At 31.0% G+C, this 118,017-nt stretch overlaps 1 protein-coding gene and 1 pseudogene across 10 annotated transcripts; both read left to right on the top strand.

The window, feature by feature from the left end:
* The first annotated feature begins 20,714 nt into the window (after positions 1–20,714).
* LOC142330987 (folylpolyglutamate synthase, mitochondrial-like) lies at positions 20,715–117,339 on the top strand. 10 transcript variants are annotated; one of them, XM_075376499.1, is made up of 9 exons: positions 24,091–24,255; positions 60,383–60,447; positions 62,378–62,431; positions 63,172–63,308; positions 70,710–70,893; positions 71,607–71,751; positions 75,868–76,063; positions 80,075–80,217; positions 116,988–117,339. In XM_075376499.1, the coding sequence occupies exons 2-9, from the start codon at positions 60,430–60,432 to the stop codon at positions 116,996–116,998; spliced, it is 888 nt and encodes a 295-aa protein (XP_075232614.1). In that variant the 5' UTR covers positions 24,091–24,255; positions 60,383–60,429; the 3' UTR covers positions 116,999–117,339. The 10 variants fall into 10 exon arrangements, with proteins under 10 accessions (XP_075232608.1, XP_075232614.1, XP_075232606.1 ...); XM_075376491.1 differs by lacking the exon at positions 116,988–117,339 and adding an exon at positions 84,381–85,751; XM_075376492.1 differs by lacking the exons at positions 24,091–24,255; positions 116,988–117,339 and adding exons at positions 34,450–34,598; positions 84,381–85,751.
* On the top strand, positions 93,937–94,997 carry LOC142331624 (tubulin--tyrosine ligase-like protein 12 pseudogene; annotated as a pseudogene).
* Positions 117,340–118,017: the final 678 nt, after the last annotated feature.

The raw sequence follows: 118,017 nt of genomic DNA on the forward strand, positions 1-118,017 counted from the left end.
TACACACCAGTTTGTATAATCTATCAATCACTTCCTCACCGGCACTGCGCAGTAATTCTACAGGTATTCCGTCTATCCCAGGAGTCTTTCTGCCATTTAAAACCTTTAATGCTCTCTTAAATTCAGATCTCAGTATTGTATCACCTTTGTAACTACTACAAATTGTATTAAAATCAAACTAAAAAAAAAAAAAAAACCTCTGATAAATAATATCTATTTCTGATTGGTTAGTGTTTGAAAAAAGTAGGATTTTCATTGGTTGTACACCTGTATCTTAATGAAAATTTGTTTCACAATGGATTTTCAGTATGATAACGGATTCTAACCGCGTAATACAACGGTAGAAAAAATAATTTAAAATTCAACTATTGTGAACTTTAACCACCTCTGCAGATATGTCTATATGTATGCGTACGCACGCATTATAGCTACTAAGGTGTGTTTAAAATTGAATATAAAATTTATAAGTTCTAACTTTGTGATTGGAAGAGTCTGTTCAGTAATGTTAATTGCGTTGGGATCCACACCAAATACTTCTAGGAACTTTGAATAAGGAAGTTCTGTAGATTGAGTTGTATACCTTTTTGAATCTACGAAGACAATTACTTAGTTTTATGGCTTGTAATTTTTCCCTTATTGTTTAAAGGTTCAAGATTTGCTCTGCACATGATCTTACTTTTCTGAATCCTTCTTCATATTCTCCCAGTTGTTAAGTCTATATTAATTCAATTATATTTCGAAGTGCATTTCAAAGGATTTTATTTGTCACAGGTAAGAAGGAAATTCATTTGTTGTTGTTTACTTACATTTCATCTTCTTATTTGTGTAGTTTATGTATTAATGCATTTTTCCAGTCTTGTGAGATTTTGTTCAGTTTTCTATCTCTCTTCTAGCAAGTTCTTCAGTTTTCTCTTGTTTTTTTCATGATTCTTCCTGTAATTCTGCTGCAGTTAAGTTATCATCTGCTTCCTTATAATTTAATTTCTGGGTGATTTTGTCTATTTTCATTTAATTATGTATTTTGGGTTTTTCAGTTCATGTTGCTAGATTTTGGAATTGAAATATTACCTCAGGTTCTTGTTAGTTTAGTAATTTTTCAAAGTACTTGCTGGAAATTTGCAGTTGTCTTTGTTGTTATGGCCTAATTTTCTATTTTTACCCTAAAGCAAAGGCTGGGTGATTGATATTTGGTAAGTGTGGTAAATTTTAATTTACTTATTTATTTAATTGAAATAGACAGGCATGAAACCCATGAATACAATATCATATTAAAAAAACAAAAACAAAAACAAAAGTACTTAACAAAATTATCATTCATAAGTTAGAATAGCTCTTGATAAGGTATTAACTGTACTGTAAGTGTACTTTACACAGTAAAGGTAGTCTAGTAATAGATGATATATGAGATTTGATTGAACCAAGAAAATATTGAAAATTATGCCTAAGCAGTCTAGTCATTATTATATGTAAGTCAAAACTGAAATAATTTAGGATAGTCAAAATAACTACTAAAAATTTTATTAGCAAATATTAATCTGTCCTTGTCAGAGGTGATTCAATTCTTGGTATTTTTAACAAATTAAAAATATTAATAAAGTTAATGATCGGTAAAGTGCATAGAATCACAGATTTTATAGGCTGCATATCTAAGAAAAATTCTCTGTAGTATTTCTAGTAATTTTAATTGCAAGTCGGCAAAAGGTCACTAGACAACAGAGCCATAATTTAGTACTACAGTATATAAAATGCATAACCAAAAAAATTCTCCCGAGTTAATATTTCTAAAATTTGTAGAGAATCTCTTAATTAAATTTACAATTTTTAGTGTCTTACAGTATAATCTTCGTATTGACTGAAGGATAACTTCGTATCAAAACCTACACCTAAGTCTTTAATAGAAGATAGCTTTTGTATTATTCAGTTACACAGTTATATCAACATTTGCAAACCTTCTAAATTGAGTATGAAATCAATTTTTTTTAAGTTGGAAGAAATAATATATAAGTTAATTTTTATACAAAGTTCAAGTCAACGAAGTAATTGAATATCAGCTAGATTTATAATAATAGGCTTAAACAATTTCATATCTGCAAAAAATAAAAATAAAAAATATGAGTAGTGTGTAATGAAACTGATGTCATTTATAAATACTATGAAAATTGTAGAACCTAAATGTATGCCTTGTCTTAGGAAAAGAAGAGCATATCAAGAATGATTGAAGAGCTTAGTTAAAAACTGTATAAAAAAGGCAGAGCATTTCTTCACTAAAAGAGGATGAATATATTCTGGGCCTGTCAAAGAATTATTAGATCAAATGGCCCCTTTCAACATCATTCTCAGTTAATGTTTAACTGCAGCAGTTAAATGTAATTTTAGTTGAGGAAAAATCATTGCTAGTATTCACTCCCGAATTTTTTTTAGCAAAAACGTACAATACCAGTGCCCTTATTAGCATACTCATTTCAAAAAGCATACAAGGTAGATAGATCTATTGTTGTCATTATTATTAGCAAATTTAAAAAAATCTTTGGAATCATCAGATAAAGATTCCTAAACTTTAAAAATATAAATTTTCTATGTTTGAAAGTTTCTTAATAATTTTAATTAAGATTTAGCGCAAAACTAGTATTATTTAAGCATACAGTGTTTCTTACGAGACAACCTATCTTTAGTTTCAATGATTATTTTTTTGGGGGGAAAACACATCATTGTAATCATGGAAACAATTTGAATAAGTTGACGATATTTTGAAAATAAAGTATTTAATATTAAGCTTTTAATTGAGTTTGGAAAGGTTTGAAAAGATCATTCAAAAAGTACAGTCGCAGCTAGTAGTTGAGCATGTATCCTGTTTGTTGCTATTATGACCAGGCATGCAGGCATGGTTAATATTGTCTTTCACACAGTTTTATCAGATACTTTATACTTTGTTAATATTATGAAGTATAATTTTTGCATTATTATTATACTGTTGGTGTTGTTATTTTCATTTATTTTTGCAACTGTTCGCAATATTTCTATCAAAGACTCATCTGTATAAAAAGAACAACAGATTACATAAAGGTATTAAAAAATCATATCAGTTAACATTATACATTTATTTTAACTATGAAACTTAAAAAGTGTAAAAGCAGTTGCAAGCAACCATTTTTTCTGGAAACCACTACTGGATTTCAGCTTTCCTCCAGTTGTTGGTAGTAACTTTATTTACCGCAAACTGGTGATAAGTTGCGTTTCCATTCTTATTAAACTTCCTTCTTGTAAATAATTTAAAAATTCATTTGTAAACCAATTTTTAAAACTGTCCCTATTCATTTCTGAATGATAATCTGAAGAACAGGCTTTCAATTTACTGCTGTAAACCTTACGTTGTTTAAGAATCCTGTTTTAGCTGAACCTGCATGGCATACTATTAGACTGCCTTTCTGATGAGCATTTTAGTTTTAATGTGTAATTTTCTTTGAATCTTTCCATATGCATTTATGAAAATTTTCATTAAGCCATGTCTTATCTATGTAAAATATATGATCATCAAATATATTTGATCATCACATGACACTTTTAATTTGTGAAATATATTTAAAATTCAATTCTTTTTAATGTAATATCTGGTATTTCCATCAAGAAATGTTGACCATCTTCAGTTTTTTTTTTTTAATAACAAAAACCAATTTTTTTCACAATACGACGAACGGTCGTAGACGATAGATTTACATCCAGTTTTCCCGTACTTCCTCTTTGAAGTTCTTAATGGTAGGGATTTCATTCTGAACGGTAGGGGTAGTACTGATATAAGATTGTGCACAATGCATGACTGTTGAAATATTCCAGTAACAGATTTGCATTCCGTGTCCTATTTTCCTTGGCATTTCAAACTAAATGCAACTGTCATTACAATAGCACTCCTACATATCCTTTGTAGTGACCTTCATCTAATGTTCATGTTTCGGTGATGGGTTCATGAACTTTATCAAAGTAAATTGCACTACGGAATTCAAAGTCTTATAGCTTTTGAAAAAATGTTTATTTATTGCAGATTGCATTTCTCAAACCACTCTTAATTGTACAGCCTTGTTGACCAGTAAACAAAGGTGTCTCCATCTCATTCATATTACACTTAAGATAGTTACAGAGAAATTACAAAAAAATCTTTAACTTATTACCCAATAAAAAAATGCTTAACTTACTATTCTAAACTGTCTTTGACATAGGGCGATACTGTTAAATAAACTTGCTAAGAAACCAGCACGAACTGAACATATCAAAATAAAATATTCATATGATTTATTAGATATCATAGCTAAGGGCTTAATGAACCCATCAGACTGAAGACTGGCATTGCAATTGATTTTTACTAATATACAATGACATAATATTAATATACTGTAATCAATATTGAGACTGTACTGCCTACTGAGAATGCTTCTTCAGCCCTTCACATATTTCCAATTTCCACAATTTTTAATCTATTACTATGATCCTCACCATAAAACAGGAATGTTTATTAATTCAACTCAACAAATAAAAATTCTACAAAATTAATGCCTGATATTAATGGAAATTTATTTTTTTTACACCTAATGTTAACCGAAATGTGATGTTTTTACCTGAAAACAACCTGTATGCTTAAATAGTAGTAGTTTTGGGCTAAATCTTAATTACAATTATTGAGAAACAATTGTTTAATCTAATTTTAAAATAGAAGCTTTTTATGTATTGGTTTGGATTTTATAGCAATTTAAAGTTCATGTTTTCAAAAAAAACTGCAAGAAATTCACCTTTCACGCCCCTAATTTTCAAACGAATGACTAACTAAAATCGGCTGAATCCAGTTAGTGCAAAAATTATTGGAGTTTCTGATACCTTCATTTTTATTGTGTGATTTTTTTTAAAACTAAGATGCAATAGTTTAAACACAAGCGCCATCTTTCATAGTGACCACTGTAATACATAGCTGCAACTCTTCAGCAAGGATTTTTATATCATGATCAATATAAAATTCCGGTGAGGCACGACATGTTTCATACGCTATAAAATTCCATTTCCATATTCAACACACAAGCTTTAAGCTTATGTGACAACAAAAAATAAATAGATATTTAGGGTCAAACTATCATTCATTAAATGTTGAATCTTACAGAATTTATATTTTTATAATCTGGTATGTATTCATTAGATATAAGATTAGAATTTAAAATCTTAGGTAACATTATCTTTAAAGGTGACAAATTATATTTGTCACAGAAATTTCACCATAAAAACAATATTAACACTAATGTTTGTAAGATTATAAAAACCGAATCGGTAGAATTACTGCAACAGTTGAAAAAATTATTTGATTGTAAAAGATTACAATATGTAGAAAAAATCTGTAAGGTGAGTGCATTTTTAACGTTTGAATTTGGATGATTAAATTTGGCCTAACAAACATTTTCTAGGTTTTCTCATACAAAGCCTGGGCCATTAAAGTCACCAAATAATAATAATAATAATTTGACTGTGGCTACATAGTTAATGTGCATGTGTGTGTGGAGGGGGGAGTGAATTAGAGGTATAGTTTATTTTTATTTTATGAATTATACAAAAAATCATAAACATTTACTTTGTAGCATTCATTTTTTGTTCTGTGTTGCAGCAAGTAGATTTAGTACAACTGAAACGGGAACAGGTTGATACGATTAATGGTGATATTCCAAAAGATCCTTTAGCAATTGAAGAGACAAACTCAGTTAAATCAAAAACTGTAGAGTTGAAAATGAAGTGGTAAGGGTGTTAGATTTTGCATACATTGGAACACCAAATCTAGATGAACCTTTGCAAGGCCAGATTTGGATAACTGGAAAAGATAATTTAAAAAATGTAATATATATATATATATATATATATATGTAGTAAAATTAAAAATAAATTTTTAACATATGTACAATGTAAGAAAAAATTAATATAGTACAGTAATGTGGTGCAAAAAATGCAATGTGTAGAAATTTGCTTTTGTAATTACTTAAGGAAAGTCCTATATATATATATATATATATATATATATAGTATACTATAGCATATATAGTTTATCTATATATAGTTTTTTCTATATGAATTGCCAAAAAGGCAGTAAAAAAACCCCCATAAAATAAAGATAGAAAAAAGAATTCTTGTTGAAACAAAGATTTGAGTGTACAAGACTACACATTTTTTTACATGTCATACATATCCTCATGTCATTGAGCCATGGTGGAGTAGCTTTATTGTTCACACTAGTTGAACAAATTGCAGTTATTTAAGAGACTAATATATATATATATATATATAGGTTCATAATATAATAACCTTTGATAACATCTGGATCCATTGCCTTCTTTCTTTCCATACTACTTCTACACAATCCAATTTGTGTTTAGTTGTCAAACCTAAAACATCTCGTTTATCTTGCCGCTTCAACAACATTTTTTCCACCTTATCACACTCTGCATGAATTTCATTTTTGTTTAATTTCTTTTGCAATTTATGTTTTGGAATACTATGCCTGTATTTTCTTACATTACCCGTAAGTCCGTATTTCATTCGCTCAAAGCCAAAGCAAGTTCAGAGGCAATAATAATTATCAGAATAAAAACAGTAACCTTTCTCTGACAGGTTATATTTATTAAATATTAGTTTGTTTTCACAGTTTATAAGGGTTTTTCTTTATCTTATTTTTAAAGGAATCTGAGAAAGTTTTACCGCAGCTTAATCTTAACATGAAAACCGATGAACTTGAAATAAATTATTTACACACTGTGAAGACAGAAGAAGAGGTAGAATTTTATCCAGATCATGTAAGTATTTATTATTATTGGATATTGTAACAAATATGTTTGATTTGTCTCCTGTTAATTTTATTACTGTATTTCTTTGTTAATTAATGTATTTTTTTCATTTCTGTGAGTTCTGTTTTAAAAAGATTGTTTTTAATTTTATTTATTTCTATTTAATTAATACGGACGTATTAAGTTGTGTGTAAATGATAAATTGTTAATGCGTGAGGGCAAAAGTGTTGTTTTTAAACTTCAGTGATGTCTAAAATGTGTGTATTTTAACTTGTTGATAGAGTTCTCATTTTAATAAGCTCTGGGTAATCGGTTGTTAATTGAAATCATTTGTCATATTTGAATATTTATTAGGTTAGTAATTAAACCTTACCCGATACAGATTAAACAGTCATGACATATAATTTTATTAATGAAATAAAAATAAAATAAAATTTAATTCTGTATTTACATTAGGAAAATTAACATATTTTCATATTATTACAAAAGATATTTGAAGTTATTACCCTGCAGACATGTTGCAGAAATGCTAAAGTAATCATACTGACAGTCATCTGATGCAAAATGTTATCAATGACTTCACTTTTTTTGTGAACGTTCACCTTCAGTTATTGTTAGTGCAATTTTAAAAATACGGTAGTGTAGAGGGTTTTATATTTGTACAGCATTATAACGTTATAAAAAATGTATGTTCAAAAATGTTCATTTAAAGGTTTTTTTAATTTCTGTATAAAAAACCCATGGTCCTCTCTAACTTGGTTGCCTAAATAGGGATTAAGCACATGTTAGGTCTCGTATAAAATACCAAGCTGTCTAACCAGAATCTAGACCCTTCAGGGCTCAGATAAACCCAGGTGAATCTTAGCCTACCCCATGGCTGCAGATGTCGCTTCGCTAGCCATTCCCAATTTACCTGGACTGGCACCCTGGACACCGCAAAGTTTGCTTAGGTTGCCATCCACTCAGAGGGCTCTACCTTCTAGTCCTTCGCATTGTATGTTATCCTCATGGTTGTGAGAATAATACTGATAAATAATAATTATATTATTCTGGCTTTACAGAAACCTGAAAAAGAAACTAAATTACAAAATAAAGAATAATAAAAACTGTGGTAACTAAAGTACTCATACCTTTGACGACAAAAAATTCATAACATTTCTTTGCAATGGTAGCAGAAATATAGTAATGAAGTAAAAGGATTAATCTATATTTTCCTTAATGAATATCTTTAATCCACAACTTCACCCACCCTGGGAGCTACGGACTCGGTTGAAGGATTAAAACCTTCTCTGGGATAACACGAGTTTATCCTGCAAATTCGAAAATAATTGGTCATTTGGTTCTTGCATGATGTGTTAACAAACAAACAGACAATATATATATATATATATATATATATATACACATTTCCAAATAATTATGATCTGGAGAATGTACCTGATTCATGCAAAAGTTAGCTTTTAACCTACTAAAAAATACCCTGTTCGAATTTTGAAAATTGGACAATTGTTTGCAGAGATGTTACAAGAGCACCATATTGCACCTCCCAAAACAATGCCCTAGGGGCATCCCGATTGTTACCCGTTGATGTTAATGATTGGTCTAGTTTCCCATGAGGTGCACGTATATCTCACCACTCTAGCCTCATACGCAGTCTCCACAGGAAGCCTTATGTTAAACAGAAATCTTTTAAATTATTTAATATTACTCGTATTTGTAATATTATTCAATTGACTGATACAAATCATCAGCTCAAACAGTGATACAGACTCACAGTTCATTTATTCAATTCATTAAAGTTTATGCTTCAACTGGCAAATCTCCACTACTACATACATACATTTTTTCATGTTGCTGGATTTTGGAATCGAAATCTTTCCTCGAGTTCAAGGTAGTTTAATAATCTTTTGAAGTACTTCTATAATTTTTCAATTTTCTTTGGCGTAAGGCCTAATTTTTTTCATTTTTATCCTCAAGCAAAGGGGTGGGTAATTTGTATTTTGAATCATTGGATAAAGATTTCTCAACGAAACAGTATAATTAAAAAATAAATCTTTGTGACTAACAATATTACATATACTTTGTTCTTAAATAATTCTTAATTATAAGTAGATCTATATTATTTTTGAATCTTTGGAAGTTTTTATTATTAATAATTGTGATAATAAGTTATCAGCTGTGATAACCACTTTGAAAATTAAGTTTTTTTATAAATATTTTTGGTACATGATAATCAACAATATTGTTAATACATAACTGCAATTCCTTAAAAAAATTTGTTTATCTGTGGTTAATATCTAATCCCTTTCAGGCATGGCATTTCTTTTATGCTATAAAATTCAGTTTCCATGTTCCATGTACAAACTTCAAGGTTACTAATATAAAAGAATAAGTATTATTTACAATCAAACTCTCATTTAGTGAATGTTACAAAATTAATATTTTTATATCTGGTAAGATTTTATGAAGTATAAAATTAGAATTCAAAGTCTTAGATAACATTATCTCCAAGGTAAATGATATTTATCATGATAAAAAAATTTCAGCATAAGCAATATTAACATTAATGCGAGTAAGATTAGAAAAAACAAAATCATGAGAATTTACCTCAAGAGTTTTAACAATTATTTGATTGTAAAAGATTACAATTTTTAAAGAATATGTAAGGTGAGTAGCAGTATTTTTTGATAACACGTAGCAAAACCTGGCATCTTAAAGTCACCTAATAATAATAGTAATAATGTAACTGTGGCTGCACTATTTATGTAAGTGTTAAGCGATTTAAAGGTGCGATTTATTTTTATTTCATAAATTATACAAAGTCATAAACATATTTACTTTCAAGCATTCATATTTTGCTTTTTGTTACAGCAAGTAGATTTACTGCAGCTGGAAGAGAAACTGCTTGATGTTAGTAACGGTGATATTGACAAAGATCCTTCAGCAATTGAAGAGACTGACTTAGTTAAATCAGAAAATTTAAAAGTTGAAAATAAAGCGGTAAGAGTGTGAGATTTTGCGTACAGTGGAACACCAATTATCCAGATAGACCTGGCAAAGCCAAATGTGGATAATTGAAAAGAATAATTTTAAAAAGTTTTATCTTATAAACTGCACTTATAAACATAAGCAAAAAAAAAAATTAAATGGAAAAAGTAAACATATTTAAGAAGAAATTTGAAAATGAAAATACAATGTTCAACGTAAGAAAAAAGATATATAGTAATATGATACAAAAAATAAGTATAAAAATTTACTTTTATAATTAGTTCTACAAAGGCCAGTTATATATTTTTGCTAAAAAAGTATATATAAGTATATAATTGCAAAAAAGGCAGTTAAAAAATCCAGTATAAAAAATATTGATAAAAATAAGTGGTATTGAAGCAAGGATTTGTTTGAATACTAATTAAATTTTTTAAATAATGTACTAGTTTTTTTTTAAGTTCTTTGTCTGGATTTTAAGCAGTCCAGTTATCATCTGGAAAATTGGTGTCCCAGTGTATTATCTTTTCATTACTATTATTATTATCTAGTTTGTAAATTTTGGATTACATCCGATCCATTTCTAAACTCATATGTAGTATTATTTCTAATTATTACCTTTTAGGAGAGCATGTGAACTTAACCATCATGGCTCTACTTCCTTCTCTTTTTAAAACCTTTTCATCGTCACTATGTTTCTTCTTCCTCTCCTCAGTTCATCTTCTTTCTATTGTTTGTCGTTTTTGCTCTTGTTCAATTTTCCTATTTCTAATTTCATCCATAAATTTTCTTCTGTGCTTGATTTCTTCTTCTGAGATTTGCAGTCGTTCCAGGTTGTCTTGTGTTTCTTTCATCCAAATGGACTTTAATTTACTTGGCTTGATGATGTTGAAAATTTTCTTAGCGAGTTTATCATATTCAGTCATCCTGCTTAAGTGTCATATGTGTTTTTGTTAAATGAATTGCAGCAAAGTCAGTTGAAAAACCCAGTAAAATAAAGATCAATAAAAAATTTCTTATTGAACCAAAGATTTATTTCAATAGTGTTTAAATTTTTCAAATAATCTATTGCTTTTTTTTTAAGTTGCCTAGTCTGGATTCAATTAATCACCAACATACTTACCACTGTGCCAAATAACCTCAAATAACAAAAAAATAATCACCAAACATAATAACAGAACCCTAAAAACCTAATATGAAAATTTGACTTTCATGGGATGCTGCATTGTCAGTCTGTACAAAATCCTGTAACAGAGCTAATCAAAACTAAGGAAGGCAAACTTAAGGGTAAATTTATAATTATAGTCATAACATTAATACTAAGATTATTTAACATGTTTTTGTATTATTTAAGTTGTTACAAAATAGTATTAACAACATAACAGATATAACAGTATTTTTTTACTCCAATTTATACCATATTGTAACAATACCGGTATAGTGAGCCTGAGTAAGGGATTCCTACCGATTATAAAAGTAATGTTAAGTACAATTGCAGGAATCCAGAAAGGGACAAAAAAGGAGAAACTTTTTGTAAAGTATGGTTGTTTAACAATTATCCTTTGTTATACTGCCTGTTAACATGCAGTGAACACCTGTTTTATGGTGAGAAGAGGCCAGGTTTGGAATTCATGGGAACAAAAGCCTTGAACAACTGTTTTCACACTATGAGTTGGGTCCAGTCTGGTAGGTAAAGAGGCTAGAAGTATAAATAGCTCAGTAAGACCGGCTAAAAGGGAGTTCTATTAGAACCAGTCTGCAAGGTGTTACGACATCAGTCCCACAAGGGCAGTTCAGCAAGGAGAGGCTGCGAGTTGTGTGAGTTTGGTGGAGTTTTGCAAACCAGTCCAGCGAATGAGAGTCACAGGTGTGTCTGCGAGATGGGAGTGCAAGACGTCAGTCCAGCAAGGAGAGTCTTGAATCCAGTTCGATAAGACTAAGATGATGCCACGAGTAATTCCAGTAAACAAGAAATACTATCGGTGAGTTATAGTAAAACTATAAGTGTATAAGTGGAAGAAATAATGCGATAAACTTTAGGTAGATAGCAAGGGTATTTGCAAGATCGTTTGTTAATATAAGACAAAGTGTTTAAAAAGGGTTAAAACTAGCAGTTTCTTTTGTTAATGAGTTGATTCTAGTTTTGTTTTTTCTACCTGGAATAAATTCTGAATGATTTTTTGAAATCTGTCCTATGTATATAATCTAAAGTAAATATGACACTTATGATGTGTAATATTTTGATTGTTATTCTTTGTTGATTACATTATTTATTTGGATTTGTTATTGACACGTACTATTATCATTTACTACTATTATCCTGATTATTATTGTGGTTGTAATTACTATATTAATAATTGTGTTCACTATTTGTTTTATTATTGTCACTTATTATTATTAATTTGTCTGGTTATAATTATGACATTTTAAACCAGTAAGTTGTAATTATATAAGCATTCTAAATTGTCCTCCTCTCAATATTCTGATCGAGCCATGAAACATGCGACAATATACTATGCATAAAGATGTACAACAATATAAATATTATTTACATCATCTTCATATTCTTGTATCTTCTTCACATTACTAAATCTAGAATGTTGAATCTTAATGATGAGTATGGGCAGTCATTTGTTATAGTATTATTATGTTTAATTATTTTTATTCTTTTTCTAAGATAATAAATTTTAATTTTAATTGATCTCAGTCTTATAACAATATTTTTTTTGTTTATAAGAATTGATGAATTTTAGTAATTTGCTGTCTGAATTGAAGAGAATTGTACTTGCCACCGCTTTTCTTTTGTAAAACAGAGCATTGAACATAGTGATATTTAAAAATTGGCAGAATTGCTTTTATATCAACCATTATTGTCTTTTCTTTCGAGTGGGAGTGCGCTCAGCATTTGATCCATCCTATCAACTCTGTCCATAAATATATAATCATTGACAACGTTTGGAAGCATTACCTTCTTTCCTTTCCTTACTACTTCTATGCATTCTAATTTGTGTTTAGTTGTCTAACACAAGACATCTCATTTATCTTGCCGCTTCACCGACATCATTTATGACACACTGAATTCAATTTCATTATTTAATTTTAAAGTAGATTTATGTTGTTTTTGAAGCTTATGGAACTTTGTAATTGTGATGAAAGCATTTATGTTTTGCTTTTTGTTACAGCAAGAAGATTTACTACAACTGGAAGAGGAACTGCTTGATATTAGTATAGAGAAAGCGGTCTACGACAAAACCATTTTTACTGGAAAAAAAATTAATTATAATCATCCACTTAAAAAAATAAAAAAGTATCCCTTTTTTACTTATAATCGTGATTTATTAGATTGTACAGATTATACACTGCTAATATTTGACTATTATATGAATTTGTTTCAATGCTGAACATTAATCACTTTCCAGTAATTGTAATTCCAATATTATTCTATTAAATATGAAAACGTTTACCAAGAATCGAGAAGAAAGACTGTTTCTTTTGTCACATCTTTTTAACGAGTAATAATAGAACACTGAAAAAATTAATAGATTTTTTACTGAAAGAAAAACACAATAAATTAGATTGAAGCAATTAAATAAGATGTCCAAGAGGTAGGAATTGTAGAAAGATTTTAAAAACAGGATCTCTTTAGATAATTAATTTTCAATCATGATTAAGAAATAGAAAAAGAAGATGGCTGCAGAAAAGGACTGAGGAAAAGAGAAAGAAACTGAATCGACATAAAAAAAAATGCTGGAACAAATTATCTTTAACACTGTCCATAAATGTCTAAATAAGAAAGTAAAAACAATTTATTTAATGCGCTAACAAATTCAAAACCAACCTAAGATTTTAAGCCCCCAAAGATGCATATAGACACTCATTAGCACCACTCACACCATGTAGGTTGGACAAAGTGAACAAGTTTAATTTAGTTTTAATCAACACTACTAGCCCGAGATAAATAATAAACTTGTATTCAGTCACACTAAAGTACAACTGATTTGTTTTTATGAAAAGGAATGATGTATGTTTAAAATAAAGAAGCATCCTGTTTTCTGTGATCACAAATTATATATTATAAACATATTTCTAAAGCATATTTCTTAGGAAATTATTTTCTAAGAAATTAGTACAGATGAAATTTAAGAAAAAATAATTTTAATTAAAGTCATATAAACTTGTGATAGTAAAATTTTAGCAAATTATAAAAAAACTATTCAAACTGCAAAAAACACAGAGAAAAGCCGCATTGTCTGGAACCAGTAACTTACCTAGAAAACACAAATCCCCGAATAAACAAGAAATAAAGAATACATCAGATATCTAAAAAATAATAAAGCATTTGGATGAGGACCCAACAAGTTTGCAATTTTTAAAATTATCATATGATTTATTAGAAAAATGATTTGAAAACATTTTGAAGAGAGAAAAAATCCCACAAGAATGCTCTAATTCATCCTCTTCACAAAATTTCTCTTCTTTCAGTAACCTATAAAATCTTACAAAAGTTGTGAGAATAGAAGGGCACATCAATAAACAATTTGGAGAATACATCAGGGTGGTTTAGAAATGGAAGATCTTGTGCGGAACAAATAGTATGTGTAAAATTAATAAGCTGCCTAAATTATAACCTTCTTACCCTAACAAATAATTTCCATTGCCTTTTCTAAAGATTAATTTATTTTCAATTATCAGAAAAAGAATTTAAATTACCAATAAATAATTTAAGCATCGTAAAATATACGTTAATGAGACCGTTGAGTCAGATTCCTTTTAATTGTGTTCTAGATAGACATCAAAGAATGGAGGAAAAACAATGAAACTAAATGTGGTAGAAAAAAAATTGGGTTACAAAAAGGACAACCTAGGAAGAAATTGTTTTGCCTTTATGGAAGATCAGGCAATAATTGCAGACAATTTTGAAGTAAGAAAAATTCAAATAGAAACATTAAAATAATTGCAGGAAAAAAGGATTATATATTTCCTAAAAAAATACAAATGTTTGACGAATATTAAAAATAAATCAAAATCTCTAGAAATTAATTATCACAGATTTAAATGAATTAATTCATCAGTCAAAAAAAAATCTGAAATAAAAATCCCTCAAAATATATAACAAAAAATTCGTTAAAGAAATGTATAAGAATACTAACAGTGCCAACAGAGGATTTTATATTTTAAAGATTCTTAATTTTTTTGGGAGGTTTTAAACTTGTTGGTTAAAAAAAAAAATTAAACATTTTTTACATTTTCCGACAGTATATATACTTTTAAAAACATGTCTAAATTTCCACAAATAAATTCATAATATTTTAGAGGTTATAACAACGAAAACTAGTAGAGATGCAAATAGAATTTCTGAGCACGGTGGAGAGACCTGCCATCTCAAGTCTCTGCCCTCTTACTGTTTAGATTTGCGGCTCCCATCCTTACAAAAAAAAAAAAAATCTTTTTTTATTGTGAACAGAAGTTGAGAGAGTAATAAGACTATTTAAATGAATAGAGACATACATTTCAAAATGTTAGTTTTTGTTTATTTTCAAAGTTATGGAGTATTTTTAATTATGCTTGTTGCTGCAAAAGAAAAAAACATTATTTTTTAAAAATAGCTTTTATTTAACTAATAAACAAAAGGAAACAAATTAGAAAAACCCTCTAAAAAGTAAAAAAATAAGAAATCAAATTGAGAATTTTAAACAAAAAAATATACTATATTAAGAAATATAAAAATGAACTGAAGAGTAAAAAATGAATTATATAAATATCTAAAAAATAACCAATAAATAAATGTAATAATTATTAAATTTTAAAATTAAAAGTAATGAAAATATTTCGTTAAATAAAAGCGTGGTGCAGTTTTTATAACAACATTTTCGAATAAGTATTTATAGACATTTGCTGTATTTTTGTTTAATGAGGTTGTTTGGTATATGTATATACTTTATTTATCTGTAATAAAATTACTCTAGTGTTAATTCTTTGACGGTTCAAATTTGCACAGAGATGACCTTTAAGGATTAATAAGATTAAAAATAAAAATTAAATTTAGAAATCTTGCACAAAGTTATTACATTTTGACAGTAATCTGAAAAATTATTAATTGTTATCGTTATTATAATTGTAATCGTAATTATGAATTCGTTAAATAAAAATTCATAATTAATTAAAATGAAATGTTTAAACGTGAATCAAATTTCACTGATTTTCATACGATAGATCAAAAGATATAGCAGTTGCAAGATTTGATTATAACTAAAGCAAGTTAAATAAAAGCTTATAAAAAGAGGAAAATAATTCACAACCAGCAGATAACAATAGACATTTTTAAAGAAATTGATACATGAAAGTAGCACTAATTTTTTTACATGTATGTTTGGTAGTAAATTAAAGGCTAGTAAAAATTTTGAGGTCAATATTGATAACAGGCACAGCTTGTTTGGTTTTAATATTTGAAAACATTACTAAAATGTATGACACACGATGTGAAGTTAAACTTAATATAAAATCAGAATGAGGCTTTTAGATTCATTCAAGATCAGCGTTATTTGAGAAAAAAAAATGTTCAAGAAAAACACATAAACTTGTGATTTACACAAGTCTCACTTGAGAACTTTATACAACTTTTTACACCAAATTTTCTGACTGCCATGGTTCTGGGATTAAAATGTACATACTCATCATATATTATAAACTACAGTAATATACAAATCTGCATTTGAGGCAAACAAGATAGAAATTCCCCGCCTTAAGTTGTAAAAATGGGAAAAATGTAACATTAAATTATAAACATAAGAAAAATTTTGTCATATTAGTTTTAAATTATACACATATGAAAGAATGCTATTACTTTTTTCCTTAATCAATTTCTTAAAAGGTCATAATTCTCTAATAAGGATATTGTTAAGATGTCTTTCCAAAATATAAATCTGATTAAATGATTTTTGATAAATGTTACAAATATTAATTTTTTTCTTTATGTGGAAATTAATATGTTTTAAAATCACAACTGCAATTAAAAGACTTTTGCCAAAATTTACATACATAATTTTTCCTTTTGGGATGCAAATTAATACGCAACTTTTAATTAGAAAAATGATTAAACATCTTCTGACAGAAGTTATAAATTAATTTTTCTCTTCTGTATGAATATTAAGATGTCTCACTAAAGAATATTTAGTATTAAATGACTTTTGACAGAAGTTACAAACATAATTTTTCTCCCTAGTATGAATATTTAAATGTGATATTAAATTTGAACTATGATTAAAACACTTCTTACAAAAGTTACAAATATAATTTTTCTCCTTAGTGTGAATATTTAAATGTGTTTTTAAAGCAGAATTATCATAAAAAGACTTCTGACAAAAGTTACAAATATATTTTTTTTCTTTTGTATGATTATTAATATGTTTATTTAAACGGCTTTTGTCATTAAATGACTTTTGACAAAAGTTACAAATATAATTTTCCTCTTTTGTATGAATATTAAGATGTCTCACTAAAGAAGATCTACTATGAAGTGATTTTTGACAGAAGTTACAAACATAATCCTTAATATGAATATTTAAATGTGATTTTAAAGTAGAACTATCATAACAAGACTTCGGACAAAAGATACAAATATAATTTTTCTCTTTTGTATGAATATTAAGATGTCTCACTAAATGAGATTTACTATTAAATGACTTTTGACAGAAGTTACAAACATAATTTTCCTCTGTTGTATTAATATTAAGATGTCTCTTTAAAACATTTTCAAAATGAAATGACTTTTGACAAAAGTTACTATTATTTTTTTTCTGTTTAGTATGAATGTTAATGTGTCTCTTTAAATAACAGTTACATCTGAATCTTGCAATATTACATCTTTCATTGCAATATTCACAAACCAATTTCCTTCCTTTCTGCTCGAGCAACTTGTTTTCACTACTTATATTCTCAATTAAATTTTTTATCGTTACATCACCATAAGCATAATTACATTCACTGGAGTTTTCACTTATAATTCCATCATTTAACGAATTATTTATGCTCTTACAAGTAATAAAATTCTTGGTACTTCCTTTGATAGTTCCTTTATCCATAGCAACCTGCAAATTAAGTTATTTTTTGTTATAATTATGAATTAATAAAAAATTATTGCAATTACAATAACATTAATAAGTGTTATCTTCCAAAAAGCCACTAAATACGTATAAAAAATTGAATAATTTAAACATATATTCATAATTAACATGGTATTGAATATTAATTAATCATAGAGTTAACTTTAGTATAATAAGGAATTTTATTTATTTTATAGTATGTTTATACTCTTGACTGAAACTTTATTATCAAATGCATGTTTTAAGAAAACCAACTAGTTAGCAAATTAATAACAGGTCAATAAGTTTATTACTTCTACATTCATATTGATCAGATCTAAAAACCCACACATTTTATATACACGATGTCTGGGGTGAAGGTATCTAAAACTATGGCCCTATTTAGGAAACCAGTCCTTGAAATCTCTTACAACATAAGCTCAAACGACACGATATATCCCCAAGATTTGTTCAGTATACTCTCAGATTCAGCAGAATACACAAATGCAGACAAGCTGACTCCAATGCAACTGTCTAGATACATGCTTTGGTTAGTAGTTTCAATTAGTTATGCATGTTCAACGGCTTGTACAAACTGAATTAAATATCAATTCTCCTACATCCAAGACATCATATTCCCAACATATGACTTCAAGAGAGACTGGAAGCTTGGTTTCACAAACTGGAAATCAAAAGGTTTTTTTAGTTACAAGAGACTGTGAATCAAGTAAGCGATGCATTCACTGCCAGTCTAGATAAGTCTATTAGGTAGCCTAGTTATAACAAAGAAAAATTTGAGATTTGAACGTATTAAAAAAAACGTATTAATTAAAAACAAACAACGCAGTTGTTATACCAATAAAAATGAACAGAATCTTTGTTTTAATTTATTAAGAATATCTGTTGATCCATTAAGCAGTGTAAATTTAATACCTTATCAAGATATTTATATAAATAAAAATTATAATTATGAAACTAGCAATAATGCGAGGGTTATTTTTTTTTCAAGGTCTGATCGGTCACGAAATTAAAACCACAGTGAAAATAAAAAATTTTTTATTTGTAACAAGTACATACATAGTTGTGTTTTCAGCAATGTTTCTACGCCGGTCTGCAGCTCGATGTCTCGTTGTCCTCCTAGCCAGCGTTTCATGTGAGCAAAGAGGTGAAAATCGGATGGAGCCAAGTCCGAGCTGTATGGTGGGTGATCAAACAGTTCCCAACGAAAACGCTGCAGTAGCTTCTTTGTTATAGCTGCAGTATGCAGCCGAGCATTGTCATGGAGAAAGACAAAGCCTGATGACAACATTCCTCTCTGCTTATTCTGAATTGCCCTTCGTAGACGTAGAAGAGTCACGCAGTATGAGGCTGCAGTGATGGTCGTGCCACGTTCCATGAATTCCACCAAGAGAACTCCATTCCGGCACTTCACACTTGGCAGGAGATGCTATTGTTGTAGACATGTTTACGTGCTAGCTATGTGTTCAGAACTAAACGAAGTGATGTGGCGTGATTGAAGGCCATACTAGAGACGCTGTGCAAAGGTTCATCTGATTTTTGCACGGGTTTTTATTTCGCGACCGATTGGACCTTGAAAAAAAAATAACCCTTGTATAAACCTGCAAAAATAAAATGGATCAGTGAATAGGGCCAATTTAAATATAATAAGCAGTATTATAACTGAATGGAAACAATGTATAGTAGCATACAAATTAATCTGAATTCAGAGAATTTTTTGTTTATTTCTATGTTGTGACTATAATGCTTGACCATACCATTCTTTAAGTTGTCCATGTAATAAGAGATTATTTTCCTTTGGTTATTGATCAATTTTCATGTTTTAAATAGTGTTTTGTGAAAGTTTATTTCATTTTTTATTACAAAATCATACTTTGTTATTTTTTTTGTTCTGTGGGTCTTGAATTTATAATAAAGGAAATAGATTTCAACTTCTTCCAGTTGAAAAGCTTGTTGACCAGCTAAAAAGCAGCTTCTAACACAGCAATGTGCAAAAAAAAGGCTCTTATGATCCAAAGCACATCTTATTTGGAAAATAGAACAGAAAAAATTTTTTTTTTTTGATGACTACATTTTTATGTTCAGGGGCAAAGCGTTCCATATATCACAAAAGTATCAGATGAAAATACATCACCTAATTTTCAACAATCAGTTGAATGTTCTGGGGTTGTTCACATTTGAAACCCCTTGTTTATTACTTCCAATAGATGATTTGTTGAAAATTGATGTGTATGTCAATTTTCTGAAGTAAAGGATTGTGATGCAATTTCAATGTTAATTGCCACAAGGCAATGGAGTGTTGAAGAAGATTTGAAGTCACGTCAAGTTTCCAAAGAGTGGAAGATTTTATTGAAGCATAAAACTATTCAAGTGCTTTCGTGGCCAGGCAACTCCCTAGACTTAAATCCAGCTGAAAATTTTGTGTTTGTATATGTTAGTTTTTGGTATAATAAAAAAACATGCACGAAGAATTCGGAAGTAGCCTATTATAAATTATTTGTTACATTGTATTTGTAACAAATACAATGTACAAATACAATAAATGAATTATACAATAATTCATTTATTGGATAATTATTATAAAACAAAATTAAATATTTCATAAATATTTTGAAATGACTGCCTTTTAATACAGTGCTGAATTAATTTACAATCAAGTAAATTAATCATTGTAACCTTTTTTTTATTTGAAGTAACTAAACAATTTAAACGCCGACAATTATTTATTTCTTTGTGTTAATGTTACAAAAATATACATTATTTGTATATTTTTTATTTTAAACCACCTGTCTATAAATTCTATAATGTTTGTACACCTGCTATTTGTCCGATCGTATCTGATTAAAGTTCACATTCGGTAATGGCGGAGAAAATAAATATAATCATTAAAATGGGTGAAAACGGTTATAATAAAGTAGAAAACCCAGTTCAACACGTGTTAGTGGTCGGTTTTCATCATAAAAAGGGATGTCAAGTAAGTTTCGTTGAAATACTTTGTGTTTATATTGGATAGATATTTTTGCATTTTTTTGTTTACGTATTTTTATATTAAAGAATAATTATAAATTATAAGTTTTTTATTATATTGTTTTATAGTTATATTCAGTATTGCATTAAGGATTTATTTTAAATGAGATTAGTTAGCTATGGAATTATATATGTATTCGTGTTGATTAAAACTTGCAGCTTTTAAACAATATTTGTTTATTTTATTTCATCTAATCGCATTAATGCGTCTATTATAACGTAACATTAACTTTAATGAAGTTAAGGGTGCAATTGTACTTTGTGCAGTACTGTTATTAGAATAATAATTTGTTTAATATGTTATGGAATATTCTCTTCAGTGGTTAGGTTTACTTTTATTACCCAGCTTTTTTATAACATTATCAGTATTTGATGCACAACCTTTTAAAAATAAGTAAATCTGTATTATTAATACTGCATAACATGTTTTACATTGTAATATTCTGTTGTGTAGCAGAATATTGATTAAAATATCATTTACCTTTAATTGACTCCACAGTTGATATAAACCGTGAAGACAACTTAATTTGAGTATCAAACTTTTCTATAGGTTATTCATAATATACTCTAATTAAAGTAATATAAGGTCTTATGGCCTCCAACGTCCCCAGAACATACATCTCCTGACTGCTTTTTGTGGGGCTATATTAGTCTGAGGCCTTCAAAAACAATCCTCACATTACTGGTGAACAGAAAGTCAATATTACAGACTTAATCACGAATATTTCTAATGCGACTCTTAAAAAGGCTTCTGCTAATGTGCTGAAAAGAGTCCGTGCATGTATAACCGCAAGGGGTGGGCATTTTGAGCATATTCTTTAACAATTATGTAAGTAATAGCTTTTTATTAAATCTCTTTTGTAACAAATACATTTTCTTATTCCACCTAAATTTCTCTTTCTTAATAAATTACATTTAAAATTGGGTAACAGGACTAAAGAGTCACTCTGTAGTTGAAATCAATGGAATTCGATAGTCATTTCAGCCAATCTTTGCCATTTCTGTCAATATCAAACACATGATTGCGCTCACTACCCAGATTAGACAAATTATATGTACAAATCAGTGAATCAACATTAACATTTTTAGATATCTCCTCTATAATTGATTTTTTTCTACCTTGAACAAATTGTTTAAATTCCAAACTATTCTCTTTATATAAACCCATGTTTGAATCCTGTTTTTAATTCTGAAATAGGTGTAAGATTCTAATATGTAATATTTGAAAAGGAAATAAACTTGTCTGAAGAAAACTTGTTTGAAAATAATATCTGAAAACCTTGTATTAGGTCCAAAGAAAACCTGCCTCAATAAATTACAATTAATATGTTTTAAATCGCTGTTTAATACGATTATAAAGAGAAATATTTGTTTCTGAATTACAATGTCTGACATGACATAAATTACTACTGTAGAAAGGACAGTTAATTAAAAATATCCCTTTGATGGTATCATTAATCCTGTATTGTTATGAACTAGTTGATTAATATTATTTCTACCATACCCAACAAACACTTAGATAAAATAGTTGAAATAATGGTTGAAAAATAGTGTTAAATTTTACAGCATCCTTCTTCACTTATTTCATAATTACATTAAAGTTAATGAAAGTACCTCTCAGTAAAGCAACTGCTCTTTGATAATAATAATAATATTAATAACGTTAAATTAAAATGATATAATATGAATTGCGAACCCAATTCCAATGTTGAATAATGTCTGTCTCCAGTAATTCCTTTCTCTGATATTAATCATAAATTACAGTATTTTTTATTACATTGTAGAACTTTCAATATTCGTGGTCGGAGAACCAAAAATATGTTCAAATAAAAGGAACATAAAATATGTTCCTTAAAAAAATATAGGTTAAAATATGTAATTAAAATATGTTCATATTAAAGGTATCTTTTCTATGAACTGATTTTGCTGGTTCTTGTTTCACGGTAAATAAAATACAGGTTCAGTTATGTATAAAGAATATATTTTCATAAATTATAATGATCAATATATATTAATATATTTTAGATTTAGTTGAATTTATATTACATTGTTGCTTACTTTTGTATACTGATTGAAATATATACATCACTATCAAAATAGACAGTGGTGCCATCTTAGTGCAGCTTTCAAAATACCGTCATCCTCGTATTCTGTCTGATGGTTGATCATATTAAATTTATATACACATAAAAATATATATACTATATATATAGTATCTTTCTAAAATGTCAAATCCCTTACTATTTGTAATCATATTATATTTTTTAATTTCCAGTATTTTTAAATTTGTCCTAATATCAGATCAGATATTGTATGTTTGTTCTTAATCAGATGATCAGATACATTAGAGAAACCCAGTTTACCTTTTTTATAATTTCTAAAATATTCCAAAAATACAGTCTTACATGATCTAGTGATCTTTACGGAGGAGGTGGTGTGGCGACTGTAACTGTCACATGGAGGGTGTTGGTCTGTACTAGTTCAGGATGTCCCTCTTAATTTAAATATGGAAAAGGAGCTTTAGTGATTTCAAATAAAGTAATTACTTTAAAAACAAGAAAACTAATGACAATTTATATGTATTTTTTTGTTATGAAAGAGTGGGAATCAAAAATTATGTTCATTAGCCTGATGGAAAGTTGGTAGCGTATGAAAAGACCCTGTTCCTGACCGGGATTCAAATCCAGGACATCCTCATGAAATGCTGAGAAGGGTATTTTTTCAGAACACTGTATGGAACTTCATTTGATATTAACAAAACCTCTGTTAATTAGATGAACTCCTTAAGGTTCATATTATATTAATTTTATTTTATTTGGATCTATTGCTAAGAGATCAGTTAGATCAATTTTTAATTGTCACTCAAAAATATTCCATTCCCACCCTGGTCTGGTATTTCTTCTCGTGGAACAACATCTGTGGTAGGTGTGTTGTTGGGCGGTATTAAAAAGAACTATTGTTCTTTGTTGTTTGTTTGTTGTAAATGGACCTGTTAGCTTTAGAAAAAGGATCCCTTTTAGTTCCCTTCTGGATTCCTTCCATTATATTTTCTACTACTTTCTTGTTAATTAGCAGGAATCTTTACTCAGGTCTGTTATACCGGACTTTATTGGAAATACCGGAATTTATTTTACTAGTATTGTTATAATTATGTAATACATTTTTTTATTTTTCAGGTTTTACATATGCATATCGCAAGTGAAAAGAAAAGTTGCCATTGACTACATCAGGATCGCCATTACAGTTACGATGTAAAACATTTTTATCCATTACATTTGTTGTTCCTAGAGAACGTGATTGCCATGAAATATATACAACTCTACAACAGTTGTTTCAACCAGGTATTGTTATTATAATTATCATTATTATGTTTACCTTTGAGGTGAAGTGATAGCAACTCTACCTTTCTTCCATAATATACTTGGTTTTTTCTTCCTAATCATATGTAGCACTTTCATGTGGTACTGAATTCATTTTTTTTTTTTGTCTTCAGTCATTTGACTGGTTTGATGCAGCTCTCCAAGATTCCCTATCTAGTGCTAATCGTTTCATTTCAGTATCACCTCTACATCCTACATCCCTAACAATTTGTTTTACATTTTCCAAACGTGGCCTGCCTACACAATTTTTTCCTTCTACCTGTCCTTCTAATATTAAAGCGACTATTCCAGGATGCCTTAGTATGTGGCCTATAAGTCTGTCTCTTCTTTTAACTATATTTTTCAAAATGCTTCTTTCTTCATCTATTTGCCGCAATATTTCTTCATTTGTCACTTTATCCACCCATCTGATTTTTAACATTCTCCTACAGCACCGCATTTCAAAAGCTTCTAATCTTTTCTTCTCAGATACTCCGATTGTCCAAGTTTCACTTCCATATAAAGTGACACTCCAAACATATACTTTCAAAAATCGTTTCCTGACATTTAAATTAATTTTTGATGTAAACAAATTATATTTCTTACTGAAGGCTCGTTTTGCTTGTGCTATTCGGCATTTTATATCGCTCCTGCTTCGTCCATCTTTAGTAATTCTACTTCCCAAATAACAATTCGTCTACCTCCATAATCTTTTCTCCTCCTATTTTCACATTCAGTGGTCCACCTGTGTTATTTCTACTACATTTCATTACTTTTGTTTTGTTCTTGTTTTTTTTTCATGCGATAGTTCTTGCGTAGGACTTCATCTATGCCGTTCATTGTTTCTTCTAAATCCTTTTTACTCCTGGCTAGAATTACTATATCATCAGCAAATCGTAGCATCTTTATCTTTTCACCTTGTACTGTTACTCTGAATCTAAATTGTTCTTTAACATCATTAACTCCTAGTTCCATGTAAAGATTAAAAAGTAACGGAGATAGGGAACATCCTTGTCGGACTTCCTTTCTTATTATTTTCTTTAATCTTCCTTCTACTATTAATCTGAGGCCTAAAATTGCTTCCCTTGTCCCTATACTTTTCCTGAAACCAAATTGGTCTTCTAACACTTTTTCCACTCTCCTCTTAATTCTTCTGTATAGAATTCTAGTTAAGATTTTCGATGCGTGACTAGTTAAACTAATTGTTCTGTATTCTTCACATTTGTCTGCCCCTGCTTTCTTGGGAACAAGGATGTTAAGGATGAATATAACAGCAAATTAATGTGGCCGTTGTAAAACAAGGAGATGTTATCTTGCTGTTTTAAACCGATTTTATTTGTATATGTAAAACATGCCACCAGGCTAGGATATGTTGTTAACGAAACTCGACAACAGAATAATGCCGGAGACAGTTTTGAGGAGTTATCGAAGATAAAATGTAACCGAACCGATTCAGTAAAATAACATCGGAGTGTTAATATTTTATATTCATATAAATATACATTTTTGTAATTTTTTTCTAGTGAATAGATAGTGCATTAAAAAAAACACATCCATACTCATACTCTCTCTCTCTCTCCCCGTCTCTCACATAGACAAGCACAATTTGTAGAAGCAGATAATAAAAAATAAACTATTAGATAATCATTTAAGTAAAAATTTATTTGTAGGCTGTACTTAACAATTTACATTTATACGAACAACGACCGAGGAGAACAACATGCGTGGGGATAAAGTCATTAAATTTAAAATACGATCTAGAAATAATTGAGATATTGAATCGTTGCAATAAAGAATATTTTCCGAATATCCATTTTCTCTTACAAGTTTTAGCGACTCTTCCGGTAACATGTAATAATGAATGCTAGTTCTCCACAATAGAGTCAGAATGATTGCGCGTAATAAGACGGGGGATGGAAGATTATGTTCATTAGTTTGTTTGTCAGTACATAGAAATATTACTGTTAATCCTGATGAAGTTTTAGATATTATGGCGAGAAAGAAAAATCGACGATTAGCTTTATAATAACTCATAACTTTTATTGGAGTGTAAATGTGTGAGTGTGAAGTATAAATGTGAATTATGAAAAAAAATGATATACTAACATTATGATTCTTATTTGCGTAGTAAATTATGTATTAAATCTATTCAAATGTTTCGCGTTTCTCAAATGCAAGAAAGTATAAAAAACCGTTTCAATATAAAATAATTTTCATTATTATTATTATTTTATGATCATCATCAGCCCCCTACACAATATGTAATGTTAAATTACATAAACTTTAAAATACGTATAATATTAATACAATGTTGGGTCTTGTGTTTATAAAAATAATCCGTTTTAAAATAAAGGTGCCGAATCCGTCAGCCTTTGTATTTTTAACATGCCAAAATATTAATTTCATAATAAAAAAAAAATTAAAATAATTTAATGTTGATATGCTGTCGATTCAAATTTGTTAATAGATGCACTTTGACGCGTCAGTAGAGTATTTGTTTTAGTAACGCGGAAGACATAACAATTTTTATTCACCCGCTGTCTATCTGAATGTTACGTATGTAGCAACGGTTGTTAGGAAACCGAATTCCTTCCTCACTTCGCCGACAACAATCTTTCAAGGTTAGACAGTTAGAACTTAAATGCATCTTTTTTTTTCAACTCGCTATGTATCTGGCAACGTCTAAGTCTGGCAACTCTGTACCAGCGGTTGCTAGGAAACCGAATCCTCTCTTCCTCTTCATACAACCATTCAAGGTTACACAGTTAGAACGTAATTGCATCAGTTATATACTGTATTTTATAAAATTATAACTATACAAAAATATAAAATTAAACCCTTTAACACTACAAACGTTTTCATCACCGATGTATTTATTTTTTTATATTCTATTTTTTTATTCTATTTTTTTAAATTTATTTATATTATTTCGATTGAAATTACTGAAAAAAATGCTTGTTAGTCTAAAATTGGATTAAACACCTGTCACTTTTTTAGTGTATGAAACCTACCTAAACAATTGCCGATGGTGTTGTCTAGCATGAGAATTTTATTATTCATAATAAAATCTTTTATTATGAATTTATATATAGATGTCGATGTAAAAAATATTTATTTGTATAAGAAACCAATAGATTGTGACTATAATTTTTATAGTCGTTGACCATGATTATGTACAATGTAACAGAATTGATCCCTTTAGGTTACAGAAAGTGCAAAACGAGAATCAACTCAAATCTTCAATAAATTAATCGGTTTTTAATGATAATTCAAGCCAGGAATCGAATCTAGAATCTTAAAATTACGATTTTGGTGGGGGGAAGGAGCGATACTCAGATGGAAATACCTTGTGATCTGATGTGTGTTCAAGTTAAAAATCGATCCCGACACCTTCAGTCATTTGCTCTACTGTCTCTCTAATAACTGTGTTACGGTAACAATTTATTATAAAACTGAACATGAGAAACAATAAAATTTAGTTGTATGCCGCTTGATGAAATCTAAATATAACTTATTAGCGGGCATCTGTAGTGCGAGTGGTAGCGTCTCGGCTTTTCATTCGGCGGTCCCTGGTTCGAATCCCGGTCAGATATGGCATTTTCACACGCCACAGGATTCAAAATTGTATCGTTTTATTCCATCCTCTGAAGCAATACCTAAACGTTGGTCCCGGAGGCAAAAAGAAAAATTGAACGTTTTGTACTACAAACAGCTAATCCTACCCTACTAAACGGTATTGTGTGTGTGCGCGCGCGCGCGCCCCCCTTAGCTTAGCACCGAAATCTACTGATCACTAGCGGAAAATCCCATTTCGTTAGTACATGTCTCGTGGTGGTTAGTTGTATACTTATGCATATTATATATACCGTGTACATATCGATATATAAGCGAAATATATATCGAAATTTTGGGAAAATTTAGTACTTTTTAACCGGATCCGAATTTTTGGATGAAAATTGCAAATATCTCGAAAACGGTCAGTCGTAGCGCTCTGAAAAAATTTTTCGACCCCCCACGACAATACCCCATCCGCTCCCAGTGGTACTAGTTGGATGATAATATTTTCAAGTCCCCCCGGGGCGCCGTTCGGGAATTGGGGATGGGGTGCCACCGTAATATCTCGGCAACCGCTCGTCCGATTTTCACGATTCAAACGGCATATGTATCAGCAGGTCGAGCGTTAAGTGTTTAACGCATTACGTACAATCTTGAGCGACCGGATGTTGGTTATCCGGAAATTAAATCGTTTAGCCCTACGTTTTGATTCCACTCACCCACCGTAAAACGTACCGATTCGATCTTTCGATAAATACGTTCAAACCTGTGCGCTAGCGCAGTTGTAAATTATAAACTTATGAAGACTAAAAAATAGAAAATTGAAAATATATTAAACGCACTAAAATGTAAAAAATAATTTTAGGACGGTATCTCAGAATGGATTTGATGGTGATATGTAAGATTATGTGAAAATCATAACTTCAAATTAAAAATTTGATGTTTTTGCCAATTTTTTTTTTATACGTGATGAATGGCCTAAGAGTGGGAGGCAAACACGCATAAGAAAAAATTGGCAAAAACATCAAATTTTTAATTTGAAGCTACGACTTTCACATAATCTTACAATCAATTTTTTTTTACTTTTAGTGTCTTTAATTTAAGAGTGGTGTTTTAAATTTTTTTTTTTTCATATTTTTTTATATATTTGTGTCATTGTTTTTCTTCATAAAATAATGAACTATAACCAAAAATCCTTTTCGGCACGCCGGAAAGCGGAGTAGATTTCAACGGTGTTAAGTAGGGGATAAAAAAAGATTTCCACCTTAAATTTAAGAAAAACTTCAAATTTATTCAACGGTTACATGTGAAAAAAAGGTTTATATGTTTAGCATACTACAAGCCCCATATCTTTTTACAATTCTAGCAACATTTTGTTCATCTCTTGCCGTAAGGGTTGGTCATATCAAAAATTGTTTCGTACAAAAGTTTTAGGTAATGTTTAGAGGACTAACGATTACTTTAACCGATTCCACAGTGTGCCTATTACGAGAGGTATATGATACCTCTTCGAAACCTCATTTTTTCACCCCCTGGGCTAACGGTTGGCCCTTATATCAAGAAACTTTACTAAGATAAGTTTTAGGCCCTTATCCAAAGAATAGTAGGAACTTCAAACGAATTCGATATTTTACTTAATAAGAAAGTTATAACGATATTTTGTTTTTTTTTTCGAAAAAGCCCCTCCATTTCCACCCCCATGGTCCGATTTTGCCCATTAAAAAACTTGACCAAGATTTTGGGTCGTTATACTTTACGTATCAATTTGAAAGTGATTGGCGCAAAATTACAGCAGCTATCGTGTCCACAAGAAAGTGAAATATATATATATATGTGTATGCATAAAATTTCGAACTGACGATGGTTTTGGGGTCTGGAGGATGTGAAACGCGAAGATATGTCTAAATTTTCGGGAAGTCGAATCATGGTACCCATTACAATAGGAAGCTTTCTTATGAAATACCTAAAAGTAGGCACCGGAATGTACCGATCACTAGCTGAAAATCCCGACTCGTTAGTTAAGGTTAAATTTCTCATTTAACTTTTGTTTTATCGTTATATCGATTTTCATCATTCAAAAAAAAAATATTTTACGCAAGAGCTAATCAATTTAATCTAACAGCTAATCAACAGTTTTCTTTAATCCACTCTTCTTTCGCTAGTTTGCACTTGCTGTTTATTGTGAAACGAAGTAATAGTAAGTACATAACTCTAATGTTGAAACTTGTAATTTATAAAAAAAAAATGTTATGCACTTACCAACAATTGTGAGTGTTGACTATCCAAGGCGCTTTCGAATTATTTCTCCATCATCAGAGATTACTGATTTATTATGAATTTTATAGTTGTGCATATACATTTTTATAAATGGGAATTAAAATGAAAATTAAATTTTAATTATTACGTTCAGTCGATTGTCAATAGTTAAAATAAGTCATCGTTGAAAGAAAAACGCCGTCAGTAAGATTGTTACAACAAGATATAACAGCGTAAACATCATTGATTCAGTTATTAGTCGATTGCAATAAAAAAGGAAGATGGTCCACAACTAGATGTTACAACAGTCCTAAACAAAAAAATTTAATATTCTACGGCTAATCGTTTTTGAGAACGTATAAAAAGTAAAACAAGCCTATTATTTCCAAAGCCTATCAAGATCTGCTTAACGTTTAAAAAAAGGTTGTTTTTCGTAAGCAAATTATTTTTAATTGTGAAAGAAAATAACTATTAAATCGGTATAGGCACTTAAGATCCATATTACTGTAGCTGACAAGGCAAAGGCACGAGCTTCGGGACACCGTTAATGCGTCTTCATCACAAATACTAAAACCCAATATTCAATTATACTCAAGGAAAATGGCTCTAAAAATTTTCTTAGATTTTATATACCGCATTTGTTTCGCGTCGCTCTAGTAGATAGGTGGTGCAAATGACTTGTCGAGTCCGTAACCGTGCATACATCGGTTCGAATCCGACTTCATCACATATTTTTATTTTTTATTTAATATAACTAATGGAAATATTTATATTATTTTAACACAAGGATGAATGTCGTAGTCTTTTTTTCATAAGTTAATATTAATAAAATAAATTTAACTATTAATAATATTAAATAATAAATTTATAAACACTGATTTTAAATATTTTACTAATTTCGTAGTAATGAAAAATTTGAATTACAATAAATTACTATAAAAGGCACGTCCATACCTTGTATTTTCCTCCAAAAATCTCGAAAAGGTCGTTTACTGGTCAATTTATTAAACAGAGTGGGAGATCGAACAGTTAGCATAAAATATATATATATATATATATATGCGTACTCTTGAAAAGATATAAATAAATCCTCTTTCTGTAATTCTAAATTAGTTTATCAGAGCAAAGGCATTATTTTACTTTTCGCTGAAAAAATAATAAAATAACAAACTGTAGTAAATCGTAAAGATACCGTAATAGATTTAGACAGATCTTAGAACTAATAATATGATTCGACACCCCCCAAATTTATTTTGTATATAATCGTATAATTGAGGGTACAAATTAAAATAAAGGACTGTATAAATTTTATAATTGAATTTATTCATACGCATAAGAAATTTTACACCGCAATAAATTCATTAAATAAAAAGCCTAACTTTAAATTCACTTCTTTGATTTTTTCTCCTGTTCTTTCTATTTTTATTAAAACATTCCTTTCTTGATTGTAATTAGCTTAAATTGTACGACACCCTACCATGTAATGCATAGAAAATTGAAATGCATAGAAAAGTTCAATTTAGACAATTGAACGCCTACCGCAAAAAAGTTGACAACACAGTTGTAGGATTTTCCCGTCACGCGGAATTTCTCTGATGCATGGCTTACGCATACAACTTAAATTAAAATATTTATCAATTTATTTAAACATAATATTTTTTGTTTATTTAATTCGATGATTCTAACTAGAGTGCGCGCGCATACAATATATTATTCGCGCGGCGGTCACATTAGATAATTTTTTATACTCCTCTTGTAATATTAAATACTTGTAATATATATTAATTCGAAACGATTGCGATCCCATACAAGTTTTCACTTCGGCCGTGCGCTGTGAAGCACACATTTGTTTTTTTTTGTTAAAAATAACAATTTTTAGCCGAGAATTAAGGGAAAAAAATATTTTTTTACCTACGCTCGCTGACATCGACAAGTTAACAATAATGTTTTCATTATTTAAATAATAAATAATTGTCAGAATTACTGAATTTATTATTTAAATACTCAAAACATTACCGTGTTAATTAGGCAACGTTATCGAGCGAAGCGAGCGTAGGTTAAGTTTGATTAAATTATATTTATAAAATAAATAACTGTAAATGGTTATATTGAGTGAATTCCTAACATGTTCAAACTTGATTAGGGAGGAAAATATTTATTTTTCATTTTAAAATTATTTTTATGCCCAAAATCAAGGAAATACAGGTGATTCGGGAGGATAGAGCAATACTTTGACAACTCATTCTAGAGGCTAAAAATAAGAAAACGTTCATATAAACAAAGACCCGAAAACGCTTCGTTAGCGAGTTATACAGAGTGAAAGATTTCGCCCGAGTTTCAGTTCCACCGGGTAAATTAAGGCTTTCTGAAATCCTGGGAACGTCAATTAAGGGGCAAGTTCAATTGTTTATTATAGTTTTTGAGCTGGGAAATCGAAAAAATAGGTCCCAGAACTGTTATCTCTTTTAGTTTCTAAGATATCGTGTAAAACGCCAAAAATAGGGTCAAAAACACATTATTTTACGTTTGACGTTGTTAAATTGGCAATAAATCGTACATCTTTTAAACGTAAATTGTAGAGAATTTAATTACAAGAAGATTAACGTAAATAATAATGTCAACAAAAAAGAAATAAAATTTTAAACATGTCGACTTTTATTAACAACAAAACCGACGAAAACAGAAGAAAATGTTACAAAAAAGAAAACAGATGTGTCTAGTAGGTACAATAATTTTAGACCTACGGAAAACAATTTGGAAACACTGTTTTTTTTTCATCACATTTGTTTAAATACTACTCATTGTTGTAGGTTAATTGTTGGTAACGTGTTAAATAACATTTCGCTGTTCAATCGTGTTTGAAGTATTACGTCGAATTCTTATCGTAAAAATTTCAGAAAACCCTTAAGAAGTGTAATTTATTATGCAGGTTGTAATATTAACAAACAGAAAATTGGATTCTGTACAGCACACATTTTTATGTTTATTTAAAGTGCAAAATTTATTTCGTGTATTATTGTTTACAGGTTCACGACTGATTATTGTCAGTTTATTATATTTTTTAACGATTTGGATCGATTAACAGCAAATGAAAAATTACAAGGCAGATTGGGAATCAAACCCAGTAACTTACAGATTAAAATCAAACAGGAATGGTAGTGATAAACGTAACATGATTTTTTTTATCTTCAGTCATTTGACCGGTTTGATGCAGCTCTCCAAGATTACCTATATAGTGCTAGTCGTTTCATTTCGGTATACCAACTACAGCCTACATCCGTAACAATTTGTTTTACATATTCCAAGCGTGGCCTGCCTGCACAGTTTTTTTCCTTCTACCTGTCACTCCAATATTAAAGCGATTATTCCAGGACGCCTTAATATGTGGGCTATAAGTCTGTCTCTTCTTTTAACTATATTTTTCCAAACTTTTCTTTTTTCATCTATTTGCCGCAACACCTCTTCATTTATCTTTTTATCCACCCGTCTGATTTTTAACATTCTCCTATAGCACCGCATTAAAAAAATAAAAGCTTCTAATATTTTCTTTTCGGGTACTCCGATCGTTCAAGTTTCTCTTCCGTAGAAAGCTACGATCAAAACGTCTAATTTCAAAAATCTTATCCTGACGTTTAAATTAATTTTTGATGTACGCAAATTATATTTCTGACTGAAAGCTCGTTTCGCCTGCGCTATTTGGCATTTTATGTCGCTCCTGCTTCGTCCATCTTTAGTAATTCTACTTCCCAAATAACAAAATTCTTCTACCTCCGTAATCTTTTCTCCTCCTATTTTTACATTCAGCGGTCCATCTTCGTTATTTCTACTACATTTCATTACTTTCGTTTTGTTCTTGTTTATTTTCATGCCGTAGTACTTGCGTAGGACTTCATCCGTGCCGTGATAATATTTGCAGATAAAAATGTTTATTATTATATTATAATTTATTTTTTTATATTTTATTTATATTATTATAATTTTTTATTTTATATTTGTAGATAAAAATATTAACACGAGATAATGAAAGGGTTACAAAACGCGAATTCAGTCGATATTAATTTTAGAATCGATAACAAGAACTTTAAACCGATCGCCTCCACAGAAATACATTTTTCCCCCTGTGGGTCGGCAACCTGCGGCTCGCGAGCCACATGCGCCACATGGTGGTCTATGGATGTGAAGCTGCGGCTATTTAGTTCCATACGCAAATATTATTTATTTTATAAAAAAAAAATAAACATTTAAAAATCGTTCTGAATCGATTAACGAGGATTAGGCACCGATTCTATCACTTGTACTCGCTTTTCACCGCACCCCTCCCCCGTGACACGCGTCGTCACTGTCGTCAGTCCGTCAGAAGCTCTCGAATGACGCCGTCGTCGGTTGTTTCTATGTTAGTTTTAATTCGCTTTCGACGCAAGACAATTTGGCGTCTTCAACAGCGCTTTGGCTGTGACGTATAGTTTGTTGTTTCAAGTAAAAGAGTTAGAAGCGAATTATCTTCTCAAAGTTATGTATGTACATATAATAATAATAAAACAACCCAAGTAAAGATAGGTAACATAATAAGTATTATATTTTTAAAATACATATTACACATATTTTTTTCCAAATAAGATACCCAACTACTTTTTTGAAGTCTATAAGAATTGTTAAAAAAGAAAAAAAGTACTACTGTTGGATATTACCGCAAAAGTGTTTTTATTAAAATATATTATTTAATAAATCACTTATTTTATTATTTATATATTTTATAGCTTTTATTATTTAAAAATTAGAGGTAAAATAATAATTATAAGTGTAAGTATCTATAAATTGTTATTTAATAAACCTATTTTCGAAAAACTTTTGTGGCTATTTAAAAACTTTGAAATTTTGTAAATTGTAATTTTTGACTCTTCTGACTCAAAAGGTTGCCGACCCCTGGCTTAGATGCTTATCTACAAAATATAAAGACCGATAACGCAATTTTAATACGAATTTGAATATTCATGAATTTCTTAGTATCGTGTAACTATATGGATTACACGATTAAATTACACGTAAACAAATCTACACTATTCAAAACAGTCTCGTTGGCGTAATGCACTCGACCAGCTGCATGAAAGTAATACTACTACACTTTTAAACAAATATATAAATGAATTTGAATTTAAAAGTACATCGTACAATCGTTCGGCAGGAAAAAATAGTTATATCGCATTCTTTTCAAAATTAACCGTTGCAAACATTAATTTTCGTATTACACCGGTATATTTTCTAAAAAAGTTCCCGACCGTTTTAACGTCCAAATAATAAATAGTAATCTAATAAAAGAAACAGATGAACGGGTGAAGCGCAATATATATTTTAAATTACCGCATCGAAAGACAAAAATAATCTTCACTAATAACAATAAATTTAACATATTATTATAACGAATAACATACGACAAAATAAATTAATAATAGACTACTTAACGTAAAAAAATCTACATATGTTTAAGTGAATGCTAAGGCAGTATAAATTCATAATTGTATTTATTGTTGTCTTATCGTAGTTATCTTATAATGATTTTTTTTTTTATTTCTCCAAAATGTATTTTATTATATACAATTTCAATGTAAACTTAACTAATTTTACGTTCTGGTGCTGTGCATTTTTTTTACTTGATTTTTCAATTTAAATTTTTATGTTTTTTATTTCTATCTATCGCGTTAGAAAAATCGTATATATTTATTTAGATAATTATTGTATTTTTCATTAATTCTTTTTTTAATAATTCTGTTACAATAATATGAACTCGCGGGTAGCGCTCGAGGTTTCTTATGGTATCTGCTTCAAGGATAAATATGTCGAATAAAATTGTATATGTAATTTTCAATCGACAATAAACAAATATTAAAGCGAATAATGTCAAAATTCTTAGCGATTTTCAGTTCGTAAGGAGTAATTAAAACGACTGTGTAATAAAATTTAAACTAGTATAATAAACAACATGGATATTTTCCAAATTATCTGCGGCTTGAAAAATTAAGATGCGATCGCTTTTCGTCTTGAAAATGGATTTAATTCACGGTGAACTACAAGACATTTAAATTCCGAGTTTGTAATCGCGATAGAAGTTTGAAGTCGCGTAGTCGACGTACTATGGACATCTATCGGGGCTCGAATTTAAAGCGGAACAGAGAGGAGACAACGTTTCTTCAATCTGTATCGGTTTGTAATTATGATTACTGAAAATATTAGTGCGGTGTTATCAGTAGACATGCGAGGACCTTGTGTAAAATTATTTATGAAGTATTTAAACACGTACTTGCAAAAATGTTCTATCGTAATTGAATTTACCTTTTGGTTCTTTTTGTATCGATAAATGTAAATATCATCCGTTTTATTTAGTTTTGCGTTAGGTTTTATTTACTTTAAAAAATATGTAGATGCGGTTTTAATTTTTTTCTATTTTTTTTCGCTTGCAGTGAAATCCTTAAATATTACACCGTATTGTAATACAAACCTTGTAAATTTTCGTCTTCCAAGTAAAAGTTTACATTCTGTATACTATTACATAACGTTTAGCGAAATAAGTACGTTTTCTGATAAAACGTCTGCTATCCCGGAAGCGATTCGTAGATTTCGTTCGTTCAACTACATTATTGCAAATTATTCTTGGAAATATACCGATCTCATTTCTTTTGGGTGTATTATCCCCTTCCCCTTCGTAAACTAAACGCATCAAGACTTTCTTATATTCAACAAACTGTAATTATACGCGCTATACTTTTTAAATTTCAGTTTTATCACGTTCTCGATTGTTACACGACTGCACAAAAATGAGTGTAATGTATTTAGGGTGTATGTTTGTCCGTATGTATGTTCCATCTTTGCAGCTCAACGGCCGAACCGATTTAGATGTACGCCTGCACGTTGGAATCCTTTCGTTACCGGGAGTGTCATAGGCCAATGATTCCCATACTGTGCGCCGTGGCCTCTTCACAGTGGCGCCGCGAAATATTTTAAAAGTTTCATAATTAATTGAACGAAGACATTTATTATTATTGATTAATTTTAATGAAAAAAAAAAAAATTAAATAATGAAGTACACGAGTTTTTTTATTTTTCTCTTACATACGAGTAGTCATACTTAGGGTAAACCGCCATGGAAAAACTTTTAATTGATAAAGGACTCCGCGGCTCGGAAAATTTTGGGAACCACTGTCATAGGCTTTCTCTCTCTCTCTCTCTCTCTCTCTATATATATATATATATATATATATATATATATATATATATATATAAATTTTATAAATATGTATGTAATAGTGGAGATCTGCCGGTTGAAGTACAAACTTTAATGAAGTGAATTAATGAACTGTGAATTTGTGAGCCTCTATCGCTGTGTGAACCGGGTTTGAACTGAATGATTCAAGGAAATCGTACGAATAATAGAATTACATTTACGTTAAATAAAATTACTAACAGACTAATATTAAATAGATTAAATTAATAATAACGGGCTTCCCATGGGGGACTGTGGGTAAGGCTAGAGCGGTGAGGTGATCCAGAAACCTCGTGCGAGGCTAGACCCATCATTACCAACAATTGGTAATACACGGGGTGCCCCTAAAGTGCTATTTGGGGGGTGCAATGGGATGTTCTTATAATATTTCTGCAAAAAATCGTCCGATTTTCAAAATCGCTACTTGTTAGTAGGTTGAAGGCTAACTTTTGCGTTTTATCATATACACTCTCGATCTAACAAATAACAGTTATTCAGAAATATTATATCTTCGCAACCGATCTTCCGATTTTCAAAATTTAAACGGGGTGTTTACTAGTATAGAAAATCATGATGGAACCAAAGCTGCACAAAAAAAAACAACGTTTGTCAGCACTTTCTTTTCGGCAGTCGTGTTTTTTTATTTTTAATATTTATGTCTTGTTTATCTTATAATTTGTTTTTGTAATTTATATTTTGTAGACGTAATCTATATGATGTATTATCGTCTCCCGATCGGAATGAAGGTTTATTTATAATAATTAGTTTTATAATGTGAAATTTGCCGGTTCAAATTCTACCTGCTGCGAGAGGTTAAAATTTGTAAACCGAATCGATAACTCTCCAACCGACTCGTGAAGGATACATTGATGTTGGTAGTTTAAGGAGATCAGGCGTGTTGCTGCTGAAAGTAGTTCCTTGTATACCGTTGACTATCAAATTAACCTGAATTAACTTTTCAATTTTACCGCGCTCGCTCGCTTGTTTTTATTATTCCTCCAGAACACCCGGTCGGTGTTTTTGTGTTCTCAAGTGTTTCATTATAAATAAAGTATTAGTTTTTAAACCGCAAAATAAAACCGGAAAATTTTCAATAATATTTTGGGTAGTTTTGCCGGGTTATCTTAAAATCTAAGAAAGTTTTGTCTGTTATATTCTGTAACCAAACGGTAGAAGGTGACACGATTTAGAACTTTTTTACTTCTTAAAAAAAAAAAGCCATACGTATTCTGTAAAATAATATTTCATACCGCGGGTACTAGAAGAGTAACACGTGATTTTCCCGTTCGCTACTCGTCGAGCCGAAAACAGAATCAAACACCGATACACCGAGAGAGAGTTATGATACGTACTTATATATTACGACTGCACAAAAAAGTATAAGATTTGTAAGAAAAAAACTTCATTCGCGAACCAAGTTTTATTTTGGAGGGTTAAAACCCGCATTAAAAAAGGCTTTCGTACTTTTAACGCGATTTTTCAGTCTTTATTTATTTATTGTTATTATTGTTCTATAATTTGTATAACCGACGAGTTAATCGTTAAACAAATATTTTGTTTAAAGCGGGATAACGCCGTTCGAAGTGTAAGAACATTTGTTTTTACAATGACAATTTTTTATTTCTCTGAGAAGAAACGGGTTAAACCCTTGTTTCAAGTTAAACAAATTTTTGTACAAAATTAATTTTCTTAATTTACGTCCTTTGAAATCTTTTTTAAATTTATTTTCGATGTAGTATACGAAAGAAGTTTCGGATCGGTTCAAAATTTCCAGAAAAATATATGCTATTCCATTTTTTCAAATTATTTTCGTACAAATAAAGAAAATCGATCGAAGGCGATAGGCTATAAATAGAAAAGTATTTATTCCAAGCGATATAAAGAATAAATAAATTCGCTTGTTGCGCACAATGAGGCGTCATGTTTCTTCTTTTTTTTAAAGTTAAAATCACCTTTAGGTTTACTAATGTTATAGATGTAATTACTGCGTATATTTTTGTGCGGTAAAATTTTAATTTATATCTCGGTGTTAAAATATAATTTTTGAAAATGATCAAAATTGTGATTCTAAAAAAAACCGTTTATTTTTATTTTTTTGTAAATATGCATATTTGTTAACCTCTAACGGTGGTTTTTTCATTTAATATCTGACACGTTAGGCTGGTACCAGAAAGTTTTTTGTGTGAAACGTTTGTGCCTTAAGTAATTTTTACAAGCGTACGTTAAATGAAATGTTTTATTTTGAAAAGCGAAATTGCAAGTCCTCACTGTTACCGATTTTCTTAGTTATTTGATGTACACGATTCGACTCGATTTACTATTATTTCGTTTTTCAAGCGGTGATGAATTAGAAAATATATTACGGTCTACCTTGACCGGGCAGTGGAGTTTATTGTTAAAATACTTTGGATCCGACCGATTTTAGAACTCGGTTGACAGATTTCAGTTAATTTTTTTACGCGGGAAAAATTACGTTAACTTTTTGCGTAATTCGAAGATTATTCTCCTCGTCGAGAAACTTAAATGTCTAACAAAGTTTGTATCGTACTATCTTTTAATCCGTACTATAATTCATTCGATATCGTAGCATATCTTAAAACAAGTATTTTCGATACGAATAAATCGATAGAGTAAATACTATCGATTATCCGATAGTATTAAAAGAAAATCATAAATCGTATTTATGATTTTGTTTTTGGCCTTGTAGATAATTAAACATGCATATAGGCAAAACACGTGGGTCAAATCAAACGGTAAACAATAAAGGTCAGAATTAGAAGATTGTTGAATCCTATATATCCTCCTTAGCCATTTATTGATTTTGCAGCCGACTTTTCTTTTGTTATTGTGTCGAGGAAGGTTAGTTTCGTATTACGATAATTTTTTTCGTAAATCGAATATTATATAAACGATAAATTAATTAATTTAATTTATATTTAAGCTTTCCAGCTCTCGTATCGAGTGAATTTACACATGGATATTGTGAATCTTGAAAATGTTGAGAGCGTGCTATCTTTAAAAGATGCCTAAACCAGATTTAATCGCAAAGATTTGCTGATATTTTTTCGCTTTTCCTTGATCGATTATCATCATTCAAAAAAAAAAAAACACATTTTCACACAAGAGGTAATCGGTTTTGGACTGAGATGCTGCCCGCCAGAGAAACCCGCCCGGAGGGCCTAGCTGCCGTACCGTATTTAAATGTTTTAAATATGTCAGTGTTAATAATTTAATTTATACATGCAAAGAACTACACTACGTGTATGTTTTTTTCTAAACGGTTTATTTTTCTCTAATTTATTTCGTTTAAAATAAAATTGTCGTAATGATTATTATAAATATAACACGAGGGTGGATAGTAATTAATTAGAAAAAATAAAAAATAAATTTATCAAATCGGTAAATATTTGTTATACTCTCGAGTTTGTTTTTAAATACGTAAAATATATTATTTTTTTACTTAATATAATTATTCATTTACGCTGAATTTGTGCCTGGAGACACATATGTTGTGCGTTTCATATACAAAACGCACATAAATTTGTGTGTTTGTGTGATAAGTAAAAAAGATAAATCGTAAAAAAAATAATTGTTCGTTAAAGTAATTAACTTAAAAATATTTCTTCCCTTTAGTAGGTGGATACACAATTAACACAAGTTTGTTTTTATCGTATAAATCGATTTAATTAGGCCATTTCTGGGTCTGTTTTTGTTAGATTTTTTCTTTTATTTTTATTTTCAACTGACTTCACGTGTGTTAAAAAATAATGTTTAGAGTATATATTAACGTAGAGTTTACGATGAAAAAAGTTACTTTATAAAATTCTCTCTCCGCTACAGAAATAGGAGCGATTCCATTTTTGAAACGTAGAAGAGAGCGCGGCAATCGCTCAGCAGTTGACCACTCCGTGCATCGCAGTAGGCGTAGTGCTCCAGGCTTAGCTATATCTGATTTTTGCGGTTTTGATAGTTAATTGAATCGGTTAAAATTCAATCGTTAGAAAGAACTGACCAGATTGAACGAAAATTTTACACGAATTTAAACTTTCTGGTGTTCTATAAATCAATTGACTGCTTCTAGCGGTCTATCATTTTTTATAGGGTAAAATATTTACAATATACCTCATCTTGTCTCCGTTTTGAATATTTTCCGTTTCAAATCGATTTATTATTTTGCTTGTTTAAATTTCATCGTTAAACGTGAACGCATGATATTTTTGATAGCGAATAAAATTCTTCCAAGTCGATATCCCAGTATAAATTTTAAAAATATTATTTAAGAAATATAATATTATAATTAAAAGGTTTGTTAAACTTACGCGTATATTTCATGAAATGGGAAACCCTTTTTCCTCATAAAAGTTTTCTAAAAATTTTTTTTGAATTTCACGAATATTTTTTTGTGTTGATATATAACAACAGCTATTATACTGACTTCCACGTGCGGTTATTTAAAGTAATTTGTGGGTTAAAGTACTCAGTATTTCGTATAGTTTATTGTTTAATTATTATTTGTAATTATTTTGTATTAAGTTTGTTACTTCTTATTTTTATCTTAGCGTAATACGTAATGTTTTATAACATTTTCTGATTATGTGCATTAAAATTTTGGCGGGATATGGTGTACTTACCAACAATATGGAGCAGTGTTGGCTGCGTGCATGTGTGTGTATATATATATATATATATATATATATATATATTTATATTTATATTTTTTTATATAATGAAGGATTTTCCTCTAATATTCTCCGTTTAGTAGGTGACACGTTAGATTAGCATCAGAAAGTTATTTGTGTGAAACTTTTTAGCCGTAAGTAATTTTTACACTTGTACGTCGAATGAAATGTAATAAAAAAACATCGCTATTTCAAACGCTAAATTCAAAGTCCTCATTGTTACGGACTTTCTTACAGTTATTTGATTTACTTGATTTAACTCGTATTTACCGTTATTTCGCTTCCCAAGCGATGGTGAATAAAAAAATATGTATATTCGGCCTATCTTGACCGGGCAATGGAGTTTATTATTAAATAACTTTAGAACCGACTCATTTTTAAACTAGGTTGACCGATTTCAGTTATTACTTTTATGTGGAAAAAATTACGTCGCCTTTTATGCGTAATTCGTAGATTATTTTGTTAACTGAGAAACTTAACTGTACAACAAAGGTTTTTATACTATCTTTTAACGGTTTCGCCGATCTGAATTCTCACACGGTGGTCTGTTTCTTTCGCGTCTGTAATGTACGCATCTACTTCGTCGAATCAAAATCGTAATGCATTTTAAATCCAAGATGTTTCCAAATAGGCTGCCGCTAGGTGTAGAGAAATAAGTCAAGTTACGTAACGTACTGGAATTTTTCTATTTTATTACCATTTTCTTTTAATGAAGCGTACTAAATTTATCAAACGTTATTTTTACTGAATTCCTAATAGATTTTATTTTAATAATTCAAAGGATAATTAGCCAAACCTGTTTTATTACAACGAAATTCAGTTAAGTCGTATACTTCGCATATTTTACTATTTGTTTAGTAATTTTTTACGCGATTGTTTTACAGTTTATTTTATTTCAAAAACGTACTGAAAATTATCAATTAGGGAGCGAAATTACTTTCATATGAACAGGATGAGAGATTTAAAAACTAAGCGACCCGGTTCGAGCTACAATTATTATCGTGTCACTTTTAATACCGTTGCTACTACGAACTCCGCTATTAATTGTTTATTTTACGACTCTCGTCTCTAGGGATGGGCAAAATCGATTGATTTTAATAATAGAGGTATTAGTAATGGAACGATATAAATAATCGATGATTCGTTCGAAATATGAACGTTACTTATTTTTTCCACAAGTACAAACATCGAATAAGATACATTAGTTTGAGTAATTTATCATTTAATAAGTTTTGACTGTCTACGGGCTACTGGCGCCGCTATTAATCGCTCCCTAAACATTAATTTCTTCAGATGCTGTGGTTTTATTTAAATTATTATCTCGTTGTCAATCAGTACCTAATATTTTGGTAACTTGTTTTTTGTTTTTATATATTGGGTCAATTCTTACGGTGTTATTTGTCACAGTTTCAGTTAGCGTTGCGTTTTTCAATTTTGTTTCTTTAGTTTTTTGATTAGGTCTACAGAATTTTTCATTTATTTTAGTATTGTAGGAATTATTACTTATTAGAATTTACTCGTTTAGAGATTATTTCGTTAAACTTTGGTTTTATCGAGTTTGATTATTTTTCGTATATAATTTAGCCGTTTAGAAACTTTCTTTTTTAAGTTTTATTTATGAAGTAGAATTATGAAACCAGGGGGAAATCATCGATCGTTTAAACATTGTTTACTAAAAATGAAGACAACAAAAGTGTTTGTTGTAAAATTTGCAAAAAAAAAACAAAAAACCATTTAATGTTTTTCGACAATATTACTAACCTAAAAGAGCACTTAAAACGGAAACATTCTTTACAGTTAAATGAAGAATTGGGTAATAATAATTTTTTTTTGTCTTCAGTCATTTGACTGGTTTGATGCAGCTCTCCAAGATTCCCTATCTAGTGCTAGTCGTTTCATTTCAGTATACCCTCTACATCCTACATCCCTAACAATTTGTTTTACATATTCCAAATGTGGCCTGCCTACACAATTTTTTCCTTCTACCTGTCCTTCCAATATTAAAGCGACTATTCCAGGATGCCTTAGTATGTGGCCTATAAGTCTGTCTCTTCTTTTAACTATATTTTTCCAAATGCTTCTTTCTTCATCTATTTGCCGCAATACCTCTTCATTTGTCACTTGTCATTTTTCATTTGTCAAAAGAGACAGTAATATTATTTTTCGCTCAAGATGCAATGTAGTACAATCAGTTATCGTATCTAACTTCGCACGGGCGCTGCTCATTGTTTAATCCTGAGGAACATTTACGCCTTATCATATCTCGGATAAATATAACGATAAAAAAATAATACAACTTAAGTACAATTTATTATTATTATTATTTAATTTTTAAGAAATGAAAATAATAAAAAAAATTACAAAGATTCCAAAAAAAATTTTATGCATAAAATACTACTGGTGGAGGCAATCATTAATTTTGCAAGTTTAATTCATTTTTAGTAAAATGCCCATAATATTTTTACGATTTCCAAATTACTTTCCTATGATCTATATTTTTATGAACAGCAGCCCGAGGGTGTAATGCAGAAATTTTTTTTTTTTTTTTAATAGTAAAATTATAATATATTGATTTGTTATTAAATTTAAAAAAAAATAGATAATAAAAATTTTATAAATATTTTATAAAATATTAAAAATTATTATTTTTATTCATCTTCTATGTAAACGTATTGAATACGAAAAAACGCAACGCGGCGATTTGTCTGATGCCAAGCTCGGCGGCTACGGGACCACAACGGAAGAAGTGGCAACATAACAGTTTAAATGTTACAATAGTAAATCAGTGTAAATGGCAACATAGCGTCTGTCCATCACATCATATACAAGCTTCCTATTACGAATAGTATTGTCATACGTTTCATGTTTTTTATTTACACACTCATAGCTTCTCTGCCTTCCCCAAACTACGGCAACGACCTTGATAGACATATTCAACAAACCACTATTTTTAAACAACAGAATTATAATGAAAAATTATTCCATCTAAAATTTTATTCACCATCAATTTTTTTTTAACAATAGACAATAAACTATTATATATGTTGTCTAACATTAAATTATTTTTGTTATTTTTAAAACTTATTATCAATCTTACGGAAATTAAAGTACATAAAATATTACACAGAAAAACTTTTCACTTAAAATGAGATTTTCACTTATTTAATTAGTCTAATAATCAGTCTTCCTAAGAAAACTACTGAAATTAATTTAAGATAATGCAATTCTAATTGAAAATACAAATTTAAAGCAAAATTAAAGCATTTTTTGTGAAAAAAATTATTAATAACATTTAAAAAATACATTTATAATAAATTATATTGAAAGTAACACCGTATTGAATGTGACTGATAAAAGCACATGTTTAGCATACGACAAGCCCCATCTAAATTTTGGAAACGTGATCTTTAGTGAACAGAAGGTAAAGAAAAAAACCCGTATTATTTACTTCTAAACCCACCCCATACCCGTTCAGAGATTTAATTAATTTTTTATTTTAACTTGAAAATAGTTTTTTTGTATTGCTCTAAGTTATGGTACTCTTTCGATTAAAAACTTCAGATTTTCTTCATGAAGCCTCCCTGATGTACTTGTGTCATACAGGAAATATCTGATCTGGACACCACATGACTTCTTTGTACGCCTATTATATTACATATACATATTTTTTTAAAATGAAAATTACATAAAATCTTACTTCATTAATAACTTCTGATTTTTTTCATATATACATTTTTGTTATTAATGAATTATTATTATTTATTTATTATTTTTTATTTTTATTTTTTGTGTTCAGTCATTTGACTGGTTTGATGCAGCTCTCCAAGATTCCCTATCTAGTGCTAGTCGTTTCATTTCAGTATACCCTCTACATCCTACATCCCTAACAATTTGTTTTACATATTCCAAACGTGGCCTGCCTACACAATTTTTCCCTTCTACTTGTCCTTCCAATATCAAAGCGACTATTCCAGGATGCCTTAGTATGAGACCTATAAGTCTGTCTCTTCTTTTAACTATATTTTTCCAAATGCTTCTTTCTTCATCTATTTGCCGCATTATCTCTTCATTTGTCACTTTATCCACCCATCTTTTTTAACATTCTTTTTAACATTCTCTTACAGCACCACATTTCAAAAACCTTTTCTTCTCAGATACTCCGATTGTCCAAGTTTCACTTCCGTATAAAGCGACACTCCAAACATACACTTTCAAAAATCTTTTCCTGGCATTTAAATTAATTTTTAATGTAAAGAAATTATATTTCTTACTGAAGGCTCGTTTTGCTTGTGCTATTCGGCATTTTATATCGCTCCTGCTTCGTCCATCTTTAGTAATTCTACTTCCCAAATAACAAAATTCTTCTACCTCCATGATCTTTTCTCCTCCTATTTTCACATTCAGCGGTCCATCTTTGTTATTTCTACTACATTTCATTACTTTTGTTTTGTTCTTGTTTATTTTCACGCCATAGTTCTTGCGTAGGACTTCATCTATGCCGTTCATTGTTTCTTTTAAATCCTTTTTATTCTCGGCTAGAATTGCTATATCATCAGCAAATCGTAGCATCTTTATCTTTTCACCTTGTACTGTTACTCCGAATCTAAATTGTTCTTTAACATCATTAACTGCTAGTTCCACGTAAAGATTAAAAAGTAACGGAGATAGGGAACATCCTTGTCGGACTCCCTTTCTTATTACGGCTTCTTTCATATGTTCTATTGAAGAACACTTCAATACTGTTGCTGTTGCTGTTACTGTTGCTGTTGGGTTCCTGTACATGTTAGCAATTGTTCTTTTATCTCTGTATTTGAACACTAATTTTTTTAAAATGTTGAACATTTTATTCCAGTCTACGTTATCGAATGGTCAGGTGATTTTAGAGTAATAATAATAACGAAAGAGAAAATACTTCTGAAACTTCTACTTCATCGGTTAATCAACCTCACCGACGCACAGTACCAGTAATAGCGGATCGCGTTCCTTCCATATCATCAGCCGAAACACCAGGTAGTAAAATTAAATTTAATAAACTAAATATAGCTCCGCCTAAAAAAAAACTATGAAAATAATTATCTATCGCAGAAAAAGTGCAATCGATATGTGCAACATTAAGGTTGTAGCCACCGATTTTCAACCTTTATCGTCGGTTGAAAATTCTGGTTTTTAAAATTATACAAAAAAATTGAACCGGTTGTATACGTCACGTAGTAGGAAACATTTATCGTGTACAATGCTACCCCAAATTTATTCTCGAACGTCGGAAAAAGTTAAAAATATCTTAAATTCAATAAAACATGTTTCAGTAACTACCGATATTTGGTGGACCGATGGCAATAAATTGTTTGTTACATTTTACACGCGGTAACAAACATCATTCAATTGTACCGGCGACTCGCGAAAAATCAGTTGCTCGAACGGGAGTGGCAATCGGCTCTATGTTAAAAACAATTTTCGAAGAATGGAATATCACCGATAAAATAGTGGCAATAGTTGCAGACAACGGATGTAAAATAAAGAATGCGATTAATGAACATTTAAATTTGCATTACCGTCCGTGTGTGGCTCACAAGCTTAAGTTACCTGTACAAGATGATGGTAAAAAGAACATAGAGTACTTAGATTTATTGAAAAAATTGAGGTATTTTGTTCGCATTTTAAACGTAGTGTGTTACGGCAACAAGCAAATTAATAACTGATCGTGGGATAACCTGTATTAAAAATTAAACAGGATGTCTGGACCAGGTGGAATTCTATTTTAATGATGCTGGAAAGGCTATTTAAAGATCCATTGTTCGTTACAATATCTGAAATTCCAAAAGCTCTTCGATTTTTGGATGCCTTAGAATGGATAATCGACACCGATTGTATTGTTGTTTTAAAGCCTGTTCGGCAAATGACTATCGAGTTGTCAGGAGAAAGTAGTTATGATGAAGTAATCTTTACGGCAAAGGATGATTAGGTGTAATATGAGATATGGAAGAGTGATTCTTCCTTGTCCTTGGTTAAATTTGTATTTTCTTTCTTTCTCTTTTTATTTTCTTTCTCTCTCTGATAAAGTAGTTATGATGAAGTAATCTTTAGGGCGTTTAATGTTAGGTGTAATCTGAGATAAAGAAGAGGTAATGTTTCTATTCATTGATTGAATTTTTATTGGCTTTCTCTCTCTGATAAAGTAGAAATGATGAAGTAATTTTTAGGGCATTGAATGCTACGTGTAATCTGACATATGGAAGAGTGAAATTTCCTTGTCCTTGGTTAAATTTGTATTTTCTTTTTCTCTCTTTTTTATTTTCTTTCTCTCTCTGATATAGTAGTTATGATGAAGTAATCTTTAGGGCGTTTAATGTTAGGTGTAATCTGAGATAAAGAAGAGGTAATGTTTCTATTCATTGATTGAATTTTTATTGGCTTTCTCTCTCTGATAAAGTAGAAATTATGAAGTAATTTTTAGGGCATTGAATGCTACGTGTAATCTGACATATGGAAGAGTGAAATTTCCTTGTCCTTTGTTAAATTTGTATTTTCTTTTTCCCTCTTTTTATTTTCTTTCTCTCTCTGATATAGTAGTTATGATGAAGTAATCATTAGGGCGTTTAATGTTAGGTGTAATCTGAGATAAAGAAGAGGTAATGGTTCTATTCATTGATTGAATTTTTATTGGCTTTCTCTCTCTGATAAAGTAGAAATCATGAAGTAATTTTTAGGGCATTGAATGCTACGTGTAATCTGACATATGGAAGAGTAACTAACTTTTTGAGTGAGGAAAGAAAATTGACAAAACAAGATATATACAAAAAGTAGATTTCTCAAGATGTTGTTGTAAGTAATTGAGGGAACATCTGATGTATCCAATTTATTTATGTAATATTAAATTCCATAGATTTTAATATAAATTCAGAGTACAATAACATTAGAAAGATACAATAGTAATACCCAAAGTAACTCATACATAATACTTATACATATGCTAAAGTAAATTATAAACACCATAATATTATTTTTTAATTGGCACTAACTGACAGGATAAAACAACCCTTGTTTGCTGGTGGGAGTAATCGGTTATTATATTTTTCTCAATTTGTGTTTTTTATTTAATTATCATATTGATAATTGAGTAATTAACTCAGCGTCAAATAATGGGCAGGCAGGAGTAGGTTTCGTGATGAACAAGAAGATAGGGAGGAGAGTGGAGTATTTCAAGACGCATAGCGATAGAATCATTGTAATAAGGATAAAATCAAAACCTAAACCGACAACGATTGTTAACGTCTATATGCCTACAAGCGCCCATGATGATGATGAGGTAGAGTGTGTATATGAAGCGATTGATGAAGCAATTAAACACGTAAAAGGAGATGAAAATTTAATAATAGATGGAGATTGGAATGCAAGCATTGGAAAAGGCAAGGAAGGAAATATAGTGGGTGAATATGGGCTGGGCAAAAAGAATGAAAGAGGGGACCGACTTATATAGTTTTGCATGAAGTTTAATTTAGTAATTGCCAACACCCAATTTAAAAATCATAATAGAAGAATATACACTTGGAAAAAGCCAGGCGATACTGCAAGGTATCAGATAGATTATATCATGGTTAAGCAAAAATTTAGAAATCAACTCGTTGACTGCAAAACTTACCCTGGAGCAGACATTGATAGCGACCATAATTTGGTGATAATGAAATGTAGATTGGGGTTTAAAAACCTGAAGAAAAGGTGTCAGATGAATTGGTGGAATTTAGAGAAGCTTGAGGAAGAGGAGGCAAAGAAGATTTTTGAGGAGGACATCGCAAGAGGTCTGAGTAAAAAAGATAAGGTAGAAATGTAGAAGAAGAATGGGAGAACGTTAAAAAGGAAATTCTTAAATCAGCAGAAGCAAACTTAGGCGGAATAAAGAGAACTGGTAGAAAACCTTGGGTTTCAGACGATATATTGCAGCTGATGGATGAACGTAGAAAATATAAGAATGCTAGTGATGAAGAAAGTAAAAGGAACTATCGGCAATTAAGAAATGCTATAAACAGGAAGTGCAAACTGGCGAAAGAAGAGTGGATTAAAGAAAAGTGTTCAGAAGTGGAAAGAGAAATGAACATTGGTAAAATAGACGGAGCATACAGGAAAGTTAAGGAAAATTTTGGGGTACAAGTTAAAATCTAATAATGTGTTAAACAAAAATGGTACACCAATATATAGTACGAATGGTAAAGTCGATAGATAAGTGGAATATATTGAAGAGTTATACGGAGGAAATGAATTAGAAAATGGTGTTATAGAGGAAGAAGAGATAGTTGAGGAGGATGAAATGGGAGCAACAATACTGAGATCTGAATTTAAGAGAGCATTAAAAGATTCAAATGGCAGAAAGGCAACTGGAATAGACGGAATACCTGTAGAATTACTGCGCAGTGTAGGTGAGGAAGCGATTGATAGATTATACAAACTGGTGTGTAATATTTATGAAAAAGGGGAATTTCCGTCAGACTTCAAAAAAAGTGTTATAGTCATGATACCAAAGAAAGCAGGGGCAGATAAATGTGAAGAATACATTACAATTAGTTTAACTAGTCATGCATCAAAACTCTTAACTAGAATTCTGAAGAATTGAGATGAGAGTGGAAGAAGTGTTAGGGGAAGACCAATTTGGTTTCAGGAAAAGTATAGGGACAAGGGAAGCAATTTTAGGCCTCAGATTAATAGTGGAAGGAAGATTAAAGAAAAACAAACCAACATACTTGGCGTTTATAGACCTAGAAAAGGTATTCGATAACGTAGACTGGAATAAAATGTTAAGCATTTAAAAAAAATTAGGGTTCAAATACAGAGATAGAAGAACAATTGCTATCATGTACAGGAACCAAACAGCAACAGTAATAATTAAAGAACATAAGAAAGAAGCCGTAATAAGAAAGGGAGTCCGACAAGGATGTTCCCTATCTCCGTTACTTTTTAATCTTTACGCCTTTTTAATCTTTACATGGAACTAGCAGTTAATGATGTTAAAGAACAATTTAGATTCGGAGTAAGAGTACAAGGTGAAAAGATAAAGATGCTACGATTTGCTGATGATATAGTAATTCTAGCCGAGAGTAAAAAGGATTTAGAAGAAACAATGAACGGCATAGATGAAGTCCTACGCAAGAACTATCGCGTGAAAATAAACAAGAACAAAACAAAAGTAATGAAATGTAGTAGAAATAACAAAGATGGACCACTGAATGTGAAAATAGGAGGAGAAAAGATTATGGAGGTAGAAGAATTTTGTTATTTGCGAAGTAGAATTACTAAAGATGGACGAAGCAGGAGCGATATAAAATGCCGAATAGCACAAGCTAAACAAGCCTTCAGTAAGAAATATAATTTGTTTACATCAAAAATTAATTTAAGTGTCAGGAAAAGATTTTTGAAAGTGTATGTTTGGATTGTCGCTTTATATGGAAGTGAAACTTGGACGATCAGAGTATCTGAGAAGAAAAGAATTAGAAGCTTTTGAAATGCGGTGCTGTAGGAGAATGTTAAAAATCAGAAGGGTGGGTAAAGTGACAAATGAAGAGGTATTGCGGCAAATAGATGAAGAAAGAAGCATTTGGAAAAATATAGTTAAAAGAAGAGACAGACTTATAGGCCACATACTAAGGCATCCTGGAATAGTCGGTTTAATATTAGAAGGACAGGTAGAAGGAAAAAATTGTGTAGGCAGGCCACGTTTGGAATATGTAAAACAAATTGTTAGGGATGTAGGATATAGAGGGTATACTGAAATGAAACGACTAGCACTAGATAGGGAATCTTGGAGAGCTGCATCAAACCAGTCAAATGACTGAAGACAAAAAAAAAAAATCATATTAGAGACCAACAACTCACAATTATAAGCCTAGAAGTGTGCAATTTATATACATTATTAGATTTTCATCTACTTAAACTCATTACACCAATTAAAAGTATTGGATACATCAATAGATAAATGTTAATGCAACATTTAATATTAGTAACTTAAATAAATAATAGATCATCCGTAATAACAAAAGTAAGCAATTCTGGATTGTTATGTTAGATTATAATAACTATAAATCATTAAGGAGAAATAATAATGATCGTGATCCAGATTAATAACATTAATTTATGATTTAAGTTAATAATTATTGCTATTATTTAAGATAATAAGTTGGATAATTAGACTGTAGTAGATTAAATGGAAAGTTATAAATTAAAAAAAAAATTGATTATCCATTTCCTTTGATCTGTGTTAAAATACAATTTTTTATTTCTTCTTTCCTAAATAAGATGACAAGGGATCCTATTAATAAGCTGGGTGCTGATACATGTTATTTGCTTGTGTACGGTGGTTGTATTAGAAAATTCAATCTTATACTTCTTCAGGCCGCTGTTTGTAAAAGTTATAGAGATTGTTCCAGATCTCCACCTCGAAAGTGTTCCTATATCTATAAATATATCTTAATAAATTTTTAATGTAAAGTTGTCTGACTTGTATGTAAATGTTGTTCCAAAAACATTTGCACTAGAGTATAATCTAGATTTATTTAAAATTGCTTTTATGATTCTTTTTTTAATAGTAAATAGTTTATTGATATGCCTGTCATAAGTTCCACCCTAAACAGCAATGCCGTATTGCAATAATGAATTTTCAAATGCATTAATATAAAGTTTTCAGTCATCCAATTGCAGATGTTATTTAATAAAAAATAACTTTATTCAGAAAAAACTTATATCTGTGCAATTTATGAATATCTTGTCATAAATATGACCTCCTTTATTCTTAATCACTTTATGTACATGATTTGACATCAATTCAACTAGGGTACTTCACATGTTTTTGGTTTGTTCATCATGAAGCCATATTGATTATTCCTTTAATGAGATCAATTTTTGTGGTACAGAGTTGTTTTTAGACTATTGCCTAAAAATTTTTAATTGGGATTAAACATGGGGAGTTACCTGGCCACAGGAAGAATGAAAATTTTTCCACTTTTTTGGCAGTATGGCATGGCGCCAAATCTTAGAATACTTTGTTACCTTGTCTGGATTTTTTTTAAGTTGTATCACAACCCTTACTTCAGAATTTTTATTTATACATAATTTTCAACATGCCATCTAGTGGAAGTAATCAAAAAGGACCTTCAATTGTGAAACATTCCCAAAACATTTTTTTATTATTGTTGGGTATGAGCCAGTGACGTATTTTCATCTGATGCTTTTCTAACATATGGAACCCTTTGCCCCTGAACAATAAAAGTTTACTTTTCTCACTAATAACCAATCCTGTGATGGAGTAGTTTTTCTTTTACAGCTACATATACCTTTCCTTTCAGATGAAAATGAATCAGTTTCTTTAAATTATTTTATTAATATAGTAGTCACTTTCTCTAGTCCATCACATACTTGAAAGCTCTTTGTCATGTTATACTGGCATGCTCAGAAAGGGAAGTAATTTTTTAATACTTTTGTTGGAGTTGTATCCGTTATTATATATTCAAGACACGCAGAACAAAAAATACAAAAATAGGATTTTGTAATAAAACATTATATGAACGTTTTCACTATTTATAAAATGAGGATTGCTAAATAATTGAAATAAAATAATCTCACATTACACAGATAACTTAAAGAATGGGTGTGGTCAAGCAGTGTAGCCTTAACATAGAAATAAACAAAACAATTTTCTGTTAGGATTAATTTGCACGTTACTGTAAGGTTATCCCTTTTTAACATTTTAATCTATTTGTTAAATAATTATGTAAGCAATCTTGCATTAATGTTATATATCTTCTTAAGTTGTAATGTAATGATAGTAATTTATTTCAGTAATAGGATTTTGATTTAATGCTGAAATATTGTTAATTACACCTTTGGCAGTTAATTTTGATCCTTGGCATTTTTATTTTCATTTTTTTAATCTTTTTTCAGTAAATTTGGATCAATAATTTTGCTTTATATTATGATGTAAATGTTCTGTATATTAATCCTCACTTAAAACAGGCACATTTTTTTCATTAGATTGTATCTTTTGTTAATATTCATAGAATTCTACAAGCATATGCAGTATAATAAATGATAATTAAAATTAGATTATGTATATGAAATAAATTTATTAAAAGTAAACACCGAACAAATAAAGAAAAAAATAAATGTGTTTATAAGTACTTTAATGATCTGACATGTCAGATTAAAAAATATTCCACATTTTATTGAGAGATTAATTTAATTACAAAAAAAAACAAAAAACAAAAAACTCTGATGTGGACACCACATGACTTCCTTGTATGCCTATTAAATATAAGAATTTTTTTTTAAAATTCTATTTATTTATTTCATTAATATGAGGGTAAGTCAATTATTATCCGCAATGTAGTTATAGATTTTATTGCAATACAAATAGGAAACTTACTTGTACATCATTTTTCAACATAGTCCCTTTGCATTTAAATGCACTTGGTCCAACGTTGCACAAGGTTCCTGATGCGCTCATAAAAGAAGGTTTTCGGTTGAGCTGTGAACCAGGAACGCACCGCTTCTTTCACTGTTTTGTTTGAGGTCAAAGTAGCCGTTCACACTTTGAGTGGACCAAATAAGTGGTAGTCAGAAGGGGTAAGATCAGGACTATATGGAGGATGAGCCAGTAGTTCAAAGTTGAGTTTCTGGAGTGTTACAGAAGTGTGGGCGGGCATTGTCGTGCAACAACACCTTTCGACAGCAGTCCTCGGCGTTTGGTTCAAATTGCAGGCTTCAGCTTGGCAGTAAGCATCTAACTGTAATCCCCACTGTTTATTGTCGTCCCCCTTTCCTCATAATGTTCCAGTACTGGGCCTTGTGAGTCCCAAAACATTACTCTCTAGCTTGTAATGATGGATCCATGTTTCGTCACCTGTGATGATTCTGTCTAAGAAGATGTCCTGTTTGTTATCATAGCGAACCAAATGTTTTTGGCAGATGTCCAAGCGCATTTGTTTATGCGACTGTGCGAGTTGTTTTGGGACCATCTTGCTCAGACTACGAAACCCAAGTCTGTTACGGATGATTTCGTAGGCAGACGATGTCTGTAATTTGCAGACGATGTGCCACTTCATCAATAGTTACTTGTCTGTCTAAGAAAACCATGTCACGCGCACGCTCAATGTTTTCCTCATTTGTGGCGGTAAACAGTTGTCCGGCTCCTTGTCATGCATAATACTTGTGCGACCATTTTTGAATTTTTCAATCCATTCGTAGACACTCCATTGCGGCAACACACTGTTCCCGTACTATACTGAAAGTTTTAGATGAATTTCGACCCCTGATACATCTTCTGACCACAAAAACCGGATCACTGAATTCTTCTTTGGTGCAAACAGAAAGTGAAGCAGCCATGGTTAACGGCAGGGCAGCGATAATGGAACTAACCTAGCAGCATCAAACCTGCACAGACATAACAATTAAAACACGCATGCGTCGCCTACGCAACACGACAGTACTATCAACATAAACAAAAATATAACTAAATTGCGGATAATAATTGACTTACCCTTGTATTTTCTGATAATTTTTCATATTTTTGATTGTTATTGAATTATTTATCATATATTTTTTTTTTACAATCGAAAGTTAATAATTATTAATAAATCAATATATTTAAATTACAAAAAAAAAATTTAAAAGAAAGAGATGAAATCTGATTCGAACCGATATGCTCTTTTTAGATCCAAATATTTCATTAATTAAAATTTTATTTGGCTATAACTCTGGAACCAATGAAAATAAGTACCACTTATGATATATTGTTGAAAAGCTCTCAGTGAGGGCTTATTGCATCAGTTAAGAAACAATAAAAAATCCAAACAAATATGGATTTTGGGGTTTTTTGGTTGAGTCGATTGCAATCAAAAGGGCAAGTGCACAATTAGATGTTCAACAGTCATAAATCCAAAATTTCAACTTCCTACAGCTAATCGTTTTTGAGTCATGCAAGATACATGTATATATAGATGTCACCCCAAAATTAGTCAAAATTGATTCAGGGATGGTCAAAATGTATATTTCCGTTGAGATCTGAAAACTGAAATTTTTCACGATCACAATACTTCCTTTACTTTGTACAAGGAAGTAATTATAAATTGTTTGACATTACTAACGGCCATGAGAAGATTTGCTGAACTGGTTTAAGATTGGAGGCAGTGATTATTGCCAACATTCACAAATACAATAGAACTTCTCGGTAATGATGTGTCATGGGAGACTGGTAAAATTTCCTTATAAAGAAACATGCAATATACAAAGTACTTTGAACATTACATATCTAAGTATCAGGTATCCATAAACCACATAGTACATTAAACTTGTAAAATTTGATTTTTTAATTGAACTTCACAGTATTAATAATAATTGTCTAAAATTTGCATATTTTAGAAAATGACAACTTTTATATTTTAATTATTCGTATTAGTTAATTTTATTTATCGTTATTATTCATTAAAAAAAAGATTGAGTATTTTAGTTTGAATTTTATTGTTTTCAATAAAAGATTCTGATTTGTTTATTTAAAGATTTCTTCCGGCCACTTTCTTGCTATTGTATTCCAGCACACATTAATAAAAAGGTATTTTGTAAACTGCTAGTGCATATCCAGGACATCAAATTCTTCTTCTCCATTTTTTCATCTTCATTTTCACTAGCACAAAACTGCAGGATATCACTTACAATTTCACTACCAGTGGGATATTCAGCAATCCCAACTTCATTGTCAATTGTGACTCATTTTTTAAAACTTGAATTCTCCTTTAATTTACTGACGTAGACAGCTATATTACAATGACATATTCACAAACCGTGCTTACAGTCTAGTCAGAATTTCAGAGGGTTGACACCTACATTTGTGAGAAATTTCATGGTAACATGTTGCACAACCAATGATTGAACCTCATGCTCTGATATGACCCTACTAACCCTTCAATAACCCTCTGCACTAGCCCAATTATGTACAATGACATATTCACAAACCGTGCTTACAGTCTAGTCAGAATTTCAGAGGGTTGACACCTACATTTGTGAGAAATTTCATGGTAACATGTTGCACAACCAATGATTGAACCTCATGCTCTGATATGACCCTACTAACCCTTCAATAACCCTCTGCACTAGCCCAATTATGTTAATGTCCTGTGAGTCAACAAAAGTCATATTTGACTGGCTTTTGTGTATCATTTGTTTATTGTTTGCTTTTATATTTTTCACTAAGGCTTTATTTCTATATAGCTTACCTATTTTTAATGAAGCTTTGGTTAACATACATTTGATCTTGGTTCCCTCATTATAACATTTCAAAAGTTTGTTGAGGTAGTAAAAGATTAATGAGAACAAAAATCAATTTCAGTAAACTTTTAATGTTTTCAGTGCCCAGTCTCCAGGTTATTTTCTGAAATAATTGACAGAAAGTTCTAGGATTTTTTTATATGCACATTCTAAAGTACTTGGCTGATTTTTGGTTTCATGCAAGGATTTCTAAAAAAAATTGTAACATTATTAAAATAAATTTTTTTTTCAAAATGTTTCATATTTAATGTTTTAGTAAATGGAATAACTTAATTTTATCATGTATTGTATAAATACTTTGTAGAAGTAAAAAAATTCCCTAGCAAAAAATTTCCTTTACAAATTTTCATTTTATTTTTGCAGAATAAGGCTTAGAATTAAAAACTTAGAAGACTGTGTGATAAGTGACAAAATAAGCACAAATTTAGGTTTACATATTTCAGTTTTGAAGTCTGTCTTAGGAAATTAGAGAATAATATCATATTTTCTAAATCTCTACAATAGGCAAGTTTTTCTGTTTCTAATTATAATAACCCTCACCCAATTTTTAATCATGCAATAAAACATTTTGATTCCAGTTCAGTAAACAGTATGTTTATGTAATGGGAAATTATGAAAACTTAGAGTTAAGCCTAATCTAAATGTATACTATTTAGACTACAAAAAAGGAAAACTAAGTTGTGGTTCAGCAATTACAATAGGTCTAGCACTTTGCGTGTAACTCCTTCTTGCACTTTTTGGATGTAAAAGAAGACGTTTCTCTTTCCTTCTGCTTCTATACTGGCAGTTCTACAGACACAGTTTTTTATTTTTTACAAGGAAATCTTTCAAATATATATTAATTCTAACATTATCACCACCCCTTCCCAGCTCTTTCAATCCCATCTCTTTGGCAAAAAGAATTAGAAATATTTGGTTCATTTGTACTTTTTCTCAGATACTTTCTCAACTAATAACAAAGGTGTGAAATGGTGTTTAGTTTGTATACTTTGTATGAGTTTTAAAACCAGTCTACCAAATAAACTTATAAAATTTTTATTTTGCATTTCAGTACTATATGATTTAATGAGATATTAAAACATTCAGAATATTAAATCATTTTAGTGTGATATGTTGGCGTCATTCTTGAACAATTAATATCTTGTAAGAAAATTGTATTTTTTCTTATGGTTATGTTAGCTGTTCTTATGACTGTCCTTCAAATATAAACCAGAATTTGTTTACATAGATTTACTGTTGTTAGATAAAATTAAAAATAAATTATCTTATTTTTCTACATAGTTTCCTTCAACAGAAATACATTTTGTACCACCGTTTAGTTAGCTTCATGATCCCCTCCCAAAAAACAAGATGGCTGCTCCAACAACCAATTGCACAGATATTGCTTGACTGTGGCATCGTCTTTGAATCTTTCCCCTCCTAAAGCTTCTTTCAGCAAACCAAAGATGTGGAAAGATCAAATACAAATCAAAGATCCATACAAATTTGGATTGCATGGTCAAGGTTCCAATGAATTTTAGTGAGTCTTAGCTGCTGTATCTGGCCATGTGTAGTGAAGAAGGAGGACATTGGAAATCAGTTGCTAGTGCAATTTGTTGCAATAAGCAGCCCTGACGTCATCCAATAACTGGCATTAGTATGCCAAATTTACCATCCTTTGTTCATGCAGGAAATCAATCAGTAGCACACCTTTTGAATCCCAAAACACAGATGCCAGAGCTTTTCCAGTTAACTAGCATTTCCTGAATTCATTGGTGCCCCCTCCCCACTCCATATTTTCCTTCATTCTATATTTCTCTTGCTTTCCAGAGTGTAGTAGTGGACCCATGTTTTGTCGCAGGTTACAATATGGTCCAAAAATGTTTCTCCTTCCTCAAAGCGATTCAGAAGCTGTTGACGTATGTCTTTCAGACATTTATTTGTCTTTTTGTGAGATGTGGAACCCACCTTGCTGACACTGCTGTTCCCAAGAGCATCTGACAACATTGTATGCACACTACCAACACTTAATTCCACTTCTGAAGCAATTTCAGCAATAGTTATGTGATGGTCATTTTCCACAAGCTCATGAATGGCCTGATTGTTGCCATTATTGACACTGGTCTATGGACAACGCTCGTGACTTTAATTCTTTACTGCATCACAGCCACTTAAAACTTTTTTGGCCACTCCATTGAGCCTATAATATGGTATTATCTCTGTACTGTGCCGGAAGTTGAATAAAAATTTCAGAGTATTTGACACCTTTCTTGGTGAGAATTGGATTATAATTTTTGTATAGCAGATGATGTTATCTCCTGTTCAGACATTCTGCAACTAATAAGGGAACATGACATATGGGTTGGCTCGCCAGTTGCTCCCCTGCACACAATTAACTATTTACAGCACCCCAACACATTCTCTGTTCTTCAGTTCGCACGACAAAACTCCTGTTTATATTTGAAAGACTTTCATATGGTGACTTTTGATTTTTATATTAATTTTGAAGAACATACATATTCAGGAATTTTGAAAAGTATATCCTGATAAAAAACCTGGGTTGGTCAGTTCTCAAGTTTTCTGAGATGGAGTTCTGTGCCTTGAAGTTAATGTAATAAATGCACAGCATCATTGTATGATGTAGGAATGTCTGAAAAAATTCTGCTACAATTTTTCATGATTAGAATCCTATACTTATCACAGATTTGTAAACATGGTTCATTGAGAGCATATGTTTCTTTGATGATTAATATTTTTAAATACTCCTCACTCATAAATCTAAAAAAAACATAATTTGTACAAGACAATATAGCAGATGTTAGGAAATGACGGTATACACATACATGATTATTTGTAGAAGTCAGTGAACATGAGAAGCAAGTGCAGAAACCTCACTGTGGAGGAACATCTTTGAATGCAATTTATATCTCGATTCTTTATATTTATTGGTACATGTACTGTATGTGTAATTTATTAGTTTTTATGATAAAAAGATCAATACATCAGAACAATAACATTTATTTGCCAAAATTTAAAATTAATTTTATTGTTATTAAATATTTCATTTTGTTTATTTTATTTTCAGAATTGGAATCACTCAAGATCAGTTAGATTCACAATTATCAGTTATCCATGTTTCTGGTACTAAAGGTAAAGGATCAACCTGTGCATATTGTGAGTCGTTATTAAGACATTGTGGTTATAAGACTGGATTCTATTCATCACCACATTTAGTAGCTGTTCGTGAAAGAATAAGAATAAATGGACAACCGATATCACGACTATCATGAACAGATTTTTCCAGTGAAATTTTATTTCAAAGTTCATAAACATGTGATGATAAGTTTCTTGATATGAGGTCTGGATTGCCTAAAAAGCAAGCCTTACTATGTGTGAGCCTTACTGTGGATTAGGCAAAGTCCTTTTGTCATTATTTCTTGTTGTTTACATTATAATGTTTGATAACAACTTTTCCATGGTCTCATAGTAATTATAAGCATTTATGATGTTTTCTTGCAGCAGGGTGTTGATAAGCAACCCTATCTAGTCATAGAAGACATTTATCATAATTATTTATGAAGATATTAAGGTTTCTGTTTTTTTTTTATGATGTTGAATGCATTTGTGGCACTATCATCTTCACATTTTTGCCACAAACAGAAACAAGTTTTCAATGAAGTTCAGCGACTACTATTTTTTCTGTAAAGGGATTGTAATGATTACACTTGTTATTGGAATACAGTTTGTAGCCCCCCCTTTCTCTCTCTCTCTCTGTGTATGTGTGTATGTACATGTGCACGCACGCATGCATCTGCTCACACCAAATGTTTCTTATATAATTAGTATGAATGTACCAATTATTTCTTGTATAAGTAATAGCCTTCTGCATCCAATACATAATCAATACGCTGCATTCGAAACATCATTTTTTATAATCTTGCCTTATTAACATTATTGCAAACTTTCAATCTCTTTTAAGATGGTTACCTTGGACATTTTACAATTAGGGCCTTCTTGGTTTGGTCTTTTTGCTGAGAATCAACTATGGTTGAATTTTTTTTTCTTTCTTTAGTATATAAATTACTGCAGTTAATATATTATAGATTGGTGAGCAGACGCCTATCTTAAAACAATTTTTCTAATACCTAGAACAAGTGTTATAATTTACTGGATTAAATATAATTTAATTGCCAATAATAATTACACGTAATCCATTATAATTTTAAATAACAAATTCATTAAATTGCTCTATCAAATTAATTCTCTAAATATTCTTCCTTAAATATTTGTAATTTGAATATGAACAGAATCTTTAGTTTTTTTTAGTAACAGTGTTATCAGATTGTGTGTATTGAACACATATTTAGATAAGATTTTTTTTAGTATTAAGTAGGACTATATTTATATTAACTACAGTTATGAAATTTATGACATTCATTTTTTATCAACAGTAATTCAGATTTTGTCAATAAATGGGCATATTTTATCTTAATTTATTAGTGTAATATTCTGATAAATTTTAAAAATAAATCACAGGTAATATTAATAATTAAACAAACATGTCTGTTTAATGATTCTGGATTTGATAATCTATTATAGTGATTAATTTTCTTTTGGTGATCAAAATAATCTCACCTTAAAAAAAAAATCTTTCTTAGTGTGTTAGTGTATAACATTATTAGGGATATTTCATTCTCAAGATGGAATAGGATTAGCTAAAAAACTTTTAAAATGCTGGATAGGCTAATTAAAAGTTTAGCAAACTAAAACTTTTAGTTGATTACACTGTATTTATTAACATAACTACAGAGATAACAATTTTAATAATATTGTATGTATTTGCAATCTTTAGATTATGGTTTAATGGGTTACAGATATCTAGGACTGTAATAGATAATAAAATATAAATTTAATTTGTAGTAAGAGTTTTATTGAAAATAATGAATTATCAAATCTTTATATCCAGATAAAATTCCCATGGAATGATAGTAAAGAAATATGATAGTGAAGAAGTTTTTATAGTTTACAAATTTACAATATGTTATTTAAAACACTGGTAAAAATTTCCTAATTTTCTCAGGAGCTGTGGATGGTATTACGGTTGCCTCCTGCAGGAACCTTGAGCATTCCTCTGGTAGGTTTTTCTTGTACTATTGTGATTTGTCTGTGAGTAAATTATCCTTTCTCAACCACCCACCCTCCTACTAATTTTATTTAATTCCATCTTCCCCATTGTTAATTTTGTATATGACTGTATATGTGTTACGTTCGCCAGGATCTGTTGTTATCTAAAAAAGGTTTATGAACTGACTCAGGGACTTTTGGTTTGGACCCATAAACGCAAATGTTGCCCTTTTTACATTTCACAGTAAACTTCTGATATTGGTGGTAACAGGTTTTATGAATCCTTAGAAAAATTCTATTGTAATTGCTAAATACTGTAGACATCATTTTTTGGTTTCGTACCTGCTTGGAATTTTTCTGATACTTAAGTGAACATTCAGTCTCTGTCATCATTCTTTCACAGCACTGTCACTTATAACACTGTTTTGGTGAAGAGATAGTAATAGTATAATAGTATATTTTTTGTTGATAGATCTCAGTAGTGCTATATTCTTCCATCTCAAAAAAACAATCTTGAGATGGTATGTTCTGTAATTTTATTTGCTTTGGTATATTCTCTTCTAAACCTATTTATCAATTTATTTATGTTTTTCATCAATAGAAGAAGAGCTGTAACAGAGTTTACATTTGGTGTTGTTCTTATGTATGAGTAGGTATTATGCATAAGGTAAAAATGTCATTAATGCCTTCCAAAATGGAAGTTTTTTTATTATTATAAAAAATAGATCTTAAATTCTATTTGTGTTGCAGGATGAATCTAGTTCTATGCCATTTTATTTTTCATTTCTGACTGTGATGGCTATTAAGGTTTTTCTTGCTGAAAAAGTAGATGTTGCAATAATTGAAGTTGGTATTGGTGGTGAAAATGATGCTACCAATATGTTTAGGTAGGTATGTTAGTTTTGGTTTTATGAGTGGTTCATGAATAATTAATTGCTGTTGTATTTACCCAAAAATTCATTTTTAGAAATCGCTTAAAATTTTGATCACCTGTGTCTAATAATTGATAGTCTTGAAATGTCTTCATTTTCAAAATAGTGATATATGTTTGATTGTATACTTATTAACATATAATTACGTATAATACTTAAAATTTTAAAAAGTATCTTAACTTTTGGGTTAGAATACACTTTAGAAAAAATTAAATTGCGGAAAGTTTATTTTTGAGTTTGGGATTCTGAATGTAATAATAAAACTGAAACATTTCTGATCTGCTTATAAAGTATTAAAGTAAAATTTTGGCCTGTTCACTATATCAACTTTTTTTTTTTGATTGGTCATAAAATCTAAAGTACTAAAAATTTACTTACTAAAAGTTCAGATATTGCTGAACTTTCTCAGAAAATGACCTAAGATATGACTTGGTTCCTATCTCTCCACAACTTTTGAGATCATAACTCTAAACTTTAATGGTATCGGGTATTTAAAGTTACCATGCTGAATTAGAAATTTTTGAAATTATTGCAATTTACACTAATTTTCATTAGTATAAAAAGCCAAAAGAGTGAAAAGGTAATTTTTGGCATGAATTTTGTGATTTCTGCTTGTGTAGGGTCATTTAGAAAGTTCTTGGCCTGATGGAGAGATGGTACAATTATGAATAAATGTAAATGGTATTTGTAGAGTATGATTTTTTTAGGTGGCACGCTCAAAGTTTCAGATGCATGCATTTAGATGGTTGTTTATGGCGATTGAGTAAAGTGAGCAAGTTTGGCATTTTCTGAAATGTAGATAAAATTGAAGTTTGAGCTGGTGTAAAGTTATTTGTTTTAAACTCCACTTTTACTCCTTTTTAAAGGATTCTACCCTTTCATTTTTGGTGGTAAAAAAGCGGACTGCTGAATTTAAATGTGATCTTATATCCATCCATTCAAGATGTTGATCACATGGACATCTGAAAACTGCTACAACTTATGAAATCATCATAAAAACACACAATACCATCGATATTATATTTTCAGAAGTTTTCTGACAATGTAAACATCTTATTCAAATGCAATTCCATTGAGTTTATTTGAAATTTTATAACAGTAGATGAAACAAAGATTCACTGTTATATGTCAGAGAACAAACAGCAATCTAAACAGTGGGCAGGTGAAGGTGTGACAAAGAAAACATTTCATTTGCAGGAAAAGTCATGGGTATGGTTTTTTTTTGGAATTTTTATGGTATGGTGCTCATGAACTACCTGGCAAATGGTAGGACCATCACTGGGGAATATTATTCTTCACTACTGGACAATTTAAGGATGCTATTTAGGTTAAATGTCCACATCTGCCAAAAATAAAGTGTGTTTCACCATGTTAATGCACCTACATACATGTCTCAGGTGGTTGCTGCAAAATTCCATATTTATGCTTCGAAGTGCTTTCAGATATGCTGTATTTGCCAGATAAAGCTCAGTGATGAATTCCTCTTCCCATAGCCTAAGAAATGGCTTGCTGGATGCAGATACAGTTCAAATGATAAGGTCAGATATGAGGCAAATGGTTATTTTGCAGAGTGGGACAAATTACAACATATTGACGGTGTTCAAAAGTTGCAAAGTCATTGGTCTAAATGCATTGCAAGGTGATTTTTTTTGTTGTGTCAAGGACTTCCAAACAACCCTTGTTCATGCTGGCCTATAACTTAGTAAGATGTTTTTTATACTTTAATAAGATGCAGATGGATAGGTTACAAACAAATAAGTGAATATTTCATGTAGATAAACTAAAAAAATGGAACTTGTAACATTTGTTATTATAAAAAATTAAATATTTTTTTGAGCTGGTCATAATAAATTTTTTATTTAATATTTTTAAGGAATTAAACAAATTAATTATATCTGAATACGAACAGCCTTTCCCAAGACCTATTTTCTGATTAATTTTTCCTATGTACATAAAAATTGTTATCTCATACATTATTTATTATTGTAATGGTGTATTTTTTTTTTTTTTAATCTAACATTTGATTAAATATTGATAAGTAGTAGAAAAGGTAATCTTGCAAATAATGTTTGTTGTATTATAAAGATGCTTATCTAATATCTTTTCATTTTTTTGAATTATGAATAAGAAAAGTGTTGAAAGAGAACATTCATTTATCACATTATTTGCACTTAATTCTTATCGTTATGTCACGTTTAAGAAACATGGTTGTTATCTATTTTTTAATGAGAATTATTATTTACATAAAATAAAAACTTTTTCTCTTAGGAATATGAACTGGTTATCAAAATGGTGGTCTAGGTTTTGATTTATAGGAAATTATTTGTTCCTTGTTCAGTCATGTTTTATTTCCAAATATTGTATATATTTATTTTTATAGAATTATGCTACAAAATATATTATTGCTCCAAAATTTAAATGCAGGTGTAGATGTGGTAGATTCCTCTCTTAGCTTGTTTTTTTGTTTCTAAAATAAAATTTTGTTACAAGTTCCTCATATAAAAAAAAAACTTTTTTACTACTGTAACGACAATGTTATCACCTAGAACTGGCAAGAAATTTTTTTAGGGTCTGTGGTGACTTTTTAAAAAAAAAATCAGTGAAAATTCAATTTTAATTTCCAATAAACTTTTAGCTCATTATATTTGAGATAAAATGATAAATTTTAGTAGTATGTACATTATATTTATTATTATAACATTCCTTAATTTTGTGCTTGTGTTTCTTCAATGTTATTATAAAACAAAACGTGACATTTGACACAGTTTACATCTAATTAAAAAGTTGTGTAAGTTATTAATGTGATTGGATACAAATAGCTGCTTATTTTATTAGAATAAAGTAAAAAAAAAAATTGTTAACTTTCAAAATAAAAAATCATATTTATTATTATTAGGCGACATGCTTAATATTAACTTTTTTTATGCTTTTCGAAAAAATCTCTTCAGTGGTATATAAATATGCAAAACTACATCCAAAAAATGCTAAAAAAACTTTTACGAAAGTAAATACAGACCATAAATGAGCCAATAAAAAGGAAAAATAACCATAAAACACTTGATTTTTTTTTCTATCGGTGACATATACAAGGAATGTTTTTTGTAAATGGGAAATTAGATTGTATTATATAAATAAGTGGGGTGATAATAAACATGAATGTTAAGAATAAAAAGGTTATTGATTAATATCTTGTTGCAATATTAATGCTATAGCTACAGTTACTGACATTGCAGATGTAATATGGTTTAAAAATTCATTATAGATAGATCGGGCAGTTTTTTTATCCCGAACAAAAGAAAACCCTCTTCCTAATTATAGAATAGTATAGATTGATTGGTTTGTAAATTGCTCATTGACTGGGAGTATCTCTATTAACAATTGACTAATTTTATTTTTTATTATAAAATTAATTTTTGCAATGGAATGTACACTGCAAAAACCTTAGTGGAACTTAAAAAAAAACAAAATGCAGTAACTGTACTTTATTTGATTGATAGTTACATACACGCATGCACACACGCACAGTAAAACGTTATTAAAATATGTTTAAGAGGAGACAGTTACTAGTTCATAATTGAAGTATAAATGCTAGTTTTAACAAATTTGATGTGGACAACACATGACTGCCTTGTATGCCTGTTGTAAAAATGTGTAAATTACATTTACACATTTTTTTTTTTTAAAATGAAAAGTACATAAAATTTTAATTCATTAAAAACTTCTGATATTTTTTCATTTTTTTTTTTTTTTATTGAATTATTATTCATAGTAAAACATTTTTTACAATGAGAGGTTAATAATTATTAATAAATCACTATAGTTAAATTAAAATAAAAAAGTAAAAAAAGGAGAGATGGGATGAAGTCTGATTCAAACCATATATCTTTTCCTAAGATCCAAATATTTCATTAATTAAAATTTTATTTGGCTGTAACTCTGGAACCAGTAAAAATAAGTACCACTTATGATATATCGTTGAAAAGCTCTCAATGCGGGCTATTACTGCAGTTGAGAAAAAGTCAAAATCCAAATATTTTTGGATTTTGGGCTTTTTTGGACACTTTTGGTTCAGACAATTGCAGTCAAAATGGGAGGTGCACAAGTTGATGTTACAGCAGTTCTAAATTCAAAATTTCATCACCCTATGGCTTATCATTTTTGAGTAATGCAAGATACATATGTATGTAATGTATATGAAGCAAACCAAAATTGACATGAATTATTAAATAACAATTTTAAATAATTAATTTTGATTATCATAGAAAACTAATTTAGGTGTGAATGGCAACTAAATAACAACTTTCTGTAAATATCTTTCGTTCTGCTATCTGTATGAACGGGGGTTATTGAACAAAAATTTATTTTGTATAAACAAACCATAGAAGTGATTTTATTTGAAGTATTCAAATTATATAATATTAGTTGAAAGTACAATCAATTAGGAAAGGTATTTATATTAATATAATAATTTACAATGAAAAAGGACAGTAAATAGGAAAAGATTTTTTATTCTATCAGAAAAATGTAGTTTGTATTATCTTAAATATCTAAAATATCACTAGTGAACAAGCAAGTTATACAGAAAAGTTTTGAAATTAGCTAAAGCTATGTATAAAGCATTGTTAGTTGACATGATAATTATTTCCAGTTCTGTTCACTTTTACAATCAACTTATCAAGGTCATCATGTTTTGTCTGAAGTTGTGTTATGTTTGAGAATTTGAAAACAAGTTTTAAGAGGAATTTTTTTACTGTCTTGTTATGAATATAAATTGGTATTTTTAGTATTTAAATAGTCATTTTGATTTTATGTTCATGTAATCATCATCTATTATTAAATAATTCTGTATCTGGTTTTATCATAAATTTTCTTATCTTAAAAAAAATTCACTTTATAATGCTGAAAAGGATTGTAGCTGTTTATAATAGCTGCTTTTTTGTGATTACTGTTTTTCTGTAATTACTGCCATTCTTTGACAAAAGAAGTGTTCGGGTTTTTGTAGGAAGAATTTTTGTAATCAAAAAATAGATTTATTTAGGTTGCAGTAATTCATGAAATAAGCAAGTAAATTAAGAGTCGATGTATGCTCTTTTTTTGCATAAATCAAGAACAAGTCTCTCTAGCTGTTATTATGTTTATTCTACATTTGTTAAGAGTTTATTGTGTCTTTCTACAGATAAGGATAAGCTCCTTGTAAGAATCTTAATGCTTATAATTAAAACTTATATTGTTTGTTTTATAATTACTGCAGTAAGAGCAAAAGATACATTTATATTAGTACATAACATAAATTAACATATTTGTATTGTTTTTTATTGTGATACATTGTCAGTAAAGCAGCTATTTCATTTTTACTTACACAGTGGGTATAATTTAGTGTGCTCTGTTTTCCTTTTCTATTACAGGCTGAGCAACATAAATCCGAACCCATAATGAAACTGTTACCCAACACTATTTATGAAAGACTCTCACACAACTAGCATGACTAGTGGATGTATATGTTACTACAGATTGTTGCTTCTGTTTGTAAGGTGGTTACGTGTCAGTGCAGTATACGTTTTGTTGCAGTGCACTATTGTGAGTGCAGTTGTGTTTGTGTAAAATGCCTTATTTAATCCAGGAGAGGATTGTTATAGTTGAGGCCTGTATTTATTCTGGATCATTTGAAGAATCATGTCAAGTATTCGTAGAAAAATTTCTGAATGTCTGTATCCCAGCGAAGAGTAGCGTACACGATTTAGTTAAAAAATAGCATACAATAGGTTTGGTTTCAAATGCAAAATGAAATAGGCAGGCAACCTTCCATTAGGACTCCACAGAGGCTATTGCTTATATTGAAAGGGTTGTTACAGCCAGACCAAAAAAATCACTATGCAAGTTATCCCAACAATCTGGTGTTAAATACACATCTTGTCATAAAATTCTTCATGGATTAAAATTGAAACCATACCACGTTACAATCATGCAACAACTGAAAGAGCAGACAAACCGAAATGACTTGATTATTGCAACTGGCTTCTCAAAAATATTGTTGGACAGATAGATCCGATATCGTACTTCATGTCAGACGAGGCATAGTTTCATTTATCCAGCCATATTAATTTGCAGAACACCAAGTATTGAATGGTGAGGAATCCTCATGAGATATTCGAATGTCACTTCACTATGAGAAAATTGGAGTTTGGTGTGCTGTTTACGGTAATCATATAGTAAGACCAATGTTTTTTGACTGTACTGTTAATATACAAGTTTACCTCACAATTTTTGATGAATTCTATGCGCAATTAACTGATAATGAAAAAGAATACAACTTGTATTCGAGATGGAGCAATGTATCACATATCAAATGTTTCACTGAATCGCATTCATGCAGCTTTCACAGTTGAACGAGCTGTCAGTAGAGAACGGTGGCCTCCACGTTCCCCAGAGTTGTCTACTTGTGATTTTTTCCTTTGGGGCTACTTAAAGGAGAGAGTTTACGCATCTAATCCCCACAATATTGATGAACTGAAGGTGAACATTCAATGAGAAATCGTTGCAATTGACAACAACATTTTGTGTTGGACGACTAATCAGTCAAGCGCAAAAGTGCATTGATGCCCAAGGAGGTCATTTTGAATATCTTTTGTAACAATAAGGTAAATAAATGCAATATTTAAAATTAAGTTTTATGTTTTTCTTATTTAATTTATCCATATAAAATTTCATTTCAACATAACTTACCGATTCTACAGGTTAAGTTATGGGTTTGGTTTTATGGTGCTCACTCTGTATAACAACATTAGTCAATACAAAATTTGTATCTAACATGTTACACATTTCTTCTCACTGTAATTTGGGGGTGCTGACTACAAATTTTTTTTTTTTGGTTTTCAGTCATTTGACTGGTTTGATGCAGTTCTCCAAGATTCCCTGTCTAATGTCAGTTGTTTCATTTCGGTATACCCCCTACATCCTACATCCCTAACAATTTGTCTTACAGATTCCAAATTTTGCCTGTCTGCACAATTTTTCCCATCTACCTGATTGAAGTTTGTATTAATATATTTCAATTTATCTGTGAATAAATAAAAATTAAGTTGATTTAAATACATTTTAAATGAATACATATAAATAATCTTTTTTTTTAAATATTGATTTAACAGTGATTATGCATTTGTTGGTAAATAGGTAAATAAATTGTGTATATAAAAAACACTTGGTGTACTACACAAATTTTGATAACAGTTTTCAATTCAGCACCCCAAAATTAGTTAAAATGACCATGTACAAATCCAGATACACAAAAAATACTTTTTTTATTGAGTTTTGTAATTAAGCATTATAATTCATAATCGTGTTTCAATTTACTTTTAGGCATACGCCAGTTGTTGGAATTTCATCATTAGGTTTGGATCATATGAAATTGTTAGGTGATACAGTTGAAAAAATAGCTTGGCAAAAAGCTGGAATTATGAAAAAAGGATCAATTTCAATTACTGCGCATAATCAGCCGCCATCAGCATTAAAAGTTTTATATGAACGTGCTAATGAGAAGCAGGCAGGTATTTACATTACATCATAAAGTCATGCTTACTGAATTTATTTTTATTTATAAAGGAATTTTTATTCGACCTTGTAGTTTCTAAACTAAGTCATCTATATTCATGAATGAATTTGTATTCATATTGTTTCTTATTTTTTTATTGCATGACTTTTATTTTTTAAATATATTTTTGTTTAAAAATAATTTTTTTTTAAATATTGCTTAGATTTATGTAAATATAAGGCAAAAACTTAGAACATGTTGACTTTTAACTGGCTTCTTGGTTGTGTGGTGGTTTTTATGAATGTCGGTTTGTTGAAAGCTTGTGTGAACTACAAATCTTATGTCATACAGTGTATCAGTTGAAGAATTGTGCTTAAAATGATGCTCCTTAGAAGTAAATTTATACTGTCTTAAAACTCATAATTGAGCTATCTCAAAATCAAATGTGCTTGAAGTTATAAATTCTGAGTTGCATCCTGTTCTTATTTTATTCACACTAGATTTTGTTTATTTTACATTATTCATGGTTTATTAGCACACTATTTTAAAATATACAATAATAAGATAAGTTAGAGAAAATAATTCTCTATCTGTTGTGATATTCAGGAGGTTGTAGGGATAAGTAGAGTTCATTCTATGTACATATGTTAAGAAGCTATTTATTCTAGTTAAAATAGTTGTTTTTCTTAATTATAATTGTAAAAATGAATGTTTTTTTTTTCAAGTGTAAACTTTTTGAAGCTCCACCATTTGAGAAATATGAATGGAGTCATAAATTGGGAGATTTAAATTTGTCTGGAACTATTCATGAAATAAATGCTTCTCTTGGGCTTCAGTTAGCATATGCTTGGTTAGCAAAATGTAAAAAACGTAAGTTTTTTTTTGTTATGTTATTTTTATTCAGAATAATTATTTGACCAAACTTTCTTGGTTAAGTTTTTCATTTTCGCTTTTGGAAAATTTGGTTGGTTTTTTCATTACGTACAGACATATCAGACAAGTAAGAAAATTTAAAAGTCTGATTATTCATTTGTTGATGTTTGAGTGAGGGTGTGAACTTGATGATTTATTGTCAGTCATTTAATGCCATTGAGTAAACATGGAACAGTGGTCAAGTGCGCATTGTGCTTTACGTTAAAATCCTTTTTATAAAAATGGTGCTGTGCCAGCTGTATGAAAGTTATTTCACAATCAATGATTGTGGAATGAAAACCATGATGTGGAATACTGAACATTCCACATCATGGTTTCATGCAATTAACCTGTGGGTTAAAAAGTTTGAGGAAACCGTGTCATCATTAAGTTTAAAACAAAGGAGCAGCAAAACATGTTACAATACCAGAAAACATTGGTAGAGGTTGAACTGCCATAACTCGCAGTCCAAAACGTTTTGTTTTTAAACATGCATTATCATTGAATATTAGTGAACTGTTGAATCTTATAAGGACTTAACTTTTTACATTTATAAAATTTAAATTTTTCAGAAGATGTTGATTTGATTGCTTGCATGAATTTTTTTCCAAAAATGCTGCAGCACTTGGATGGTGATTGATCAATCTGTGTCTCATCACATTAGAAAAGTCGATGTAAAAGATTATTTTTCCTCTCGCCAAAATCAATTTAGGAGCCTTCAGAAAATTTTCTGTTAGCCCTGTTTTGACGTTGATCAAAATCTTGGAAACCACCTTGCACAGACTTGGTAGAACCCAAGGTGCTTTGTGGTAATAGAATAGGCATCTCTGAGACTGATATCCACTTCCAAAGCAATTTCATCATAAGTTTCCAATCGTCTAACGAGGTCACAGATTGATCTCATGTTGTTATCCATCACACTACTTGTCCTTGAACAGTGTACTACAGCTTCACTCCCTCTAAATTTGCTGGTACAGTTGTAGACTGGGTATATATATATCATCATCATCATATCACTGAACAGTGAATGAAGTGCAGTCAAAACTTTTAGAATTTGATGTTCATTTGGGAGAAACTTCACAAAAGTACATCATGCAACTGGTGATGGAACTTCTGGCTCTGACATAATGCTTCTACCAGAAACATATGAATGCCTAGGCAGCTGAAGCGTTCGTCACCTCCATTCTCCATTGTTAATATTCCTCTACGCCAACCTACTCATGTTTGTACATAGGTCGTGAAGAAAAAAGTCGGCTTGTATTTGATTGTTTTACGTATAAAAAAAAAATGTATTTTGAGTCAAGAAACCTTAATCTGAATCCATTAAACTTCTCTGCATTCATCTATGCTGTCAATTTAAATATGATTGTAAATAAAGATTGAGTGTAGATTATATAATAAAATATCTTAACTTTAAGCATACTTAATTGTACTGCAATAAATTTTCTTGTGAAATTTATTTTACAACATTTTCATTTGGCTCATAACATTTAGGAATATTATTTTAAATTAGTTGTGTATGTTTTCTATAATTATACTATACCGTGTTCTGCTTATAAAATGGAAGATTACATAAATAGATGTTGCATAAACATGAGAATATAACTATAAAATGATGTTTGAATTCTCTATTGTGAGCTGCTCAATTTCATGAGGGATCACATAGTTCTTAATTTTTTTGTGTCTTCCTAGGCATAGTGGCAGTGCAAACAACCCTAAAGAAATACTTTAGAGGCAATGTTGTGGGTAGGGGAGCCAATCAAAGTTTAAAAATATTGACTTTTTGGAAATTTTTAAAACCTTTTGATTTATTTAAACTTTTAATAATAATATTGCAATAAAATTTCATCCTGATTACCTCCATCCCAAAAAGAAATCTTAGGTAACCTTATATTGTCTTTACATTTTTCAGTGGAATTTTTTAAAGTTTTTTCCATTTAACATAGTAAATGTAGACAAATTAAACAAATTTTCAGGCAGGGGGGTGATTTTGCAATTGGGTAGCAGAAAAAAGTAAAAATATATTGATTTTTTAAACTTTTTTCATGTATCATTATTTTTCCACTATATAAGAATAAATAACCAATGTCAGGAAAATATAACAAATTTTTTGTCAGGTTTCTTTATACTTTGTTACTATTACATCTTTTATTAATAATACGAGGCTTATTTTTTCTTCAAGGTCCGATCGGTCACGAAATTAAAACCACAGTGAAAATAAAAAATTGTTCATTTGTAACAAGTACTTACATAGTTACGCTATTTCTCTACATAGTCGCCACTCCGATTTAGACATTTGTCGTAGCGTGGTATCAACTTTCCAATACCCTCATCATAGAACGAAGCCGCCTGTGTTTTCAGCCATGTTTCTATGCTGGTCTGCAGCTTGACGTCTGTGCCAAAATGTTGTCCTCCTAGCCAGCATTTCATATGAGCAAAGAGGTGAAAATCGGATGAAGCCAAGTCCGGGCTCTATGGTGGATGTTCAAACACTTCCCAACAAAAACGCTGCAGGAGCTTCTTTGATACAGCTGCAGTGTGCGGCCGAGCATTGTCCTGGAGAAAGACATTGCCTGATGACAACATTCCTCTCCGCTTATTCTGAATTGCCCTTCATAGACGTTGAAGAGTCACGCAATATGAGGCTGCAGTGGTGGTTGTGCCATGTTCCATGAATTCCACCAAGAGAACTCCATTCCGGTCCCAGAACACAGTAGCCATACACTTTCTGTTGGAGAAAGTTCACTTGAACTTCTTTGGTTTACTGGGAGAATGAGAATGCATCCACTGTTTGGATTGTTCTTTTGTTTCTTCAGTTTCGAAATGGACCCATGTCTTGTCCCCTGTGACAGTTTTGTTCAAAAAATCTCCTTCATTGTGGTAGCGCTGGAGAAACATTAGGGAGCCATCCATTCTCATTGTTTTGTGATAGTCGAACAGCATAATGGGAACCCATCTCGCACACAGTTAGTGGTACTGAAGTCTCTCATTCACAATGGTGTAGAGAGCTGACCTTGAAATTTCAGGTAACGAATCACTCAATACATAAATTGTGAACTGACGATTTTCTCAAATTGCCTCATCCACTCACTCAATGAGATCATCGGTTGATACTCGCTTCTTTGACCGCCTGCATCATGAACATCTGCATGTCCTGCTTTAAAGTTCCTGCACCATTGTCGCACTTTGCTGTCACTCATTGAAGTTTCACCATACACATTACTTATTCGTCGATGAATTTCAGCCGCATTACACCCCTCAGACTGAAGAAATTGAATTACAGCATGCACTTCACACTTGCATGCACTTGGCGAGAGATGCTATTGTTGTAGACATGTTTACGTGATAGCTGCGTGTTCAGAACTAAATAAAGTGACGCGGTGTGATTGAAGGCCATACTAGAGACGCTGCGCAACACATATGCGCAAAGGTTCATCTGATTTTTGCACGGGTTTTTATTTCGCGACCGATCGGATCTTGAAAAAAAATAACCCTCGTATTTCCCATCCCATTTATTTAGCATAATTTTTTTTTAAAATCCAGTCATTACTTTAAAAATGTCACCAATTTTCTACTACACAACCTTTTGTAAAAGGTTGCAAATAGGCTGTCCTTCTTATCATAAAAGATTCTTTTTGTTTGAAAAGATGGCATGTTGTAGAAAAATAAATTTCCTTTTGTGCTGACCTAGATGTACATATCTTTTATATAATTTCTATTTCTAATTTCTTATACTATATCATTTTTCAACTTTACATAAAAATATTTATTATTTTGTGTCTATTTTAAGGCTTTTAGCTATCTATTTGCAGATGCTTCAATCCATGCAGTCCTAATCATCATTATGGTATATAAAGTTTTGTAATCTCCAAAAATAACTAAAAATGATTCCATTTAAAACAGAAAAAAAATTACAGTGCATCAAAAAACTTTTATAATAGTGGAGCGGTTACTTCCTTAGTATATTGGGCTATCACTAATTAATTTTTTTTCTTTTAACTTACTTTCATTTTTTTAATTTACATTTTTTGCATACGTTTTAAATAATATAGTTATTTCTTTATTTAAATTTAGGAGGCTCTTTAGATATCATAGGCAGAAGTTTTAAGTTAGAAACAGATTTTTTCAGTGGAATTAAAGATTGTTTCTGGCCAGGCAGGCAACAGATAATCACTCGAAGAAATGGTGACTTTAGATATTACATTGATGGAGCTCATACTATAGAAAGTATGAATGAATGTTCAAATTGGTTCAATGGACAAGTCAAAGGGTAACTATTTTAATTTTAGTCTTCTAAATAGGGTTTTATCTATATTTTCATTATTCATTAAATTGTTTATTTATACATTTTCTACATTAGGTTAAAAGTGTATTTAGTTTTCATACTTGTAAGCAATAATTTTATTGCCCATTTCTGAAATTACTTTTAATATAAGAGTACTTTTTTATAGTTCGATGTGATTGGTGAAAGGTAAATTATTAGCAGATTTCAAACTGTATATATGTATATATAATATTAAGAGTTACTACTAATATGTATATATATCTATATTATTAGAGTTAGAATATAAATATATATTGTTTTGACATAACTTTTCATTAAATGTATTAATTTGGATGAACATGTTTTTAAACAATACAGTATGATCTCTTAGTGGTTCCACACCAATACCAAGCAGTACTGGACTATTTAAAAAATATGATTGAGTGAAAGTCTCAGATCTAGGCAGTTGTTTAGTTAGATGACTTTCAGAATCTTCTGTTCTTATGAACAGTTTTTTTTGTAGGCTTCCCCATATTTCTGCTACAAAACTAAAAATGATAAAATTAATAATTTTAGAAAAAAAATTTAACAAATACAAAAAACAAAAAAAGTTGTACTATTGGAAAGGGGAAAACTTTTTCAATACTTTTTGAAGTCTGTGTCAAATTTAAAATGAATTATAAGTTGTTACTTCTAAATAAAGTATTTTTACATTTTTTCAGCCTTTCTGCATGGAGATGACAAAGTATTAGGAATTTATTTAAAGTAAATAACCTACAGTTGGTTTTTCAAATCAGTTCCTTCTATTGACTAAAGCCATATACTGTTGCTTAACTTGAATATGTTATTCAAGTACATTTTGTATTCATACATTTTGACTCAAACATTTTGTATTCCATATTTTGATATTTTGTGCACTCAAAATTCCTTTAAAATGTAGTGCTGATTTCAAAAAATAAATATCTAAGATTGTTTTGAGGGTGTAGTAGAAAAATTTTTTTTTGCAATGCAATATCTTTTTGTTTTTGGAGTCTGTTTAGTTTTTTCAAAACGTTTAAAAAATTTTATTAACATAAGTATTTTTATTTATCTTTAAATATTATTAACAAATTCATTAGATTATCAAGATCTGGATTTTAATATTTTTAGTTTATTCTAACGAAAATTATTATCTACGCACAGTAAATAAAGCTATACAGAAGATTGACATGTTTTCAGAGGTATCTCTTACCAATTTTTACTTTCCTATTATCATAATTCTAGAACTATGCTGCAAGAAGGGAAGGTATGGTAATCAGTTAAAAAATGGGATATGAGTTCTTTTTGCATTTCTTGACGTTTCATGACCAGAGATCCCTAAAAAAAAAAAAAAGTGGGGGGGGCAATGTGCATACATAAGTATGTGCATTGGTGTGTTTGAAGCTTAATAACTTGTCTGAATAAATCGATTTTGATAAAATTTTGTATAGTATGTTTATGGGGAAATCTGTTGGTAAAATTTTAAGGTCAATATCTTCAGTGGAGGGTTTGGAGTTGATTTTCTCACATTTTTGCAAACATAAACCCACTTTATATTAAGCTCAATAATGCATACTTATTTATTCCTGCCCAAAAGAGAAATCTTAGATAACTTTTTCATGTATAATTATTCTCTTATATAAAAGTAAATAACAGATGCCAGGAAAGTAGAACTTTATTGCGAGATTTTTTTTGAAAAATGGTATTGAATTATGAAAATTCTGTTTAGTTCATGGGGAGACTTTGAAACAGTTTACAGATTTTATTGTAGTAAGATTAATTTCAAACAATTTTTGTGATCATATTTAATTTTTAAATTAAATAAAAAGAAAAAGCCGTAATAAGAAAGGGAGTTCAACAAGGATGTTCCCTATCTCCATTACTTTTTAATCTTTACATGGAACTAGCAGTTAATGATGTTAAAGAACAATTTAGATTCGGAGTAACAGTACAAGGTGAAAAGATAAAGATGCTATGATTTGCTGATGATATAGTAATTCTAGCCGAGAGTAAAAAGGATTTAGAAGAAACAATGAACGGCATAGATGAAGTCCTACGCAAGAACTATCGCATGAAAATAAACAAGAACAAAACAAAAGTAATGAAATGTAGTAGAAATAACAAAGATGGACCACTGAATGTGAAAATAGGAGGAGAAAAGATTATGGAGGTAGAAGAATTTTGTTATTTGGGAAGTAGAATTACTAAAGATGGACGAAGCAGGAGCGATATAAAATGCCGAATAGCACAAGCTAAACGAGCCTTCAGTAAGAAATATAAGTTGTTTACATCAAAAATTAATTTAAATGTCAGGAAAAGATTTTTGAAAGTGTATGTTTGGAGTGTCGCTTTATATGGAAGTGAAACTTGGACAATCGGAGTATCTGAGAAGAAAAGGTTAGAAGCTTTTGAAATGTGGTGCTATAGGAGAATGTTAAAAATCAGATGGGTGGATAAAGTGACAAATGAGGAGGTATTGCGGCAAATAGATGAAGAAAGAAGCATTTGGAAAAATATAGTTAAAAGAAGAGACAGACTTATAGGCCACATACTAAGGCATCCTGGAATAGTCGCTTTAATTTTGGAAGGACAGGTAGAAGGGAAAAATTGTGTAGGCAGGCCACGTTTGGAATATGTAAAACAAATTGTTAGGGATGTAGGATGTAGAGGGTATACTGAAATGAAACGACTAGCACTAGACAGGGAATCTTGGAGAGCTGCATCAAACCAGTCAAATGACTGAAGACAAAAAAAAAAAAATATTTGGAGTGTCGCTTTATATGGAATTCAAACTTGGACAATCGGAGTATCTGAGAAGAAAAGATTAGAAGCTTTTGAAATGTGGTGCTATAGGAGAATGTTAAAAATCAGATGGGTCGATAAAGTGACAAATGAAGAGGTATTGCGGCAAATAGATGAAGAAAGAAGCATTTGGAAAAATATAGTTAAAAGAAGAGACAGACTTATAGGCCACATACTAAGGCATCCTGGAATAGTCGCTTTAATATTGGAAGGACAGGTAGAAGGGAAAAATTGTGTAGGCAGGCCACGTTTGGAATATGTAAAACAAATTGTTAGGGATGTAGGATGTAGAGGGTATACTGAAATAAAACGACTAGCACTAGATAGGGAATCTCGGAGAGCTGCATCAAACCAGTCAAATGACTGAAGACAAAAAAAAAAAATTTAATTTTTAAAGTTCAGTTTATTTAAGAAAGTAACTGATGAAGATATTTCTGAAAACTATGTTATTCTTTTAGAACACAGAATGAATTGAAAAAGTACATATTACATAAGTGCATGTTCATAATATAAGTACATATTCATAATATGCTGCTTTAAGGTGGATTCATTAAATTGATTAAAACTATAAATAATAATTTTTTTTTTTGAGGTAGTTTCTAAAAATTAGTATTTTTGAAAGCTAATATAAATTAAATGTTTAGTTATAAATAAAGGTCATCCTAAATTTTACCTAAGCTCAGATAAAAGCAATATTAAATATCATAAACATTTGATGTATCAGCAGTCTCTTGGCAGAGTTCAGTATGATGCGTTAGTACCCAACATGTTAAAAGAACAGAACATGATGAAGCTGTTTGTTTCTACACTGATTGTTCTCTGACATATTTGATAACAAGTTTAATATTGTTTTGATATTTGTACAACATAATCTGTCATATAGACAAGATTCTTGAAGAGTTTCTCTGCATTTTGTTGTATACTTTGTCTTTGTCATGCTTTGTTCCAAAATTGTGACAAACCCATTTATTTTATAAACACTGTGTATGCAATTTTTTTACACATAAGTTGTTACTATTCTACTGTAACTTAACTTAAAAATATGTATTATGGAGGAGACAGTTATAAAGATTAGGTGTAGGAGAAACATAATTATATTTCTATCAAATTTTTAATAACCGTTTTATTGAAGTACATATATATATATATATATATATATATATATATATATATATCTCTTAATTTTTTTTTTGTAAGGAGTAATGCAACACGTATCCTGTTATTTAATGTAACTAGCTATAGAGATACAGTAAGTTTAATGAAACCTTTGATTTCATGCCATTTTGATGTTGCCATATTTTGTTGTACTATTCCTTCACCAGGATTATCGGCTTCTTCAGGTAATTATAACTGATAAAATTTTTCTTTTCACTGATAATATTTGTTATTAATTTAGAATTATTACTTCATGAGTAATGTTCTAATTAATTTGTGGTTTTATCTTCCTTCTATATTGCCTAAATTCTGATTAAATGTTTACTTTATTGCTTTCATTTGTTTTTTCTTATTTACAGTAGATACCCTTTATTAGAATCACTGTTTAATTGAATCAACTGGATTATTGAATCATTTTTCTAAAACCCAAACCAAATGTAGGAAATTTGTATTAATTACTTCTTGTAATAGAATAAAAAAATCAGTTTATTGAATCAACATTTTAATGTTTAAATACGTTTTGTTATAATACAAAATGCATTATTTATGTTTATTGCACTGAATTATGTTGTTTATGCTTTTTTCTTACTCTAGTATCTGTATTTAATGTTTAAGTTGATTACACCAAGGAAATGGACCATATCGTACCATGGTCTTGTCGCTAGCTGGCTAAAGATAAACAGCTCTGCGCCAGACTTCCATCAGTAAAAGATGGCAGTCTAAATATGTATATATGCAGTAGTGCAGTACACTTTTGACTATTCATCTTTCAGTGTGTTTCATCCTTTTGCACTATGTATACTGTATATACGGCTCGATTCATGTTTGTTTAAATTTTTTAGTTTTCTTTTTGCATGTGCTTCAACTGTTAATGTTTAGTGTTACATTACTATCACTTCATTGGGATTTTGTCTGTTTATTTTTTGTGTACTGTACTGAAATTTTTGTGAATTTCAAAGTCATGGCAGATAAATGTAAGGATTTAAATTTACGTGAAAAATCTGAAGTTTTAAAAAAATACGACAAACTTCCTAAATGTAGTCAACAAGAAGCTGCAATGACACTGAGATTTTTTCAGACTTCTTTTTCCTGTATTAAAAGCCGCAAAGAATTGTAGGCTGCAGTCCTAAATGAGAATGTGAACAGAAAGAGGAGATGTGATGGTAAGAATGAAAATTTTGAACATAAAGTTGGTTACTGAGACAAGAACATTAAGTGTGCCCATCATCATCGAATCTTAGTGGTAAAGGCCAAACAATTTGCAGAAAAATTTGGTGATAATGATTTGAAATCAACAGATGGTTGGTGGCTTTCTTGTTGGAAAGAGAGAAACATTATTGTTTACAAGAGATTGTTAGTGAAAAATTGGATACTGATCAACCTGCTGCAGACGATTTGAGTAAGAACTTCATTCCCAAGATTTTAAAAAAACCTCAAACCTGATGATATGTGCAGTTGTAATGAACTAGGGTTATATTTCAGAACCCACCGGGTTGGTTTAGTGGTGAACGCGTCTTCCCAGATCAGCAGATTTGGAAGTCAAGAGTTCCAGCGTTCAAGTCCTAGTAAAGTCAGTTATTTTTACAAGGATTTGAATACTAGATCGTGGATACCGGTGTTCTTTGGTGGTTGGGTTTCAATTAACCACACATCTCAGGAATGGTCCAACTGAAACTGTACAAGACTACACTTCATTTACATTCATACATATCATCCTCATTTATCCTCTGAAGTATTATCTGAATGGTAATTACCGTAGGCTAAACAGGAAAAAGAAAAAGGGTTGTATTTCGGAGCACTTAATAATTTTTCATTATGTTTTTTAAAAAAACTGACAACTTGGGTGTTAAAAAGACTGCGTAACAGTTTTCTTCACTTGCAACATGAGTGAAAGAGAGAAAAAAAAATTCCACAGAATAGCATCCCATATCATTTTTTTTATAGTTCTAACATTTTTGCGTTGTTTATTGGCATTGACAACAGTTATACAGTCACTAAATTTGACAATACGCCCATTTTGTCTCCAGAAAAGAGTAGCTATGAGTTTCTTTACTGAACATTCTTGCTTAAACTTCTGATTATGTCCATTGGATTGTCTGCTAAATTGTCTCGATTTTAAAATAAGAAAAACAAGATTCATCTCCGCATTTCTAACAATGTGATCAAACAGTTCATCACCTTCATTTTCATAATGCTGTAAAAATTCATGTGCTGCAACAAGACTTTTTTTCTTGTGTCTGTCAGTTAATATCTTCAATATTTTGCAGCATACAATCTTTTTTTAGCCCAATTTTCCAGTTAAAACTTCATCAGTCAAAGTTTGTGAAATATCAGAAAAAGTGAAAGACAATTTTGCGCAGTAAAGCGATGGTTTTCTCAAATTTTTTGTCAATTTTTTCAATCAAATCATTCATTATCACCATCAACTGGTCACTATGGTCTTCATCATGAATGTTTGTTCATCCTTCTCGAAATGAACAGCACCACTGTCTTAATTTAGTGTAATTCATAATATTCAGTCCATAAATGTCAATAATTTGTCTGAATTTCAGCCTCAAACGCCTCAAATTGTACTTCACACTTGGCTGGATCATGAATTGTAGAATTCATTATAAATGGATGATTATAAATAAAATGACTGAACTATTGCTACTAACAGCTGACAATTGATTGAAATAACTGAGCTATGCAAACGACATGCTTACATTATTTTTATAGGCAGCAAATTAAAATGGACCTTATTTTAAAAACACGTATATGTTCCCTTAATTTTATTGATTTAAACTACTATGACTTTTTTTAAAATTTTGCTCACTTTTTGTTTGTAGTAAATCATAACTAATTATGAGGGTCGTTCAGTAATTAAACAGACAAATAGCTGTGTAGCAAAAATGGTTTATTATATAAATACAATTTTTTTTGTCTACTTTTCCATGTAATCCCCACCAACTTTTCTGCATTTGTCCCATGTTTTTACGAGTCTTCTTATCCCCTCAGCAAAGAAATCTTTACTTTGATCTCAATGCCAGTTTTTACTTTTTTATTTACCTCTTTTTTGTTGTTGAATTTAATGCCAAGCAAAGCTTCTTTCATCTGACCAAACAGATAAAGATCCAAAGGGGAAAGGTCAGGGATGTGTAAGGAGGATGAGGTAGGAGCTCCCAACCCACTTTGCCAGCAGTTTCCATCATCAATTATGCTGTATGAGGTCGAGCATTGTCTTGAAGAAGAAGCATGCCCTTCCTCTGCCATCCCGGATATTTCCTCTTCAATGCGGGCTTGACTTTGTTCTCAATCCCGACTGAGTATTATATGCTGTAATTAGTGTGTTGATCCAAATAATCACAGAAAATCAAATCATACGCACTCCAGAAGATGGTTAACATGACCTCATCAGCCGATGGTTGCATTTTGAATTTCTTACGAATAGGAGATTCAGGATGTTTCCACTGCATGTTTTGACACTTGGACTCCGGCTCATAATGATGTATCCTAATCTCATCACAAATTAAAATCCTGTCCAAAAATGCATTGCTGTTATTGAAGAAATGATTTTTGAATTCTATGCAAATGCGAAATCTCTTGGCTTTGTGATGAATGGTAAGCTCTCTGGGAACCCACCTTACACAAGTCTTACGGTAGTTCAGTTTGTTTTGAATGATGGAATGAGTTGTGCCAGCACTTAATTGACATTTTTCAGCGATTTGTTCAACTGTAAGTTGTCGGTCTTTTCGGATAAGTGAATCAATACGAGAATCTAATGCCAAAGTTGACACTGTTACTGGACGCCTGGAACGGTGCTTGTCAATCACGCTTTTGTGGCCACTTTTAATACTTTTCTACCCATGTTTAAAAGTCATATGCAAAACAGCTGACTAACAGTCTTTATAAGATTGCTAACACTTACAAAAGTTTCAATTGCCTGCATTCAGTGTTTCCTTTACTAAAAATTTTTGTCTGTTTAATTATTGAATGATCCTCACATCTTGAAAAAAGTTATGTTTTTGAAAAACACTATGTTAAAAATAATGTAATTTTTATTTAATCTAGTTAACACTTCAAATAGAAAACTATTTAAAAAATAAAAAACATAGAAATGTTTTAAAATTGTGATTCACATAGGCTGTAAGCTTTGCTTAATTTTTCAGTACATAATAATTAGGTAAAGGCTGGCTAGTAATGTACTTAATAAAGCTTGAATGCTATTGAAAACATATTCTTTTCAATTAAAAAGGAATACGTACTTATCTTTAATGATGAATAATTATGATATTTTTTTTAAAATGTGTCTGTTATTAAATAATATTTTATAATATTAGTTTACAATTTTTTTAATTTTTATTTATAGATCAAGCAATTTTAAAAACATCAGAAGAACATCAATTACAGAAATGTCTAGAAAATGAGAAATTATGGATTAAATTGAGTCATGAAAATTGTGAAGTAAAAGAAAAAATAACAAAAACTTTTAAACACGTTCAAGATTCTGTTGAATTTATTAAAAATTTATCAGGAAATAATCATATTTTGGTTACTGGTTCATTGTATCTTGTTGGTGCTTTATTTAGTGTTTTAGGTCCTGATTTAATCCTTACTAAAAATAATAAAATAAATAAATTATCGTAACAGAGGAAATAAAAAAGTAATTCCTTAAAATTTGTTATTATTTGTTAATTCTTAAACATAAAACGGTCTTTAATCAGTTTATATTTTTATTAAGTTTTTGATTAAAACATTCTACTGGTCTTGAGAAATATCTGAACCCCTGACAATTATTTATCAACAGTTTTTGAGTATTTGGGCGACAAAAAAATTTCCTTAAAACTTCAAAGTGCCACAAAAGAAATTAGATTACCAAGGGCAATTAATGAAAATACATTTAAGCACATGTATGTGCTTTTATAATAATAAAATACAAACAACTTAAACATAATAATGTATACTTAGTTTTTAGTGAAGTCAATTTTTTTTAATAATAATTTAACTGTTTGGGTTTCTAGCAGTTTTAATTGTTAAAATTTCAATGTGACAGGTTAATAGATTGCTGAATATAAAGTATTAAACAATTTTTGTCTACAGGTAAATTATTTTTAAGCAAATATGCTATTATTTGGATTTGTTAATTTCGGTAATATTTTTATAAAATTATTTTTTTCTAAAAAAAATCTAAAGGAGGCTTTCTAACATTAAAATTTTATGTTTTCTTCAAATTTTATTTTGAAGTTAGTAAATGTAATAAATATTTATGAGATGGTACTTTGTCATGTAATATAATTTATGTTACCATATGAAAATGTTTAAATCTAAGATATTTGGAGGAGGGCTAGCTGTAAGTAGTTACATAACCTGTACTTAACTGTATTCCTTTTAATTTAACTTTAAGTGTAATGAATGTAAGTGTATTACATCATAGATTTGTCTAATCTATGTCTTTTTAATTTGAATTACAAAACAAATGATCATTGGAATGTAGATTGAAGAACTGATAGTTTTTAGATTTGATTTATCTGCTTTAGACTTACTCTGTTGACGTAATAGTCAAAGAAGTGCTTGATTGTACATTATTCATAATGTTGTTTTAGATAAATTGAAGGACTGCTATTTTATAATAAATGATCTTTAATACGAGGTGTATTCAAAAAGTAACAAGAATTTTGAAATTTTGCGGGTTGTATTAGTCCGATTCTTGGGAATTTTCGTTGTTATATTCGTAAACATATTTGAAAAGTATTTGTACAATTTTTAGCCATTTGGATGTTTAGTCTGTTGTCAGCTGTCTAAAGGATAACATATGTTTAGGCATGATCGGCGACTTTATATTTATATAAATAATAGATCAGAGAATTTGTATTAAATTTTGCTATAAGAATGGAATAAAGTGTAGCAATGTTTTAAAAGTGTTAAATATGGATTTTGGTGAGTCTGCTATGAGTAAAACAAGGGTTTACGATTAGTATAAGTGTTTCCAAGAAGGTTGTGAAGTCAAAGATGATGAACGCCACAGCATATCAACAACTGATGAAAACATGGAAAAATAGAAAGAAATGATTATGAGTGATCGCTGAATCACAATCAGAGAAGTCGCTGATGATGTTGGGATATCAATTGGCTCATGCCATGAAATTTTTTCAGATGTTTTGGGTAAAAAACGTGTGACAGCAAAATTTGTTCCAAAATTGTTGAATTTTGAACAAAAACAGTGGCGAATGGATGTTGCTAGGAGTCGCTAATTAAAGTCAACAACGATGCAGAACTACTGAACATGTCAATAGGTGATGAAACATGGGTTTATGACTATAATGAAACTAAGGTTAAGTCATTTCGGTGGAGGCATTCTGGATCCCCAAGACAGAAAAAAGCTTGACATGTACAGTTGAATCTGAAAGTTATGCTCACCGTGTTCTTAGATTTTAATGGCATAGTGCATCATGAGTTCTTGCCACAACATCAGACAATCAGTAAGGAGTATTACCTACAAGTTCAACACTGTTTGTGTGAAGCAAAAAAAAAGCCTGGATTTGTGGCGAAACAATTCATGGCTTTTACACCACGATAATGCACCTGCTCACACTTCATTGCTTTTTCATCATTTTTTTAGTCAAAAACAACACTGTAATGATACCCCAGCCACCACATTTGCCAGACATGGCCCTGTGTTTTTTTTTCTGTTCCCAAAAATAAAGAAAACCTTAAAGGGCTGTCATTTTACAAGCATAGATGAGATTAAAAGTAAATAGCTGAAAGAGCTAATCACTATTCCAAAGATTGAGATCCAGAAGTGTTTCGTAGATTGGAAAAAGCACTGACATAAGTGTATAATACCTAATGGGGACTATTTTGAAAGGGATAAACTAATGTAGATTAATAAATAAAATTCTTTCTAAAAAAAAAACACAAAAATTCTTGTTACTTTTTGAACGCACCTTTTATTTAGTTAATTGCAGCTACCCCTCGCCAAGTTTTGCTACACTTAGCCAATTTTTTTTAATTTTACATGGTCTTTATATTGAAAGAGATTTAAGCTTTATTTATAGTAAACAATGAACTTAAAACTTGTAGCTACATAGAAATCTAAAACAGCTATGTAGAATAACTCAGTAGTCCTGTGTAAGCAAGTCAATATGTTTGAGTAGAATAAAAATTTTATTAGTCATTGGTTTCAAAAATTCCATTTAACTAATTTTGTTCTTAATTGTATGTATTTAATATCTGTATGTATTTGTCCAAATAGGTGAACCATGAGTTTATTATCCTAGCAATTGAAATTATTTACTCTGTATTTGTTTAAATTTATTAATTGTAATTTATCATTGAAGTATTATTCACTTAGTATTGAATGGGTTTTCTCATATTTATTTAAAATGTGATAAGTTTTTAAGAATTTTTCTTCCAATGATGAGTTGTTTTTTAATAATTAGTTTGTAAAACATTTAACAAGTATTATATTGAATAATTAAAGCAAATTTAATATATTTAGTACTGTAAATCAATGTAAACCAAAAATGTAGTTAAGAAGTATTATTCAGTTAATCTGAAAAAATGAATTTTCTTGTTATTTGTTTGAGAAATAATTTGTTTTTGTTATTTATCTGTTATTTCTGTACATTATCAAGTTTTTAATATATATATATATATATATATATAAAATCAAATGACTAGAATAAAATTAATTTAGCACTAATTGAATATATATTAGTTTTATTCTAGTCATTTGATTTGATATGAGTGCAAGATAATAATAATATTATTATTATTTGTAATTTTGGTAATTATGCAATTACCAAATTATGTTTTAATTAACATAACAGGTTATAAATTATAAAAAAGTAAAACATACAAGTGGGAAGAAATATAAATGGTAAAAATTTAGATTGATAGTCATCAGTAAATAAATGATGAAATAAATTTTTTTCACAATCAAACATGGCAGAGTCATGTTCTTTCATTCTTCCATTCAGAACTTCTAGAACTCTGAATAGCCTCTTGATAAGTTGTAAGCATTTCACGGAGAAGAAAAAGATATTCCTTGTCCTGATACCTGGAAAGTTTCTTTATTTGTCCCTGGTTCCTTAAATTGTATCTATCTTCATTATTCTTTGTTGTTTCTGTGTGAGGAATTACATTTTCATCTGATGATTCTTCTTGTTCTTGCATTCTCACTGTTCAAATTTGAGAGAGTTGTTCTTTGTAGACATAACCTCCATCAAGGCATACCTGGCCATTTGCTCTAAATAAATAATGGATTTGTCATGTAAAACTTATAACAAAAAGACTAGAAAATTGACTAGTGAAACTGTACTTTATATACTGTTGTGGGGCCGAGTGTAGAAAAGTGAACCGTAGAAATGTATATACTAAATAAATAATGAATTTGTGAAGTAAAACTCATAAAATACACAATGAGATCGGTTACAAAAAACTATTTTATTGTGGCATTTAACAAAGGAACAAAAACGTTTAACAACTGAAGAAAACATCTCCACAACCAACTAATACTTAATGATATCGCAAACTATCGATTCTTAAACAGTCTCTGAAATTAAATACGATCTCACAAAAATAAGAATTTATGGAATATGTTTATTTACAAAAATTAAACATATAAAACAAATGTATAAAACTTATAGACATTGGACATAAATTATTATTAATACTCCTTGACATTCCCCCCCTCCAATGTTCTTAATTCAAGCTCTCAGAAGTCTGTAGTTCACATTGAATTTTTCATACCCATGGGAGTTCATTCTGTAAGTACACCAGATGAAAATCCTTTTGTAAATATATCTACTGCTTGTTTTTCAGATGGAACGTACTCATTAACATTTCTTCCTTCTTTCATCATCTTCCTCACATAATGATATCTAGTTTCAATATGCTTTGATTGATCATGGAACATTGGTTTATTAAGTTTAATGGTCCTTTGATTGTCTATTAAGAGAGTTGGTTTGGAATTGACATAAAGTGCACCAACTTCCTTTAACAAAATGTCAAGCCAAACCAACCATTTGGCTGCCTCGGTTGCAGAAACACCTTAGCTTCAATATAAGAAGGTAATAAACAGTTTTGTAATTTACTTTTCTCCACCACTGGTCCAGTTCAGCATTTAAGTAGAGTTCCACTAGTCAATTTTCTAGTGATTTTGTCGCCAACAAAATTAGCATTAATGTATGCTTCACTCTCTCTACTGATTGTTTTGTTATATCTAATGCCATCTTCAGGATTAGATTTCAGATAACTAAAAATGCTTTACCAGATTAAATTGGGTCTTTGTTGGTTGGCTCTGTGCTCTAGATGCAATATTTAGGGCAAAACTTAAGTCTGGTTTCGTGCCCAACACTAAATAATTTCAGGCAGTAATCAACCCAAATTAAAAAAAAAATTTTCTTCAATGCAGAACATCTGTAACCTTGGTAACTTGGTTAAATAATTCCTACTTATACCAGCATATTATTCACCAGAAAAAACAAAAGTTTCAACAACAAACTCTTATTTTTGGGGTGGGTTTGGAAAAATCAGTTATAATTTTAAACATATGATCTAAAGATATGTCTTTACTTCTGTGAGGTCTAATGACTTGGATTTTTTTTAAATGTAGGGGATAAATTAATGTACAACACAACAAACTAGAATGAATTTTTAAGTCCTACTATCTGTATTAAAAAAATATATATATATATATATAAAAAATGAAAACTAGTACCCATGTTACTAAATTCTAGATTTTATTTTTAAACTTGTATATTTCGGAATGGAATATCAATACTATACTTTGTAGAGCACATTTTCCTGGGTATATTGAAAAAAAATTCATTTGTTTATTATTTAAACGAACAAAGTTATGATATCTTTTGAAACACGATAAATAATAATTTTAGGAAAACAAACATTGAAGAATACAATGAAAAATATAGAACTCGCCCAGCAATATCCTTTAAAATTTTTCTGTTTTATATGTTACACCTTCTACTTCTTTTTTCTTTTCTTCCTCCTTCAGATTTTTAAACGTCAATATTCTACTCCTTTTATGGTACTCAGAAGATCTTGGTTGTTTTATCCTCAGCTTCTATTAACTATCTCTCTCTTCCTACAGCGACTGTGTTTCTATCAGGTGATAGACCAGACTTCTTCATGGATTTAATTATGGCAATATTTCCAAAATTGAAGTCATTGACTATTGCTTATCTCTACTAATTTTTTGGATACATTTTTAGATTTGATACAAATGCCCCAAATACACCTACGCAAATTTTCATTGATACTTTGTATGCACCCTTGGGTACACTGTTCCAATAATGAAGGATCAGCTAATCTTTAATATATTGAGGCAACATATCTTAAAACTATTGTGTTGAGTGGTGTGTGGATATTGCCATTATCTTTCACCATTAGCCAAGACTCTCTGGTAGAAAAACCACTTCTTAGTGCCTACAGGACACGATGTGCTTTGGTTCTTGGTCAGTGGAAAGGCAGTGGTGTAAGGTAGGAATTATTTTGTTGTTTCATTGACTCAACGTTCTTATCGATATTTGCTTAAATTGCATTTTTATAATATATTTTTAATTTAATATTAGTGCTTTCTTTTAAGTTCCCATAGGTTTTAACCACCTAATTTTCTCAGTGCTGAACCCAGATTTTTGGCTCCTTGGTTTACATTCCTATTTTTTAATTTAGTTTTGCTACCATACACATTCAAACTGAAGATGAGAAAAAACACTGGAGTCACCATTGCCAACAACAGTGGAGTATTGTAACTTATAGAAAAGAGATGGCTTCCACAGAATCTCAGAAGCGATTGTTTCCATCTCTGGGGATGACCCATCATAATTTTGGCTACATTCAAGCTGGTGCCCCTTATACCAGAAGAAAAACTCAGGGCTGTTTTCTTCTAACTGGTTTTCAGTTACGACACAACTCTGACACATTTTGTTACTACAGAATAGTCTATTGCCAAGCCTGTGTCAACACTAATTACACATCCAACTCCATAATTTGATGTATGCCCTCTTATGCCATGTACCATCATAGCTAACATCAATATATAAAGTTTCATTCCTGTTAGTGATCGATTGAGTTGTTTATAATAATCTCTAACAAGCTGGTGAGCTCGGGACAAAGATTGGATCGAATTAGATTTACAAGCTGAATAAATAACACATGATTGTTTGTGAAAAGTTTGGTGGAAGTGGGATTCATGTTAATTATTTGACAGAATTTCTCTACATCACTGTGGCCTCTCCTAATCGACAAAAATGCATGTGTTACTCATCTGTTTGCCATCAGACACCTGAATTTTCTATTTTCGGAGAAGTAAATGAGCAGGACTGAAATTCTTCACAATGTTTATTCTGAACAACAAAGTTTTACACTAAGCCCAATCTTTCTTTAATTACTCATGCACAATGTCTGACTTTATCTCAGTTTTTTCAATAGCTGACTTGCTAACCTCACTTTTACAAGGACCAACGCTAATAGGAACAATTGACTGGACTGATTTTGCAAGTTCCACCATTTTTGAATAGCCAATTTAGCCTTATTTTTCTCAGAATTTTACATTCTGAGAAAATTTTACATCTATGATTAGATGTATAACTAAATAATTTATTAATAAACTAATAACGAATATTTAGTTAGTAATTGTGGTTGACAGTCGCACATCTGAAAACAAAAAACCAGAAACAAAAAAGAAAACATGCCTACCAAACATAACCTAATTGACTAACTTTTAGAATTACTACCATGATTGCATTAATAACTGACCACAAATTAGAAAGAAAAGACCATGAATTACACAATATACTTTTAAAATAGTTAATGAAACCAGAAAACACTGTAACATTCGCAGTAAGACTAGAAATTTTGCAATTTTTAACACAAAAACAATATTATGTTTGGTAACTTTTGCCATCCAATACTGTAAACTAACTATGTAGCACAGTGGCTGAATATAACTAATTCAGAAAGAAACAATCTGTAAAATGGTTCCTGATTGAACCAGCTCTCTTATCTTAGAGAAGAGCAATATAAGTTTCAAAAATCTGTTTTTTACTGTTTTTTCCCCAGATTTTTTGACTGTCGCTGATTAGTAATTTTTTTTTTGCCTTTTAAATGGTATAATTTAAAAAATTAATCTTACTACAACATTAAGATCATAAAAAAATATAAAAATCAATGAAAAAAATTTTATGACAAAATTATTTTTTATGGCTAAATATCAAGATTGATTACGTCCTTAAGTTTGTTATCTAAGTTTAACTTATGTTAAGTCAAATGTATTTATGTGTAACATCCTATACTCTATAAAATCTACAATTTTGACAGGTAGTTATGTTAAGAATTATAATAAGACTTTAGAATTTTGCTAAGGTGATGGCAGTTAAAAGCGTTTGTTTTCTTACTTACCACTAGGGCAGTCTGCCTCTATGATCACTTAGTTCAGTTGGCTTTCTCCACTCATTACAGCAACGTGTTACGTTAATTTATTCGTACATAGGAATTCTTTAACATAATCCACCGGGTTGGTCTAGTGGTGAACGTGTCTTCCCAAATCAGCTGATTTGGAAGTCGAGAGTTCCAGCATTCAACTCCTAGTAAAGCCAGTTATTTTTACACAGATTTGATTACTAGATTGTGGATACCAATCAGGTTAAAAGGCATTGAAAATAATAGGTTTCAATTAACCACACATCTCAGGAATGGTCGAACTGAGACTACACTTCATTTACACTCATACATATCATCCTCTGAAGTATTATCTGAATGGTACTTACCGGAGGCTAAACAGGAAAAAGAAAGCAATTCTTTATAACATGTTCAATTATTATAGTCATGTTGTGTATATTCAAATCAAATGCAATTTCATCTATAAGAGTACATTTGTAATTTATCCAAATACTTTCAACGGCTATCATCGGACAATATAATGTATTTGTACAAGTTAATAAACATGGTTACACTTAGTTTACAATCCAACAATTACTACATCAAACACCATTAATAGTTGCAATACTTGAATGATTCAAGAAAGATTTTTAACCACCATAGATGTTTTGGTAAAACAAACAATGCATGCATTAGAGGTGTAGGATAGCAGACAAAAGTGTGGGATAAGTAGATGATGTCATTTTTGCAAAAGATGAAGGCGTCACTTCAGCATATATTGGATACAATTCTGAAAAAACTAAGCTTCTTGGTTTGAGAATTAATGCAGAGGAAACTGACTACGGTAGTGAAAAGATAAAATAAAAAATTGCCTGACATAAATTGCAGTGTAAAATTAGAAGGTACCCCGATAAAAACTAGAACATTTTTCTTATGACAAAAAAATAAATTGAAAAATGGGGTTAACAGCATAATCACTTGTAAAGTTATTGTTTTTCCACGTACAGTGTGGAAAAACAAGCATCCTCTACTGAAAATTTGGGTCTGAAATTTGGAGGCTCAAAAAACAAGAACAAAGAAATGTCATCAGTTTTGCCTCATGGTGCTTACAGAAAATAATGAAAATAAAATTGTGGCAGTATTACGTAAACAAGAATGTGTGAATAGAAGCTAATGAAGTGCCACCTACTACACTGGGTTTCTGCAGCCATCTTCACTGGTTCGGTCAATTTTAAAGAATGGATAATAACAATAGCCAAGTATACAACAGTATTGGCATTGGAAAGAGATCAAGAGGGCGACAATGGACACTGGACAGTGGTCAGACAATATCCAAGAAGACATGAAACATGCAGTACAACTTAACAAAAACTGCAAATATCTGTCAAAACAAAATCCAGTGGAAGAAATTAGTTGATGACACTGTAACGTCTTGCATCATTAACGTATGACAAAGATATGCATAAATTGGTATGTATGGTAATTGTAACAAAAATAAATAATAAGAAATACGCCTTTCAGGATAAAAGTTTACTCTGACTGAATTTATTAATAATTACTTAACAGATAAAAGATATCAGATAGTAAATGATGAGAAAGAAGCCAGTATTTCTTTGGTACACAAGTCACTTCAGTGAGTTAAGTATAACTCATCCTCAGAAATATGTAAATCAGTTTCCATATAAATTTGTGGTTAATGTAAAAAATTTATTAGTTATCATTTGCAGGCGTTTGTAAAGGTGAAGCAAAATGTGATGAGACAGTAGAAATTTTACCATCCTGGTTACCAGAAACTTCTAACTTAAATACTAAATTACCACAATTTATTAGTTGTTTTCAATGGAAAAAAGATAAATTGTTAGAAAATCATTGGATATGCAAGCCCTGGAACCTTGCAAGAGGATTAGATACGTATATTACTGATATTGTAAATTTTATTATTAGACTATCAAATAGTGGCCCAAAAATTGATCAAAAATATATATGTAATCCTATTCTATTCTACACAGAAGTTGTTGAAGTTTCTGGCATAGTAAAATTTGATATCCATTATGTTATTCTTTTAAAATCTGTAAAACCATTAGAAGCATACACACATGAAAATTTCTTTCTTCATTTGCAAATAAATCATTTGATTTAAATGATTTTGATGTCTATGAAAAACATTTTACAGTTATGAATTATGGAAAAAGTACACTGTTGCATCGATTGTTGTGTAGTGATTTTATAAAACAATTTGAAAAGCAATATCCATCAGTTAAATGGAAATTAGTTGAAGAATAAATATTTAAAATGTTCAGGGAAATGTTTGAAGCTGCAGTTAAAAAAAAATTCATCTGGCGGAATTGGAGAAAGCCCGCAGTCTCATGTGCTTTATGCTGCTGATGTAGTGCTTTCCTATTCTCCAAATAATATTGAAATAGAATCAAAGCTGTTAGAATTAAATTGGATTCCAAATTGTGATAGAGGATATTTATATTAAAATGAATTTACAATGATTTTCTTTCTTTTTCTGAGTGAAACTAAAAACATGTTTCACAAATTATAATTTTTTTTCTATTGGGCCTTTATTATAGCATTTATAATATGATTAACGTATAAAAACATAATATATAAATATAAAACAATAGTTGAATCCACTTGTGTAATAATATAATGCATATTTTAAAAATATATGATTTATCTATTAATGTGTTTTTTTTTTAATTCAAAAAACTCATTGAAATTTTATAAACATAAAATTACTTTTATAATACTATTATAAAAGTTTAAAAATTTATAAAAGTACAAAAGTATTTTTCTTTATAAACTGTATTTTTGTAAAAAGAAAATTTTTTAGCTTTAATCAAATTTTAATTATCTGACTTAATAGTAATTTTTGGTCTTAGTGGCCACTGACTTGGATGAAATTTGGCACAATGATTTCTGACATTGACACCATTTAATTTCAGTTACAAAGAGTCAAGGGAGCCAGGACCCATGAGTCTCATATTTAATTCTATGATTTCATTACATTAGCATATCACTTTGGTTATGTATATAGTCAGTTTCATTCAGTGGTAGAAAACAAACTAATTTTTTTTCCTTTTTCAAGGTCACCAAGGTTCTCGTACCTAAAAATTTACTAGCTTTAGAAATATACTGTATCTTTTAAAAATAAACTTACAACACTCTTCATTTTCAGAAAATCATAAAATCTCAATAGAATAAATACTGGCCTAACTTTTCCAACAAAGCCAAGAAAATTGTGCAACTTACCATTTTTAAAAATATTTTTTGTATAATAATGCTAAAAGATCACAGACTTGTAAATTATGCTCATATGTATTAACTTAAATTTTCTGTAAATAAATGATAGTTATTTTAAGTTATCCATTATCATCATATACTTATCTGCTTTGAAGCAGGATCCTTACATCATATCTACTCTCATTGTTTTCTTTTCTATTGTCAAAAAAATTTTGAGTTCTTGATAGTTACCATTTCCTTTTATATCTTCTCTGCTCTGTACCCTCTTTAAGATTAATAACGACTTATTGGTCTTTCTTTACTCTTTTGGTTTCATCCTGACTGTTATCTTGCTACATTATAGCTACAATTTGACTTTAATGACAAAAGTCAAAGTCATTAAAAATATGATAATGATAACACTAAAACAATAATAATATGACATTGTTCATGATGTAATTGTATCAATGACTTCAGCTCATTATGTTGTCTGAATCCACAAAAACCCAAAAAATACTACTAGAAAATAGAAATTAATTATATTTAAATAAAATTAAGATATTTACTTAAGCTATCTCGAAAATATTATAGCGTTCATCACATGATATTTATGGAAATGTCTGAATCCAAATTGACGACAGTTTATGTAATATAGACTGCAAATTAAGTGCATTAATTATTGTTTTAATACTAATAAGCTGAATGTAAGTCAAAGCATTCAAGGAATGGCTTGTTATATATAATTATTTCTTCAAGGTTTTTGATACGTTTCCATACTACCTTGGAGGTAGCTGGCGCGTTACGATTTTTTTTCACGAGTGAAATCTCTCCCCAATAGCCCTATATAAAAACATTCGATTACGTTTTTGTTTTATTTATTTTTTCAACATAATTAAACAAAATTAATAAACTATCATATAAATAAAACTAATAACATAGAATTATTACTAATAACTAAACTAACAAAACATCTATTTTCTACGACGATTTTGTTTATTAGACTAGTTTTCAACCGGAGACAAATAACTTGTATCAATATATGTTAAGAGCCTATGTGTACCCGCACCATATCGACTAAAACTCATATCTCACCTATTCTCCTCCGGGGTCGGTCCTACAGTTTAAGCATTGCGCGGGCACAGGAGGAGGTGCCTTTAGGGTCCAGGGACCCTGTGCTTCATCACCGTCGCCCATCCGCACAAGTGCAGACGAACGACGGCTCCTGATCTTAAGTACTCTTATCTCATTCTCTCGCTGTATATCGTTATAACTTAAATCGTTATTGAAAAAATAAACACGGCGTATACTCACTACTTTCTTACAAAATCTGATCAATAGTGCAGCATCCTTGACATCGTACAGATGGTCAGAACGATTCAGAGGTATAAGTTGAGAAAATCATCACCCTTCCCTAAAAGGGAATACCCATCCATAAGAAAAACATTCCACCCCCCCCCCCCACTTTGTTACAAATACCTATACTTTCATTTAAACTTGTCCTGCCTTTTTAACCTGACTCCTACCCTATCTATCCTATCCTTTTACCTAACCTAGTTTGGGTTAATACCAATGACTCAAGTTTTTTGGCTGTTGCAAATATGATCAGCTGTGAGAAAGAGAGTGAGTAATACGTCATTAGTTTTTGAAAAGGTCGAACGCGTCTTTTCATAAAAATCTTCAGCTCAGCTAGTCATTTTTCTAACGTATATATATATATATATATATATATATTGATCGATTTAAGGACTTCGTAAATACAGATACGTATAGTTTATATATATATATATATATTAATCTTATAGATTATAAGATTAATTAGATTAGAAACATGTGGAAAAAGTGCTTCCCCTTTAATTTTTTGCGACGAAAAAGAGAACAGCCCAAGTAATATCTAGACTTTCACAAATTTACAAAGAGAATCCTGAAATGTCACGATGGAAGTTAGAAATTATGAAGAGAGAGTTCAACGAATTACATAGAAATTTTGAAAGCCACGAAAAGACAAAAGACTTAAAAATAAGAATGGAGAGACAAAAATCTGATCATACTAAAGAATAATTACGTTGGAGAGAGAAAACAATATATTATACGTAAAGGTAGACATCCTAATACCCGTGACAAGTAATCTCTGAACAAATCATGTAAATAAATGACCTATATATTTTTCACTTTTGTTATCGTACAAGAAATTGTCGAGGAGGAAGATTATAAAGAAGCATGAGAATTGAGATCACGGACACGGTCATTTTTGTTATTCTATTAATTATATAAAATTTAAAAATAATACAATTCTAAATACAGTTATAAAGAACTTTTCGGCAGGAATATATATGTTACTGTGTATTGTACTGGGTACAAAAAGAAAGTAAGTTATTTGATCAAAATAATAGCTACTTATAAAAAATAATGATAAAAGCATCAGTGGCAATTTTTTTTCAGTAGCTATTATGGAATGCAAAGGTGGCGGGAGTTTCACAAATTCTCCCTACGAATCGCAGAACTTGGACAGTGTCCCTTGCTGCTGTATGATTCTATAGTCGGGCTTGTTTAAGGGTTTATTTTTAGTGACGGGTCTAAATTTTAAGTTGTGTATTATTTTATATTTTAAGGACGGATTTATTAGCATTCCAATCCGTTTTTACCAGCGTTCTCGAACCCATTTTACGGTCCGACCGCGGGAGGCTAGGCTTTTGAAACCTGTCCTCCCGACATGATTCCTCTTCAGACCGTCCACTGAAGTCCTTTTGGTGCTAACGATTCATAGGCTAGCAGGAATACGCCACAACGGGGCACTAACTTTTTAGAGAGAGCAATGCGCCCCCTTCTCCGAAGGGAGTCGCAATTGCTGATTTAATTGTAAGTGTTTTTAGGAATGGATAAGAAGATCTTCATCCACTTCTTTAATGGCTGCCCTTCACGGTGCATCTCTGCTGGGCTCTTTTCGGGACTCCTGTCCGTGACGTCGGGTCGGGACTACTAAAAACATTTAGCAGTCAAACCTGAACAACTTTTCGGGTATAGTTTTATGTATTGTAGGCGTATTGTATTTACACATTTAATTTAAATATTATAAATCACAATCAAAGCTCACTCTGAGACAGACGTTGCCTGGATTTTGTTCCTGTTTTGGTCCGCGGGGAGTACTTTATTTCTCCCCTACCCGGCATATCTGCCGAGCGTTCCCCTATCTGTCAACTGGGGACGCGTCCGATGGTGGATAGGAAACCTCTCACAGGTAATAATAATTATAATAACACCGTAGTGACGTTTGTAGATTTCAAGAAGGCATCTGTTGTGCAAAAAGTTCAACGCGGTCCAAGAGACCATAACGAAAAAAAATAATCATAATTATTATGATTTTTTTCCCGTTTTATTATTATTATTATTATTTGTACAAGGTAAAAAATAAAGAAGTTATATTAATAATATAATTTATAATTAATAATGTTATATACATAATATAATGTATGTATGGTGTTCGTCTAGTGGAGCTGGTGACCGCGAGACCCCCAATCGCCGAGTTACTATCCTGTAACCTAGCCCCCAAGGGTCTGCATCCACGGTCTCCGTCAGTTCTCTTCAGCAGCGTGCCTTGTTCAGGTTGATGGCTAGACGGAGCCGCTTCTTTGCCGTCTTATACTCAGCTGACCTGGCGTTCGCGTCTATGCGATTCCTCGCACGTTGCGCCACCCGTCTTAGTCGAAGACACTCTCGGCGCAACCCCGCAATCTCCGGTATCCACCAGTACACGGGTCGCTTCTGGTGCCTCGGCCCCCCGTGGGGCATGGAAGCGTCGCATGCAGAAGCGATCAGCCGCATGGTCGTAGCAACTACGGCTTCAGCGCCCCCCCTCCCCCCCCCCCCCCCGTTGATGAAGTTTTCAGGGGCTACCACCCCTGAGGAGATCTTTCTGTTGAATTTATTCTCGTCGATTTTGTTGACGTTATATCTTTTCACTAGCCGTGGGGGCCCCGGACGCTCTCGTGTACCATTTAGGACTCTAAATGAGATGTATTGGTGGTCGCTACCGGTATAATCCTCGAGAACTCTCCAGTCCTGAACGAGCGTGACCAGCTCTTCGGAAGCGAGGGAAATATCAGGAATGGTTTCCAAATATCCTGGGCGGCGGAACGTCGTCGTGTTCCCTGTATTGAGAATCACGAGTCCAGTACGTGCCGCCATGTCCAGAATGTATTTCCCTCTGGAGTTGGTATGCGCCATACCCCAGTCTACCGCTCTGGAGTTGAAGTCCCCAGCTACCACCATCTCACCAGAGGCAGCGAGGATAACATCCTCCAGCGCGTCAACTTTCCGGCGAAAGTCCGCTATCGAATCATTTGGGGTGAGGTAACAGCTAAAAATCGTCACTTCACCGCAGCAGATCCAAACGAAACCCTCGCCTGCGCCGTGCCTCCGAAGTTGGGCTCTGCTGCGATACGGAATCCATATCGCGGCAGTCCCGAGCGAGTCTCGGAACCATTGGGAGTCGTCACGGTCCCGGTACTGCTCGCTGATCAGCACCAAATCGGCCTCCCTGTCTCTGGCTAGCTTCAGCAGCAAGTCATCAGCTAGCCGGCTCCTGTTAAGGTTGGGCTGTATTATGTTCAACATTTTAACGGGGCCTTCTCTTCGCCTGCTCCAGGGCTGCCCGGAAGACCTGACACTCCCTTGTTCCAGGTGCGTGAGCCAGCTGCGAAGCGTTCATCCCTTTTTCTTGGCAGAGCATGAACCGAGGGGGGGGGCAGAACACTTCTTAGCTTTGTGCTCCCCTAACCCGCACTTATGGCAGAGCCGGCTTCTCTCAGGCCCCTTACATCCACGAGCCAGATGCCCATACCCATGGCACCTGAAACACCGTGGGACCTGTGCCCTGGATCTGATTTGACAGTACAACCAGCCAATCCCCGACGGGGAGTCTTATTCTTTAAGACTTTGGGGGTTGGCGTCCCCACGGGCCTAGCCTCTGCAGCTATTCTTCCCACTATACAGTGAGCTGCAGAACACTTTACATTATACACATATACTACACCAAGAACACTTCATAAATTACAACATACACACTTACACAACAACATCCTACACTGATATTTCTTACATTAACACTCGGTGGTGTTGCGACATCTTACGAAACGCAACCGTAACCCAAGGTGGGAACAAATCGTGCCGACGGGTGAATGGCTCTACGTAGTGAGTCTTGAACGATGTCCTCTGGGCACCAGGGCGAACCCATTTGTACTTAGCTCTAGCTCCAGTACGCGTGCGCTCTGCTGGAGTGGTCCATTTTTCGCCGGTACTCGTGGGACCAAAATTTCTGTTCCTATATTAAATTCCAAGATGGTTGGTGGTCCATCTGAAAAAACCTCCAAATTAAGTCTTGCGAAGAGACCTTGATCAGCTTTGTCTGACGAGGAAAAAAGTCCTATGGAAGAGAACTACAAATCTTTAGACACTAAAAATATTCGATTCGTTTTGGAGGAAATATTCACCACCTTTTGGAGGTGAAACCTCCAAAAGGTTTCACCTTTCCTAATAAATAAAACTGTAACAGGTGCAAGTGGCTCCCCGAAGAACATCAGGAAATTACGCGACGGATCGATTCTGGTTGAAACATTCAACGACGAACAGAGTCGTTCAATCTTACGTCTCCGTAATATGGGTGGTATAAATATAAGTGCTGAAAGCCACAAAACTTTAAATACGAGCAGGGGTGTAATTTTTTGTCGAGACCTTTTAGATATACATATCAATGAAATAGTTGACGAGCTTTGCCACCAAGATGTTGTTGAAGTGAAACGTATAATGAAACGGCAGAACGGACAGAAGAACCGACACCGTCTCTTATATTAACATTTAATCTCCCTGTTCCACCAGAAAAGATTAAAGTGGGTTACCTCTCGGTTCGGGTACGACCATTCATACCCAACCCACGGCGATGTTTCAGATGCCAAGGTTTTGGTCACACTACAACATCTTGTACAAAAACTGAGATCTGTGTTCGATGTGCTAAAGAAGGTCACAGTGACACTAACTGCGAAGGAAGTGAAAAATGCGCAAACTGCAGTGGTCCACATACAGCCCGCTCCCGAGATTGCCCAATCTTTAAAGAAGAAAAGGCAATTCTCAAAATCTGTACGGAGCAAAAGCTATCTTTCCCGGCCGCACGAAGAGAATACAAAAAGTTAAATAATTCACGGAACCTGGTTAAACCCGATGTATCTTTTGCCACCTCTACATCTAAACAAATTCCTACAAATGTTAATAATCAGCAGTGCGGATCCTGCAATGAGCTTAAAAAACTTGTTCAGATGCTTTATGATCAAGTAGCTTCACTTACAGCCACTATCTCAGAGCTGACAAAGATGAAGAAAACGTCTTTCGTCGCAGTTAGTGAATCCAACAGTGTGATACACACGAAAGTTCCTGCTCCCAAAGTCGTACCGGCACGAGTAGCGACTATCACAGCTGGCAGTAAGCCATCTAATAAGCTCCCCGTAAAGGGAACCCACATAACCACCACCTCTGGGATGTTAACTGCAGCATCCCATTCAAATAAATCTCCTCCACCATCACCTCATATACTGGAGGATATGATTGAAGAACCACCCGACCCTAGGGCATCGGAGTTCTTTAAAATAAAAAATACAAAAAAGAAAAACCGAATCACGTACAACTAATTTTTATATAATTTCCGAAATTTATTTTTTACACTTATGAACATTATTCAGTGGAATGTTAGGGGTATTCGTTCCCGCATTGAAGATATTAGAGTACTAGCGCACTACAGGGTTCGCCGTTGAGCGGTACGTTGTTTACGATCGCCATTAACAAATTGATATTAGCCATTCCAGTAGAAATCAGCAAAAGCGTCTATGTTGATGATTTGGCAATTGTGTATGCCAGCAACAAGACTGCTATGGTGAAATACAAATTGCAACGGGCGATCGACGCCTTAAACGAAGTTGCGAGGAATAATGGATTTCAATTTTCACCAGAAAAAACGTGCTGTGTATACTTCTGCAGGAAGAGAATTTATCACCAAAGTCCTATGTTGAGAATTGGCAATGATCCAATACAATATAAAGACAATGTTGGATTTTTAGGACTAGTATTGGATATATCCCTTACGTGGGGATTACACATACAGGACTTAAGTGTTAGATGCAAAAGAGCCCTAAACATTATAAAATGTTTATCGAACATTAATTGGGGCTCAGATAAAGAGATATTATTGAGACTGTATAAGGCATTGGTTCAATCGAAACTAGACTACGAATGTATTGTATATTCATCCGCTAGAAAGTCGCATTTAAGAAAGTTAGACGTAATTCATAATAGCGGAATTAGATATGCGACAGGCGCTTTCCGCACAAGTCCGGCGACAAGTCTAATGTCCGAAGCTGGAATAATGCCACTACATTATAGAAGAGAGATCCTTTTGTTAAGATATGCAGCAAACGTATGGGCTTTTCCTGTCCATATAAATAATAACCTTTTCATGAATCATCCAATGGCGCTGCAGTATATGAAAGTCGTGCTACCTATTCCAGACCAGCCGGAATTAGGTACCACGAATTAAAAAGGAAATACGAAATTGCTGTTCCAGAGACACTAGCAATTACTAGAGAAATCCCGCCATGGCTCTTGCCAACGGTAAATACAAGATTAGATCTCTCTTAGTGAGAAATAAAAAAGAAGCCAGCAGTTATCAACAGGAATTTTTGGCAACCGCCAGTAGTTACGAAGAACATATTAGAATTTATACTGACGGTTCTAAAACTGAACATGGTGTTGGGTGCTCCATATATATAAATGGAGAAGCCCATTGTTGGAAACTGCCAGACATGGCCAATGTCTACACGGCAGAACTTACTGCCATTCAGCAAGCTCTTCGCTACATAGAACATTATTGCGAAGAACATAAGTGCTAATATGTTCCGATTCTCTAAGTGCACTTGTTGCATTTCGGAACAAGAACATTAAGGATGTCCTAATTGCAAACATCCTGTCCATTTTATACGTTCTAAATCAACGTGGACAGCGATGCGTATTTGTATGGACTCCAGGGCATACTGGTATTACAGGTAATGAAATCGCAGACGAAGCTGCCAGAAAGGCAACAATCTGCGATGATTTGGATGCATTTCCTGTAAGAGTGGCAGATGTTAAAAACCGTCTAACTTACATAGTAAGAAACAAACGGAGTACTGATTGGAGAAGTTTAAATACAAAATTAAACTCAGTGAAAACTTCTCCATATAAATGGAAAAGCGACTTTAAGTTGACTCGCCGTGAACAAGTATCTGTGACCAGACTTAGAATCGGTCACACACGATTAACAAATTCATATTTGTTAACTGGCGAAGAGAGACCAATGTGCGGTGTTTGTAATAAAACACTGACAATGAAGCATCTAATAGAAGAGTGTACCATATAATATGAGAACCTCTGAAAGAGGTTCCGTCTTAGAAATGATATTACTGCTGATCTGGATAATGGAAATGAAGAAAAGATAGTTGCATTTTTACACGCCATTGGACTTCTTAAAAGTCTATAAAAATGAAAATTTAAAGCTGTGATAAAAGAATCTCTAAGAGGTAGTTTCATTTATGTGGAAGTCTCGAAGCGTGGCACGTGTAGCAACGGGAAGTAGCCCTCTTGCCTAGGCCACCCTGGCTCGTCTGCATTCAAGAGTAGTGAGTCGGGGTGTTCCGACGATGGCATGGGAGACCCTCAAGGGTGGATTGAGGGCGCGAGGCTATGGGTATGCGCGGTGCATGCCTGTAGCCTGTTTATAAGGAGGAGTCAACTGCCACGCGACTGATATACTGCTCAACGGCGGTTCTGGTCGCCCCGAGGGTGCTTAAACAAACTATAAACGAGACACGTAGAAGAAGGAAATGGTATTGATATCTTGTATTTTTAATTTAATGGTCTTTTGAGAACCTTATCTCAAATTTTAATAATGGGGCCCTTTACACCCTACAAGTGTTGTTTTGTCTTGTTGTTGTGATTCATGTTTCTGTGTAGTTTGTGCTTTTAAATAAAATGTAAGGGCCCTTTACACACTTACGTATGACGATTTTGATGGTGATACTAATTTCTTTCTAAGAACGTGACGAGGGCTAGTCTCGGGGTTTTTTTCTTCGCGATTTACTCTATACAACCGTTCTCATCTCAGTTTTAGGAGAAAATCTATGTATCACTGCGCTATTAACATAGTAATGATGTAACATTCACTACGGTTTTCTTCAATATTATTATTTAACGTTACGTTAGGTAATGAGAAACTCGTATTAGCGACGTTAACCGTTGTTTTTCTGAAGGTAATGATGCTGTGATGTTGGTAACAGTGTCAGCAGACTTATTTTTTGATGATGGTGATACGGTAGTGTTGTAAAAAATGGGAAACGCTTCCACGGTTGATGAATTTTACCATATTAAAGGAATATTAACCATCGATGGTGCAGAAAAAACACTATAGGTTTCATCGTCCTATATTCGATAGCGGATGCACTGGAATTCCCTTTATTGGAGATGACGACGACATTTTTTTACCACCCATCCCCGATCCGATCAAAGGGTAGGGCTTGGTATAATCCCTGCCCTGCAGCTTCGGCTTTTCTTTTTATCATCATTTCAACAAGACGTTTAATATTATTCCTTTTTGATCGTCTTCTTCTTACTCTTCCACCGCCGAACTTTGCTTTTAACTTCATCGCGTTTGTAGCCGCCAATGCAGTAGCCTTTTCTGTGATACTCAAATTCTTAGCTTTAACTCTTTCGCAAGCTCTATCGGCTAATTTACGATCTGCAGCCGGTCTGTTTTCGTTATCGCTGTACGTAGCGTATGCGATATCGTGTTCTTTACAAGCTGCCAACTTGTTTACACTGTGATCGTTTCTCTTTAATCGTTTTTCTAAATTCGTTCCCGGTCCGCAATACTGATAACCAGGAATATGTAACTCTACCGGCAATAAATCGATTCCTTTGTTTACAATTTTACCCACCACCTTTTTGACACCTTTTAATGCTTTATCACCAATATAAGAACCTAACACCCCTGCAGCTCCTGCTGTTGGAGTTGTTAACAGTCCTCCGCCTCGTTTAAGACTGGCAGTTCGTTTACATCTTCTCACCTTACCCTTTCGAACAAGAGGACATTTTGACCTCCTCACTCTTGCCATATTGGACAGACAATGAACCTGTTTACAATCTTCCCCAACTTACATTAGATCCGTGATCGGTGGTCGTACCATAATTTCTTGCTCATTCTTCTTCGTCGTCGTATCTGTTTTTGAATCAGAGATCGGAGGGCGTACCGTGTTGTTATTCAAATCATCCTCCCCTTTCTTCTTCAATGTCTTATCTGTGTTTGGTTCATTGACTGGAGGACGCGCCATATTTTTAGTCACATCCTCGTCCTCCTCCTTCTCCTAATTGATCGATTTTAAATACCTCCCGCATTACATATTCTTTTTCACTATTCTCGTTACCAAAGCGATTGTGCAAACGAAGATCTAAATAGTAAAGATAAGGAGGGTCTATAAAATTTAAAGAAATAATATTTAGTGCTACCATTTATTTATTGCAAATAAATTTGTAACATAATTCTATTATATATAAATGTACTTTTCATACAATCATTTATACAATTATTTAAATAAACTTTTTAATGCTGCATAAACTCAAGGTTTTTATTTCTTATTCGATTAAATAAAACTAAAAAAAGAGTATATACTTTAAATTTTCTTCTGTTATAATGATACATGTTTATATTAGATGTGGGGGCGTTAAGAGACATTTTTTGCTTAACAGATATAAATTAATTGTTGCAAACTTTGTGTTGATGATTTATATTTAATTCCTAGGTGTCACCTGGATGTATTTTACTGCTTTATTTGTAATAATACAAAGTAAGAGTATAGTGTGTGGCGTGACGCTACTGTAGATCGTGGGAATCTTTTAACACACACACACACACACACACACACACACACACACACACACACACACACACACACACACCTCTTAGATATTTTATTTTTTATATTCGGGCATCATATAAACAATGTCTTAATGCTGAATGAATGTTTACGCGATATATTAGTGAAAGTTTACGAACACACACACACACACAGAGAGAGAGAGAGAGTTTTGAATTACAATAATTTAGCACATTCCTATGTTTGTGATCAGTGTTAAGTTTTAATTTACATGTAGGCTCGTGTCTGCAGCGGTGGTGGTGGTGGTAGCCGCAGTAACGGTCTACGTGTTGCGCATGCGCGGTCGTTTTGAACCCGGCGCTGCAAATGGTCGGTAGGGTGTGGCGCTTTCGCGCCTACCACTGCAACGGAAGTTCAAAATAGGACGCTCAACCTTAGGCCATGTTCGTCAGCTGTTCTTCAGTCCCGCGCCACACCTCGCACAGTCAACAACCCGTGCCGCTACGTCAACGCACGCACGCGAACACACACGCAGCTGCTGTCTCCTAGTGCAAGAACCAAGTCCTGGGGTCCTGGAGTAGTGGGTGACGCCTCCTGGTGCAACGGCCATGACGACCAGGATCATTCTCGAGGTACGTTTAAATTTTTATTCACACACACACACACACACACAATATATTTCATTTTTCTCACGCGTGAAACTTATATACAACATTTTTCACTCAATAAAAAAAAGGGAAATTCAAATATTGCGGACGCCGCCATCTTGGATTCCAATATGGCGGACTGTCTGCCATCTTGGATTTTGACGCCCGTATGCCCATTTCCGTACTACTTGCTACCAACCTTTGAAATATTATTTCAATAATTTAATACATGTATATAACCAGGTTGATAACACTGACACAAAAAACAAGTTGGCAACACTGAAAGGCTACGGCGCCGCTGACGTCACATTACACGATGGCCGACCACCGCCATCTTGAATTTGTGACATCATTCAGGTCAAATAGGCCGTATGCCTATTTCCGTACTACTGTGATGGTTTTTCTTTTCTTTATGAAATCTGGCGTGAAAAATTGAACGAAATTGGTGTCAGAACTGTATTTTTAGTAGTTTGAGAAGTCATGGGTTAAAAGGCAAAAGAACCGGGTCTTAATAATACACAATTATTTTACGTTTACTGTAAAATAACTTTAATTAATGGGTAATAAACACATGAAGGTTTTTATATGTTTATTGCACGCATTACAATTCCGTTACTGAACTATTTTAAATAAAAGTCAATTATTTATATAAAGAACGAGTAAATGGTTTTATTTAACAGAAATAATAGTAGTGTGTAGATAAGTTTTTAAATGATGATACCCATTTAAAAGTAAAAAACACCTCAATTTCCGTATCTTGTTCATTGTATAAACAAATACACATGCTCAAATAATTGTCATTAACGCCTTCTGAATTTTGAATTATTTTCTACTTTTACTTTTATATTTAGTTCCTTTATTTATTTATCTCAATATTATTCCTTCTGTTTTTATATTTCAAATAATTAATATGGACATTAATCACACCTAATTTTATTTTGCAATCGATAGTTAAATTTTTCATGCCGTTCTGATTAAGCTTTCACTACGGTTTCCCTTGATCCAGCCTGGGCAAATGCTGGGACAATTCGTTTTTTTATATTTGCGCATTCTTGAGTATTATATACTCTTTATAATATATTATTCTACACTAATCACAATAAAAATAATTATTTAATTAAACCCCAAAAGAAAAATTATATTGAAAGTAGGTGAATAAATTTAGGTGACAGACCAATCAGACAGTGTATTGTGGTTGTTATTTCCGTAGTGTGTAGCTTTTATTTTATCGATACTCGATTTGATTCACCGTAAGGGTGTGACATTTTTTATCATATCATCTACATAGATTCTTTATAAATGTTGAATCTATCTCTAGATAAACTGAATCTGAACAGTTCTGTTGTATCAAACAGACGTAATAACAACTTCCTGATTAGCCATGTATGATGGCTGAATCCGTCACTGTTACCATCTGTACAATGTTTATTGTTCATTTATTTATTTATTTTTTCGATCGATGAATTAATTTACCGCAGAAGCTTACAAAGCTTGTAATAAATTTCGCTCGGATTTCAGTTCCCCGGTGAAATGAGGTCATACTGAAATCTTTAAGTTGTTATATAAGGGGTAAACTTGATGATTTCTTATGTTTTTTTTTGACCTGAAAGATCGAATAAAACAAAACCCAGAACTATCATCCCTTGTTTTCACAATATCCAGCGTAGAACAGAAAAGTTCAGTAACGAAATACACGTTTTTTTTAGGTTTGAAGTAGAATAACTTTGTTAAACAAACTCGTAGAAAGTTTCATTCTGAGAAAATCATTGTAATGTACTTTAAACAGAAAAACTTTAAGGATTTGTAAAAATTAAAAACAACCTTTTTTTTTAGTAAAATATGTAAGGTAAATACGTTTACCTTAGAAAAATTAAAATACGTTTAATTTACTTTTTAAAAAAATACTCACTGGTGTTTATATTTTTTAAATTTAAAATAAATGTTCGAAAATTCCACCGTTGACATCGCACTTTTCAACTCGTTTCCTTGCGTTCCTTGATGAGGGACTATCATTATCAGTAAATAAAGTAGGATTTATTTCCTTAAAGTAGAAGAAAATGATAGACCCTAGAAGGTAAGGAAGGTAAGGAAATGTCTAAATGAAAACTATGCATGTTTGAGGGCTTAGAGATGGCTGTTCCACCATTGAGCTTAATTTGCAGGTGGGAGATGAGAAGGGAATTTTACATACATTATCAAGTTTTCGTAATATACTTAAAGAGAAAAAGGCAGAAATAAAAATTGTGATTTGATTTTTCTATATTCTTTAGTTTTTCTGTAATATTAAAACATTTTTCTACGTCTAAAATACAACATTTGTAAATCTTTGTTTAAGTTATTAACTCTAACCAGTTGACTTTATTCACTAATTTAATGTTTATTGATGGTGTATATTTGCTCAGTATTAAATGTACATTTTGATTTATACAGTAATTACAAATACTATTTTGATTCATTGTTATACATGTTACATTCTCTATCGAAGTTAATTAACATTACAGGTGGTGTAATTTAATAAATTAAGTACATTTATATTCATTTCTCTGTGAACTTTATTCATTATTTAATTGTAGAGTTTTTAAAGTACCGCTTCTTTGTTTTGTAGATTAATAAACTTTTATTCACATTTCATTTCTTATTTCTTAATCTTGTACTTGTTATATGATCTGAAGACTGTTTTTTTTTCAAAACAAAGAATTATCATTTGCAATTTAAATTACTTTTTTAAAGAGAATATTAACACTAGTAGTAGTAGTTGCTCATACAGTTATTTAAGATTAAATTATGTGGAATCACAAACAATTATTATCCTTGAAATTATGTATGTAACTAACAAAGCTGCACAGTGTCAGATATTCATTTTAAATCACAATAATTTCATGTTATAAAAATTGTTCTTACATATATACAATTTGTATAAATATTTGTTTTTGTTATTTAAATTTGAAAGGAAAAATATGTATGGGAACTTTTAGATTCTGATATTTGTATTTCTCATATTTTTGAACTCAACTCATTTGCCATTCTTCCCAACAGAAGAAAACTATTTTTTTTAAATACTAAATATCACCTTCATGGTAGAGTGGTAGCATCTCTCGTCTTTCATCCACAGTTCCATGTTTGAGTCCTGGTCAGATATGGCATTCTTCATATTGAAATATTAATTATTATTATTCATCAATAACTGTTATTGGATTTCTAACCTGTTGTTGCTATATAAATTAATGAACAATAATAATAATGCAGCTGGCAAACAGTTTATTAAATTTGGCTTTCGTTGTTGGTAAAGTTACCTTCATACATTTTAATTTCCAGAAGTTATAAGAATATAACTTCAGGATGTTGCCTGAATCAGCACTCAATTAACACTTGATTTGCTAGTCGCCATGATAATATGTGGTAACACTTTTTAAAAATTATTTAACTTTTAATGATTACTTTATGCAGAAATTTTGTAAATCTTTTCGTAATTAATTATTGAGCTCCCTCATTAGTTGAGTTGGAATGGAATGCAAGGATAGAAGAAGAATTTGTATCTCCATACTAATCGCAGAACCTGAACAAAACTCCCTTGCTGCTGTGTCTTTCTTTTATCGGGCGGTAATTATTTATTTACAAGTAGTGTGGTTGTATTTATTTTGTTTTATTTATGGACAGAATTATTTGCTGCATTCCAATCCTTTAGACCAGCGAGAAATTATTTGACCGGGCTGGCCAAGGGAGACTAGCTGCATATGAGCTTCTTTCTCTTGGCATGATTTCATTTCATTCCTTCTCCTGAAGTCCTTTCGCTTCTAGAGTCTTCCAACCTAGCAGGAATGCGCCTTTTGGGAGCCTTAGTGTTGGGAGGATACAATTCGCTCAACTTTCTGGAGGGAGTTGCATATGCTGGCAGTAGTTGAGTCTCTAGTTGTGCTGCTATTAATGACATCAGTCTTAAAATATTTAGGAAATACTACAGTGTGTGGTTGAGTAATATATTTGATCTGTGCTGTGCTTGTTTGTTGATAAGTCTGTGAAACCCATTTCTATCTTTAAGTTGCATTTCTATCTTTCATACAGAAGATTCCAACATAGAATCATGATCAGACTTAATTATCACTTTTCATGATCTTAAAAAAATTTGTCTCTCTTACATAATTGTAACTGGGTGTTGGGTTTTAGTTGCTAAAAGAAAAAAGTTTTTTTTTCTTGTAAGTTTGTCATTAATATCTTTGACTGTATGTGCCCAGTTTCTATGAATTGATAGTATTAGTGTTTTTGTTACTTTTTTATGTGTTTGCATACTCCTGGGTAGGTGTACACCAACTGTTTTAGTACCCTTTTTTTGTATTGTAGATTAATAAACTTTTATTCTAATTTAATTTCTTATTTATTAATCTTGTATTTCTTATATGAATCTGGAAACTAATCATACTCAGATTTTATGTCTTTTGTTTGTGGTTTTGAAAGTGACAATGTTGTAAGATTGTTGGATGATGTATGTTTTTTCTACATTAGTTGTATTTTTGATTATGTTGAAACCAGAATTTATTAAAAATTTGACAAGAGATAATATTTAACTTTCTGAAAACTTCAATTAACATATTAATAAAAAAACTTATTTTTCAGTAGTAGTTAACAACACTAATGCAATTACATATCATCTTTTTTAATTGTTGAAAAATTATAAACATCTTTCTTTATAAATTTTAGTAATTCTACACTGTTGTAACATTTTCTCATATTTTTCAATTTATTTTAATAAACATGATAAGTCAATTTGCCATGCATTCAGATTTAAATACTATAACATTCTGGAATAGTTGGGGAAGTTTCAATTTTTAATTGGTAGTATTCACTTAACAAAATTTGCTATGTAATTGTTCATTTTATTCGTCTATCTTTATTTAGACTAATGGCTTTTAATTACACAATCAAGAAAAAAATTTTACTTTTGTGTTAGTAGAAAAATAAAAAGTGCATACTGCTGCCATTCATGAAGAATTCCATATAATATTTTCTAATTCCCCATAACTAACCTGCCAACATTTCCATAATCTAAATATAAAATTTTAAATTATTGGTGGCAAACAAACAGTTTTTGCAGATAAATTGAGAGCTATCAAACCAGAAAGTCAGAAATGCTTTCATTAGATAAGAAATAATAAAATTTATTTTTCAAACATTCATTGATGATGTACATAACTATTAATTAATAAATACATAAATAATTGCAACTGCATAAATAAGTATATAAGTAATACATAAGTACATAAATATAATAAGACATAAATAAATACTTTAAATGTATTAGATAGATTTAACATAATTAATATACCATCTTAACATACTTAAAGATATAAATAGTAATACAACTAATCATTAACAAGAGTGAGAAAAAGACATTTTGGAAAATTAGACAACCCTTGAAAATAAGTTTTTTAACACTTCTTTACTTAACTAAATTCCGAACAATTACTTTCAGGTAAACTATTTAGGAAATAGTTAGTGGTACAGCAGTGGCAATAGCATTTATTTCTGTTTGCTTTCTAATTATTAGCAAATAAAACTAACTTTGTACTAAAAGGTTTATTTTTCATTTTAGATGTTTTCTTCAAATCAGCAACCCTTGACTACGTAATTATTTTACTCTACTATTTATAATTAAATTTTTTTATTGTTAACTACAATAAAAGAAATTATATTTTAAAAACAAAATCAAATGTACACTCTTTTTAGTTGTGTAATTCATTAATAAAGTAATTTTATTTTGTTTATCAAAATGAACTCTCTGTACTCTTATACTGAAACAATTTTTCAATTGTTTGTAACACTTTGTTGCAGTTCAATTGTAAAATATTGTTATAATTTTTCAAACAACTCACTAAGCTGTTAAAAACATTTGATGATACAAATAAAATCTTTTAAAACCTCAGCTTAGGTAACATGAAGGTTCCTTAATTCCTCAATGCCCACTCAACTTGGGTATTAATCCTATCAAAACACCAAAATCAATAAATACAAAGCACTTTATAAAAATATAAATGCCTCAAGAGTTCATTAGGTTCCTTAAAAATTGGATATGTATTGATTTTACACCATTTTGCGTATAACTTGTATAACACCTAGAATAAGTTTACCAAGTATTCTTAAGGAATTTAAGTAGAAGTCTTATAGGCCAAAATTCCTTGAGTAAAGGGGAGATTTATATTTTGTAAGGAGTTTATTAAATCTTGTGAAGCAGATCCTCATTTTTCTACACAGCAATTGTTTTTACTGATTTGATGAAAATCCTCGTTTGATTAAGGAGAAGAAATTTAATGAATTTAAAGCTAATGTTTAGTATGGGATTACATAAAAGTCTGGGACCTTTTTTCTTTGATGAAAACATAACATGTAATTCATATCTTGAGACATTATGAGATCTTATTCCTGAGTTTTTAAATAACTCCGTGTTTGACATTTGACAGTAAGATACAGTATCTTCTCACTATGTTCTTCAGTTTTGAAACTTTCTTGATAAGCTGCTTCAGAATGAAAATGGCAATGAGAAATGATTGAATAGGCACCATTTCATGTAATTTGATACCTTGCAATTTTTCATTTATTTCAGGAATTGTCAGAAATAGTATTTTCTGCAAATCAAAATGATCTGAAACATCTCAAGCTATCAATTGAAAACAATTAATTTTATACATCTTAATCAAACTTCACTGGAAAAAATATGCTAAACTGTCATGAATGCATAAAAGTAGAAAGATGACATTTTGAACAGTTCATCTGATATGAATTAAATGTGTAGTAACAACTTATTTTTTATTTACCTTTTTTTAATAAATGTTTTCTTGTAAATTTGTTGTTGTTTCTTATTGTTTTATTGATTATTTTCTTATTATTGGGAAACAAACTTTTAACCACCATGTCAAAAAGATAATCTTTTACTTTTGTTTGAATTGTAATAAAACTGAAATCTTTTGGAATATTTTAATTTAAGCCATGACATAAACAAACACCTGTTTTATTCTTTTTTTTTTCTTTTTTTAAATCTAAGTTTATTTAATTCAATATTTTTGTTTCAGGCATGCTGATGTTTTAAATAATACAGCTAATAAAATACATCTATTGTCAAGTACAGATGTTATTAAAACACTTACCCATGTAGATCATTATGATCTACAGGTAAGGCCCTTAAATCCTAATGGTGGGCCTTTAATAGTCTCATGTCGAGTCTATGTGTTCTTTTTGAAGTCTCTTGATGCACCAAGTCTTGTAAGTAATTTTTTATTTAGTCTTAATATTCATTATTTTATGAATTCACTAAATAAATTTAGAACCTGATTGTAGAAATATATTGTGAAAATGTATTGTGAAATATGCCAAGTGTGACTGAGAGACCAAAACCCATGAACTAATTTTACTTCAGATTAGCCATTCACAATCAGATTCAATTATAAAAATAAGACCTAAAAGTTAGTCATTGACTTAATTTTTTAAAAGGTTTCAAGTTTATCTCATCAGAAATGAATTTTGATAACTTTGTTTAATAAAATTTTTACTTCCTTGTGCAAAGTAAAGAAAGTATGTGATCGCGAAAAATTTTGGTTTTCAGATTTCAATGGAAATTTCAATTTTGACCATCCTTGAATCCATTTTGACCAGTTTTGGCATGATGTCTGTAAATACTTACGTATTTATCTCGCATAACTCAAAAACGATTAGGTGTAGGATGTTGAAATTTTGGATTTAGGACTGTTGTAACATGTAGTCGTGCATCTCCCCTTTTGATTGCAATTGACTGGACTAAAAGTCTCCAAAAAAGCCCAAATCCAAAAAATGAGGATTTTGAACTAACTGCAGTAATAAGCCCTCATTGAGAGCTTTTTAACAATATATCTTCTTTATTTCAAGATCTAGAATCGGTTCCCAAATTTTCTCCTTTTCCTCCTGAATCATTTTATATATAAATTAATGCTGCTCTAAAAAGTTTTAAAATTAAAAAAAATATATATGAAGTGGTCGTTCTAAAAGAATAAATAAAGTTAACTTAAAATCTATTATGTATTATACAGTATATAAAATTCTACTTTAAAAATTGTAATTTTCAAAGTAGATTTAATAATCTAAATTAAAAATCTAATATAGTTTACAAGGTGGCTTTATTCCATAAAGCCACCTTGTAAACTAAGAACTACTGTAATGCAACAACTTTTACTGCAAACTTACCACATATACTCTTTGTATTTTATTACTTCTAATATTGATGCCGTAGTTTCATATGTTTCTTTCATGTTGACTACATGAACTGATAGAATGAATGGCTGTTACTATTATGCAACAAAACTACTTTCATGCTAATTTTAGAAGAGTCAGTAAAAAGACACCATTCTTCAGGAATATGCTAAATTCCAAGCTGTTTCATCAGGCCATCAACATCAGTACAAACGTGTAATGAATTTTTCATAGTAAAATAAGTTGAAGACTTTTAGTTTGTGTTCTAAATGTAGTAACTTTTGTTTTTTCCACTGTTGCAGTCTAGACCCCAGAAGTTCAGCTTGGTGCTTTAATAACTTTAAATCGCAAAATAAATGATTAAATTAATGTTGTTGAATTAAATGAGGAGATTTCTCATCAGAAGGTGGTACAGGTACAGGTATCTCCTCTTTGTGTGGTACTGGCTTTAGAACTGAGAATTAATTTGGATATTTTATGAACTTTCTACTTTTGAATGAAAATCCAAATATATCTGTCATGCAAAAGTAGCAGTCACCGAAGTGGTACTTAGGTTCATGCCAAACTATCGGTACAGCAAACGGCATAGCTTGTTGTTTCCCCTTGAAACATTCAGAGTTACTGAGCACAATATGCAAGTAACATGAGGCGTCGAGATTTAATTTTGATCCCCGAGTGCACAACTAAAATAAAATTTATAAGCTGTTTTTATCAATTCAGAAATAGTCTTTCTTTGAGATTTAGGCATAATTTACCACAGACGTAATAAAAACTGTCTGGTTGATTTGAAGATCCACAAACTTTTGCAGAAGCCATGTTGTGGCAAATAAAAATGAGAAAAATCACTTTTGTAAAATAAAGAGTTGATGAAAATATAACAAAACAGTAATAACTCTGTTAAAACAAAACACAGTTTAGACAAGTGAAGCTTCACTGAATAAGATTTTAAGCTCTGAAGTAGGCATCAACAGATATCTGTATGATATCATCATACAGACATGTTTGTATGTTTCTACTTCTCATGATACAGTGTATATATATATATATATTTATTTATTTATTAAGCATTTATGCATTTTGTTTAAAAGTAAAAATACAGAAACTATTCATAATTGTAATCAGAAGTTGATCAAAATGAGTATTACAAAAACATTTACAAATTTATGATTTACATAAAACCGTTTCATGATAATGCAATTTCAATAGCATATTTGAAATCAGAACCAAAATTTCAATGAGAAAAGTTGTGTAACATGTTAAGACACAAATTTTGTGTTGACTAGTGTTTTTATTGACATAGTTTATTTATTTTAAGTATTTATTTAGTTTCTAAAAACTTCAACCTTACACTAGTTTCAATACTCTTAGTTAACCTCTCTTTAGATCCACTTCCATTGTCTAACTTATTTATTTTATCGTAACAAAATTCATGACATTTTCACATATGCTACACAAATATTGTGTTAAGATCATAAACAGTTTCAAACTAAGTTTTTTTATCTATGAAAACCAAATAACTGATTGCATATCTTTCTTTTTTTTGGACAGGACCAATGTGAATTTCCTACTGCAGAGCAAAGACATGGTTGAGCTTGATAAGTGTTAATACAAGTGATCAAACTCTAAACTCAACCAAGATCATCTCAGTTTATATACTACATATATTTTCTGACTTTCTCATATAGTTTTCTTACTAGTATGTAAAATGAATAGAATTTTAAAATTTTAATAATTTTTATCATCAAAACTGAGCAGCCATGCTGTGTAAATAATTTTATTTAAGAGTATGATTTATTATTATTGGACAATTTAAAACTTTTATCTGGTTTTTTATTAATTGTTATTTAAAATTAAATGTTGATGTATTTCAATACCTTATTATTTGAATAAAATAATTTAAAAAAATTATAAATAGTTTTATTTTAATATTTCCTTTTTTATCTATTTTTATTACCTAAATCTCCTCTTTCTAGGTCCATTTGGTTGCCAATAATTTACGACCTCAGTTTCCTTTTCTTATTCTGTTCTTATCAAACTTTTCTAATATCTTTCTCTCTTATCTTTGTCCATTGTGTTATACATGTTCAAATACCTACATTACCTCTTGATCTTTAGTTAGGGAAATGCTGTTATGCAGAGCATGTTATATTGATATTAATTTTCAGATGCAACTCCTTTTTTTGCCAGTATACAGAGTGATTGTGGTTAATTATTCATAAGTAATGCATTTTTAAAATGTGTGGGTATACTTTAAAAATATATCCTGATAAATCTGAAGTACAGAGCTGTATCTTGTTTATGGAAAAAGTAGTGGTCAGTAGAAATTTATCAGTGGATTTTCTGAACATGTCATTGTGACTCAAAAAAGTCATTAAGTCATTTTCTAGATTAGATTAATGCTTAGTATGAAGAAAGGAGTCGTCACCCATCATAGTTCTCTGATATCTTTCCTACAAAATAAATGAAATAATTTAAACCAAATTAACATTTATGGAGTTGATGTGGAAAATTTTTACTAAAAAATTATTCTGTTACCAAAATTTGAATTATTATAAGAAAAAAACGTAATAAATTATTA

Source organism: Lycorma delicatula, chromosome 10, assembly GCF_047948215.1.
Source record: "Lycorma delicatula isolate Av1 chromosome 10, ASM4794821v1, whole genome shotgun sequence".
NCBI classification, from domain to species: Eukaryota; Metazoa; Arthropoda; class Insecta; order Hemiptera; family Fulgoridae; genus Lycorma; species Lycorma delicatula.

Excerpts from the sequence above, each read along its gene's own strand:
- LOC142330987 (XM_075376491.1), top strand. Across the intron at positions 62,432-63,171 it reads GAACCTTGAGCATTCCTCTG|GATGAATCTAGTTCTATGCC; the intron begins GTAGGTTTTTCT and ends TTTGTGTTGCAG. Across the intron at positions 63,309-70,709 it reads GATGCTACCAATATGTTTAG|GCATACGCCAGTTGTTGGAA; the intron begins GTAGGTATGTTA and ends ATTTACTTTTAG.